This window comes from Sphaeramia orbicularis, unplaced genomic scaffold (genome assembly GCF_902148855.1).
Source record: "Sphaeramia orbicularis unplaced genomic scaffold, fSphaOr1.1, whole genome shotgun sequence".
Lineage (NCBI taxonomy): Eukaryota > Metazoa > Chordata > Actinopteri > Kurtiformes > Apogonidae > Sphaeramia > Sphaeramia orbicularis.
The window spans coordinates 90,653-234,831 of NW_021941591.1; the positions used below are offsets into that span (position 1 = coordinate 90,653).

Below are 144,179 nucleotides of genomic sequence, written 5' to 3' on the forward strand. Positions count from 1 at the left end.
GAGGGACAGGAAGGACAGAGGGACAGGAAGGACAGAAGGGACAGAGGGACAGAGGGACAGGAAGGACAGAGGACAGGAAGGACAGAAGGACAGAGGGGACAGAAGGACAGAGGGACAGGAAGGACAGAGGGACAGGAAGGACAGAAGGACAGAGGGACAGAGGGACAGAAGGACAGAGGGGCAGGAAGGACAGAGGGAAAAGAAGGACAGGAAGGACAGAGGGACAGAGGGACAGGAAGGACAGAGGGACAGAAGGACAGAGGGAAAAGAAGGACAGGAAGGACAGAGGGGACAGGAAGGACAGAGGGACAGAAGGACAGAGGGACAGGAAGGACAGAGGGACAGGAAGGACAGAGGGAAAAGAAGGACAGGAAGGATAGGAAGGACAGAGGGACAGAAGGACAGAAGGACAGAGGGACAGGAAGGACTGAAGGACAGAGGGACAGGAAGGACAGAGGAAAGAAGGACAGAAGGACAGGAAGGATAGGAAGGACAGAGGGACAGGAAGGACAGAGGGACAGAGGGACAGAAGGACAGAGGGACAGGAAGGACAGAGGGACAGGAAGGACAGAAGGACAGAGGACAGAAGGACAGAAGGACAGAAAGGACAGAAAGGACAGAAAGGACAGAAAGGAAAGAAAGGACAGAAGGAAAGAAAGGACAGAAGGACAGAAAGGACAGAAAGGAAAGAAAGGACAGAAGGACAGAAAGGACAGAAGGAAAGAAAGGACAGAAAGGACAGAAGGACAGAAGGACAGAAAGGACAGAAAGGACAGAAGGAAAGAAAGGACAGAAAGGACAGGAAGGACAGAAGGAAAGAAAGGACAGAAGGACAGAGGGACAGGAAGGACAGAGGGACAGGAAGGACAGAAGGACAGAGGGACAGAGGGACAGGAAGGACAGAGGGAAAAGAAGGACAGAAGGACAGGAAGGATAGGAAGGACAGAGGGACAGAAGGACAGAGGGACAGGAAGGACAGAGGGACAGGAAGGACAGAGGGACAGGAAGGACTGAAGGACAGAGGGACAGGAAGGACAGAGGGAAAAGAAGGACAGAAGGACAGGAAGGATAGGAAGGACAGAGGGACAGAAGGACAGAGGGACAGGAAGGACAGAGGGACAGGAAGGACAGAAGGACAGAGGGACAGGAAGGACAGAAGGACAGAAGGACAGAGGGACAGAGGGACAGGAAGGACAGAGGGACAGGAAGGACAGAGGGACAGAGGGACAGAAGGACAGAGGGACAGGAAGGACAGAGGGACAGAAGGACAGAAGGACAGAGGGACAGGAAGGACAGAGGGACAGAAGGACAGAGGGACAGGAAGGACAGAGGGACAGAGGGACAGAAGGACAGAGGGACAGAGGGACAGGAAGGACAGAGGGACAGGAAGGACAGAGGGACAGGAAGGACTGAAGGACAGAGGGACAGGAAGGACAGAGGGAAAAGAAGGACAGAAGGACAGGAAGGATAGGAAGGACAGAGGGACAGAAGGACAGAGGGACAGGAAGGACAGAGGGACAGGAAGGACAGAAGGACAGAGGGACAGGAAGGACAGAGGGACAGGAAGGACAGAGGGAAAAGAAGGACAGAAGGACAGGAAGGATAGGAAGGACAGAGGGACAGAAGGACAGAGGGACAGGAAGGACAGAAGGACAGAGGGACAGGAAGGACAGAAGGACAGAAGGACAGAGGGACAGGAAGGACAGAGGGACAGGAAGGACAGAGGGAAAAGAAGGACAGAAGGACAGGAAGGATAGGAAGGACAGAGGGACAGGAAGGACAGAAGGACAGAGGGACAGAAGGACAGAGGGACAGGAAGGACAGAAGGACAGAGGGACAGGAAGGACAGAAGGACAGAAGGACAGAGGGACAGGAAGGACAGAGGGACAGGAAGGACAGAAGGACAGAGGGACAGGAAGGACAGAAGGACAGAAGGACAGAGGGACAGAGGGACAGGAAGGACAGAGGGACAGAGGGACAGAAGGACAGAGGGACAGGAAGGACAGAGGGAAAAGAAGGACAGAAGGACAGGAAGGATAGGAAGGACAGAGGGACAGAGGGACAGGAAGGCAGTGATGGGACTTTTGTGTCTTTGAAGGGAGTTGTTCATTCAGGAGTCGTTCAGCAGACTGGCTCTGTTCTGTTTGTTTCATCCTTTTGAAACACCAGTGTTTGAATGACTAAACAGGCTACATGTGATGACTGACATTCCATTTTAAAGGTGTTTAATTGGCGCGGCAGTAAATATTATTAGGGATGCACCGATACCGGCTCCGATACTCAGTGTGTGTACTCGTACTCGTACTCGTACTCGTACTCGTACTCGTAAAAGACATCCGATACAAATGCACCGACACCACTTACAGTCGTGTGCCATTCCCAGTTCAGTGCAGCAGGTACGAGGAGGAGGAAGAATGTGTGAGTGTGAAGAGTGTGGAGATGGAACCAATTAAGAAATACTGTCAGTATTCGGTATCGGCAAGTACTCAAATGGAATACTGATACCACTTTTTTCCAGACCGAGTACGAGTACTTACATTTGAGTACTTGCTGATACTGAGTACTGATCCTAGTGCTTAATAATCCCATTCCAGTTGTTAGTTCCTTTTGTAAATGTGCTTTATTGTCGTTGTCATTAGTCTGACTGGAACAAAGTGCTGCTACTGACATTTAATGTGTTGGAATGAACGTTTGTCAGTTAATCCACCAGGGGGCGCCGCTCTGAATTAACCATACTGGACAAATACCACGAAGAAGAGGAACGTTTAATGAAGAAGAAGAAAGTCAGTAATACCAAACCTGTAGACGACAGAGGAACACTACTGTGATACTAATGTTAGTGTTTTCTCTGTAAGGTTTAAAAGTTTAGCTTCAGCAGGAAGAGAAAAGACAGATGAGTGACAGGTTTGGTTTGCACTTCCACTGGCGGCGGTCCGCACCGCTCCGTACTCCCACTGGTATTCTGTGTCTGGGTACTCATCCTCCATCAGCTGGACAACAGATGAATGTAGTCAGATTACAGACAGAAGGCTGCGTCTGTATCTGTGTGTGAACGGTACTGTCAGTGTTACTCTGATCATTTCTTTGGTTCCATCTCCACACTCTTCACACTCACACACGTTCTTCCTCCTCCTCGTACCTGCTGCACTGAACTGGGAATGTCACACGGACACAAGTGGGATCGGTGCATTTGTATCGGATTACTTTTATGAGTATGAGTATGAGTACACACACTGAGTATCAGAGCCGATGCCCGATACTGGTATCGGTACTGGAGTATCCCTAAAACGGAAGTATTCGTACTTGTACTCAGTCTGGAAAAAAGTGGTCTGGGTGCATCCCTAAATATGATCTGAGTGTAAAACAGAATGGTTAGTTCAGATGTGTGGGTTAAATCCATGACATGAGAGGTGACATGAGGCAGATGATGGAACTGGAGCAAAAACATGGCGGTACATTCTGTGGACTAGTCTGTCGAAGAAAAATGAAGAAGAAAATCCAACATTTTCTGATGAAATAACATTTTATTCTCCTCAAAACAAGAACAATAAATGTGTGGAAACAAACGGAAAAAACTGCCCAGAACACAAGAGTGATGAAAGACTGCAGTAACTGAAACACCTGAACTGGAGTCACATTCTCAGAACTAGAACAGTCTGTGTGGAAACAGACAGAAAACATGCACCGAACACAAAAGCCTTTTATCATTTATCCTCCAGTCTGCTCACCTCACATTTCAAACTGGTGTTTTTTTGTGAACTTCTGCCATCAGACATGTGCAGTGCACAAACACTCTGTTTTTCTGCTGAACATTCTCCTCCTGCCCAGTGCCTCCCCAGTAAACTGACAGGCAATCAGACAGTCCTTAAAAAAAAAAAAAAAAAAAAAAAGAACGTCTCTTTACAAAGACTCAGTTCCCATCGTTCATTTCAAAGAGCCGTTCAAAAGATTCGATTCGTTTGTGAACGTCACATCACTACAGGAAGGACAGGTAGTAGGGTGGTCCAAAAACATTTTTTTCAGATTCTCTGGATTCGAACCCTGCATTTGGTTCCATATGTGGCCAAATTACTTCGGTCCAAATTTGATGCAAATTAATTCATATTCAGAGGTGTCCCAGACAGGTGCAGATGTCTATATACTGTAACAACTGTCCAAATGAATAAGGCAGATTAGAAGAATCTGTCATTTTATTCTCCAAATCAAACTGACACTCACATAAAAATGTTCCTCAGAAAGTCCAACAACCACTGTTGGTTTACTGAAATGACCAAAAATGTTCCTGTGTTCTTTGACAACTTGTTGCCAGTACTGTTTGTGATCTGCATTTGTTGTTCGGCTACAGTTGAAGTCTGGAATAAGCTCCGCCCCTCTGTCAGTGACATCACTGACAGCTTTAGTGGAATGCCCAGTGTTCTCCTCCTTCTGAAAGTCTGCATCATCAGCCCAGTCTACTGGAGGAACTGTTCAGAATGTTTGTGGCAGATCCAAAGGTTCAAACAGACGCATGGTGCTGGTGGAGACAGAAGCCCTGATCTGCTTCCCTTCACAATCTGATGGATGAAGGACATCCCAACGCTTTAGAGCAGGGCGGTCAAACATGAGGCCCGGGGGCCAAATGTGTCCTGCCAAAGGGTCCAGTTCGGCCCCTGGGATGTTTTTGCCAAGTGCAAAAATTCTACAGTCTTGAATTGAATTAAGCAAAAAAAAATTTTTAGCTTGAATTAAGGAAAAAATCTTGAATTAAGCCAAAAAAAAAAAAAAATCTTCAATTAAGTAAAAACTCTTGAATTAACAACTTCAAATGTTTGTCTTTGTTTTAGTGCAAAAAATAACACTAAATTCTGAAACTCTTTCCATTTCCAAACTCTCCTGTACCAATAAACTGTGACTAACCTGAACAAATGTGTCCAACCTGAAATGTCTGTATTAAATTCAGTCCAGTTTGAACTCTTTTCTTCCTGTTCCTCAGTGTTTAGTGTCTTTGGAGATCTGATCCAGAATGCACATGGACTAATGAGAAGTGGAGGAAGAAGACTGAGAAAATTACACTGTCTTTCATTTTTTAATTTAAATTTCTTTTTCTTTTTATGGATAGTTTATAAAAGTAAGTATTTTCATAATTTAATGTTTTGGGTTTTTTTTTTTTAACTAAAACACAGACAAAAATTCGGAGTTGTCATTATTTATAGGTTTTTCTGTTTTTATTTTTCTGGTCCGGCCCACCTCAGATCAAATTTAGCTGAATATGGAACTGAACTAAAATAAGTTTGACAGCCCTGCTTTAGTGGAACCAGAGAACCTGCATTTAACATCATGGTGTCCACCATCAGCTGTTTCTGCTCTGGTGTCACACTGGAGTCACAGAATGGACCACAACCAGTTCTACACTCCAGTACCACAGATGTGGGCGGAGTTACTTCACCCATATATTTACTCCAGTACCACAGATGTGGGCGGAGTTACTTCACCCATATATTTACTCCAGTACCACAGATGTGGGCGGAGTTACTTCACCCATATATTTACTCCAGTACCACAGATGTGGGCGGAGTTACTTCATCCATATATTTACTCCAGTACCACAGATGTGGGCGGAGTTACTTCATCCATATATATACTCCAGTACCACAGATGTGGGCGGAGTTACTTCATCCATATATTTACTCCAGTTCCACAGATGTGGGCGGAGTTACTTCATCCATATATTTACTCCAGTTCCACAGATGTGGGCGGAGTTACTTCATCCATATGTTTCTAGCTGAATCCCTCAGACCTTGCTTTGGATAGTTCTGCTCTTCTCTTACAGCTCAGCTCGTCTTTGCTGAAATTGAACACTTAGTCCATTTACAGGAAACTTCAGAAACTTGTGCAACCTGTAAAACATCTGCTTTTTCTTCCAAGTTTGTTCCTAAATCATCTTTTGAATACATAAACCTAATGCAGGGTTCTAATGGAGGTGATCTGAAACTGTATTTTGACCAGGATTGTTGGACCACCCTAACAGGTAATACAGAAAAGACAGGAAGGACCCCCACCCTCCCTCTCCCCAGTTGGACCCTGTGGAGCTGCATGATGTTTTAAATTCCCATTATGTAAAAAAAGTTCAAAATGTAATAAGAACGTCACCTCATCTTGTCATAAAGCCACATTATGTAATAAACTGACACATTTTGGAATAAACTACGTCAACACATTATATAATAAATTTTTTCACATTATGTAGTCAGTTATTACAATTGGAGAAATTTATTACAAAATGCACTGGACACATTTTTATTTTCAGGCAAATGGACTGGAGCTGATCTGTGACATAAACGGATAAAACACACAGTAAATGTTTGCTGTTCAGTCTGAGGGGTCAGGGAACATTTATCCCAGATCACAGATACTGTATCCGACACAAGTGACACGACAGTAGAAGAAGAATGTGTTCAGTTCATCTGGAAACTGTGGTTACAGTTCGGATTCCATTACCTGGAGCTCCTGTCACTAATTTCTTCTAAATTGCTCTGAAATTATATTAATTTGGATTGTTATTACATAATGAACCATGTTATTACATTTTTTTTAAATAAAAATGTGTCCCAGTGCACTTTGTCATAAATTTCTCCAACTGTAATAACTGACTACATAATGTGAAAACATTTACTACATAATGCGCTGATGTAGTTTATTACAAAATGTGTCAGTTTATTACATAATGCGGGGTTATTACAAGATGACGTGATGTTCTTATTACATTTGGATCTTTAATGGGCATTGATGACGTCATGCGGCTCCACAGACCCTCAGGTGCTTTGACCGTCCTCAGACTTCAGCGTCTTCTGGTCGATATCAGACTGTGGATGAGGTCAGTGCACGGCAGATCCTGTCAGTGTTTTCAGAGTCCGTGTTTCCAGCTCTTCTTCCACCTCTGCATGTGTGTCATATGGAATGCACTTTACATTGACAGTACATGTAGTACTCACAGTGTCCTCCAGAGGGGGACACTGCATCAGTAACCTGAGCTCAGAAACAACTCTTCAGCCACTGCTTTGTTTCCTTCACTTTCCTGTTCATTTTAATGCCTGGTCCAACTAAAGGTCCATTTATTTGGACAAATATAATGAGAACAACAAAGAGATCTCATAGTAGTTTAATTTCACGGCTGATATCTATCCATTTAACAAAAAAAATATTTTTTTCAGTATACTCCATAAAAAGTGGATCACATATTATTTGATTTTTTCATCCTGGCATATGTCAATGATTAACTCCAACACTGGTTAATTTGCATTATCATTATTTTTGGCGCTAGGTCAAATGTTCAAAAATACTAGCATTTGTCACCAAGTGTGCGTAAAATGCACACCTATAAATCCAACTATTAAATATTATATATGGATTTATTTTTCTGCTCTAATTTGATTTTATTTTGGTAAATCCAGCTCAGCCCTAATCATACAGATCAAATGTTAGAAATAGTGCGTTTTATGCACACTTGGCAGACAGATGCTAGTCTGGTCATTTTCTTTTATTTACAATGTGCACGTTTGAGTTGGTGGACAGAATTTTAAAGATCATGCAAAAATGAACAACTTTTGAATTCTAACTTTATTTAAATTGTGAAAAATATGAAGTTTTTTTAAAAGGAAGTGTAAAGTGGAGGGTTAAGTGAGTTAGATCTGCTTCTACAGGCACATTTAACGCTACATTTATGTTTATTTACTTAGTGACAAATTAAAAGTTGTCAAAATGATGCCCGGGCTGGAAAAAAAAAAAAAAAAAAAAAAAATCAGTTGGCTTCCCTTAAGTGACAAATGTTCTGATACCAATTAAAAAAAAAAAAAAAGAACAAAAAATGCAAGTTGAGTTTCAAGCTTTTCCACAGATGGTTTTATTCATGTGAACGGAACCATAGAAAATATCAGACACCAGACATTAACCGTTTAAACACTGACGAGGGCGATGCACTCACACTTCCAGGGTGGTGATGGTCATGTGACACAGCCTTACACACACACACAGGTATATAGGATATCTTATATACTATATAGTTTCTTTGTGGAGGGTGAGCGGGTCAAAGGGTCCAGACTTCAGACCCTCAGCAGGAATGAAGACCTATGTGGAAAAAAAGCTGCATTTAAACTCAGCGTGTGCAGAGTTTCCACAGTTTATGAAAATGTGGGCTTTTCGGCCTCTAGGCGTCGGCCGCTCACTCCTCAGAAAGCACCAGGAGCGTCAGCGCACAGGCCGCCGGCCGACCACTAATGCACGAGCAGGGTTGGGAAGAACGGCGCTAAAAACGTTATTGTTTTCCAGTAACGGGGAATCTAATGAATTACTATTTGAAACGTTCCAACGCCGTTACCCTTAGCAACAGTGAACTGTGATGCGTTCCTATGCACTGAGATCAGCTGTTCTCTGTCCTGACTCAGACAGGCAGAGGTGAGGCGTTCACGGACCAGTCCAGTCTTTGGAACGGCTCTTTTCAGTGAACGATAAGAACCGATTCGTTGTGAGTCGTTCTTCTATTCAAATTACCCACAATGCCTTCATGCTTCACCTGTGTGTCCATGAGTCTGAGCTGACCACGCCCCCTTCACCTGAACGACTGATGACATCTACGAGTTTGAGTTGAACCAGCACAACACAGGCACCTGAACGCAGCTAAGGGGAGGAGTTATCATCTAATGTAGGGGAGGAGTTATCAGCTAATTTAGGGGAGGAGTCATCAGCTAATTTAGGGGAGGAGTCATCAGCTAATTTAGGGGAGGAGTCATCAGCTAATTTAGGGGAGGAGTCATCAGCTAACGTAGGGGAGGAGTTATCAGCTAACGTAGGGGAGGAGTTATCAGCTAATTTAGGGGAGGAGTTATCAGCTAATTTAGGGGAGGAGTTATCAGCTAATTTAGGGGAGGAGTTATCAGCTAATTTAGGGGAGGAGTCATCAGCTAATTTAGGGGAGGAGTTATCAGCTAATTTAGGGGAGGAGTCATCAGCTAATTTAGGGGAGGAGTCATCAGCTAATTTAGGGGAGGAGTTATCCGTGACAGTCTGTCTGACTGGACTGCAGACATTTAGACATTCAGAGAGGAGCAGATATAAACGACTGAAAACAGTGCAGATGTGGAAGAACTGGAGGAGCATCTGCTTCTGTAAATGCACTCATGTCCTGGAAAAGCCTGGCCCTGGTGGACCCCAGCCTGGCCCTGGTGGACCCCAGCCTGGCCCTGGTGGACCCCAGCCTGGCCCTGGTGGGCCCCCTCCTCCCCACAGTCCTGGTCTTCAGTCCCGGTCTGCTGTTCTACTCTAAACTGACACACGCTCCAAAATCTGTTTCCTTTTACACATTTGAAGATTTTTCAAAACGTAACACAATAATTACTTTCCCTGGTAACTAATTACATTTATGAAGGAGTAATTCCCTTACTAATTCAATTATTTTTTTGTGTGAAAGTAACTAGTAACTATAACTAATTACTTTTTAAAGTAATGTGCCCACCACTGTGCAGAAGAGGTTACAAACAGCGCTGAATGACGTGAGGCAGAAGTGTGAACAGATACGGTCACTTCAGAGACGGAAAACACCAGAGGACCAAACAAAGGAGACGGACTTCATGAAGTCTGGTGAAGCAGGACATGTTTTAGTTTGTACAGGGAGTCAGGACGAACACAGGCCAAGTACACAAGCTACACACCTGTCATACACACACACACACACACACTCATACACACAGCCCAGTGGGATGATGGGACGTTCAGGCGCTGCTCAGTGCATCCACACCTGGCAGGACTTTACCTGTGGACGCACAAGCACAGTCACAGTTAAGGCCGGACTTTACCCCCCCGTCACCGGTAGATGTTGTGTGTGTGTGTGTGTGTGCGTGTGTGTGCGTGTGTGTGCGTGTGTGTGCGTGTGTGTGTGTGTGTGTCACTCACCCTCCAGCAGCTCCAGGCTGGCTCCGCCCCCTGTGCTCACATGACTGACCTTGTCCTCCGTGTTCCACTTGGCGCAGCAGGTGGCAGTGTCGCCCCCACCTGGACACAAAAGAACACATTTCATACAAGATGAAGAGGTTTGGCAGGCAAAGTGTACAAAAAAAAAAAAAAAAAAAAAAAAAAAGGATGGAGTCTGCCCCCTCCCCCACGATAACTAGGGGTGTCAGAAAATATCGGTTCTGCCATATATCATGATATTTCTTTTCACGATACTGTATCAATATTAAAAAGTACTGTATCGATATTTTCAGGTATTTATTCAAATGCAGATATTGTGGAAGTTCATTTTTGTTTATATCTTATTTATTATTATTTAACACTGTTTTCTTAAAGAATGGTTCTTTGAATCATCCTAAAAGCACTTTTTACTGTCTGAGAGGCAGATGGGAGTTCCTCTGGAAACTAGGAGAGTTAGAACAATTTTGTTATACAGCATTAGATCCTGTTCTGATCAAATAAAATGTGTTTAGTATTTGTTTCTGGTGTAATTACATTCTTGAAGGAAATAATCTAAAAAAAAAAAAAAAAAAAAAGGAAAAACAAAAAACTGCCTTTTTAACAGTATATATACATTTAACAGTAAAGATATAACAGTATAGATATATCGTGATATAGCGTATCATGATCCTAGTATTGGGATTTGTATCGTATCACCAGATTCTTGCCGATACACAGCCCTAACGATAACAACAGAAACACAGAGTGCGAGACATTTGGAATACGGAGCTCATAACAGCTGCACGAAATCTGAAAACCCAAACTTTCCTGGACCAATGGTCACCAGTAAACTCATTTCTTTCTGGACTAAAGTAGAAAACATTAAAAATTACGTGCAGGTGGAGGTCTATATGTGTACACATATTTGTCTATGTCACAGGTGTCAAACATGTGGCCCAGGGGCCAAATCCGGCCCACCAAAGGGTCCAGTCTGGCCCGTGGGATGAATTTGTGAAATGCAAAAATTAAAGATATTAACAATTAAGGATGTTCAAATAATTTTGGCTCAATTCAATCTAAAGTGGATCAGACCGGTAAAATACAACCATAATAACCTATAAATAATGAAAACTGCAAATTTTCCTCTTTACAGGGTGGGGAAGCAAAATGTACAATATTTTGAGGCAGGGATTGAAAGACAGTGTATGACCAATTAGTTTATTGAAAGTCATGAGAATTTATTTGCCACAAGAAAATGTCCATAATAGAAAATGTTTTTATTCTATGTGTCCTCCTTCTTTCTCAATAACTGCCTTCACACGCTTCCTGAAACTTGCGCAAGTGTTCCTCAAATATTCAGGTGACAACTTCTCCCATTCTTCTTTAATAGTATCTTCCAGACTTTCTGGTAATAGTTTTGCTCATAGTCATTCTCTTCTTTCCATTATAAACAGTCTTTATGGACACTCCAACTATTTTTGAAATCTCCTTTGGTGTGACGAGTGCATTCAGCAAATCACACACTCTTTGACGTTTGCTTTCCTGATTACTCATATGGGCAAAAGTTTCTGAAAAGGTATGGATAATAGTGTTAGGTATGATTATGACATCAGTATATGTTTGGGTTCAAAACAATTGACGTAGTGTCTGCTGAGAAAAAACAACTAAATGTTCATTGTACATTTTCCTTCCCCACCCTGTATGTAAAAAAAAAAACAAAAAAAAAGTTAAATTACACAAAAATGTTTACATTTACAGACCGGCCTTTTAACAAAAAATGTGAATAACCTGAAATGTCTTAAGAGAAGCCTGTGGAATTTTAATAATATTCTGTCTGTTATTAAATGTTTTGTGTATTTGTATATTCACTGTATCTGTGAGTTATAATGCACATGTATAAATGATAAACTGAGGTGTAATATTGTTGAAATTACACTTATTTTTCTTCAGAATTTTCAGGTTGTTCATATTTGTTCAAGTAATGTTCAAATATAGTTCACAGATGTAAACACTTTCCTTATGGAATTTTACTTTTTTCACTCAAAAACACAGAGAAAACTTTGGAGTTGACGTTATTTTTTAGAGCTGCAACGGATTAATCGACTCAAAGTGATCCAAAAAAATCATTCAACCACAGTTCTCCTGAACCTTCAACTTTGTTTCCTTCATTTCTCTGCTGTTAAACATTGGTTCCACTGTTGTGTTTCACACGGACGCTTATTGTGACGCACAAAGAAGCCTCAATTCAGGAAAACTGACATAGAATATTTCCCTTTAATTGATAAGAGTCAATTAATCGAATCGAGAATTTTTGCATTGGCTTCAAACACCTAATCGATTAATGGGTTGCAGCTCTATTATTCATCTGTTCTTCTCCTATTATTTATATTATTTCACTTGTCCAGCCCACTTTAGATCAGATCAGGCTGAATGTGGAACTGAACTAACATGAGCTTGACAGAACTGTTCTATGTGTATTTATGAGGTGTACGGGCCAGTGAGCATGTGCTAATGCTAATGCTAACATTCAGTCTGAGTTGACTGAAGAGGACACCCCAACACTCGTCCACTGACGTTAACAAGGGCCGAGTTCAAGAATGAGCAGCACAAAGTCAGAGGTTTAGAAGGTTTAGAGATGTAATGATTACCGGTAGAACGATAAACCGTGGTAAAATTGCAGATGGTTAATATTACCGTTTAAATTCTAATTATCATGATAACTGTGTTTGATTAACGCACTTTGAAAACTCATGGTACTGCACATTTCCTGGAGAAGCTGCAGCATCTATCTATCTATCTATCTATCTATCTATCTATCTATCTATCTATCTATCTATCTATCTATCTATCTATCTATCCTTTCTGTTCATTACGCTACTTATTTGTGTTTTTTTTTGGTCTCATTTTTTTTTAGTTTTTCACTAACTTTTCTGTTTTTTTGTCTTTACTTATTTTGATGTATATGTTTGTCCATTTTTTTCCTCATTTTGTTAACTTTTTTAATTGCTCTGACATGTTTCTATCTATGAAAGAACTAGAACTCAAACTTGATGTGTAAAATGGTTAAACAGTGTCCATAAGGTTCCATCTTTAACGCACATGTGTATATTTGATTGTTTACATGTTAATATTTGAATGTTTCTGCAACAGAAAGTAGATTGTGCCTATTATTTAATGAAATTAATAAATTTATTTATTTTTCAAAATACAACTTGGTTAAATTATTTCAGTGTGTATCAGTACTTTTTGAACATTTTGAGCACAATTTCAACAATACTGTGATAATAATGATAACTGTGATAATTTTGGTCACAATAACCGTGATATGAAACTTTCATATGGTTCCATCCCTAGTTGAAACAATACATGAAAAATAAACACTAGAATACATGTGTGATTAATGTGCATCAGTTCAACTCTGCCAGGATGGAGAAGATTAAAAAAACACAGGTTTGTGTCTGGAAAAATTTCAACCCAAATCCATCGTCATGAATCTTACAGCTTCATTCTTGTAAAGTTTACCAAACCAAAATCTTGTCACGGACCAGAGAACATATGTTGACGGAGCAGAGGGAAGGGAGAGAAACATACCGATGATTGAGATGCAGCCTTTGGCGGTCACTTCCACCACTTTGTCCATCAGGCTCTTGGTGCCTTTGGCGAAGTTGTCCCACTCGAACACGCCGACGGGACCGTTCCAGACGATCTGCTGAGCCCGGGCCACGGCCTCGCTGTAGGCCTTGGAGCTCTCTGGTCCGCAGTCCAGACCCTGGAGATATCAGAGGTAGGATGTAACGATTACCGATGTAATGATAAACGGCGGTAAAATCACAGACAGTTAGTATTACCGTTTAAATTCTAATTCTCATGATAACTGTGTTTGATTAACGCATTGTTTAAGAGAAAACGCCGATGTAAAGATCTGCTTTAATGTCAAATATTTGAGTATAGTTTTAATTTATTACGATTTTAATTTTTTATACCTAATATTTGGAACTAATATTCACTTTTAAAGTCTGTGAAAAGGTTTGTTAAGCATCTGTGTGTTATTTATGCAATAAATTATATACATTCTTCAAATTGGATTTTATGTAAATTTTGTGTTTTTTGTCCTTTTGTGTTTTTATAGTAGGTTAAAGTGAAAAAATAACAGACAGATGATCTAGATGAAGTTGTGCTGACAAAACAGATCCAAACATGGGTATAGTAAACATTTGTTTCTATAGTATATAAAGGCCAAATCAAAAGGACTGAAAAATGGACAGAATAGACTCAGACCACTAAGGGTTAATATTGGAATGTTTCTGACACAGAAGGGACAGTGGGACTGTTATTTTTTTTATTTATTTATTTTTTAAATACAACTTGGTTAAATTATTTCAGTGTGTGTATTAGTACTTTTTGAACATTTTGAGCACAATTTCAACAATATCGGGATAATAATGATAACCGCGATAATTTTGGTCACAATAACCGTGATATGAAATTTTCATCTGGTTCCATCGCTAGTCAGAGCAGACAGGGTGACCTACAAGGAGAGGGTGAAGAGGGAAAAGGAGGAGGTCCGGTCAGACAGGAGACAGGGAAGTGGGGTTTGTGCTCACCATCCAGCCAGCGGGGATGCCCGCAGCCACGGTGGCCGTGCCGGTGGCGGCGTGCTCGTCAAACTTGTCTGCGGTGATAAAGTCGACGGGCAGGGTGATCTTCACGCCGTTCTTTTCGGCTTTGGCCATCAGGTCCTTGACGATGCCGGCTCCTTCCTCATCAAACAGGGAGTTGCCGATCTGAGCAGGAAGACAAATGGGGAGTGTCAGCAAATGAATTTTTTTTAATTTTTTTTTTTTTAATTTTTTATTATTAATCATTTTTATATTTACTTACAAAATCACAACAACAAGAAACTTCAAGTCACAAGCAATAAAAAAAAAAAAAAACAAGCGAAAACCAAAACCAAACAAACAAAAAAAGACAACAGCCACAAGGGAAAAAAAAAAAACAAAAACTGATAGATGACAATAGACAAGAACCAAGACAAAAGACAAAAAACATGAGGAAAAAAAAAAAAAAAAAAGCCAAAATATACACACACACACGTTAGAAGACAATAGACAGAAAACAAAGAGACTAGAGGGAAAAAAAAAAAAAAAACGTACAATAGACAAAAAAACGATTAAAAAAGACAAAACCAAACAAAAACAGTGCCTCAGAGTCCTAAAAATACCCTCATGTCATTTTACATCCAAAAAAAAAAAAAAAACCAGCCCACCCCAACAGGTTCCATCTTCCTCCTCTGTCAAATCCAGTTCTGTTTATAGTGTCACACCATAACTAAAGTTATTTATTTATTTAACCTTTATTTAACCAGGAAGTCCCTTGAGATTAAATCTCTTCTTTGACGGAGACCTGACCAAAGTTCTAATAGTTTTGGATTTTTCACTCTAGTTTAGTTTTATTTAGTTTTGGCTTTTTTTTCTTTAATTCAGTTCGTTTTAATTCGTTTTTAGAGCAGGTTTGATAGTTTTTATTTTTTTCTAAATGCTTAGTTTTAGTTCAGTTGTAGTTCAGTTGTAGTTCAGTTGTAGTTCAGTTGTAGTTCAGTTGTAGTTCAGTTGTAGTTCAGTGGTCTCTTTTCTCTTCTTCTCTGTGCTCCTATTCAAATCAATCCCAGACAGGACTCTGCTGCTTTAGTCTCCATGTTTCCAGGTAGAGTGGGGACCAGAAGACGACTGGAAACCACAAGTGAACACAAGTGACGGACCTTTAAATATCATATGGTGACAGCAGAAAAAATGCTAGAGCGAAATAAATCCATTCCGTATCAATCCGACATTGACAAAGACGAAAACGAAGGCAATTTTATCCATAATTTTTATCCATTTAAGTGAGTTTTGTAAACACACAATACAGTTTCAGTTAGTTATGGTTTTTTTCTTTTATCCCTCTGGTATCCGGGTGTGTCTTTTATGTACACTTTTCACTTCGCGTTAAAAAATTTCTTAATATTTTTCACAATTTAAATAAGGTTAGAATTCAAAAGTTGTTCATTTTTGCATGATCTTTAAAATTCTGTCCACCAACTCAAATGTGCACATTGTAAACAAAAGAAAATGACCAGACTAGCATCTGTCTGCCAAGTGTGCCTAAAACGCGCTATTTCTAACATTTGATCTGTATGATTAGGACTGAGCTGGATTTACAAAAATAAAATCAAACTAGAGCAGAAAAATACATCAATATATAATATTTATTGTTTAATTTATAGGTGTGCATTTTACGCACACTTGGTGACAAATGCTAGTATTTTTGAACATTTGACCCAGTGCCAAAAATAATAATGCAAATTAACCAATGTTGGGGTTAATCAGTGACATATGCCAGGATGAAAAAATCAAATATGTGATCCACTTTTTATGTAGTATATTGAAAAAAAAAATTTTTTGTGTTTTTTGCATCCCAAAAAAAAAAGGTTTGTTTACATTACAAACACGGCATTTAAAGGGTTAAAAACTGTGACAATTATTGAGTATTTGGTATTTTTATTTACAGCTCAAGTTGATAAAATAGAAAAAAGTGTAAAAGAATTAAAAACAAACTGTATGAAATTTTTTTTTTCTGACATTATTCCACAAATGTGCCAAAAAGGCACACTTAGTGCTTAGTAAGGGCCTTGGTGGACGGGATACCAGAGGGTTAATTATAGTTTTTATTTATTTCAGTTAACGAAAATGTTTTTATAATTCTAGTTTTTGTCATTTTGTTAGTTTTTGTAAATGATAATATCCTTGGTCTGCTCAATGACACAAAAAGACACAAATTTCTGATTTAGATGTTGTCTGTCTTAGAATCTTTAAATCTGCTCCCTCAGCTACTGATTTTATAGAAAAAATTTTAACAAATTTCTCATTCTATTTTGGTTACACCACTTGACATTTTCATGGACAGAAAGTTTTAAACTTGGGGGAAAAAAAGTATAAATCCCCTTCCAAAATATAAAAAACAAGCAAAACTGAAACTGAAGTTTTTGTTAATGATAATAACCTTGGTACATAGTAGAACACGATTAAGCTCAACAATCTGATACAGTTATTTCAAAACCAGAACAAATAAAACGGTTTTCTGAGCAAGTCATTGTGTGTTTGAGACTTTGATACGATGGGTTAGCTAAGCATTTCAACACAAACCCTCTCCTTTGTTTCACTTCCTCTTGGTCTGGTCAGATGTGTGTTATGAATGGGATTCGTAATCAGAACCACAAGAGTTTCACAAGTCTGTTCCAACACCATCGACGTGCAGCAGCGGGGTTAGGAAAGTGTGTTGGCCAAAACGTGAAAAGACGTGAACCGTAACAGATCTCAAATCAGAACTTGTTGGTTTTTTGGTCAGACAGGGTGACTTGTAGGCCAGTCTGTCCCACTGGTGGGGCTGGAGGCTCTAATGGTGGTCAGGAGTAGTTCAAGTTAATCAACAACTCCAACATGGTCTTTGAAAAGCCATGAAAAGGCTTTTATTTGGACACACATTTCCTCTTTTCTACTTGGGAGTGGAGCTGCCATGTGCTCAGTCTGTACCGAGTGGACGACGAAAAGTATGAGCAGAACAAGCTGCGGAGCAAGGTTATTAACGAAAACTAACGAAATGACCAAAACTAGAACTGAAAAAACATTTTGATTAACTGAAATAAATAAAAACTAGAATTAGAAGAAAAAAATTATAACTAACTGAAACTGTATTGTGTGTTTACAAAACTAACTAAAACAGATAAAATTTATGGAAAAAATTCCCTTCGTTTTTGATATGATTGATACGAAATGGATTTATTTTGCTCTAGCAATTTCCTCTGCTGTCACCATATGATATTTAAGGGTCCGTCACTTGTGTTCACTTGTGGTTTCCAGTCGTCTTCTGGTCCCCACTCTACCTGGAAACATGGAGACTAAAGCAGCAGAGTCCTGTCTGGGATTTATTTGAATACGACCACAGAGAAGAAGAGAAAAGAGACGACTAAACTAAAACTAAGCATTTAGAAAAAAAAAAGAAAACTAATAAAAACTATCAAACCTGCTCTAAAAACAAATTAAAATGAACTGAATTAGAGAAAAAAAAAAGTCAAAACTAAATAAAACTAAACTATAAATGAAAATCCAGAACTATTAGAACCTTGGTGAGAAGTTTAACAGTTATCAGTTTGGGTCGTGGCTTGTCATGGAGGGGCGACAGTGGGTTCTGAACCCAGACCAGCTGAGAACCGCCGACTTAAACCTTTGGATACAGATCTACTGCTCCTCCTCACCTCCATGTTGTTGAGGACTTTGAGGAAGGTGAAGGCCATGCCGCCGCCGATGATCATCTCGTTGACTTTATCCAACATGTTGTTGATGAGCTGGATTTTATCTTTCACCTTCGCTCTGTAACAGATGAGGAGGAAACATCAAACAAACGCAGATAAGGGACACGTGAAAAAGAAGCATTTCATCACATAACAGTCATCACTGAGCTTCTGTAGATAACAGGCCACATTTGAAGGCTTCAGTAAAACAATACAATAGAATTTTGGTTTCACAAATATTAAAAAAGTGCTCTAATATTCCAAAGAGGGCTGTAAGAAATATCAGTAAATGATTATTTCCTGGAAGAATTGAATTCCAGCAGAAATCTGCACAAATACTAAACATGTTTGTATTTGATCTCAACAGGATCTAATGTTCTGTCACCAAATGTTCAAACTGTGTTCAAACTGAAACTCTGTTTTCCAGACATTCCAGTTTCAGATCCTGTTCAAATGTTCAGATTCTATTAGTTCACAACTAACATCAGAACAGGATTTGAGTTCAATCCAACAAAGGAACCAACATTATTGAATAAGAGTGTGAAATAAGAATAAATAAAATATAAACAAAAAACTAAATTGAACCTCCATAATATCTGCATTTGAATAAATACCTAATAAATAAATATTGATACAGTACTTTTTAATATCGATACAGTATTGGGAAATGAAATATCGCGATATATTGCAGAACTGATATTTTCTTACAGCCCTATGCATGTATACTATGACTCGATGCCTCTGTGTGTGTGTGTGTGTGTGTGTTAGATATGTGTGTGTGTGTGTGTTAGATGTGTGATGATGTGATACGTTTGGAAAAAGAAAATCCCAAAAATGCAGGTCATAAAACAGAAGCTGCGAAATGCCAAACTAATCCAATAGATCTGACCTGTTTCACACACAGACGCTCAGTTCAACACTTGTGAAATAAACTCTGCAGCTTTTCACCGCTCCATCATTCCATTTTAGATGTTTTATGTCTGTTAGCAGAACAAAACTAAAGCTCAGCCGATGAACAGGAGGAATGGAGCAGCCGCTGAACAGGAGCGACAGTTACACAATGCAGCTGCGCTCAACTGGACTCTGACACCAGGCCAAAGGTCGGCAGCGTAGCGACAGCTCGCAAACGCCTCACGCTGCGTTTTCTGCGCAGCTGCACAAAGACGAGCAAACTGACAGACCAGTGTAACGAGTACCGTCCTGTCAACACACTGAGAAAGGATTCAACTACTTAAAGGTGGGGTCTGAGGTGTTTTCCTGGAGCATTTTTTTATTATATTCCTTAAAATCCCCTTCACACCCCGATTACAACTAATTAATTAAATACTCTATCACAAAAATTTTTTAAAAATCAGTCACCTGTGGAACGGACAGGACTGAAAAAACACCATCCAATCATTTTGAGCGAAATGACTGAACGGTGATATGTCTATCAAACTCAACTGACATTCACCCCTCTCTTTCACCCCTCAACTCTCCTGTACCAATAAAATGTGACTAACCTGAACAAATGTGTCCAACCTGAAATGTCTGTATTAAATTCAGTCCAGTTTGAACTCTTTTCTTCCTGTTCCTCAGTGTTTAGTGTCTTTGGAGATCTGATCCAGAATGCACATGGACTAATGAGAAGTGGAGGAAGAAGACTGAGAAAATTACACTGATTTTTCTGAAGAAATTTTAGTTTTTCAGGTTATTCACATCTTTTTTGTTTGGATAGTTTATAAAAGTAAGTATTTTCATAATTTAATGGGGTTTTTTTTGCACTAAAACAAAGACAATAATTTGTAGTTGTCATTATTTATAGCACAGGTGTTAAACATGTGGCCCGGGGGCCAAAACCGGCCCGCCAAAGGTTCCAATCCGGCCCGTGAGATGAATTTCTAAAGTGCAAGTTAGGGCATCAAACTAAAAAATACTATCATAATAACCTATAATTAATGACAACACCATTTTCCCCCTTTGATTTAGTGCAAAAAACATAAATTATGAAAATGTTTACATTAACAAACTATCCTTTAATAATAAAATGTGAATAATCTGAACAAATATGAACAACCTGAAATGTCTACAGAGACTTAAGTGCAATTTTAACAATATTCTGCCTGTTACTAAAAGTTTTGTACCTTTGTAGCTCTGCTCTGTAATGCATATGTATAAATGATAAGTTGAGGCATAATATTGATAAAATCGTACATATATTTCTTAAATTGCATTTTTTTCAGGTTATTCACATCCTTTTTGTTTGGATAGTTTGTAAATGTAAATATTGCCATAATTGAATGTTATTTTTTACACTAAAACAATTTTGAGTTGTCATTTTTTATTGGCTATCATGCTATTATTTTACTGGTCCGGCCCACTGCAGATTAAATTGGGTTGAATGCAGCCCCCGGAAGAAAATGAGTTTGACGCCCCTGATTTATAGGTTATTCTGTTCTTATTTTACTGGTTCGGCCCACTGCAGATCAAATCAGACTGAATGTGGAACGTGAATTAAAATGAGTTTAAGGCCTTAATTTTCACAAAATCTATTTGACTTTTAATGCTTCTTAACCTCCTCAGACCCAGCTATGGGTTTTCTGTCCACATATGTGGACAAAAGTTTCAAAACTTTATACAAAAAAAAAAAGAAAAGAAAAGGAAACTGTCCACCACAAAGGACATTGCATAAAAATTTTCAAAACTGAAACTGTTGCATCATGATGTTTCCAATATTAGGCACTGATTTAATAAAAAACAAAAAAAGCTGGTACTTCGCTGACATTTCCTGGGTCTCAGGACGTTAATAATCCGTTGAAAGCCTGTTATATATTAACACATAATAACACACAAAAGATGACTAAGGATTGAAGCTGAGTCTTTTCCTTGTGTGAGTGATCAGCCATTACTTGCAGACTAAGAGCTGAGCAGTTTTCTGTGTCACTACAGATTACATAATGGGATTAAAGTCACTATTCCTAGATGACCTCCTAAGCATTTTAAAGAGATGCAGCAGTGCCACGAGAACGTAACAGCAGAGGATGAAGGAAAATTCATATCATCCCTGCAGAAAAAGGAGCACATTCACTGATGAAATGTTTCTTGTGCTTTTGTTTTTAATCTCCCGAGAGCCAGGAAATGTCAGCAAAGTACCAGATTTTTTTGTTTTTTTATTAAATCAGTGCCTAATATTGGAAACATCCTGATGCAACAGTTTTTTCAGATGCAGTTTTTAAATTTTTATGGAACATCCCTTGTGGTGGACAGTTTTCTTTTCATTTGTTTTTTGTATAAAGTTGTGAAACTCTTGTCCACAAATGTGGACAGAAAACCCACAGCTGGGTCTGAGGAGGATAAGAGCATTGACTTCTTGGTCCAAGCGGTTCTCACCCTCCGAGGATGGCCAGGAAGGGCCTCTTAGGATTCTCCAGAGCCATGGCAAAGTAGTCGAGCTCCTTCTTCATCAGGAAACCAGCCGCCTTCTGGGGCAGATTCACTCCCACCATAGAACTGAGAGGTAGAAGAGGGGAAAAGAAAAGACAAGTCTGAGAAAGAAATGGTCAGAAAGTGTTTCTGTGAGTCAACTTGCAAGAAAATTACACCGGAAGAAAAAAAAAAAAAAAAAAAAAAAAAAAAAAAAAGGATTCTATGGCTTCACTAATAATGCAGATGGAAATATTGGAGGCCAAGGATTAAGTAATCGTATTTATTGGATTTATTTTTAAAAAATGACTGAAGACAGAAACCATTGCATGCTCAAAAATGTTCAGACATAAAAAAAAATTAAAAAAAAAACATCTAAAGTGTATACTCTGTGTGTCTATACTTAAAATGTAACAAAACCGTGTGCTAAGGCTTCTTATTAAGAAACACAAGTATGATTTGAGGAGATGGGACACCCAGTAAACCTGCTCACCTGTGGGCCCTGTGGGCTGTACCGAAGGCGTCATTGACATAAACGTCTCCCAGTTTGGACAGAGATGCCCTGAAGGAGTCGATCTGCTCCTGGGAGGCCTTGGTCTGAGGGGCGAAGACAAGACAAGTGTTACACAACCTGTTAGCATGGATCAGAACACAGCACACCACACTTCATGGCTCAGAGACACTTATTTACTCAGGCCTTTTGGCACAAATATACCGACCAGAGCCCGACCGGATCGGGCCGATTATAGTTTATCACCAATTAATCAACATCAGTCAATTTGTAACCGACGTATGAACTTTTTCACTGCAGAGATTCTGTCCGTCTGTTCCTGTGTCGGTGCTGCCAAGAGAGTTAGACGAATAGTAAAGTGTGTCAGTTTCACAATCACAGACCACTGGTCTTCAACCTTGAATGCAGGTGTGTTTTAGTCACTTCTCAGAGCTCCACATATGACAAGGTTGAAACTTTGAGTATCATTATTGTGACATTATTGTGAAAAAAAAGTGGAATAAATGTATACCTTTAGTGCAGTGTCTTGTGTTGAATTTATTGGAAAAATTGTGTAGTTTCAGAATCAAACATCCAAAAATGTGTATGACTTGTCCTTGTGTGACTTTTTGCATGATGTCTGCTGAAAAGTGGGGCAAAAATGAGCCTTTTTCAGTGACAGATAATGTGAAAACCCATATGAATCCTGTTGCTGTTTGTAAATGTTCATTGAACTGTCTTCCTTTGAACCTTCGAAGCAGAGCTTCTGGTCTGGCCTTTGAATGAGGATCAGTTTCAGTGATTTCAGTTCAAAGTCAGTGACGTCAGATCAGACAGTTCCTCAGAAGACGTCCTGGGACAGTTTGGTTTGGATTTTTGGGCTTCTAGGTAGGAACTGGACTTATAATTCTGTATGTAGAGTTGATATTCTCATAAATCTGTATGTAGTATACACCATTGTCTTTCTTTTTCTGTTGTGACTAAAGCATTACCCAACAGTTAAGTCTATTCTAATATTAGATCAGTCATATCATTACTTTTACTAACCCTACCCCCATCAGTTTTTAAGTTTGTGAAAAAAATTCATACCATTGTAAAAACAAAACTTGCATTCACTTAATTTTCAATATCTAGCCTCCAAAATTTAATCAATTCTGCCCACCTACATGAGCTACAATTAGTTTATATTATTTAATCCCATTTACTTTCCTAAAGTGAGATCAAGTTTTTTTTTTACAACCAAATTTTCATATTGGTTTTTGAAACCGCCACCAGTTTGTTAGATTTGGACTGTTCTGTCAATGATGAAGCCAATTTAAGCAGCCACAGTCACTTTAGGAAGGCTTCTATAGATCAGTTTATAGTTAGACTAATAAAACAACTCTTACACATGTTATGGAGGAATGCCTAATTGATTTTTTTTTTTAAATTTCAGACTGACTGAATAGGGCTCAGATGCCCAGACCAAAGCCATCCAGGGGTGGAGGAAGGAAGGAAGGAAGGAAGGAAGGAAGGAAGGAAGGAAGGAAGGCCTCCTGGGAGGATTCAAAGCTCACACATGAACAGAACAAAGACTGTTAGGTTGGATTTTTGACACAAATTAAATGGTTCAGTCCAGTCGTGCACAGGAGAAGTTTCATGTGTTTTTTTGTTTCAACCTTGTGTCAATAAAGGCTCAGTGATTTGAAAACCACAAAAGACTTTGCATAAATGATTTCAGATTCAGATTCCTGAGAAAATTTGACCCTAAACTGATATATTTTCACTCCAGAACCAAGACCTGGAATTTTTGCCCTTAATGTCACTAAAATTACACTCAAACCTTGAACCTTGTCACAGGTGAATGGGTTTGCTTTGTGGTCCTTGGCTAAAGCAGTGCAGGTTTATTATTAACCTTTTCATGCATGAATTATGAGAACCTTAGTCAATATTTTTTTCTTGAGTGTTATTATTCTTTTTTAGGCATGAAAAAAACAATGCAAATGAATTGTTTTTTATAAACCTATTTTTCGTGGAGTTACAAAAATGTCCACTCAGCTGAACATCACGCATTTAAGTTTTGAAGCAAAGAAACATGTATTTAAAACTCATCATCAGAAAGTGATAAACTGTGAAAACTATGAAACAAAAACTTTTTTTAATGTTGCTAATTGCTAAATCGCTAATGTTTTCTCACATTTGATCATACTCTAATATTAGTTATTACTCATTTCATGGAGATAAAATCCTCTGAGACCCACGAAATTTACAGTTTTAGCTTTTTTTTACATTAAAAAATTGTCTTGAGTGGAAACTACATAATGCAACAGTTTTTTTCAGATACATTTTTAAAATCATTTTTATTTATTGACTGATTTTTTTAATGGAATGTCCTTTGCAATGCCCAGCATTTTTTAGGTAAAACTGTCAAACTTTTGTCCCCTACAGAGGACACAATGCATTGCTGGGTCTCAGGAGGATATGCCAAAAAAAAAAAAAAAAGTTTCAGAAAACTGTTAATTACAGTCTAATAACAATTAGTAACTGATTTCCACTAAAACATGTCACTGCAGATCAGGTTTATCATGAGCAGCAAAGTTACAATACTTGTATGAACTGTAGTGTATTATTATGGGATGGTGCGTTAGTGTCCACTGTGTTGGCTGATCTGGAACTAAAACAACTAAACCCATGAATATACAAGAGAACAGCTGGAGAAGAACTGACCACTGGACTGACCACTATGTATGAAAGGGTTAAAGCAGAGTGAGCCCTCACGGGCCACGTCAGTGTGCATCAGTGGGTCGGCACATTGTGGATCAGGTTCCTGCTGCACTTTAACCGTCAAAGGTCATGACTTAAGGACTGGAGGTCATGAAAAGGTCAAACAAATGTCAGATATGTAACTGTAAGTGCTGCACAGTTCAGTTTGCTCACGACTGTTTCACATGATTAAACTTTGATCTGTAGGATGAATCATACTGGTTCACAGGCGTTTGATAGGAAACTACAGCTACATTCATTAGGTTAAAAGTGGGTGTTTCTGTGAAACTGGACCTAAAAACAGGACAGAGGGGCTCAAAATTCAAACCAGATGGAGACGAATGTTAGGAAGCAAGTTTGGAAGCACTTTGGGTCCATTTTAACAAATAAATATTTACTAAGATAAAAGAGAAACTATTTTTCAGATAAAACACATTTTTATATTATTTTACATTATATTTAATACATAAATCTGCATGTAACACAGTCAAAAGGACACGAAAATTACACACTACTATTTTTCTAATATCTTTTTATTCTCTTACAGGTACATTTTGGGAATTGAACTAATTATGCAGGACAGAGTGTTTCACAAATATAACCGCTGTTGTAAAATCATTCATGATTTATTAGTGTTTAAATGTTCAGGTTCCGCATGTAACACTCGTGGACACAATGGGTTCCACACCAAACCTGGAATGAGACTGAGATTGATGCCAAACCCACATGTGTGGGTTAGAAAAACCACTAGGATCCACACATTGAACAGTGTCTTGTATTTAGAGTCTATAGAAGAGCATTTACACACATGTTTACACAGCTAATGCACTGACACCTAGGGAGATTTAATGTCCATATTTGGGTCCTATTTTTGGACCCAATATTTAATTATGAATTCATTAATTATGGGATGGCTCAGAGCAAGAGGATAATTTTTTTTTGCATTTCTCTGAGGTCATCATTAGGTCCATCCTGGGGTAAATCTGTCTACATTTACCTTTTATTATTGGGTCTAAAAAGATGGAAAAGTGACAGAAACTAAAATAAACCCAGTTTCAGAGAAGCACCCAAGTCGCAAAACAAGTATAAGACGTACAATACTGATTAAAAACTACCAAGAATCCAAAATATAATAGAACAAGGTTGTACAACACTATACAAGCAACTCCTGCCCTTTACTTAAATCAGTCTGCTCAAAGGCACTAGAGGTAAAAATAACACCAGTACATTTCTATACTTTAAATAGCTCTCTTAATGAGTTCAGTGTTTGTTAAATTAATGTTTCGAGCCTTCTATATTGTGACTCACACTAAGAAAAGTCCACTCAAACCATGAAAATGGGATTAATGCTAATACTGAATGTTCAATTTGTAATTTGACTGAGTTCTAGGACTAACTCTAAAAAGATTTAATAAATGACAGATATTTCTTCCAACTGCCCCGACAACATCATGTATGTATGTATGTATTAGGGATGTAACGATTAACGGTAAAATGATAAACACAGAGAGACAGAGAGAGAGACAGAGACAGAGAGACTCGCTCTCTCTCTCTAATCTCTCTGAAAAAGAAACTCAAACTTGATCTGTAAAATGGTCAAACAGTGTCCGTAAGGTTCCATCTTTAATGCACATTTGTATGTTTGATGTTCACATGTTAATATTTGAATGTTTCTGCCAACAGAATGTACATTGTGCCTATTGTTTTATTTGGTTTTTTTCCGAAATACAACTTGGTTTAATCATTTCAGTCTGTGTATTAGTACTTTGTGAACATTTTGAGCACAATTTCAACAATACCGCGATAATAATGATAACCAGATAATTTTGGTCACAGTAACAGTGATATGAAATGTTCATATGGTTCCATCCCTAGTATGTATATCATCATTTGGATCCACAGTGAAATGACGTGGCTCCTGTGTATGAGGTTGAGCTCAGTCACATGACCTATAGGTGATCCAGTAGAGCAGTGCACCAGTCAAACCCAGCCACACAGGCTGCATTCCAACCAGGCCTCTGAGGACAGGAAAAGCAACATGTCCAGCCAGGACTGCCCTCTGACCTTCACAATAAATGTCAGCAGGTCAAGGCTGCTCGTGCATTCAGGGAAGGCCTCAGGACACAGCTGAACACTGATTTAATAATTGAGCATTTTTATAGAGGCACATCCATGCAATATTAGCTATGCAGCTAACCATCTTTAGCCGTTTTAAACCACATGGAAATAGTTTAGTTTCTGAGACACTTGGTACAACATGGTAAAACCTCATAAATTATATTGTAGACCAGGGGTGTCAAACATGCGGCCCGGGGGCAAAATGCGGCCCCCAGAAACGTTCCAATCCGGCCCCTGGGATGAATTTACAAAGTGCAAAAAATTCCACAATCAAAGCTGTGGAACTCATTTTAGTGTCGGTTCCACATACAGACCAATCTGATCTACAGTCAAATAATAACAGCAGAAGAACCCACAAAAAAGAATGACTGCAGATTTACTACTGGGTTTGATGGGAAAAAAATAAAATATTACATTATGCCTATAATGACAACTTCAAATTTTTGTCTTTGTTTTAGTGCAAAAAATAACATTAAATTATGAAAATATTTACATTTACAAACTATCCTGTAACAATAACATGTGAATAACCTGAACAAATATGAACAACCTGAAATGTCTAAAGAAAATTCAGCCCAGTTTGAGCTCTTTTCTGTCTGTTCCTCAGTGTTTAGTGTCTTTGTAGATCTGGGCCCATATTCCTAGCCCTTAAGAGAGCTCCTAAGGTGAGATCTGTTCAGAGCAGGGAAGAGGACTTTTAAGGGGAAGAGGAGTTCCCTAAGCAGAGGACAAAATGGCTGACAGAAGAGGCAGGAGGGAGATTCTCCAAAGACTGGATGACAGAGAATTAATTAAACGCTACAGATTGGATCGTGCAGGAATCATGTTTGTGGTTGATGTCATTACAGATGCACTTACTTCTCTAACCCAACGCCTCAAAGCAATACCACCCAAAATAAAAGTCATCACAACACTGAGGTATTTGGTACCAGCAAAAATGCAACAATGCAGCAGTGACTTGGGCCTGTCCCAACCCTCCATCTGCAGGGTCACAACCTCCTGAGGATGGTCAGCAATCACAGACACTGATGAAAGCTGAGCCAGTTTACCCTCGTTAATACCAAATTGAGTTGAAATGTTGAAAGTTGAAAGTGCAAAAATTACCAACATGCCAATTAATATCAGCAAATAAATAGAACTATCACTATGTGAATACTGTGCACATGGGCCTGAGTTGTTTTTTTTTTTTACACATTTTGTCGATAATTTTAAAGTAGAGCTTACTTTACATTTAACAGATATTTTCTTTAATGTGAAATATTATTTACAATTACACAGTCTTCATAAGATTAGATTCTATGATTAAGTTTATCGATTTGAGGGCCCATCCCTTGCCCATTATCACTAAAATATATTTTTTTCTAGCTTTTAGGATCAACCAATCACAGATTTTGAAATGATGACTCATACCTAGCAACGGGGTCGACCACACCTCCTCACTAACAGGAGTTTCTGTTCATTCCTTATTCAGAGTTCTCTGACAGTGTTCTGGAATCACTCCTAAGCTCAGACTCCTTGCTAGGAATTTTTAGGTGAAGTTAGGAGCTCTGTGAAAGGATTCTCAGAATCTTTAGGAATACGGGCCCAGATCCATAATGCACATTATCGAAATGATAAGTGGAGGCAGAATATTGTTAAATTGTGCTTATTTTTCTGAAGAAATTTTAGTTTTTTCAGGTTGTCACGTCCTTTTTTTTGATTAGTTATAAACGTAAGTATTTTCATAATTTAATGGGTTTTTTTAACTAAAACAAAGACAAAACTTTGCAGTTGTCATTATTTCTAGGTTATTCTGTTATTATTTTACTGGTTCGGTCCACTGCAGATCAAATCAGACTGAATGTGGAACCTGAAAGAACAGGAGTTTGAGAGCCCTGCTGTAGACACATCAAAAGTAAAGGTAGCACAACACCAAATACCATTCAAATCCTCGAATAATATCATCCACTGTAGTTTGCCGATATGCATTTACCATTTAGAAATAAATATTCAGACTGAGTAAAGACACTTGTGTGAAATAGAACATACTGGACATAACAGGCTCATTCTGGCCCTCTGGCAGTCACCCCCGTAATGACAACAACTGATGATGACACAGCTATTTCAGAATGGCGCTACAGCTGGAGCTGACTACGCACTTTTCCTCAGCTGATGCAAACACGAGGCTGTATTATATTATTATCCCCTGTTCACACTGGAGAGCCTTCACCCACCTTGTTTCCAGAGGGGTCTTTGCCTTTTCCCTCCTCTGCGACATGGAAACGGAGGTTCTCCAGCAGGATGACGGATCCGGGGGCGGGGTTAGCGCAGGCGGCTTCCACCTCTGCGCCCACGCAGTCCTTCAGGAAGGTGACATCCCTGCAAAGACACAGGAGGACCAACACTAGGCTCTTACAAGCTCCATATGTACAACTTTCTCTTCTCATTCTTAAAGGTGCAGGAGACTTTCATGACCACTTTTTCATTAGATCTGTCAAACCTCAGTCATATCCTCAGTATCATGAATTACTCAGCTGAATCTCTTCCTCATGGTGAAGAGTTTCTTAGTTCCATCCACCAGAAACAAAACGTGTTTACAAACAGAGCCGGGAGGGAACTGGGACATCTGAGGAATTTTGTCACGACGTGCATTGTGGGAAAGGGAGGTTCGTGCAGCCACCTGACAGCAGCAGTGGCAGCACAACCATATAATATTATATGGATGAAACAAACACGATGCGGAAACGGCTTAAACACGGAAAAAGCAGGATATGCATAGAGGGAAGGGAGCTCCTGCCGTTTCCGCATTGTGTCTGTTCCAGCTACTGTTGTCACGCACGCCTTCACTTCCCAAAATGCATGTCGCGACCAAGGTTATCGTTCACAAAAACTAACGAAATGACGAAAACTAGAATTGAAAAATCATTTTCGTTTACTCAAATTTAAAAAAACAAACAAACTATAATTAAAAGAAAAAAATGATAACTGAAACTGTGTTGTGTGTTTACAAAACAAATTAAAATAGATAAAAATTATGGATAAAATTCCCTTTGTTTTCGTCTTTGTTAATGTCAGACTGATACGAAAGCGATTTATTTCGTTCTAATAAATTTAGCTAGCGGCACCATATGACACTTCACCGTCCGTCACTTCTCATCACTTGTTTAGAGTAGTCTTCTGGACCCCATTCTACCTGGAAACATGGAAACTAAAGTCCTGTTTGAGATTTATTTAAAAATGACCGCGAGAAAGATAAAAGATATGATAAAACTAAACTAAACTAAAATTAAGCATTTAGAAAGAAATGAAAACTAATAAAAAGTAGCAAACCTGCTCTAAAAACTAATTAAAATGAATTGAAGAAAAAAAATTCAAAACTAAATAAAACTGAACTATAATGAGAAATCCAAAACTATTAGAACCTTGGTCGCGACTAAATTCCTCAGATGCCCAGTTCCCTCCCGGCTCTGTTTGTAAACACATGTTTTGTTTCTGGTGGATGGAACTAAGAAACTGTTCACCATGAGGAAGAGATTCAGCTGAGGAATGACAGACAGACGAACAGATTCATGATACTGAGGATTTGACTGAGGATGGACAGATTTGATGAAAAATTGGTCATGAAAGTCCCCCGCACCTTTAAAAGTCAAGTCAAATTTTTTGTGAAGCACTTGAAAAACAACACAGTTGGCCAAAGTGCTGTACACAGACATCAATGCAATTAAAACACATAAAAGAATTATAAAAACAATAAAAGTAATTATACATTAAAACAATAAAAACCAACCTCTCACACCAGGTTTAAAGCCAAAGAAATAAAAATATATGTTTTAAGAGAGGATTTAAAAACAGATAAGAGGAGACATTATACTATAATATTTCCTTCATATAATGTTTCTATTTCAGACGCCTGCATTAAACATGGTCAAACTTTAAACCCATGAGGTGATAAAAGTACAGGATGCAGTGTCTCTGCATCATTTACAACATGTCTCCTAACTGAGGATGTCTGCATATCTCTTCAGCTAAAAAGATATTTTTTTTCTCCTTTAGGGATAAAATGCTATAAAATGATTGAAACTAATTTGAAACAAAATGCTATACAGTGCAGTGACAGACTCCGCCCATTCACTCACCTCCCCAGAAGCGTCTTCAGCTCAGCAGCAACAGGCTCCAGAGAGTATTTTTCAGGCACGAAGTTTCCATCGGGACGGCCCAGATGGCTCATCAGCACCACAGACTTGGCTCCGTTGTTCAGGCAGTGCTGGATGGTGGGAAGGGCTGCCTTGATCCTGTTTACATGACGTGAAAGAGGCTGTTAAAATGAACTGTATGTGGCCTCACAAACATAGGTTTAGTTTGTTTATGAATGTATGAATTCCTGTGATGGATTGCTGAGATCAGAGAAGTTGAGCTGACCTCTGGTTGTTTGTGATCTGCTTGTCCTTCATAGGGACGTTGAAGTCCACCCTGAAAGAGGAAATGCAAAAGAAATGCAACTCATGACACTGGTTGGTACAAAAAACATCTTAGAAGACATGACTGGGCTCAAGTAAATTACTAGGGCTGTGTATTGGTGATAATCTGGCGATACGATACAAATCACAATACTAGGATCAAAATACAATATATCATGATACTGTTAAAAAAGCAATTTTTTATTGGTTTTGTTTCTTTTATAAAAGATTATTTCCTGGAAGAATTGAATTACAACAGAAATCTGCACAAACACTAAACACATTTTATTTGATCCCAACAGGATCTAACGCTATATCGCAAAATGTTCCTGTGGTCAAACTGAAAATCTGTTTTACAGACACTAGCGGAACTGTATCCATGGTGCCATTGTGCGATAGCGCCCTCCCATGGTGCAACAGCGGCATTGTGTCCGTACACCCTCTGGTCTGTGGTGAGCTGGGACCGTGTTAAAACCGCCCAGCATACCTCACAACATTTGAACACGGACATAAAATTGTGCGGAGCAGATAGTCAGGTAATGTTTCCATTCATCTGGTGAGTTTGGCGGTGATCCGGCCTTTGAAGGCTGAGGAAAACCCATACAAACGCCCTCTGTGCTGCAACATCGATGGGACACGGGGGCGGGGCCAAAACATGCATTAGTAGTAGGATTACAGTTTCAGATCCTGTTCAAATGTTCAGATTCTATTAGTTCACAACTAACATCCCAACTGTATTTGAGTTCAATCCCAACAAAGGAACGAATATTATTGAATAAAAGAGTGTTAAATAGGAATAAATATAAACAAAAAAGAAAACCAAAAATGAACCTCCACAATATCTGCATTTGAATAAATACCTAAAAATATCGATACAGTACTTTTTAATATTGATACAATATTGCGAAATGAAATATCGCGATATATTGCAGAACCCATATTTTCTTACATCCCTATAAGTTACCAGTGTTTTCTTCCACTGCTGTAACTTTTAAAGAGGAATTAATCCACTTAATAATCCACCAAGGTGTCCTGAATTAATCGAAGTCTGATTTGCAGCTATAGTTTAGATCAAATTGAGTACCTGGTGAAATGCATGGATGTACAGTGAAAATAACCAAGAGCATGGGAGTGAGCTATGGCAATACCCTGAGGACAAACAAGGACACAGCAGACGTCCAAACCAGTGACCGAGTGACTGAGGAGATTTTAGTACTAATCCTGAGAGAGGAAGTAAAGCTGAGGACACAGCTTCTGAGCATGTCCACCAGTCACACACACACAGGTTTTAGAACTTCTATAACAGTCAAGTGTGCTACCAGTGCAACCACATATCAGCGACTATTATTTCAGTGCTGATACAACGATCACACAATCTATCATTGCTAGAACAGCCTGATGTCCACACATAGTCAATGAGTTCACTTTCAGTTGTGAAAAATATGTAATAAACCAAATGTAGAGGACCCAGTCATATATGGATAGGACTGTGTATCGGCCAGAATCTGGAGATACGATACAAATCACAATACTAGGATCACAACACGATATATCATGATACTGTTAAAAAGGCAATTTTTTGTTTCTTTTTTTTTAATGATTATTTCCTGGAAGAATTGAATTCCAGCAGAAATCTGCACAAATACTAAACACATTTGTATTTGATCCCAACAGGATCTAATGTTCCATCACCAAATGTTCAAACTGTGTTCAAACTGAAATTCTGTTTTACAGACATTCCAGTTTCAGATCCTGTTCAAATGTTCAGATTCTATTAGTTCACAACTAACATCAGAACAGGATTTGAGTTCAATCCCAATAAAGGAATGAACATTATTGAATAAGAGTGTGAAATAAGAATAAATAAAATACAAACAAAAAAGAAAAACAAAAAAACAAAAATGAACCACAATATCTGCATTTGAATAAATACTTAAAAACGTTGATACAGTACTTTGCAATATTGATACAGTATTGTGAAAGGCAGAACTGATATTTTCTTACACTCCTGAATATGGACGTGCAGTTGTGATTGTTACTGTTCTGTTAATGGAGTCATAGAAAATTAAACTCCTTCTGTCTCAGATTAACTGAACTCAAAGGTCTTAAAAACAAAACCTATACATTTAACTCTAGATAAGAACTGCAGCAGAAAACTCAATACTTCCATGGATTTCCAGAATGAGAGCTCCATGTGGCTCCGCCCACTCAGCTGCGTGCACAGTGATGCAGCTCGGTGTGAACATGCCGCATCCCTCGTACTCCGCTCAGTTACGCAACAACCTCTCCCCCTCTGCCGTCTGCAGACCCAGTGCTCTGAAGCACATGATCAGCCTGCGTGGACGCCGGTGGCACTCGCACTCACGCCTCCTGTCCACCGTCTAAGCACTTCCACCCAGCAGTCAGCAGTTCTACAGCTCAGGTGATGAAACAATGAACGACAGCTGAGCTCAGGACGAACTAAACATGCAAACCTCACAGAGCTGCAGCAGAGGAAGAAATGATGCTGAAAGCAAAAGAACCGACCATAAAATGAATGAAAAGAGTGCATGTTTGGGTCAAGGTTCTAATAGTTTTGGATTTTTCATTCTAGTTTAGTTTGATTTAGTTTTAACTTTGTTTTTTTCTCTAATTCAGTTCATTTTAATTAGTTTTTAGAGCAGGTTTGTTAGTTTTTATTAGTTTTCATTTTTTTCTAAATGCTTAGTTTTAGTTTTTTTTTTTTTTTAATTTCTTTTCTCTTCTTCTCTATTGTCGTATTCAAATAAATCCCAGACAGGACTCTGCTGCTTTCTCCCAACTTTAGTCTCCATGTTTCCAGGTAGAGTGGGGACCAGAAGACGACTGGAAACCACAAGTGAACACAAGTGACGGACCCTTAAATATCACGTGGTGACAGCAGAGAAAATTGCTAGAGTGAAATAAATTGATTTCATATCAATCCAACATTTACAAAGACGAAAACAAAGGGAATTTTATCCATAATTTTTTATCTGTTTTAGTTAGTTTTGTAAACACACAATACAGTTTCAGTTAGTTATGGGTTTTTTCTTTTAATTATAGTTCTTATTTTTTTCAGTTAACAAAAATGTTTTTACAATTTTCGTCATTTCGTTAGTTTTCGTTAACAATAATAACCTTAGTTTGGGTGCCAATAGGTTTTAAGGGCTGGTCTGAACTCCCACTGACTACATACACACTAGTTCAGACCTTCACAGCACCAGGAAAATCTTTACATAACATAGCTCAATGATGTGAATAAACCAAGAAACCAACCTCACAGGTGCCGAAACATTAAAAGAAAATAATCTGAGGGGAGTTAAAAGCTTGTTGAGGCTTCATCTTACAGGAAAATGTTTCATATTTGTGTGAGTGAATATAAATAAAATTATTACCCTCAATTATTGCATTTCTGGCAGCCATTGGAAAGCACTAATTGCAGAATGTTAAGTTCATATTCCAATGACACAAATATTAAATAAAATAAACCATTACCAGCCCACTAATATTCCACAATTCTTGCAAATATAATAATAATATATGCAATTTGATACTGCTCACATGAACAGTATATTCCTTTTGGATATTTCTGAATTCAGCTTTCCTGTTCCAAAGGCATGTGCCATATCTCAAAGGACACTTTTTGGACATGTATAGGCTACAGTCCGCTTGAAATTTTAAAAATCAGCTACAACTGGGATCAATATTGGAACAAAATATTGAAATGATCAGTTTGGATGAACACAAATCTGTTGTGACACGGGGACAGGTGGGAACTGGGACATGTTCCAACCAGTCCAGGGTGTGATATGATGAGGTTGGTTATTAAAGCTGCCTCTCTGAGACTGAGCTCAGTGTGCGTCTCCTCAACCACTGAACATGAAGCAAACCTGACCTTCTAACATTGAACCTTGTTCTCAGCCATCAGTCAGTTGTTACATCAGAGCTGGGAAAACCAAAATGGCCCTCTGACATTTCCACAGAGAGGGTGTCGGTTTCAAGTCCACTGTCAGCGGACATACAGCTGCTGCGGCACGGAATCACACTGTATGGATCATTTAAAGGCCTCCTTATCTGCTTTATGTAATGCAGGGTTCTCAAACTTATGTTCTTTCAGGTTCCACATTCAGTCTGATTTGATCTGCAGTGGACTGAACCAGTAAAATAAGAACAGAATAAGCTAGAAATAATGACAACTGACAATTTATGTCTGTGTTTGAGTGAAAAAAAACCCATTAAATAAAATGAAAATACTTACTTTTATAAAAAAAAAGATGTGAATAACCTGAAAACAAAAAAGAAATTTCTTCAGTAAAATCAGTGCAATTTTACCAATCTTCTGCCTCAACTTCTCATTAGTCCATGTACATTATGGATCAGATCTACAAAGACACTAAACACTGAGGAACAGGAAGAAAACAAGCGTCTTTGAGTACTTAGAAAAGCGCTATATAAAACTGATATATTATTATTATTATTATTATTATTATTATTATTATTAATAATAATAATAATAATAATAAAATTATTAAAATTGGGCTGAATTTTCTACAGACATTTCAGGTTGTTCATATTTGTTCAGGTTAGTCACATTTTATTGTTACAGGATAGTTTGTAAATGTAAATATTTTCATAATTTAATGTTATTTTTTGCACTAAAAGACAAAAATTTGAAGTTTTCATTATTTATAGACATAGTGCAAGATTTTTTTCCCATCAAACCCAGTAGAAAATCTGCAGTCATTCTTTTTTGGTTGGTCGGTTCTTCTGCTGTTATTATTTGACTGTAGATCGTATTGATCTGTATGTGGAACTGCAACTAAAATGAGTTCCACAGCCTTATTTTTTGCACTAAAACAAAGAGAAAAATTCAAAGTTGTCATTATTTATAGGCATAATGTAATATAATTTTTTTCACATCAAACCCAGAAGAAAATATAGTCATTATTTTTTTATACATTATTATTCTGTTATTTGACTGGAGATTATATTGGTCTGTTTGTGGAACCTGGGGGGGTGGTAGGCTAGGCTACGCTCCCCCATTCAGCGTCTCTTCACGGGCACGTAACACAGACGGAAAACGTGACACTCAGTGTAGTGCCGAATTCTGCTCCCTGCTGAAAACTGCATCCCTCAGCCGAGGGTGATGTAGTTTTCGGCAGTATCAGTTTTCATTGTTATATGTTTTGTGTGTTTTCTGTTTAAGATTTAACGTTTAAAAGTTTTATATGCCTTACAGTTTGCACATTTTTAATAAACAGATTTAAAAAACAAACAAAAAAAAAAAACATAACTGCAGTATTTTACAATATTACTGATTTCTTAACTGCTACACAGCTATGATAGTGTTAAGAGGTTGAATAATTCAAAATTAATTTCATACCCTACAGTCAAAAAAAGAGAAAAATTAACTGAAAATGAACTAAAGTGAATCTGGTGCACGTTGTCCTCTTCATGGCTGACTTTGGAAGGGGGAGCAGTTTCTGGCACAACACCCAGTTAGCTTCACTTCCTGTCATCTCCGTGAGCTGCTTCACATCACCTGTAGATGCTGAAGGTCCTCACATCCAAACTCAGCCTTAAAACCAACATGTTTTCACGCCGCAGACACAGACTTCCGTTCCTGGACGTCTTTAAAACGCTAACTCGCTAGCTAGCTTACGTCAGCTAACCCCATTTCCTTATGTTCCACTCTAGTTCATTATCATGTCTTATCTCTAAACGCTCACCTCATAATGACTCGTTTCCCATTGACGTCCACCTTGTCCAGGGTGAGTTTTGTAGACAGAGACATGTCGGCTGCTGGTTGCTTGTATTGGCTGGTTCCTCGCTGGGTCTCCTCCGCTCCCAGTGGCTGTCGGCTCGGATGGTTAGCTCCGAATGACAGCGGTGACCTTAACGCAGCACAGCAACGGCAGGCCGGCCCCGCCTCCGCAGCTGATTGGCTACTGCAGAGGGGAAAGCCTGCTTTTGATTGGATTCTGAAGCTGTCTGTTTTTTAACGTAACTTCTGGGCACCCTTACTCATGCTGCCTTCATTAAAAAAAAAAAAAAAAAAAAAAAAAAAAACTCGGTTCGGTCACACCATGATAATGCTAGAATTTCACCCTAAAAATAGAAACAAAAAACAAAAACACTCCAACGTTTATGTATCTCACACCACCCCAACAACAAAGTAAAGTTAAAATGTCTTATGTCCCATTTTTACGTTAATCTCCTCTATCAGTTCTAATCATTTCAACAATTATACATTCATACTGTGACTGTGCAATGTTGAGTTTACACAAAAGATAAAATGTGATATTAAATTAAGACAAAACCATGATTGTAACTTTTTACGGTTTTCTTCATAATTATTACGAAAAGTCACCTTCACAAATACTAACATTCATATGTTCTAATTATTATTCTAGGGGCCTAAACATTTATAGAATTTGTGAATGCTAATCAACAAAAATAAAAACTATTTCTGGCTCCAAATTCTCAGACTCTAAGATGTAACAAAGCAACTCTATGGAAGTCTCCTGAAATTCAGACGTTTGAATTTTGTGTGTGTATGTGTATATATATATATATGTATATAATTTCTTCCCTGCTACTTTTTCTTTTACTTTACATGGGGCAACAGTAATACACAATTTCCTCAGGGATTAATATAGTATTCTGAATCTGATCTAATGTATGTTAATAACAAAACACAGGTGCAATTTCCATTTACTTGTGAGCGTTCTGTTATTAGAGACTTTTAGTCTCTTAAAATGCCAGAAAATGATTTCACTGAAATGGAAGAAAAAACAACAGTAGAATCGGACTTAATTTATTTGTAGATAAACATGTTTCACCAGCCACAGTTGCTGTCTGAACACTCATATTTATTATTCATCTGTACAACCAGAGAGTTTGTTAGGTGGGATGTAGTTGAGTCACAGCAGGTCTTTACTCCTCAGACTCCCTCCACTCCTTGGGCATGACCTTCCCGATTGGCGACGTGTTCCAAGTGATGCCGGTCTGAGTCACAACCTGCACAATGAAAGGAAATTCATCTTTTAAGATGTGTGACTGAACCCCCACTTTATATTTTTAGACCTGTGCCAAGCAGTAATGATGGGGAGCATTTGCTTAAAAAAAAAAAAAAAAAAAAAAAGAAGTGTACATACTTTGTCAGGTGATATTAATAAACATACAGCTCCATTCCTAAGTGTTCGTCTGGAGAGGCTACCAACAAATGGTCTGGTTATAACTTTCACTAGTGCTGTCATTGGATTTGTCAGCGACATAATTCTCATTTTGTTTAACATCAGTGAACTTGCTCACTTCGCCCTCTGGTGGTTACATAGAGCTCAGGCCAATTCAGGTATTTTACAGTTGCAGATAAAATAACATGTTTTAACGGAGTGTTTTTTCATCGGTTTATTATGACTGATGCTGACACTGACATAACTTCAAAGTAAACACATTTGACAAAGAAGAGGCTTCCATTTGCAATATGTTCACTCACACTCCTTTTCCCTCTGTACACCACACAGTCCACACTGAACACACCTCTCCAGGAGGATCTGAAAACAACTCTGCACTTCATCTTACTGTGCATTTTATATTTTAAATGCTGATAAGCAACCCTGTGACTTTGTAATAGCTGACCTTCAATTACCATTTGTTGACATTTTGTCATCCAGAGACAGTACAGATCCAAATCCTCACCTAATTTTGATAATCTTATGCATCAAGAAAGTTACAAGTTTTGGTAGAAAAGACTGTCAAAACAAGAAAGTCATGGAAGTGACATAACTTTCTCTCTCCGCTATCTATTCCGAGTTACTGAAGATGTCTCTGCAACTTCAACATGACCAGACTGTAATAATTTTCACCTTTTTAAATATTTTCCTCCAGTCTTGAGAGACAGAGAAAGAAACAGCAAGAGACAGAGACACAGGGACAGAGAGGTAACAGTTGTTTTCAGTTGAAACAGATAAAAACAAAATTGTCTCTTGTCAGCATTCACATTGACCACCACTCATGTATTTTCCTGCAATAAAGTCCCATGGAGGACACCAGAGGAGCTGGGGCTTCTATAGTATAATGTGAAGTGGACTGACTTTAGTATTATTAATACCATTCCAGTCAGTGGAAATAGTTTGCATGTGTATTATGTGTAGAATGCCTGAGAAAGTGTGCGTCCAGGTAAATAAACATGTGGAATTACACACCATGATGAATGCAGGAACAACTAGCCGTAAACATGGAACAGAAACGTCATGTTACATTTTAAGCACGAGTATGTAGCTGGGAAGAGTTCTATGATTGTGACTTAATCTTTCTGTTCTGCACTTCTACATTTTCCCACTAGTTTTCATTTAGCTAAATATAAACGACTGAGTGCACTACTTACAAATGTCCACACCGCCACGCAGAAGACGGCTCCACCAACCATCAAGCCATTGCCATACTTATCATGGAAGTCTGGGGCGCTGGAGCCGTGCCTCACTTGTCTCACTTGCCGGACGGCCTGGCCTGGAAGACAACATAACAGAACTCCTTGAAGCAATAATGTCATCTTTTATATTAAATCTGTGACTAAAAAAGAAACAAGAACATGCCGGGATACAATTAAGGCAGCAAAGACAGAAAATACAGATGCAAAACAACTTGAAAGAGGGATCCTGAGGGGTGGTAGTGGTAGAAGCAAGTTAAAATGAACAGCACATTGATGTTTGGATGACTTCAGCTTCAAAACTATGTGATGTCTTTTCTGTACAGATGTAACAAACAGAGAAGTAAACGTTTAATATTGGTCGTTTAACTTTTTCCATGTCAAGGTCACCACCATGTAATTCTCTAATTACCAGGTTTCTGCTCTTTGGGTCTTTCAGAGTGAGTGAAAGGTTTTGGACTGCTGGTTGATGAATAACACACTAAGAAGACTTCTGTCCAGGACGCAGAGGTCTCTCACCATCTTAAATTTATCTCCATGTTTGATAAATTTTACACAAGTGCTGATGTGCTTCTGTAAAGTGTAACGGTATTTAAAATGAGACACAACAGATTGTAATATGACCCAAGGGTTTCTTTAATATATCCGCTTGGCTATACATGTTTGTATTCTGGTGTTTTTCTACTTATAGCTATCCACAAGTAGAGATGATCAAATTCATTGAAATGCTAACAGAATTAGCTAGCTAATTACATTCCCATTTGCCACTGAACAGGACACGAACATAACAAATGGACAAAGACACATAGAAGTGTACTAGCATACGGCTTGATCATTATGGACAACTGGATATCAATTTAAATGTAAAAAGAGTATAAACTGCAAAAGGAATTAAGATATTTAACAGGATAAATGATATTTTAATACAATTTGAGCGCAACTTATTAGCAAGCCGCTAACGCTAGCACGCTAACCACGGTCACCGGGTAAAGGAAAGCAGGTCAAACTGATAGGCGACATAAACTACAGCAAAGTCTAACTACTCAAATCCTAACAAAGTCTGCGTTTCCTATAAAATCTAATTTCCTCACCGGTAAGATTCACTGCGTTTTTAGCGAAGCGGAACATGTTGACGAGCCTGTTGACTTGAAATACCCTTGAAAAACGGAAGTGCAATATGGCGGACGCACGTAAAGATACACCGGAAATGCCGTCAGTTGTATCTGCGCATGCGTCGCCTGTGAAAGCTAGTGCGCAATGTGAAGAAGAACGACTAAACACGTCGAAACAAAAGTACAGAAAAGTCAGATGTGACAACAGGTATCTGTACTGAAGATCATTTTAGGTAGAACACCATACATGAATATGTCTCAGGATGTGTGAGTGATAAAAACAGGAGTGGACTCTGTTCTATGTATCGTGTCAGGATGGCCGAGTGGTCTAAGGCGCCAGACTCAAGGATAGACTCCTTACCGGAACCCGGGACTTCTGGTCTCCGAATGGAGGCGTGGGTTCGAATCCCACTTCTGACACATTCCTTTTTTTCTAAAGGTGTGGTGTATTAAATCCTTTCATGCATGAATTATGAGAACCTTCGTAAAGATTTTTTTTCTTGTGTATTTTTATTCCTCCTTACACATGGGAAAAAAACCCAAATGTGATCTTTTTTTTTCACGGAGTTGCAAAAACGTCCATGCATTTAATTTTTGAAGTAAAGAAATGTGTGTTTGAAATCCAATATCAGAAACTACAGAAGAGGATTAGGGCCACTGGGAAAAAAATACAATAAACTAAGGTCCAATATGTATTTCTTATTTTTATTATGAGAAAAAAAAGTCAGAATTCTGACATAAAAGTCAGAATTCAGAGAAGAAAGTTAGAATTCTGAGATTAACATCAAAATTTTTTAGTTTAAAGTCAGAATTCTGAGGAAAAAAAGTCAGAATTCTAAGATTAAAGTCAGAATTCTAAGATTAAAGTCAGAACTCTGGGGAAAAAAAATTCAGAATTCTGAGATTAAAGTCCAGTGGCCCTTATCCTATTCTGTAATAAAGTAATATGAAAATAATGAAATTAAAACATTTTTAATGTTACTAATCTGATGTTTTCTCACATTTGAACATATTCTAATCCTAGTTCTTACTCACATCATGGAAATAACATGCAAAAAAAAAAAAAAAAACAACCTCTGTGTCTGACAAATAACAGGTGATTTTCACTCAAACATGTCAGTGCAGATCAGGTTTATGAAGAACAGCAGAGTGACAGTAATGGTCTGAATGTCAGTGTATTATTATGGGATGGTGCGTAAACAGCCTCTGTGTCGGCTGATAAGGAACTAAAACAACAAAACCCATGAAATATACAAGAGAACAGCTTTGAACAGCTGTCCACTGGAGTGACCAGTGTGTATGAAAGGGTTAAAGTCTACAGCAGGGCTGTCCAACTCCTGTTAGTTCAGTTCCACATTCAGTTAAATCTGATCTGCAGTAGACTGAACCAGTAAAATAAGAACAGAATAATATAGAAATAATGTCAACCCTAAACTTTCCTCTATGTTTTAGAGCAAAAAAAGTAAATGTACATTATGAAAATGTTTCCATCTACAAACTCTCTTTTTAAAAGATGTGAATAACATGAACAAAGTCAAAAAATCAGTGTAATTTGAACAGTATTCTGTCTCAGTTTATCATTTCCACATGTACATTAGAACTGACAGATCACAGTGGATCTATAAATACACAAAACATTTAATAACAGACAGAATATTGTTAAAAATGTACTTACTTCTCTTAAGACATTTCAGGTTGGTCATATTTGTTCAGATTATTCACATTTTTTGCGAAATTATACTTTGTTTTAGTGTAAATACATGAAAATATGTACATTTGCAAAGAGAAAACATTTGCAGTTGTCATTATTTATGTTCTTATGATAGTATTTGACTGCTCCTGCCCACTGGAGAATGAACTGGTCTGAATGTAGAACCTGAACTAAAAGGATTGTTCAGATCTTAGTGGAATTTTTGCATTTCACAAATTCATCCCAGGGCCGGACTGGATGCTTTGGTGGGCCGGATTTGGCCCCCCAGGCCACATGTTTGATACCTATGGTTTACAGCTTTACATAGATCAGGTCTGTCAAACTCATTTTAGTTCAGTTCCATATTCAGCCCAGTTTGATCTGCAGTGGGCCGGAACCAGTCAAATAATGACTGAATAACCTATAAATAATGACAAATACAAGTTTTTCTTTTTGTTTTAGTACAAAAAACCCAATTAAATTATGAAAATATTTACATTTAACAAAAAAAGATGTGAATAACCTGAAAAAACAGAAATTTCATTTGAAAAATTAGTGCAATTTGAACACTGTTCTGCCTGGACTTCTTATTTCTACATGTGCATTCACACACAGTGTTCCATAAACATTTAGGAACAGACAGAATATTGTTCAAACTGCACATTTCAGGTTGGTCATCTGTGTTTTTATTTATGTATTTATTTGCATTTTATTGTGAAAGAATAGTTGTAAATATTTTCACAGTGTAATGTGATTTTTTTCTCTTCAAATTTGTTCCACATACTTTTTCACAGTAAATGTGTGTTTGTCATTCTTTCTGGTTTATTGTGTTGTTCTTTTGACTGTAGATCTCATGTGTCTGTATGTGGAACCTGAACCAAAAGGATTTGTTCAAGCTGGACTGTTCAGGGTCATTTATGACCTTTCAGCCTGCAGGGACGCAGTGGAACTTTTGGGGGGTGGGGGGGCAGATTTGGGACCCGGGCCGCATGTTTGACACCTGTGACATATATGCTCAACATTCGATGGAACTCTTTAATACATTTATCTACAGTGAAGACCAGGGTTCTCAAACTCCTGTTCTTTCAGGTTCCACATTCAGTCTGATTTGACTTAGTTTGGATTCTTGGCTTTTTGTATTTGGTCACACTCTTAAATAAGACCCACACTCTCACTAAGAAATACAGTAAAAATAAAAATAAAAAAGCACAGTGAGCTCTAATAGATCGATAGGTATACTTTATTGACCCCAAAGTGGGAAATTGTAGTTCAACAGCAAAAGCAGGGTGGCAGACAGTAAAAAAAAAGAATATAAGAAAAAGAAAAAAAGAATACGAGACCAAACACATTACACAAGATAAATCAGAAGTATAAAAGAGAAGTGGTACAAAATCTGGACAGTCAAACAGCAACAATAAACTGTAATGTATGAAGTAAAATGGAATTGTTTCCATAAGAATATGCTAATTAAATTGAATTGAAAAATGTTTAATGTCTCTGAAGGGCAGGGTTCTAAACTGCTGTTCTTTAGGTTCCACATTCAGTCTGATCTGATCTGCAGTGGACCCAACCAGGAAAAGAAGAACAGAAGAACCCAGAAAGAATGACAACTGCACATTTAGGTCTGTGTTTGAGTGAAAAAAAAAAAACATTAAATGATGAAAATACTTACTTTTATAAACTATCCAAACCAAACAGATGTGAAGAACCTGAAAAAACGGACATTTCTTCAGTAAAATCAGTGTAATTTTCTCAGTCTTCTTCCTCCACTTCTCATTAGTCCATGTGCATTCTGGATCAGATCTCCAAAGACACTAAACACTGAGGAACAGGAAGAAAAGAGTTCAAACTGGACTGAATTTAATACAGACATTTCAGGTTGGACACATTTGTTCAGGTTAGTCACATTTTATTGGTACAGGAGAGTTTGGAAATGGAAAGAGTTTCACAATTTCATGTGATTTTTTGCACTAAAACAAAGACAAACATTTGAAGTTGTCATTATTTACAGACATAATATTTTTTCACATCAAACCAAGAAGCTAATATGGGGTCAATATTTTTTAAACATTATTCTGTTATTTGACTGTAGATTAGATTGGTCTGTATGTGGAACTGGAACTAAAATGAGTTCCACAGTCTGGACTGTGGAATTTCTACACTTTGTAAATTCATCCCAGGGGTCGGATTGGAACCTTTGGGGGGACGCAGGTTTGACAGCCCTGCTGCAGTTATTTGTCTTTTAATAGGCTGTAAGTGGTGACGTTACTGCAGTTTGATCCAAGGCCTCAAGTCAACCTGAAGGAAAAATAACTTTAACATCTCAAAAATTAATTACATATTATGAACATGACATTCATAATTTAGAATTTGTTGTAAATCTGATTTTATTTGGAAAATTTCATATACACAAAAACAGATGGGCCAAAAACACACCTGAATTTTAAAATCTTTCTGATGGATTTTGAAAAATATATTAAATCATTAGAATTTATATTTAACAAAAAACAAAAAAAGCACAAGCACCCTGGCAATTTATAAAGAATTCTTTAAAATAAACGGAACTCTCTGATGTATGTATTTATTCAGGCCTGTTTATTTGTGAAACGGCAGGTCAATAAAGCTGATAACATAAAGGCAAGGACGAACTGCGACAGCAAAAATAAGACCATCAGAACATTCCAGAGGTTTTCAACACATTTTATTTTATTTGTGATCATGGCTTTAGACTGTGTACTACATGAGCAATGAACAAAAGATGGGAATGTCTAGTATGAGATGGAAAAACATTTGTTTTTTACTTTTCAGTGTTGACATTTAGTTTGATCATCACAGGTGGGAATGAAACTGCTGCACTGCTGATTTTATTTATTATCCAAAGCCCAATTTAAGTATAAGAGGTTTATACAATGACATTACGAAAATAAAAAGAAAAAAACATATTGTTGATCAATGACTTATCTCTTACAAAAACTGCTTTTCAGTTCAGTCACTGTACAACACACCCATGAGCTTCAGAAGGCCTAAACACACATGACGCAGGACTGGGATCAGGACTTTCACTGACTTTAATAATCAGTTCGCAGCAAAAAAAAAAAAAAAAAAAACAAAAAAAAAATCACTCTAAAGTGGCTTTAACTTGAGCCACCGGTGCTACAGGACTGGATGAAAACAGTCGATGAAATTCATAAAATGGAGAGATTAACTTTTATACTGAGGCTGCAAACTGAACTTCATATGAGGAGGAACAAGTGGAGGAGTTTCTACAAAGATAATTAATGTGTGGTTTGTCTCATAGTCCTGACAGTGTGTGTGTGTGTGTGTGTGTGTGTGTGTGTGTGTGAACTGCTGCTCAAATTTGATTACATAATTTAATTTCTACTTTATAACTGCAGCCATTATTTTTGCTTTTGGATTGAAACTACACTGTAAAAAAAATCTGTAATTTAACAGAATTTTCACTGTTTGACAGATTTTTCCTGGATTTTTAACCCTTTCATGCATGAATTATGAGAACCTTAGTAAAGATTTTTTTCTTGAGTGTTTTTATTCCTCCTTAGACATGAAAAAAACAATGTGATCGATTTTTTTTTTTCATGGAGTTACAAAAATGTCCATGCATTTAATTTTTGAAGTCAAGAAACGTGTTTAAAACCCAATATCAGAAAATACAAAAGAGGATTAGGGCCACTGGAAAAAAATACAATAAACTAAAATAAGGTCCAATATATGCATTTTTTAAAAATTATTATTATGGAAAAAAAAGTCAGAATTCTAAGATTAAAGTCCAGTGGCCCTAATCCTGTTCTGTAATAAAGTAATATGAAAACAGTGAAATAAAAACATTTTAATGCTGTTAATCTGATGTTTTCTCTCATTTGAACATATTCTAATCCTAGTTCTTATTCGCTTCATGGAGATAACATGCAAAAAAAACCTGTGTCTAACAAATAATAAGTGGTTTCCACTCAAACATGTCAGTGCAGATCAGGTTTATGAACAGCAAAGGTACAGTAATGGCATGAATGTCAGTGTATTATTATGGGATGGTGCATAAGTGTCCACTGTGTCGGCTGATATGGAACTGAAACACCAAAAGCCATGAATAAACAAGAGAATAGCTGGAGAAGAACTGACCACTGGACTGACCACTGGACTGACCACTGTGCATGAAAGGGTTAAGATACAGGAAAATATCAATGAAATGACAAAAACAGACTGTGATTTTACATGTCAAATGGAAAAGAACAGGAAAAAACTGTAACTGTGAAGAACCATAAAATCTAAATTTTTTATAAGATTTTTTTTCCACAGAAAAATACAGTTAAAATACATTTGCAAATGTATCCTAATTTCACAAAAATTTCTTTCCTATTTATGAGATTAAACTGTTAAAGTTTAATACTGTAAAAAAAAATAAAATAAAACCAGATAAAATGACTGACAGTTAACGGTAACAGAAGTATTAGTTCTGTCAGTTGAACCAGACTTGTTTGTTCACTGACAAATATCTTGTGTAATTACAGGAGGTTTCACAACAAAAATGTTGAATAAATGTATTTTTGTGAATGTATAACATGTATAAGCACTGATAAACTGTCCAAATACAGTTTTTATCAGTGGACTGGACAACTGAGTCTCACTGAAAATTATTTATATATATATTTATAGGGAATTGGATTGTTTTAATACATGAAAATATTCTTTATTAAACATTAAAAAGTCAAAAACATTTGCAAAATCTCATGTAAAGTTAGGGCAAAAAACTGTATTTTAATTATGGAAAATTACCGTATTTTTATGAGATGGTTATTTTCTGTTATTTTACAGAATTTTTTTTGGCACTCCAGCTGCCAGAATAATACCTTTTTTTTTTTTTTTTTTGTACAGTGTAGTGTCTATTCCTGAATGTTGTTTATGTGTTGTGTTATGTTTTGGATTACAAAATGTTAAAATAACCAATAAAAATGAGGTGTCTTCAATAATCAGTTGAAAATGTGTGTTTAAAAAAACAGGAAGGAAGGCCTCACAGCAGAACTACAGAACGTACAGTTGGTTAAATGTGAGCTGAAATGTGAAAAGCATGTGAAAAATAACACCGATGACGGTCGAATAATAGCAAGAAAGGCAACCGCTGGCACTTCTCTGCTTTAACAGCACGTTTATGTCAGTGTTATCAGCTGGTTTGTGTACGTGGTCATCACCCATTTGTCCTTCTCCTCTTCAACAACATTCTAATTGTCTTCCAATGCTGTCATCTTAGGCAGGATTACACCGTTTATGTTGGGGGGGGGGGGGGGGGGGGGGGGGTGTGTCAAACATGTGTCCGGGGGCAGACGCCGTCCTGTAATGAGCGTCACTTTCCAACTGTACGGCTGCGTTTGTGTTCAGGGGATGGATGCACCTGCAGGAGAGAAACCAAACCACAAAGGAAGAAGAAACAACACATAAATAAACCAGGGTTCTACACTCCTGTTCTGTCAGGTTCCACATCTGATCTGCAGTGGACCCAACCAATAAAAGAAGAACAGAAGAACCCAGAAAGAATGACAACTGACCATTTATGTCTGTGTTTGAGTGGAAAAAAACCCATTAAATGATGAAAATACTTACTTTTACAAACTATCCAACCAAAAACAGATGTGAATAACCTGAAAAAAACGGACATTTCTTCAGATAAATCAGTGTAATTTTCTCAGTCTTCTTCCTCCACTTCTCATTAGTCCATGTGCATTCTGGATCAGATCTCCAAAGACACTAAACACTGAGGAACAGGAAGAAAAGAGTTCAAACTGGACTGAATTTAATACAGACATTTCAGGTTGGACACATTTGTTCAGGTTAGTCACAGTTTATTGGTACAGGAGAGTTTGGAAATGGAAAGAGTTTCACAATTTCATGTGATTTTTGCACTAAAACAAAGACAAACATTAGAAGTTGTTCAAGAGTTTTTGCTTAATTCCAAGATTTTTTGCTAAATTTAAGATTTTTTTTTGGCTTAATTCAAGATTTTTTTTTTTTTTTTGCTTAATTCAAGTTTGTTTGTTTTTTTACTTAATTGAAGATTTTTTTTGCTTAATTCAAGATTTTTTTTCTTCATTCAAGATTTTTTGCTAAATTTAAGATTTTGTTTTTTGCTTGAGTCAAGATTTGTTTTTTTTTTTTGCTTAATTCAAGATATATATATATATTTTTACCTAATTCAAGATTTTTTTTGGCTTAATTCAAGATTTTTTTTTTTTTTTTACTCAATTCAAGATTTTTTTTTTTTGGCTTAATTCAACATTTCCTCCTTAATTCAAGCAAAAAATTATTTTTTGCTTAATTCAATTCAAGACTGTGGAATTTTTACACTCTGTAAATTCATCCCAGGGGTCGGATTGGAGCCTTTGACAGGACGCATGTTTAACACCCCTGGTGTAAACACAGACGAACCAGCAGCAAAGAGTTCAAATTGGGCTGAATTTTCTTTAGACATTTCAGGTTGGTCACATTTGTTCAGATTATTCACATTTTATTGTTACAGGATCGTTTGTAAATGTAAATATTTTCATAGTGTGGTGTAATTTTTATGATTAAATGTGTCAGTTATTTATAGATTCCGTTATTATTTTACCAGATCACATTGGTCTGTTTGTGGAACCTGAACTAAAACAGGTTGGACACCTTTGATCGTTAATACCTTCAGTGGAATTTTTGCACTTGGTAAATTCATTCCATGGGTCGGATCTAAACCTTTGCTGGGCCTGTTTTGGCCCGCAGACCACATGTTTGACACCCCTGGCCTAGTTTATTCGCTCCACATCAGCTCATGGAAACATGACTTAGCTAACTGCAGTTGAAATGTTTTAATTCATTTGACAAATATATTAAAATACAGCTACTGATGGTTAAAGCCTGAGGCATCCACAACAGAAGGATGGATGGACATGGTACAGGGTCCAAATGCGTCCCCCCAAAGGTTCCAATCCAACCCCTGGGATGAATTTACAAAGTGTAAAAATTCCAGTCTTGAATTGAATTAAGAAAAAAAAATTAGCTTGAATTAAGTTAAAAATAATTTTAATTAAGCAAAAAAAATCTTGAATTAAACAAAAAAAAATCTTGAATTAGCAAAAAAATCTTGAATTAAGCAAAAAAATAATAATCTTGAATTAAGCAAAAAAATCTTGAATGAAGCAAAAAAAAAAAAAATCTTGAATTTAGCAAAAACTCAAATTAACAACTTCAAATGTTTGTCTTTGTTTTAGTACAAAAAAAATCACATTAAATTGTGAAACTCTTTCCATTTCCAAACTCTCCTGTACCAATAAACTGTGACTAACCTGAACAAATGTGTCCAACCTGAAATGTCTGTATTAAATTCAGTCCAGTTTGAACTCTTTTCTTCCTGTTCCTCAGTGTTTAGTGTCTTTGCAGATCTGATCCAGAATGCACATGGACTAATGAGAAGTGGAGGAAGAAGACTGAGAAAATTACACTGATTTTACTGAAGAAATGTCCGTTTTTCAGGTTATTCACATCTGTTTGGTTTGGATAGTTTATAAAAGTAAGTATTTTCATAATTTAATGGGTTTTTTTCACTCAAACACAGACATTAATCTGCAGTTGTCATTCTTTCTGGGTTCTTCTGTTCTTATTTCACCGGTTCGGTCCACTGCAGATCAGATCAGACTGAATGTGGAACCTGACAGAACAGCAGTTTCAGAGTCCTGGGTTACTGTAAACATACACACCTTAATGTGTTTTATCTTGTTGATGAAGTAGTGGAGTAAGCCCTGTGCCCCAGCCCACTTTTCTTTCTTTATTTTTTTAATTACCTCCGCCAAGGAGGTTATGTTTTTGCCAGGGTTTGTTTGTTTGTTTGTTTGTTTGTCTGTCCGTTAGTGTGCAACATAACTCAAAAAGTTATGGACAGATTTGGATGAAATTTTCAGGGTTTGTTGGAAATGGGATAAGGAAGAAATGATTACATTTTGGTGGTGCTCGGGGGTGGGGGGGCCCACTGATCAGCCTTGGCAGAGGTCTGCGCTCTCCGAGTGCTTCTAGTTTGTTCTATACTTGACTATAAATCTTGGATTATCATCTTCTTTCCATTTGACGTGTGGAAACTAAATTGTACCCGTAAGGGAAGTTTTGTATAAACTGCTTTTCCAAATAAACAAAGTGTTCAGGGTTAGTGTTTGTTTGAGTCTGTAGTGTGCTGCGTCATTGGTGATTCTGTTGTATTTTTGTAGTTTTTCTGTTCTCTTCTCTGTGTGGGTGTGTGTTCTGCATTTCCCTCCTAACAGATAATGGTTAATGGAGGATGAGCTGCAGGCGTGGCACTGGTCTGCTGGCTGCGGCTGATTGGTTCCTCAGAGATCAGCTGGGAAATTTAAAGTCAGATCTTCCTTCCTCCCAGGAGACTCCTCTCATCCCATCCCCCCTCTGTTCAGAACAGCCTTTTGTCATTTTTGTTCAAACTTTGTAAAATCAGCTGCACAACGAGGGAATCTTTTTCTTTAAGTTTTTTCTTAGGTAAGATTGATGTATTTTGGTTTGTGTTTGTAGATTATTGTGATTCCCTACCTGATTTAATTTTTCTTCTTTTGTAAATAAATATCTCATATTGCAGTGGCGTGGTTGCTGGTCATTTGTGTAATTTGCTCCTGTTTGTTAAGGGACATGGAGGGAGGGGAGTCTCACACCATGTTGCGTCTCGGCAACCCCTAGACCGAGCGTAACATTAAAAAAAAAAAAAAAGCTACAGCTACCGAAGCTCGGTTTTATTGTGAATAAATGTGATGGATACGTCACTTTGTTGGTGATCAGAAAAACAAAGGCAGAGGCAGAGTTTGTGCGTCAGCCGGGTCCGTTAAGGCTCTGCGCAGCGAGTACGAGCGGGAAAAGTCATGGCGAAAGATCTGAGAACTCATCTGGCTACGCAGAAGGATGAATACAGACGGATCCTTTACCAGCGCTGACGGCAAACACTGACCATGTGGTGTTTCTGTCAGGGCTGTCCAACTCATGTTCGTTCAGTTCCACATTCAGACTCATGTGATCTGCAGAGGGCCGGACCAGTAAAAGAATAGAAATAATAGGATGAGAACTGAGAAATAATATCACCTCCAATGTTTTCTCTATGTTTGTGAGTGAAAAATGAAAAATTCCATATTGAAAAGTTTACATCTATGAACCGTACTTTGAACATACCATGAACAAATATGAACAACCTGAAAATACTGAAGAAAAATAAGTGTAATTTTAACAATATTACACCTCAGTTTATCATTTATACATGTGCATTAGAACTTACAGATACAGTGGATTGACAAATACACCAAACATTTAAGAACACGCAGAATATTATTAAAATTCCACAGACTTCTCTTAAGACATTTCAGGTTATTCACATTTTTTGTGAGAGGCTAGTCTGTAAATGTAAATATTTTTGTGTAATTTAACTTTTTTTTTTCTTAACATAAAGAGGAAAATTTGCAGTTGTCATTATTTCTAGGTTATTATGATAGTATTTCACCGGTCTGATCCACTTTAGATTGAACTGACCTAAAATGATTTGAACATCATTGATCGTTAATATTTTAGTGTAATTTTTGCATTTCATAAATTCATCCCAGGGGTCGGACTAGACCCTTTGGTGGGCTGGCTTTGGCCCCCGGACCACATGTTTGACACCTGTGGGTTAGAAGGAAGTGGTGCAGAGGTTTGTCTGGTTTATTTCATTTGCATCTGAAGACGACTGAGCCGAGGACACGTGCAGACACAACAGCACACTGGTTTGACCGGATGCTTTTATCTGAATGTTCTCTCACTCAAACCAACTTTGTGAGACAAACTAAGGCTCACTGATCCCAGTTTGGAATGTTTACAGAAATGTTTACAGAGGTCTGAACCCATGACTGAAGGATGTCATGGACTGATGGGGACTCAACTTTCTTTCTTTCTTTCTTTCTTTCTTTCTGTATCTGTGTGACACTGATCTGTCGTTTCATCAGCAGTCTGGGTTGGTCTGTCAATATTTAGCTTAACCCTTTCATGCACGAAGTATGAAAAAAAAAAGGATCTAGATTTGTTTTAGACTGATTTTATTTCTCAAAATGAGGCTAAAATTGAAATGCATTTTGAATTTTTTTTTTTTAAACATGTTTTTTTTAAAGAAGATATTTCCCCTCCTCAGATCCAGGAAAGGACAAGTTTAGGTGTTTTTCAATTCAATAATTGCAGATATTGGAAACATCCTGATGCAACAGTTTTTTCAGATGCTTTTTTTTATATATATACATTTTTATGGAATGTCCTTTAGGGTGGACTATTTATTTTACTTTTTTGTCTAAATCTGTGAACCTGTTGTCCAGCGGTGGACAGTAAACCCATGTGTGAGTCTGAGGAGGTTCACTGGAGCAGATCCCAGATCAGTCCACATTCTAAACTCAGATGTTCCTTTAGGTCATGGTCTGTACAGACTGAACCCATGTGGTCTGGACAGTATTACCTTTAGAACCCTTTGGAACATCAGTCCAACTATGTGTCCACAGATGTGGACGTCAGGCACGAAAGGGTTAAACTCCTAAAATCTTTACAACTACTTGAGGGTCTGTTCTAAAAGTTGACATTAAGTCTAATCAAGACATTAACGCCCTTTTACCTTCATTATGTTGTGAGAAAATAAAAACGGACTTCCATCAGGACATAAAATTCACATCAGTAATTATCTGTCCAGTTGTAATCTAATGCAAACAGAGGGTGGAGCTTTTCTCTCCAGAGGCCACAGACATGAAATTACCAACGGAAATTAAGGCATTTGAATCCCTCCTGCAGCTTTTTCTAGTCGGCTTTCTTGTCTTTGCCTTCCTCGTCGTCCGTGTACTCCGTGGGCTCCTCTCCTGGTTTCAGCAGCTTACCGACGTAGTCGTACTTGACTGGAAGAGGAGGAAGGAAAGTCATTAGAACCTTTAGGGACAGATTAAAATCCTTTGTCTGAAAAGAAAACACTCAAAGACTTCCTCTAGTGGAAATTATCTGTACTTTTTCATAATTCTAGTAATTTTTGGTGAATTACTGAAATGTAAATGTCATATTTCTGCTATTTACCATTACAGCTAAAAATAAAAATAGATCCATTTGGAAATACTTTTGAGAACGGAATTGAAAAACCTTTATGCATTTTGCCACATTTCTGTTTAAACATTCACAGAGCTTGGCTGTTTGAAAATAAAACACACTGGGACACGATAATGCACATGAGATTAAAGCCACAATGGTTTTGGATCAATCTGTGATCTCCATGGTTTCATGTCAAATTAGTACTGCATTAATTCCCCTTGATGGTTCTTCTAGGTTCGACTGGACCTGTTTAGCTTTTTTTGGAGAAAAAAAAAATTTATATATATGTATACATACACACATATACATATACATATATATATATATATATATATATATATATATATATATACATATATATACACATATATATATACATATATATACACATATATATATACATATATACACATATATATATATATATATATATATACATATATATACATATATACATATATATACACATATATATACACACACACACATATATACACACACACACACATATATACACACACACACATATATACACACACACACACACATATATACACACACACACACACACATATATATACATATATATATATATATATATATATATATATATATACATATATATATATATATATATATATATATATATATATATATATATATATATATATATATATATATATATATAGGGTGTCTCATCAGTCTCCATACATAGGAAAAATAAACGTTTCTTGACATAAACCATTTTTATTTCTATAATATGCTCTATATGACTGACATTTTGTCGGGAACACATTTCAATGCGTGTCCTCCACTGCTGAAGAACTATAAAGAAGAAATATAAACAAATACATGTTAGAACCATGGAATGTATTATGTCTCCTATGTATGGAGACTTATGGGACACCCTGTATATATCCCAAAAAACGCTAAACACCTAAAAGACAAAGTCTACGCTATGACACCTGCAACAGCCGCTGAATTGAGAGCAGCCTTTGAATGTGAATGCACACAAATACCAAGGGAAGTGTTTGGTGGTGTGTGTGATTCCACTGGTTGCTCTGTGGTTTTCAAAGCTGCTCCAGATGGGGGGTGACACGTCCAACTCACAGGTGAACTGCGTCTCCCACTCAGTGAGGCTCTCCTGCTGCATGGCGTTCAGGTCCGACAGATCATCGTGCTCGCCTTTCAGGGCGTCCTTCTCCAGACAGAACGTCGCCAAACCTCTGGATGCATCTCTGCCAGCGAACACACCATACGGACCCTCTGCCGAAACACAGAGAACACGTTGAACGAACCCCATCAGGAACATAAACAAGGGCGGCGTGTGCTCCACAAGTCCGACCGCAGCCCCGGAACCTGAACACACCGAGCCTTTTCGACCAAACACTTGGTCTGAGGCTGCCTGGTTACACAGAAAAGTTCAGGTGGTAAAACATAAGAGAACTGAGATTATTCTGAACAGACGACCATTTTAAATCAGAAACATGTTGAGTGAAATATGTGAGTTTGAATGATTAACACGGTCCAGGTGACCAAGACTTCACTAAATCTGTTTAGAGTTCATGATGATGTGATGATGTGGGACAACGGATGGCCTACTGTTACAACTGACACTAATGACAATGTTTAGTTTCAATTATTATATGATTAGATCTGTTAATGTATGTAAAATGTCTTGTAAATTCATACGAGCAAAACCAAATAAAAAATTAAGCTAAAAAAAAAAAAAGAACAGTTGAATTACAACAGACTGAAAGGTAACTGTTGAATTTTTGCCCAAAGGCAAAAAAAAATCTGCATTGAACCTTTAAATGACAAACATATTCATCAAAGCGGAGTAAATAAGACAAAAATCATATTTAAAATGCTACACTCGAACAATGTTAAATATTTTGTCCGTCTTTTTGGATCCTCGAATAAGTAAGAATTTACAACAGCATCAGTGGAACACTGTCGTCTGCCAGCAGGACTCTGATTGACAGATCCCACGGATGCAGAGACTGACATTCCAAGCTTTTTGTAAGAACGTTTTTTAAAATAAAACTTTTTTTTCCCTGACAAACAGCTCTAGGATTGTCGTGTAACAGAAATGACACTAATAAGACAATCAGATAATTGTTAGCGTTGGCTCGGCATCTTCCATCCGTGGCTCCTCACCCCAACGCCTGTGTCATTTAGAATAAGTTAAAAAGTTACGTGTTTGTCTGTCATTCAAACTGGTATTTCCCACTGTTCCTGTAGTTTTAGGGATCATTTTCTCTGTGTAATGATTTTAACTTCTTTATGGTCTGAATCATTTTTAATGTTTAGATGAGTTTTTGTGCATTCTCTTTAAAGACATGCAGCTTCAGAATAAAAGATGGAACCTTCCTGTAATTACTAGGGCTGTGTATCGGCAAGAATCTGGTGATACAATACAAATCACAACACTAGGATACGATATATCACGATATATCATGATACTGTTAAAAAGGCAATTTTTTCTGTTTCTTTTTTTAAAATGATTATTTCCTGGAAGAACTGAATTCCAGCAGAAATCTGCACAAATCCTAAACACATTTGTATTTGATCCCAACAGGATCTAATGTTCTATCACCAAATGTTCAAACTGTGTTCAAACTGAAATTCTGTTTTACAGACATTCCAGTCTCAGATCCTGTTCAAATGTTCATATTCTATTAGTTCACAACTAACATCAGAACAGGATTTGAGCTCAATCCAAACAAAGGAACCAACATTATTGAATAAAAGAGTGTGAAATAAGAATAAATAAAATATAAACAAAAAAGAAAACCTAAAATGAACCTCCACAATATCTGCATTTGAATAAATACCTAAAAATATCGATACAGTACTTTTTAATATCGATACAGTATTGTGAAATGAAATATCGTAATATATTGCAGAACTGATATTTTCTTACAGCCCTGGTCATTATTCATAGTTGTTCCATTTGTTTAAGTTCAACTGGACTGGTTTTTGTTCCATTTGCTGATGGGGTGGGGGGTAGGGGGGTGGTCTGCACAGGTTAGGTTTCCTATGCTTATGACCTTGGAAGTCAGAGATGCACACTTCTCTTTGGCCAATATTCTGACCTTGTCTTCAGAGAGTGTCCTTCTTCTTCTGAGTGAAAACAGACTGCAGAGGTTTAAACCTGCTACATACATCACAAGAACACAGCAATTTGTTTGTTTTCTCGAAGTGGTAAGAACAAGAACCAAGTTCCTTCTGGCCAGGACATTTCAGACTTTATTAGAATCCAATCACACAACAGTTCTCGGAGTACACACGTGGAAAAAAGTTCTGCCCGGACGGTGTGTCGAGAACAAGCTGCGAGAACTCTCAAACAAGAAGAAATGAGAAGCAATGTGTGTGTTCTTGTGGAGAATGTAGCAGGCTTTAACACAGGGGTCTTCAGGTTCCACATTCAGTCTGATTTGATCTGCAGTGGGCCGGACCAGTAAAATAAGAACAGAAGAACCTCGAAATAATGACAACTGACAATTTATGTCGGTGTTTTAGTGCAAAAAACCCACTAAATGATGAAAATACTTACTTTTAGAAACTATCCAAACAACAAAGATGTGAATAACCTGAAAAAAACTGAAATGTATGAAGAAAAATAAGAGCAATTTGAACAATCTTCTGCCTCCACTTCTCATTTGTCCATGTGCATTCTGGATCAGATCTACAAAGACTCTGTTGTTTATCCATCAGTCTGGATGATGACCTTGACTTCAGTTTCTGTGGGTCCTGCAGTGGCTTGTCAGCCTTAATTTTGCCCTGAAGTATCTGCCACACAGACACTAAACACTGAATATCAGGAAGAAAATTATTAAAATTGTGCTGAATTTAATACAGACATTTCAGGTTGTTCACATTTGTTCAGGTTAGTCACATTTTATTGTTACAGGAGAGTTTGGAAATGTAAATATTTACATAATTTAATGTTATTTTTTGCACTAAAACAAAGATAAAATTTTGAAGTTGTCATTATTTAACTATAGGCATAGTGTATTATTTTTTTCCCATCAAACCCAGTAGTAAATCTGCAGTCATTCTTTTGTGTGGGTTCTTCTGCTGTTATTATTTGACTGTAGATCAGATTGGTCTGGATGTGGAACCGACACTAAAATGAATCTGTGGAATTTTTACACTTTGTAAATTCATCCCAGGGGTCGGATTGGAACCTTTGGGGGGACGCATTTGGGCCCTGGGACACATGTTTGACACCCCTGCTATAAATAATGACAACTCCAAATTTTTGTCTTTGTTTTAGTGTCAACAAAAAGCCCTGTTAAATTATGAAAATATTTACTTTTATAAACTATCCAAACAAAAAAGATGTGAATAACCTGAAAAAACGGACATTTCTTCAGTAAAATCAGTGTAATTTTCTCAGTCTTCTTCCTCCACTTCTCATTAGTCCATGTGCATTCTGGATCAGATCTCCAAAGACACTAAACACTGAGGAACAGGAAGAAAAGAGTTCAAACTGGACTGAATTTAATACAGACATTTCAGGTTGGACACATTTGTTCAGGTTAGTCACATTTTATTGGTACAGGAGAGTTTGGAAATGGAAAGAGTTTCAGAATTTAGTGTTATTTTTTGCACTAAAACAAAGACAAACATTTGAAGTTGTTAATTCAAGAGTTTTTACTTAATTCAAGATTTTTTTTGCTAAATTAAAATTTTCTTTTTACTAAATTCAAGATTTTTTATGGCTTAATTAGGCCCGAGCCGAGTAAAGCCGGCGCAGGGCCTATTGAGTCTGCAGTGGGCGCATGGGGACGAAATCGCCAGTGACGCGGTCGCCTTTCGCCACTGTCGCCACTCTCACACATATTCACGTTCACGGCACTGAGACCTTTTCGACGATGTACATGACATGTTCACAAGTCGCATATTTACACCTGCTCACAATGAATGGGAGTCAATGGGACACGCCCACTCGGGGTCAGTCACATGTGTGTAAGTGCACGACAGGTGACATCTGACCCCACAGACATGTGGGGGACCTCGAGAGCTTTCAAATACAGTCAAATACGTGGTTGCCACGGTAACGCCTATATTGTTCTTGCTCAGATTATTATTATTTTTATTTATTTATTTATTTTTTTGTCTTATTTTTCTTTCTCTTGCGCTTTGAGCTCAATTTTGACCCCCTGAACATTTACGAAAACTCACCAAATTTTGCACAAAATTCAGAAGTGTGAGAAATTGAATTTACATATAGGTTTCGAAGATGTCAGTAAAGAAATGTTGCCGCAGCGCCCCCTTGAAAAGTGGAAATGCATTACGCCAATGGGAGCACGCCCAACGTAAAGTTTGTTGTAGAGCCACGAAAATCGGTACACAGATTCATCATGAGGAGACAAACAAAAAATATTATTATGGCCACGCCCCAAAACCAACCCTTTGTCAGCCATATTGGATTGAAATTTCCAAAATGCTGAGTCAGCGTTTTCGCTGACGTTGTATTTTAACTATCTCCTACTAAGCCGTTTGGCCGAATGAGCTCAAAATCGGTGCACAGTATCTAGAGAAGTAGGGCATCAAAAGTTAGCCGAATTTTTTGGATAGGTGTCACCGTTTTTGTGTGACGACGTCGCAAACTTTGCAAAGTTTCTTCGTGAATTTACCATTACAAAAATTGCTTCAGCTCAGACATACGAACACCGATTTGGCTGAAATTTCACTCAGATGTCTATCTCCCAGGCCTACACCCATTTATTGAAAGAAATTGAAATTTTGCACTATAGCGCCCCCTACAAATGTACATTTACAAAAATGAAATCAGTTCGGACATACGAGCACCAATTTGGCTCAAATTTGACTCAGACATCTGTCTCCCCGGCCTACACCTATTTGTCAAAAGAAACTGAAATTTTGCACTACAGCGCCCCCTACAAAAATTTTTAAATATTTTTTTATTAAAATTTCTTCAGTTCGGACATACGAACACCGATTTGGCTCAAATTTGACTCAGACGTCTATCTCCCAGGCCTACACCCATTTATCAGAAATATTTGAAATTCGGTGCCATAGCGCCCCCTACAATTTTACCTTTACGAAAATTGCTTCACGTTAGACATACGAATACCAATTTGGCTCAAATTTGAATCAGTTGTCAGTCTCCCAGGCCTACACCCATTTATCAAAAGAAATTGCCACTTCGCTCATTAGCGCCCCCTAATAATTTACCTTCACAAAAATTGCATTAATTCGGACATACGAACACTGATTTAGCTCAAATTTGACTCAGTGGTACATCTCGCAAACCTACACCCATTCAATGGTAGAAATTTATTTTTAGTTGCATAGCACCCCCTACAGATTTACTTATACAAAACTTTCTTTAGTTCGGACATACAAACAAAGATTTGCCTCAAATTTGAATCAGTTGTCGATCTCCCAGGCCTACACCCATTCATCAGAAGACATTGAAATTTGGTGCTAGAGTGCCACCTGCTGAACGATGGACATACTTCTACTGGACGTGCCCGTGGCGAGGGCCTTTAGATGCCGCTTGCGGCTTTAATTGAAGTTTTGTTTTGCTTAATTCTAGATTATTTTTTGCTTAATTCAAGAAGTTTTTTTTTTTTTTTTCTTAACTGAAGACTTTTTTGCTTAATTCAACATTTTTTCCTTAATTCAAGCTATTTTTTTTTTTTTTTTTTTTTTTTGCGTAATTCAATTCAAGACTGGAATTTTTGCACTTTGTAAATTCATCCCAGGGGCCAGATTGGAACCTTTAGTGGGCCTCATTTGGCCCCTGGGACACATGTTTGAGACCCCTGCTTTAAGGTGTTTCTGGAGGGGTTGTTTGGTTTCTTTGGTGTAGAAGTCAGTGTTGTACAGACTGCAGAATACTGGCCAGAGAAGATAAATGCTTGAGAGGAGTCAGTGGTAATTCAGGAAGATTCCAGTCTGGAGGCCATATTCAAAAGGTTCTGTTTTACCAAACCTAAAACGTATCTGTGTAAACGGGAGGCTGAACACCTCAAAATAAAATTAAAATGTTGTGTAAACTGGGCCACAAAAGCCATCTTTGTGAAAGTGGACAAATCTTCCCTGAACAGAAGCGGTGGTCCAAACATCACTTGTCAAAAGCACACAGCAGCATTTTAAGGCCCGTTCACGCTCGTTTACTGAAACAGATATGTCCGTTTCAAACAGTGTGAGCATCACTGCCGTCACATTCACATGCATCCATTGCGTTGGAACGAGCATTTGTCAATCAATCCACCAGAGGGCGCTGCTCTGAATGAACATACCGGCTGAATATCACAAAGAAGAGCAAAGTTTTTGAGAAGAGTTTTTTTTTTTTTACTGGTTTCTTTTATAAAAGATTATTTCCTGGAAGAATTGAATTACACCAGAAATCTGCACAAATACTAAACACATTTTTAGGATCTAATGTTCTATCACCAAATGTTCAAACTGTGTTCAAACTGAAATTGTGTTTTACAGACATTCCAGTTTCAGATCCTGTTCAAATGTTCAGATTCTATTAGTTCACAACTAACATCAGAACAGGATTTGAGGTCAATCCCAACAAAGGAACGAACGTTATTGAATAAAAAGGTGTTAAATGATAGTAAATAAAATATAAACAAAAAAGAAAAACTAAAATGAACCTCCACAATATCTGCATTTGAATAAATACCCAAAAATATCGATACAGTACTTTTTAAATATCAATACATTATTGTGAAATGAAATATCGTGACATACTGCAGAACCGATATTTTCTTGCAGCCTTATGTACATCTGTAACATCTGAAAAAAGATCATATTTCTGAAGGCACGGCGGCCACGATCATTTGCCGGTGTTGGAACCCCTGTATGATCTAAGTGTCCAGGGTGTTGGACTGTCCAGTTCCACAGCTGATCTGTACCTCCTCCTGTTCCTGACCTGTCTGCAGGTGGAACGGCTCAAACTGGTTAACACCGTGAGTCATAGAGTTGGTCAGAGGTTACAGACAGCAGAGGTCGCAATCGGAGATTACAGCTGCAGAAGAGGTCTAACTCTGTTCTGATTCCAGAGGAAAAATGGACAGAAGCACATGATAAACGCTGAACCACTCCATGTCTGCAGTAACATTCTACAACCTGTTCAGACGAACAGCCTTTAGGCTTTTGGATCAGAGCAGCCATTTTCTGAACATCACCAACAGCAGCTAAATATGTAAAGGGAAACGCAGGGTCACCTCTCTACAGCCCTGACACTTAGAATCATTAAGATACAAAAACAACCTGCACAGATCACTCCTCATATTAACAGGGTTGTGTATCGGCAAGAATCTGGCGATACAATACAAATCACAATACTAGGATCACAATACGATATATCACGATACTGTTAAAAAGGCAAATTTTTTGTTTGTTTCTTTTTAATGACAATTTCCTTGAAGAATTGAATTACGCCAGAAATCTGCACAAATACTAAACACATTTTTATTTGATCAGAACAGGATCTAATGTTATATCACAAAAAGTTCAAACTGTGTTCAAACTGAAATGATATTTGTTCAAATGTTCAGATTCTATTAGTTCACAACTAACATCAGAACAGTATTTGAGTTCAATCCAAACAAAGGAACAAACAATATTGAATAAAAGAGTGTGAAATAAGAATAAACAAAATATAAACAAAAAACAAAAAAACAAACCAATACCACAATATCTGCATTTGAATAAATACCTAAAAATATCAACTTTTAACTTTTTAAATATCGATACAGTATTGTGAAATGAAATATCACGATATATTGCACAACTGATATTTTCTTACAGTCCTACATATTAATGTACAAGTCCCCCCCACACCAAATAGAACTGATGAAATATCCTGAATGAGAGACAAAAAGTTTTAAAGCTCAAAAACCAGTCCAGTTGAACTTTGATAATAACCTAAGGATGAACCTGGATCCACCCTGTGCATGACGACATGTAGTTCAGACTGTACCGTCTAAAACTGTTCAGAGTCTTCTGATGGTTTATGTAGACTCCAGTCTGGACCAGCTCTAACTGCGAAGTGTCATGACATACATTTTGGTAGGATTTGGTACTATACAAATCAAACTGGTTGGGTTGTTTGTGCAGCCATGTTTCTACTGGTGCTCAGAAGGGACTGTTTTCTGTTTTAGAGCAGATGTCAGCACCAGCTTCAATGTTTGAATGTGGACCAGAGTTCATGTGCATTTAAATAAAATACTAGATCTAATATGGACTTTTGCATTTTTATTAGCTTACCGGCTGACAGGCCATAAGCTATTGTCGTCATGTGGCGTCCGGCGGCGGCAGCGGCAGCGTCTGTCGTCCGTTGCAAAAATTTCAATCGTCTTCTTCTCTGAAACTACAATTCTGATTGACTTCAAACTTGGTATACAGCTTCTTTATGATGATGTCAACAAAAGTTAGTGAAATTATTTGGATCCAGATCTGATTCTGGATTTGGTGCCACTTTGAAAAATGTCCCCATTATCAGAGATAGGAAGTGGATGGATGCAGTAACTCAGTAAATATAAATGATCTCCAGTGTAAATGTCTCCAGTCCAGCCCTGATGGGGAGATGACCCAAACAGAATGTCCACATGCTGATCAGGATCTTCTTCTGGATCTGGAACTGACGCAAAATTGAACATGGGCTCTTATGGGAAAAACATTTCAATCGTCTTTTTCTCCCAAACTCCAGTTCTGATTGACTTCAAACTTGGTATACAGCTTCTGTATGATGATGGCAACACAAGGGATTGAAATTATTTCAATCTGGATCTGATTCTGGATTTGGTGCCACTTTGAAAAATTTTCCTGTTATTACAGCTAGGAAGTGGATTGATCCAATAAATCAGTATCAATGATATCAAGTGTGAATTTGAATTTTTTACAGATCTGATTGGAATATGAGCAAAACATGGACTATTTTTGTAATAGAATAAATACACAGAACTGGGGGAGAAAAAATGGATCTGGATACATTTCCCAAAGCTTTGAATTTGGCCGGTAAGATACAGGGCCACTGGTCCGATTTTTAGCATTTTCGTGAGTTTTTACTACACACAATAGAGGATTGTATACATTTGGCAGCAAATTGAAATTCCACACTAAACATCACTGTATGTTAGGGGTAGGGGTGTTAGAAAATATTGGTTCTGCAATATATTGCGATTAGGGATGCTCCGATACCGATACCAGTATCGGTTTTCTGGTATTCTTCCAGGAAATAATCATAAAAGAAAAAGAAACAAGTGGAAAAAATTGCCTTTTTAACAGAATCATGATATTATCGCAATATATTGTATCGTGATCCTAGTATTGTGATTTGTGTTGTATCGCCAGATTCTTGCCAATACACAGCCCTAGTTAGGGTGTGCGATATGACGATATTAGATCATGAAGGATTCGAACGTATCGATGATCTGACAAAGCAGAGAGATTGTGGAATTAGTGGTGGGGCGGTTAGGGTTAACTTAACTTAAGATCTGACCCCCACAGAGACAGGCGTACTTCACTTCATGGACGTCGACGCACATCAACCTGTTTTAAATGTGAAACTAGTACGTCGACTATGAAACCTCAAACGTCCGCGGACAGTGTGGGCGGAGTCTGCGCCGCTCACAGTGTGTGTGACGTACGTCCTCCACATACAGGTCCATCATGTTCAACTGTTAGAATAACGAATGTCAACACTAGGAACCTGTTCAATCAGCTGAAGAGACACAATCCAAACAGTCTGAGTCCAACTGAACTAGACCAACCACAGACAGACCCTAACCCAAACAGTCTGAGTCCAACTGAACTAGACCAACCACAGACAGACCCTAACCCAAACAGTCTGAGTCCAACTGAACTAGACCAACCACAGACAGACCCTAACCCAAACAGTCTGAGTCCAACTGAACTAGACCAACCACAGACAGACCCTAACCCAAACAGTCTGAGTCCAACTGAACTAGACCAACCACAGACAGACCCTAACCCAAACAGTCTGAGTCCAACTGAACTAGACCAACCACAGACAGACCCTAACCCAAACAGTGAGTCCAACTGAACTAGACCAACCACAGACAGACCCTAACCCAAACAGTCTGAGTCCAACTGAACTAGACCAACCACAGACAGACCCTAACCCAAACAGTCTGAGTCCAACTGAACTAGACCAACCACAGACAGACCCTAACCCAAACAGTCTGAGTCCAACTGAACTAGACCAACCACAGACAGACCCTAACCCAAACAGTCTGAGTCCAACTGAACTAGACCAACCACAGACAGACCCTAACCCAAACAGTCTGAGTCCAACTGAACTAGACCAACCACAGACAGACCCTAACCCAAACAGTCTGAGTCCAACTGAACTAGACCAACCACAGACAGACCCTAACCCAAACAGTCTGAGTCCAACTGAACTAGACCAACCACAGACAGACCCTAACCCAAACAGTCTGAGTCCAACTGAACTAGACCAACCACAGACAGACCCTAACCCAAACAGTCTGAGTCCAACTGAACTAGACCAACCACAGACAGAGGAAACAGAAAGAACTAGAAAAGCACTTGGAGATCGCAGACCTCCACCAAGTCAGATCAGCCCCCCCCCCAAATTTAATCATTTGTTCCTTGTGCCAGTATCAACATTTGCTGAAAATTTCATCCAAATCCTTCCATAACTTTTTCAGTTATGTTGCACACAGACAGACAAACAGACAAACCCCATGAAAACACAACCTCCTTGGTGGAGGTAATTAAACAAAAGTGAACTGTAACACAAGCATTTAGTGAAGACTGTATGAGAAGAGGAGCAGGTCTGTTCCACATGGATCCTTTATGGCAGTGCAGCCTGGATTCTTCTTCTTCTCATTTTGTTCTTCTTCCTCCATCCCAGACCACCCATTACACTGATTACCAGTTTAAAAAAACAGAGCTACAGCCACCTGTTCTGTAAACCTGGAGGATTAGTGGAAACAGGCATTTCTTCATTGATATTTTGTTCTGTATTCTTTTTTTTTTTACGTTTATTACCTCCACCAAGGAGGTTCTGTTTTTGCCAGCGTTTGTGTGCCTGTCTGTCTGTGTGCAAGATAACTCAAAAAGTTATGGACGGATTTGGATGAAAATTTCAGGAAATGTTGATACTGGCACAAGGAAGAAATGATTAAATTTTGGTGGTGATAGGGGGGCACGGGGGCCCACTGATCTGCCTTGGCGGAGGTCTGTGCTCTCTGAGTGCTTCTCTAGTATTATGTTATTTGTATATTTGGATTCGTATTTGGTACTAATCTATTCTTGTCCTCAATAGACTGAAAACTAGCTAACACTAGAGCAGCTGCTGATTATGCAGAACATTTGCAGATAAATAACTTTAGACCAATAGCTTGTTTTCATAAACAATTTGCATAAACACCACATCCATAGGGGGGTCGCGATAGTTGTTTCACGGGCTTTGTAACATCAGAGCACAGAACCGGGAGAACATGGATCTAGTAAGAGTTCACGGGTGGGAAGTCACGGCGTTGGCTGCCATTCCAGTGCATTTCCACTGGTAGGAGGTTGGAGAAACATGGGTTACGGGTGGACTGCAACGCAGCACAACTCTAGCACCTAGCTAATGCTAGGGATGTAACGATTACCAGTATAACGATAAACCACGCTAAAATTCCCAGTGGTTAGTATTACCGTTTAAATTCAAATTATCATAATAACCAGATTTGATTATCACACTTTGAAAACTCAGAGAGAGAGAGAGAGAGAGACCTCCGCTCTATCTATTTATCTATGAAAAAGAAACTCAAACAACTCAAACTTGATCTGGAAAATGGTCAAACAGTGTCCATAAGGTGTCATCTTTAATGCACATTTGTATCTTTGATATTTACATGTTAATATTTGAATGTTTTTGCAACAGAAAGTACATTGTGCTGTTATTTTATTTGTTTGTTTTTTCTTTTTTTTCCCCATAATACAACTTTGTTAAATTATTTCAGTGTGTGTATTAGTACTTTTTGAACATTTTGAGCACAATTTCAATAATACCACGATAATAATGATGACCGTGATATGAAATTTTCATATGGTTACATCCCTAGCTAATGCTAATGCTAATTTAGGCAGGCAGTCACTCACACTTCCCAACTCCACCCTCTGGTCCAAATATGGTCACTTCTCCCACAAAAATGGGTGAAGGTACAGTGAGTTCTTTTACAATCATGGATTAAACAAACTGGACTTCAACCTGAGATAATTGGAAGGTTGATGTTAAATGAGGTCATAAAAGTGAACTCACCCTCACTGATGGCTGTGTGTCTGCTGGTACTTTACTCCCTTCAGAGGGAACCATTAAGGCTAATACTCAGTTTTAGATTCCACTTCCTGGTGAGGACACCAACAAACGCAGCTTAAACTAAGAGGGACCATTTCTTATCATTGTGTTTATATCTTTAAAAAGTAAGCCCACTATTCACATAGACCACAGGTGTCAAACAGGGGGCACATGGACCAACACCAGCCCGCCAAGGGGTCCAATCCGGCCCGTGGGACAAACTGGTGCCCACCTTATTGTCAGAAGGCCCTTTGGTCAGAAAATTAGTTTGGATTTAGTTGGTAAGTCTAACCCTTTTCTGACTAAAGGGCGGTCTGACAATAGGGCACCTCCTGGAAGAACTTTATGAAATGCAAGAATTACACTGAAAATATTGATAATCATTTTTGTTCAGGTTCCACATTCAGCCCAACTCAATCTCAAGTGGGTCAGAACGGTAAATTATTATCATGATAACCTATAAATAACAACAACTGCAAAATCTTCTTTTTGTTTTAGTGTAAAAAAAGGAAAACTACATGAAAATGTTTGCATTTATAAACTATCTTTTCACAAAAAATGTGAACAACCTGAAATGCCTTTAGAGATGTGCAATTTTAACAATATTAACTGTCGTTACTGTTCCTAAATGTTTTGTATATTTGTAGATATGCAAGTTGTAATGCACGTGTAAATGATAAACTGAGATAGAACATTGTTAAAACTGCACCTGTTTTTCTTAATGCATTTCAGTTTTTTCATGGATGTTCGTGCTGAATGTTTGTAAATGTAAACATTTTCATAAAGTAATGTAGCTTTTTTCAATCTAAAACATAGAGAAAAGTTTGTCGTTGACATTGTTTCTATATTATTGTCATTATTTCACTAGTCCGGCCCACTTCAGATCATAATGTTCAACTATGTATTAGGGCCACATAAGAAAATATAAACAGTTGTCACTACGAGAATAAAGTCGTTAAATATTTAGATAAAACCTGTAATATTATGAGAATAAAGTTGAATACAAAAAGTCTTAATTTTACAAGAATGAACTCGCGATACTACAAACAGAGGGGTAGGAGAAATCTGCCATAATTCAGTTCCAATCATGGGTCAGATGGAGGTAAATACAGCAAAAACAGAGCAGCAGTGACAAAAGAAACACACAAATGGACAGATTTACTGCACAAACAACTGAATCATGTGATCGTCATGTCAGTGTGTTACAGATCGCATTTCTGTGGTTGATAGCTGCAAAAAGATGAACAGAGACGGTTCCAGCTGCTGATGGAATGGGATTTTAGGTCGAAAAACAAATGCCACGATTCCACTACGTGGTATCAGCTCGACTCGACTCGGGCTTTTTGCATTTCCATTACAAAAAAGGACCTGGAATCTGGTACCTGGTACTAGTTTTTTGGTCTCTCCTCCGCTGAGGTTCCAGGACTGGGGACCAGATACTAAAAGGTGACGTGTAAACACTGCAGACCACTGATTGGTCAGAGTCGTCTCTGTGCCCCGCCCTTTTACAAAAAACAGATGCAGAAGTTGACAGTAAATCTGTCAGTAGGTGAATCCAAATGACAGCCCAAAAAACTACACCATGGTTTGTCCAGGAGGTTCAGTCTTTGGTGGCCGACGTAAAAATTCAGCAGGAGTTTGACGAGACAACACGCAACGAGCGAGTTTATCAGTAACTCTAAGCAGACGACACGGAAGTAACGCACCGCATCGCTATGACGACCAGGTACTGTAAAGTGGGTAGTATCCTGTAATGGAAACGGTCTGGAATAGGACGTGGTACCAGAGTGGAAACGGTCTGGAATAGGACCTGGTACCAGAGTGGAGTGGAGTTGAGTCGAGTCAGTTCCATATAGTGGAAATGCAGCAAAAGTTGTCTCATCTGTTTATAGCGACATCGATGACTGATGATGAAGGAACAAGTCTGGAAGGGTTGGACCATTTCAAAGGGGAATGTTCACACCACTACCCCTTACAACTCCATTTCAAGATGTAGTGGTAAGGGGTCCGTCATACCAACAAGATTCTAATAGTTTTGGATTTTTCATTCTAGTTTAGTTTTATTTAGTTTTGACTTTTTTTTTCTCCAATTCAGTTCGTTTTAATTCGTTTTTTGAGCAGGTTTGATAGTTCTGATTAGTTTTCATTTTTTTCTAAATACTTAGTTTTAATCTCTTTCTCTTCTTCTCTGTGGTCGTATTCAAATCAATCCCAGACAGGACTCTGCTGCTTTAGTCTCCATGTTTCCAGGTAGAGTGGGGACCAGAAGACGACTGGAAACCACAAGTGAACACAAGTGACGGAGCAAAAAGTGTCGTATGGAGACACTAGCTCCCAACTTTGTGGTTTTTCAGTCCTACTTAAAATCCTACTTGGACACTCTTAACTCTAACTCTAAAGCTGTGAAAACTAAAGCCTTATGTAACAAATTTAAGTTGTAACTTTTTTTTCCCTTTATTTATTTAATTTACTTACCTATCTGTGTATTTATATTTAATTTATTCCTGCCTCACCTCGAGCACTATGTTTTCCATGTTATGTTTATTACTGTTGACTGCTATTGATCTCTTGTATGTGGCATTATGTTAATAAAGTTTTGAAAAAAAAAATGGTGCCACTAGCTAAAATTGCTCTAGTGAAATAAATTGATTTCATATCAATCCGACATTGACAAAGACGAAGAGAATTTATCCATAACTTTTTCTAAGTTTTAGTTAGTTTTGTAAATACACAACAGAATTTCAGTTTGTTATCTTTTTTTTCTTTTAATTCTAGTTTTTATTTATTTCAGTTAACAAAAATGTTTTTTTTTAAATTCTAATTTTTGTCATTTTTTTAGTTTTCCTGGTAACACTTTATAATAAGTACACACTATGAAACATTAGTTAAGCATGAACAAATACTGAATTCATCATTTATAAAGCCTATTTCTGAAATGAATACTCATTAGTATATGGTTTATAAGCACAGTTATAAATGTTTTACTCATCATTCATAAGCTCATCTACATTGTGCTTAATGATTGTATTTTCATATTTTATAAATTATGGATTCAGCATTTAAACATTTAGTATTGCATCACTTACAAACCAGTTATGATGTGCATTTATGCTTGCACGTCCAATTTTTGGACATGTACTAATGGTTAGTGAATATTTTAGTGTGTATTTTATACTAACTCAGATTTCTTTTCCAATAGATGTCCTATAAACGGTTATTAACACAAGAATTCATTATTTCAGGTAGTTCTAAAGCACTTCCTACTCATTAATTAAGTCTATGGTGTGAGCTCATCTAAAGTGTGGACTACCTATGCCATATAAAGCATTTACAAATGAGATTTAAAGGTCATCACTGCCCAAAGACTCACAAAAGTCTGAGTTATTCTAACACAGGAAAGACAAAAAAGCACATGGGATTATTAAAACAAACTGCAAAGGATTATGATTATGAATGATTAGTAAAACTCTTATAACTGTGCTTATAAACCATATATTAATGAGTATTCATGTCAGAAATATCCTTTATAAATAATGAATTCAGTATTAGTTCACGTAACTAATGCTTCATAGAGTGGACTTATTATAAAGTGTTACCGTTTTCCTTGCATACTCTGAACTCAGAGGAGTGGGACATCCTGTCTCACATAGAGGATCTCTGGCTCAAGGCTAACGCCTGCAGTGTTGTGAAATAGGAGCTAAAAGGGGGCGTGGCATCCCACACGGAGCAAAAGTCGAGTCCACTTTTTTTGTTAAATACTTGAACCAAACCTAGATGTTAAAATGTGTCGATAACTTTGCAAACGGTCACTAAACCATTTCGCAAAAAAAGTCGCTGTTTAATTTCCGTTGTGTGAAGTTGTGATTATCGTGCTGTTTCCACGTCACGGGGACACGAAGTTCCAAAAACAGCATCTTAAGTGCTAGTTTGTCAGTTAGCTTGTTAGCTTGTTTACCTGGTCCGTAGAACTTCTTCCCTCTGGTCACGTCGAACACCTTTCCGTTGACCGCCATGAGGATCCTTGGGTTTTCCAGCCCATCGTAGGGCTTGAGCTCCGCCAGGGTAAAGTCTCTCTTCTTCAGTTTGGGCAGAGGTTTCTCCACCTCACCGAGCTCCGGCGGTTTGTCCCCGCGGAGGATTTTGTACAGGAGGAACAAGCAGAGGCTGAGCAGGGTGAGGTTGAGCGGGGAGGTGAAGATCTCCTGGAAAATACCCGCAGAAGTCAACTCGCTCGTCTCTGCTTCCGCCATGTTGGTTCGTTCGCGTTGGGACTGTGTTTGTCTGTGTTGGTTTGGTGCGTCCTGGGTGGGACCTGGACCTTTATCAGGGGTTCTCAGCCAATCAGCGCAGACCAAAAGGCGGCGTTAACACTCTAAACCAATCATGTTCTTCGAGCGTCACAACAGTGTTGCGTTCGCGTCACATTAGGGTTCGGAAATATCAAACACTCATTCCAGATTCAAGGCTGGACATCTGAGAAGGACACTCAATCGGCCAAACTGGAGCAGAAAGACATGCAATTTGGAATTAGAATGGAAAATAAAGAACGAGAAATTATGTACAACACTTTAATCATGTTTGTGAAACAATTTATCCACAGATGTAGATTTATGAAGAGCCACTCATTGTTCTCAGTTTACATAAATGAAATAACAAACTTAAAAAAAAAAACAAAACACCGAAACGTGTAAAAACTGTGTTGGCCCAGAGGTGCAACAGCCCCAAAAATTATCCATATAAGAAAATAAAGACAACAGCCCAAAAAATTATCCACTAGCCTAAAAATTATCCACTATAAGAAAAGAAAGAGAACAGCCCAAAAAATGATCCACTGTATAGAAGAAAAGAAACAGCCCCAAAAATTATCCACTATAAGATAGATGCCACAAGATAGAAAAAAAATTAAAGCCGCAAGCGGCATCTAAAGGCCCGTACCGCGGGCACGTCCAGTAGAAGTATTTCCATCGTTCAGCAGGTGGCACTCTAGCACCAAATTTCAATGTCTTCTAATGAATGGGTGTAGGCCTGGGAGATTGACAACTGATTCAAATTTGAGGCAGATCTTGGTTCGTATGTCCAAACTAGAGAAATTGTTGTATAAGTAAATCTGTAGGGGGCGCTATGCAGCTAAAATTAAATTTCTTCCGTTAAATGGGTGTAGGCCTGCGAGATGTACCACTGAGTCAAATTTGAGCAAAATCGGTGTTCGTATGTCTGAATTAATGCAATTTTCGTGAAGGTAAAATTGTAGGGGGCGCTATTGAGCGACATGGCAATTTCTTCTGATAAATGGGTGTAGGCCTGGGAGATTGACAATTGATTCAAATTTGAGCCAAATTGGTGTTCGTATGTCTGAAGTGAAGTAATTTTCGTAAAGGTAAAATTGTAGGGGGCGCTATGGCACCAAATTTCAAATTTTTCATATAAATAGGTGTAGGCCTGGGAGATAGACATCTGAGTCAAATTTGAGCCAAATTGGTGTTCGTATGTCCGAACTGAAGCAATTTTAATAAAAAAAATATTAAAATTTTTTGTAGGGGGCGCTGTAGTGCAAAATTTCAGTTTCTTTTGATAAATAGGTGTAGGCCTGGGAGACAGATGTCTGAGTCAAATTTGAGCCAAATCAGTGTTCGTATGTCCGAACTGATGTCATTTTTGTAAATGTACATTTGTAGGGGGCGCTATAGTGTGAAATTTCAATTTCTTTTAATAAATGGGTGTAGGCCTGGGAGATGGACATCTGAGCCAAATTTCAACCAAATCTGTGTTTGTATGTCTGAGCTGAAGCAATATTTGTGATGGCAAATTTTCGAAAAAACTTCGCAAAGTTTGCAACGTCATCGCAGTAAAACGGTAACACTGATTCAAAGAATTCGGCTAACTTTTGATGCCCCACTTCTCTAGATACTGTACACCGATTTTGAGCTCATTTGGCAAAACAGCTTAGTAGGAGATAGTTAAAATACAACGTCAGCGAAAACGCTGACTCAGCATTTTGGAAATTTCAATCCAATATGGCCGACTAAGGCTTGGTTTTGGGGCGTGGCCATAATAATATTTTTTGTTTGTCTCCTCATGATGAATCTGTGTACCGATTTTCGTGGCTCTACGACAAACTTTGTGTTGGACGCGCTCCCATTGGCGCAATGCATTTTCACTTTTCAAGGGGGCGCTGCTGCAACATTTCATTATCGACATCTACGAAACCTATATGTAAATTCAATTTTGCACATTTCTGAATTTTGGGCAAAATTTGGTGAGTTTTCGTAAATGTTCAGGGGGTCAAAATTGAGCTCAAAGCGCAGGAGAAAGAAAAATTAAAGCCGCAAGCGGCATCTAAAGGCCCTCGCCAAGGGCACGTCCAGTGGAAGTATGCTCATCGTTCAGCAGGTGGCGCTGTAGCCCCAAATTTTGTGTCTTCTAATGAATGGGTTTAGGCCTGGGACATTGACAATTGATTTGAGACAAATCAGTGTTCGTATGTCCAAACTGAACAAAATTTTGTATATATAAATCTGTAGGGGGCACTATGAGCAAAAATTCAATTTGTTCCATTGAATGGGTGTAGGCCTGTGAGATGTACCACTGAGTCAAATTTGAGCCAAATCGGTGTTCGTATGTCTGAACTGATGCAATTTTCATGAAGGTAAATTTGTAGGGGGCGCTACTGAGCGAAGTGGCAATTTCTTCTGATAAATGGGTGTAGGCCTGGGAGATTGACAACTGATTCAAATTTGAGCCAAATTGGTGTTCGCATGTCTAACATGAAGTAATTTTCGTAAAGGTACCATTGTAGGGGGCGCTATGGCGCTGAATTTAAAATTTTTCTGATAAATGGGTGTAGGCCTGGGAGATAGACGTCTGAGTCAAATTTGAGCCAAATTGGTGTTCGTATGTCCAAACTGAAGCAATTTTAATAAAAAATATTTAAAAATTTTGTAGGGGGCGCTGTAGTGCAAAATTTCAGTTTCTTTTGATAAATAGGTGTAGGCCTTTGAGACAGATGTCTGAGTCAAATTTGAGCCAAATCGGTGTTCGTATGTCCGAACTGATGTCATTTTTGTAAATGTACATTTGTAGGGGGCGCTATAGTGTGAAATTTCAATTTCTTTTAATAAATGGGTGTAGGCCTGGGAGATGGACGTCTGAGTCAAATTTCAGCCAAATCGCTGTTCGTATGTCTGAGCTGAAGCAATTTTTATGATGGTAAATTTTCAAAAAAACTTCGCAAAGTTTGCAACCTTGTCACACAAAAACGGTGATGCCAATTCAAAAAATTCGGCTAACTTTTCATGCCCCCCTTCTCTAGATACTGTACACCGATTTTGAGCTCATTCGGCCAAACGGCTTAGTAGGAGATAGTTAAAATACAACTTCAGCGAAAACGCTGACTCAGCATTTTGGAAATTTCAATCCAATATGGCCGACTAAGGGTTGGTTTAGGGGCGTGGCCATAATAATATTTTTTGTTTGTCTCCTCATGATGAATCTGTCTACCGATTTTCGTGGCTCTACAACAAACTTTATGTTGGACGCGCTCCCATTGGCGCAATGCATTTCCACTTTTCAAGGGGGCGCTGCCGCAACATTTCTTTACCGACATCTACGAAACTATATGTAAATTCAATTTCTCACACTTCTGAATTTTAGGCAAAATTTGGTGAGTTTTCGTAAATGTTCAGAGGGTCAAATTTGAGCTCAAAGCGCAGGAGAAAGAAAAATAAGACAAAAAAAAATAAATAAATAAAAATAATAATCTGAGCAAGAACAATATAGCCGTTTCTATGGCAACCACGTATTTGCCCTTTTTTGAAAGTTCTCGAGGTCCCCCACATGTCTGTGGGGTCAGATGTCACCTGTCGTGCACTTACACACATGTGACTGACCCCGAGTGGGCGTGTCCCATTGACTCCCATTCATTCTGAGCAGGTGTAAATATACGATTTGTGCACATGTCATATACATCGTCGGAAAGGTCTCAGTGCCGTGAATGTGAATATGTGTGAGAGTGGCGACAGTGGCGAAAGGCGACCGCGTCACTGGCGATTTCGTCCCCATGCGCCCACTGCAGACTCAATAGGCCCTGCGCCGGCTTTACTCGGCTCGGGCCTAATAATAATAATAAAAAATTAAAGCCGCAAGCGGCATCTAAAGGCCCTCACCAAGGGCACGTCCAGTGGAAGTAGGCTCATCGTTCAGCAGGTGGCGCTCTAGCCCCAAATTTTGTGTCTTCTAATGAATGGGTTTAGGCCTGGGACATTGACAATTGATTTGAGACAAATCAGTGTTCGTATGTCCGAACTGAACAAAATTTTGTATAAATAAATCTGTAGGGGGCGCTAAGAGCCAAAATTCAATGTGTTCCATTGAATGGGTGTAGGCCTGTGAAATGTACCACTGAGTCAAATTTGAGCCAAATCGGTGTTCGTATGTCCGAACTGAAACAATTTTAATAAAAATATTAAAAAATTTTGTAGGGGGCGCTGTAGTGCAAAATTTCAGTTTCTTTTGAAAAATAGGTGTAGGCCTGGGAGACAGATGTCTGAGTCAAATTTAAGCCAAATCGGTGTTCGTATGTCCGAACTGATGTCATTTTTGTAAATGTACATTTGCAGGGGGCGCTATAGTGCAAAATTCCAATTTCTTTTAATAAATGGGTGTAGGCCTGGGAGATGGACGTCTGAGTCAAATTTTAGCCAAATCGGTGTTTGTGTGTCTGAGCTGAAGCAATTTTTGTGATGGCAAATTTTCGAAAAAACTTCGCAAAGTTTGCAACATCGTCGCACAAAAACGGTGACACCGATTCCAAAAATTCGGCTAACTTTTGATGTCCCACTTCTCTAGATACTGTACACCGATTTTGAGCTCATTCGGCCAAACGGCTTAGTAGGAGATAGTTAAAATACGACGTCAGCGAAAACGCTGACTCAGCATTTTGGAAATTTCAATCCAATATGGCCGACAAAGGGTTGGTTTAGGGGCGTGGCCATAGTAATATTTTTTGTTTGTCTCCTCATGATGAATCTGTGTACCGTTTTTCGTGGCTCTATGACGAACTTTATGTTGGACGCGCTCCCATTGGCGCAATGCATTTCCACTTTTCAAGGGGGCGCTGCCGCAACATTTCTTTACCGACATCTACGAAACCTATATGTAAATTCAATTTCTCGCACTTCTGAATTTTGGGCAAAATTTGGTGAGTTTTTGTAAATGTTCAGGGGGTCAAATGTGAGCTCAAAGAGCAGGAGAAGAAAAATAAATAAAAATTAAAGCCGCAAGCGGCATCTAAAGGCCCTCGCCACGGGCACGTCCAGTAAAAGTATGTCCATCGTTCAGCAGGTGGCGCTCTAGCACCAAATTTCAATGTCTTCTGATGAATGGGTGTAGGCCTGGGAGATCGACAACTGATTCAAATTTGAGGCAAATCTTTGTTTGTATGTCCGAACGAAAGAAAGTTTTGGATAAGTAAATCTGTAGGGGGTGCTATGCAGCTAAAAATAAATTTCTACCATTGAATGGGTGTAGGTTTGCGAGATGTACCACTGAGTCAAATTTGAGCTAAATCAGTGTTCGTATGTCCGAATTGATGCAATTTTCGTGAAGGTAAATTTGTAGGGGGCGCTACTGAGCAAAGTGGCAATTTCTTTTGATAAATGGGTGTAGGCCTGGGAGACTGACAACTGATTCAAATTTGAGCCAAATATGTATTCGTATGTCTAACGTGAAGTAATTTTCATAAAGGTAAAATTGTAGGGGGCACTATGACACTGAATTTCACATATTTCTGATAAATGGGTGTAGGCCTGGGAGATAGACGTCTGAGTCAAATTTGAGCCAAATCGGTGTTTGTATGTCCGAACTGAAGAAATTTTAATAAAAAAATATTTTAAAATTTTTGTAGGGGGCGCTGTAGTGCAAAATTTCAGTTTCTTTTGACAAATAGGTGTAGGCCGGGGAGACAGATGTCTGAGTCAAATTTGAGCCAAATCAGTGTTTGTATGTCTGAGCTGAAGCAATTTTTGTGATTGTAAATTCCCGAAAACACTTCGCAATGTTTTCAACCTCGTTGCACAAAAACGGTGACACCAATTCAAAAAATTTGGCTAACTTTTGATGCCCCACTTCTCTAGATACTGTACACTGATTTTGAGCTCATTTGGCCAAACGGCTTAGTAGGAGATAGTTAAAATACGACGTCAGCGAAAACGCTGACTTAGCATTTTGGAAATTTCAATCCAATATGGCCGACTAAGGGTGGGTTTAGGGGCGTGGCCACAATAATATTTTTTGTTTGTCTCCTCATGATGAATCTGTCTACCGATTTTCGTGGCTCTACCACAAACTTTATGTTGGACGCGCTCCCATTGGCGCAATGCATTTCCACTTTTCAAGGGGACGCTGCCGCAACATTTCTTTACCGACATCTACGAAACCTATATGTAAATTCAATTTCTCACACTTCTGAGTTTTAGGCAAAATTTGGTGAGTTTTCGTAAATGTTCAGGGGGTCAAAATTGAGCTCAAAGCGCAGGAGAAAGAAAAATAAGACAAAAAAAAAATAATAATAATAATCTGAGCAAGAACAATATAGCCGTTTCTATGGCAACCACGTATTTGCCCTTTTTTGTAAGTTCTCGAGGTCCCCCACATGTCTGTGGGGTCAGATGTCACCTGTCGTGCACTTACACACATGTGACTGACCCCGAGTGGGCGTGTCCCATTGACACGCATTCATTCAGAGCAGGTGTAAATATGCGATTTGTGCACATGTCATATACATCGTCGGAAAGGTCTCAGTGCCGTGAATGTGAATATGTGGGAGAGTGGCGACAGTGGCGAAAGGCGACCGCGTCACTGGCGATTTTGTCCCCATGCGCCCACTGCAGACTCAATAGGCCCTGTGCCGGCTTTACTCGGCTCGGGCCTAATAAAAAAATTAAAGCCGCAAGTGGCATCTAAAGGCCCTCGCCAAGGGCACGTCCAGTGGAAGTATGCTCATCGTTCAGCAGGTGGCGCTGTAGCCCCAAATTTTGTGTCTTCTAATGAATGGGTTTAGGCCTGGGACATTGACAATTGATTTGACACAAATCAGTGTTCGTATGTCCGAACTGAACAAAATTTTGTATATATAAATCTGTAGGGGGCACTATGAGCAAAAATTCAATTTGTTCCACTGAATGGGTGTAGGCCTGTGAGATGTACCACTGAGTCAAATTTGAGCCAAATCGGTGTTCGTATGTCTGAACTGATGCAATTTTCGTGAAGGTAAATTTGTAGGGGGCGCTACTGAGCGAAGTGGCAATTTCTTTTGATAAATGGGTGTAGGCCTGTGAGATTGACAACTGATTCAAATTTGAGCCAAATTGGTGTTCGCATGTCTAACGTGAAGTAATTTTCGTAAAGGTAACATTGTAGGGGGCGCTATGGTGCCGAATTTAAAATTTTTCTGATAAATGGGTGTAGGCCTGGGAGATAGACGTCTGAGTCAAATTTGAGCCAAATTGGTGTTCGTATGTCCGAACTGAAGCAGTTTTAATAAAAAATATTAAAAATTTTTGTAGGGGGCGCTGTAGTGCAAAATTTCAGTTTCTTTTGATAAATAGGTGTAGGCCTTTGAGACAGATGTCTGAGTCAAATTTGAGCCAAATCGGTGTTCGTATGTCCGAACTGATGTCATTTTTGTAAATGTACATTTGTAGGGGGCGCTATAGTGCGAAATTTCAATTTCTTTTAATAAATGGGTGTAGGCGTGGGAGATGGACGTCTGAGTCAAATTTCAGCCAAATTGCTGTTCGTATGTCTTAGCTGAAGCAATTTTTATGATGGTAAATTTTCGAAAAAACTTTGCAAAGTTTGCAACCTTGTCACACAAAAACGGTGATGCCGATTCAAAAAATTCGGCTAACTTTTGATGCCCCACTTCTCTAGATACTGTGCACCGATTTTGAGCTCATTCGGCCAAACGGCTTAGTAGGAGATAGTTAAAATACAACTTCAGCGAAAACGCTGACTCAGCATTTTGGAAATTTCAATCCAATATGGCCGACTAAAGGTTGGTTTAGGGGCGTGGCCATAATAATATTTTTTGTTTGTCTCCTCATGATGAATCTGTCTACCGATTTTCGTGGCTCTACCACAAACTTTATGTTGGACACGCTCCCATTGGCGCAATGCATTTCCACTTTTCAAGGGGACGCTGCCGCAACATTTCTTTACCGACATCTACGAAACCTATATGTAAATTCAATTTCTCACACTTCTGAATTTTGTGCAAAATTTGGTGAGTTTTCGTAAATGTTCAGGGGGTCAAAATTGAGCTCAAAGCGCAGGAGAAAGAAAAATAAGACAAAAAAAAATAATAATAATAATCTGAGCAAGAACAATATAGCCGTTTCTATGGCAACCACGTATTAGCCCTTTTTTGTAAGTTCTCGAGGTCCCCCACATGTCTGTGGGGTCAGATGTCACCTGTCGTGCACTTACACCCATGTGACTGACCCCGAGTGGGCGTGTCCCATTGACTCCCATTCATTCAGAGCAGGTGTAAATATGCGATTTGTGCACATGTCATATACATCGTCGGAAAGGTCTCAGTGCCGTGAATGTGAATATGTGTGAGAGTGGCGACAGTGACGAAAGGCGACCGCGTCACTGGCGATTTCGTCCCCATGCGCCCACTGCAGACTCAATAGGCCCTGCGCCGGCTTTACTCGGCTCGGGCCTAATAAAGAAAAATAATAAGAATCTGAGCAAGAACAATATAGCCGTTTCCGTGGCAACCACGTATATTGCCTTATGTGAAAGTTCTCGAGGTCCCCTACATGTCTGTGGGGTCAGATGTCACGTGTCGTGCACTTACACCCACATGACTGACCCCGAGTGGGCGTGTCCCATTGACTCCCATTCATTGTGAGCAGGTGTAAATATGCGACTTGTACACATGTCATGTACATCTTCAGAAAGGTCTCAGTGCCGTGAACGTGAATATGTGTGAGAGTGGCGACAGTGGCGAAAGGCGACCGCGTCACTGGCGATTTCGTCCCCATGCGCCCACTGCAGACTCAATAGGCCCTGCGCCGGCTTTACTCGGCTCGGGCCTAATAAAAATAATAATAATCTGAGCAAGAACAATATAGCCGTTTCTATGGCAACCACGTATTTGCCCTTTTTTAAAAGTTCTCGAGGTCCCCCACATGTCTGTGGGGTCAGATTTCACGTGTCGTGCACTTACACCCATGTGACTGACCCCGAGTGGGCGTGTCCCATTGACTCCCATTCATTGTGAGCAGGTGTAAATATGCGACTTGTGAACATGTCATGTACATCGTCCGAAAGGTCTCAGTGCCGTGAATGTGAATGTGTGTGAGAGTGGCGACAGTGGCGAAAGGCGACCGCGTCACTGGCGATTTCGTCCCCATGCGCCCACTGCAGACTCAATAGGCCCTGCACCGGCTTTACTCGGCTCGGGCCTAATAATAATCTGAGCAAGAATAATATAGCCGTTTCTATGGCAACCACATATTTGGCCTTATTTGAAAGCTCTCGAGGTCCCCCACATGTCTGTGGGGTCAGATGTCACGTGTCGTGCACTTACACACACGTGACTGACCCCGAGTGGGCGTGTCCCATTGACTCCCATTCATTCTGAGCAGGTGTAAATATGCGATTTGTGCACATGTCATGTACATCGTCGGAAAGGTCTCAGTGCCGTGAATGTGAATATGTGTGAGAGTGGCGACAGTGACGAAAGGCGACCGCGTTGTGACAGTTTGAGTTTGATGTTTTAATTTATTTATTTTATATTATTTTATTATATTGATTTTTCAGGGGTGCCAGCCAGGTCTCTCTCCTGACATATAAGATGTTCGGTTAGTCAGTGTAAGTCAGTCTTTAGCTTGAGTCTCAAACTACACAAAGGATGCGAGTTTTAACTAAACTCACACCCCACACATTAAATGACAAAGAAAAGAACACACATTCAAACCATGTAAAATTCAAAATCATGTATTAAACAATGATTATAAACAAAATTCACACAAATTCAAACCCACAGTTGAAAACCCACCCCACAGAAAACCCAAAGTCCAAACTCAACAAAATCCACCAACCAAGCAAAAATTCGAACTTAAATCTTCCACAATTTAAACAGTCTTTTGAAAGAAGAAAGTAACAAAAAAAACAGTTCAGTCCATTTAAACAAAAAATTCCATTCCGGGTTTTCAGTTTATCAAAAAGGGGAAAAAAAAAATATTCATTCAGTTCATTTCAGTTCGTTTGAAAAAAAAAAAAACAAGCGCACAGTTCAGTTCAAGGCCTTTTTTTAAAAAAAACGAGAAAGCAGAAAAAAAACTTACTCACAACACTCCAATGGTCGCAGTCAGTCAGTCCGTCAGTCAGTCCAGTCCAGTCAGTTTGTAATCCATTCCGGTTATTTCTGCTGGTTTGCTGGTATGTGAGGGAGACTGTCTTGCTGCAGTGAGATGGATGGATGTGATGCACCAGAGGGAGAAAACGGACGGAGATGAACAAAGTTGTAAACGGGATTAACTGCCGTACTTTTTTGTCTCTACTAACGAGCTGTTGCTCGGACGCTTCCGTGTCATGCCGACTCGAACGCACCGCCGCACTCTCCGAATGCGGATATGGGGGGGGTATTTAAAAACTGCCGCCAACTTCGGGCGAATCAGGTGTCGATGCTGTGGTGACAATTTCCGGCGTGGATCTGGATGCCAACATGCATGTTACAGGGTGTGTGTGTGTTTGGGGCAACTTCCAGGTTGTCACACTCCCTCCCCCCTGAGAGAAGCCTGACGTACGGGGGTGATAGTACGGAGGGCTGTAAGGTGCTCACAGTCCTCCTTTCACACCCTGCCATTTTGTATTTGGGGTAAAGAACCCAGGGAAGTCCTCTTCATCACTCTCTTCCTGAAAGAGTTCGAGGATCCTATTTCTTTGTATCTGGTCCAGTTCCGCCGCAGTGGGATAGCAGGGCTTAAGCTGGGCCATATTTACCACACGGAGGTCCTCTCCTGTGTCCTCCAAGACAACCTCAAAGTTAAGAGGTCCAACTCTCCTGGTCACCCGATAAGGACCTTTCCACCGTGGAGCTAGTTTAGCTGAAAATGACTGTTCAGCTCTGGAAAAAGGGTGAGTACGTAACCAGACACGATCATTGTCTATGAAATTTCCGTCTCGTCTCCCTTTATCGTAATTTTGTTTCTGCCTTTTTCTTGCTTTTTTCAGGTTCCCCATCACAAGTTTCTGAAACTGTGATATTTGATTTGCCGTTGCATATGCTGGGGAATCTGGATCACACAGCTGGGGGCTCAGTTCTATGTCCAGAGGCCCTTTCAATGGGCGGCTGAGGTTAAGTTCAGCGGGGGTGACTCCCGTGGACTCATGCACGGCTGAGTTTAGTGCAAAGCGAAATTCAGGTAGGTATTTATCCCAGTTTTTGTGCTTTCCCTCCACATAAGACGCAATCATGGCTTTGATGTTGCGATTTATTCTTTCAGTTAAATTGGTCTGAGGATGATAAGGCGAGGTCCTCTTTCGTTTGAGGTTCCATCGCTCACAGGTCTCCTCAAAGACAGAAGACATGAACTGTGGGCCCTGGTCGGAGAGGATAAACGTGGGGACACCCCAGCGTGTCAGGATCTCCTTCCTGAGAACCTGGGATACTGTCTCTGCAGTGGCTGTCCTAAGGGGAAACATTTCAACCCATCTGGTGTAGTAATCTACAAAAACAATCAGGTATATGTTGCCATTTGAACTTCGAGGAAAAGGGCCCATTAGATCTACGCCAAGCATTTCCCAGGGTGCATGTATTATAGTTTGTTGGAGTTTACCTGGAGGTTTTCGGGTCTCAGGTTTATGAAGCTGGCAGACCTGACAACAGCGAACATAATTTCTCACATCCAAACTCATTTTTGGCCAGTACACCAGGGCCTGTAGCCGTTTATAGGTTTTATATCTTCCAAGATGGCCAGCTAGAGGGTCATCATGATAATGGTGGAGAAGTTGTTGTCGGAGGGTGGATGGTATGTATATTTGGTAGAGGGTTTTGTGGGGCACCTGTACCACTCTGTACACTTTATCTTCTAAAATGGTGAACTTTGTGGTTGGGGTTTCTGTGACCTCTCCTGTTTCTATTATTTTTTCATACAGATCCTGTATTATAGAGTCCTGCTGCTGTGCTTTCCAGATATCTGCGTCTGTGATGTGTAGGGTTTTGCAAGTGTCTCGCTTGGACCTTAGGACAGCAGCACAGGTGGCAGGTTGGAAAGGACATGGATCATTCACAGGGGCTCGTGATAAAGCATCCGGTACTGTATTGTACTTGCCTTTACGGTATTCCACTGTAAAGGTGAACTCTTGGAGACGCAGTGCCCACCGGATAAGGCGGGTGCTAGGCTTTTGCGTTTTAAAAACCCACACAAGAGAAGAATGATCAGTCACTACAGTAAAAGGTCTGCCTTCCAGGTAATACCTCCACTTCTCCAGGGCCCAGACCACAGCGAGGCACTCCTGTTCGGTGGTAGAGTAGTTTCGCTCTGCCTGATTCAGAGTCCGGCTGGCAAAGGCAAGAACCTGTTCTGTACCCAATCCAGTTTGTTGGGTCAACACAGCCCCCAAGCCAACATCACTGGCATCTGTGTACACAATGAAAGGTAGGCTAAAGTCAGGTTGACCTAGCACAGGTGGAGAAACCAGATGTTGTTTCAGGGCATCAAAAGCGGTTTGACAAGATGATGTCCACAGAAATTTGGTTCCCTTCCGTTTCAAAGCATTAAGCGGTTCTGTTAACTGAGAGAATCGGGGCACAAAGCGATGGTACCAACCAGCCATTCCCAGAAATCTTTGAACCTCTTTGATGTTCTTGGGGACAGGAAAGTCTTGAACGGCCTTTGTTTTCGCAGGATCTACTTCCACCCCAGCAAAGGAAACAATGTGTCCCAGGAACTTAAGTGAAGTTCTGAAGAACTGACTCTTCTTCATGTTAACAGTGAGGTGAGCCTTGCGTAATTGGTCTAGTACTGCTTGGATGTGGAAATGGTGCTGTTCAGGTGTAGGAGAGTAGATTATGATGTCATCTAAGTATACCAAACATATTTTCCTGCGCAGGTCTCCAAGCACAAGCTCCATCAGCCTTTGAAAAGTTGCTGGGGCATTTTTCAGTCCGAATGGCATTACTTTAAACTGATAGAGGCCAATGGGACAGACGAAAGCAGTTTTTTCGCGACTGTCTTTATCCATTTGGACCTGCCAGTAGCCACTGTTGAGATCCAGTGTGGTGAATACTGCAGCTCCAGCCAGGGATTCCAAAATTTCCTGTATGTTTGGTAAGGGGTAGGCATCGGTGTGTGTTGCAGCATTAATCTTTCTGTAGTCCACACAGAACCTTGACTTTGGGGTATTTTTCTTGGGGACCAGGACCACAGGAGCAGCATACGGAGAGGTGGACGGCTCTATGATGTCGTTTGCCAGCATTTCCTGTATGTGTTCTTTTATTACTTGGAGTTTGGCAGGGGATACCCGGTAAGGTTTCTGTTTAATTGGTACTTGATGGCTAAGAAAGAGTTTGTGTTTCAGAACTCCAGTACAACCTAATTTTTCCGTGCAGACATCTGAATTCTCCCTGAGTTGACATAACAGCTGTGTTTTTCCAAAATCATCCAGATCGGCGTCACATGCGGCAGCTTGAAGGAGGTCAAGACATGGAGGCGGTGAGACCAGACTCATTGGAGGAACTGCAGAGTAAAAAGCCAACTGGGGTAGAAGAACAGCATTTGTCGCCACAGCAGATTTTGGTAAGAACTGGTATTTTCTATTTTCGTTGCACTTGAACCAGTAACAGTTCTCAGAGACATCAAACTGCAGGCCAGATAAACATATGTAGTCAAGCCCAACCACAGCACTAAATGCCAGACTGTCAGCAGGCATGATGATACAGGGTGATGTCACGGTTCGGTTTTGTACGGTGAGTTTTAAGTCACTCCATCCTAACGGTTGTCGTCCTCCTCCATCTGCCAGGTATAAAGGTCCTCTGATCCAGGGTTTTAGCACATCCTGCTGACCTTTTACTCCCGTCCACACACTTTCATTGACCAGGGTATATGATGATCCAGTGTCTAAGATGGCGGTTCCCTTCCATGGACCGATGTTCAGGGGTACCATCAACTGGCAGGGAGGCGGACTTTCAGGGAGACATGACTGTGGACTATGTGAGGCTATGCCTCCTGGGTATCCCGAGTGAGTGAGGGAACCCAATGTTGCATGACCTTCTGTTGCATGGGAGGATCTGGCAGCCTGTGGTTGAGGTCTAGAAGATGGAGGTCTGTTACCTCGGTTAGAGTTCCACTGAGGACAAGAAGCTGGTGCATGGTTCCCTTTACAGCGCCAACAGAATACTTGGGGTGGTGGACGGTTATAGACAGATTGGTTCGGACGAACAGTCGGTTCCTGATTAGGGGGTGGACCAGCAGAATCGGGTGGACCAGGCTTTGAAGGTTTTTTCAGCAGGTGTTTCCTCTGCTCATACTGCAGCTGGTTCTCTCGATCCCTCTCTAGTTGTTGGCCAAGGCGCACAAGTCCATCAACTGTGTTAACACCACTACTTCGCAGCTGACTGGCCAGTTGGGGATTTATGTTTTTTAATATCAACTTTATGATTTCTCCCTCCTCAATGTCTATCTTCCAGCGTTTACATAGTGATTGATACATGTAAACGAAGTCTCTGATGCTTTCTCCCTCTTCTTGTACTCTGTTGCGTACTCTTTCTGCCAATTCATCTTCATAATCCTCTGACAGGAAAGCAGCACGGAACTGGTCGTGGAACTCCTTCCATGTATTAACTTTATGACGTGCTACATCCCACCAGTCTCTTGCAGTTCCATGCAGAACATTACGCAAAGTGGCGATGAGCTCCTCATCAGTGAGTGGATTTAGGGCCAAGAAATCCTCACACCTTTCCAAATATTGAAGGGGGTCTGGTGCATCATCCACTTTCCCGTATGTTGGAAACTGTAGTTTCACAGGACTCTTTCCAAAAAATCTGCTTTTTCCTTCAGCATGAAAAATGGATCCTCCAGGTGAGCCAAAGGGATCCTCAACCATACCAGGTTGTACAGTAGAATGTAATCTGGGGCGGTTTGGGATGAGCGTTTCTGGTAACGTTTGATATTGAGTTTGCATGCTTACATGACCAAGAGAAATTTTTGCAGGTTGTGTAGTGATTTCTGCTGACAGAGTGTTTATGGAGTTTCGGCAGTGTGATAATTCCTCCTGAAGAACAGCTACAGCTTCAGTCATGGGTGAGAACACAGGATGAAGTTCCTTTAATATGTCTGCTTGATGATTTTTTAACCTCCATCCAAATGTTGCATTGATTTGTGTTCTCAGATATTCAAGTTGTGTGTCCATGTGTTGAATCATTTCTTTTCGCTGTTCTTGAATTAAATCCATTAATGAATTGTTCATTTGCTTGATTTGTGATGTGATTGTGTTTGAAATTTGTTCCATTTGTTCATTTATCTCTTTTTTGTGACAGGTCTGCGCATGCAAAATCTCCTGAAGCTGTTGATGAATTCCATGAACAGAGACATTGTCCTGTAGTGTGGCCTGAGGTCCTCCATCTTGGTGGCTATTTTGACTGGTCACACTTTGAGGGGTTAATGGCTTTACGAGCTCCAAGTCTCCAGTTAGTTCCATGTCCAGCAGAGAATATGTAGTGGGAGATGGTTCCTGCATTGGATTTGGTAGCAGAGTTTCCAGTCCCTCCATTTTGCTCAGGAATGAGTCGGCGGCCATTTTATTCTGTTGTTCCTTTTGTTCCTTTAATAAAGATTTTTCCTCCAACGTAGTTGTGGTTCTTTTGTGTTTCCTTTAGTCATTCAATGTGTTTTTTAGAGAGATCCCATCTGGGGTGCCACTTTTTTATGTGACAGTTTGAGTTTGATGTTTTAATTTATTTATTTTATATTATTTTATTATATTGATTTTTCAGGGGTGCCAGCCAGGTCTCTCTCCTGACATATAAGATGTTCGGTTAGTCAGTGTAAGTCAGTCTTTAGCTTGAGTCTCAAACTACACAAAGGATGCGAGTTTTAACTAAACTCACACCCCACACATTAAATGACAAAGAAAAGAACACACATTCAAACCATGTAAAATTCAAAATCATGTATTAAACAATGATTATAAACAAAATTCACACAAATTCAAACCCACAGTTGAAAACCCACCCCACAGAAAACCCAAAGTCCAAACTCAACAAAATCCACCAACCAAGCAAAAATTCGAACTTAAATCTTCCACAATTTAAACAGTCTTTTGAAAGAAGAAAGTAACAAAAAAAACAGTTCAGTCCATTTAAACAAAAAATTCCATTCCGGGTTTTCAGTTTATCAAAAAGGGGAAAAAAAAAATATTCATTCAGTTCATTTCAGTTCGTTTGAAAAAAAAAAAACAAGCGCACAGTTCAGTTCAAGGCCTTTTTTTAAAAAAAACGAGAAAGCAGAAAAAAAACTTACTCACAACACTCCAATGGTCGCAGTCAGTCAGTCCGTCAGTCAGTCCAGTCCAGTCAGTTTGTAATCCATTCCGGTTATTTCTGCTGGTTTGCTGGTATGTGAGGGAGACTGTCTTGCTGCAGTGAGATGGATGGATGTGATGCACCAGAGGGAGAAAACGGACGGAGATGAACAAAGTTGTAAACGGGATTAACTGCCGTACTTTTTTGTCTCTACTAACGAGCTGTTGCTCGGACGCTTCCGTGTCATGCCGACTCGAACGCACCGCCGCACTCTCCGAATGCGGATATGGGGGGGGTATTTAAAAACTGCCGCCAACTTCGGGCGAATCAGGTGTCGATGCTGTGGTGACAATTTCCGGCGTGGATCTGGATGCCAACATGCATGTTACAGGGTGTGTGTGTGTTTGGGGCAACTTCCAGGTTGTCACAGCGTCACTGGCGATTTTGTCCCCATGCGCCCACTGCAGACTCAATAGGCCCTGCGCCGGCTTTACTCGGCTCGGGCCTAATAAATAAAGAAAGAAAGAAAGAAAAATAATAAGAATCTGAGCAAGAACAATATAGCCGTTTCTATGGCAACCACATATTTGGCCTTATGTTACAGCTTTCGAGGTCCCCCACATGTCTGTGGGGTCAGATGTCACGTGTCGTGCACTTACACACACATGACTGACCCCGACTGGGCGTGTCCCATTGACTCCCATTCATTCAGAGCAGGTGTAAATATGTGACTTGTGAACATGTCATGTACATCGTCGGAAAGGTCTCAGTGCCGTGAATGTGAATATGTGTGAGAGTGGCGACAGTGGCGAAAGGCGACCGCGTCACTGGCAATTTCGTCCCCATGCGCCCACTGCAGACTCAATAGGCCCTGCGCTGGCTTTACTCGGCTCGGGCCTATAAAAACACATTCCATATATCACCAATTCAGTCATTACTCATAAGGGCTCATTTATGCTCTGTGTTAAAGATGCAGACGCATACAGACGGAGCGTTCTGTCCGTCCTCTACGTACGTTCTGTTGGTTTTCCGGTGTTTGCGGTTCCGGACTCTGACTGAGAATATGGAGCAGTACCACCGGGAACCACAGGGGGCAGTGTTGAGATTTGAAGAGAATAATGCCATAAATACTGGAACATTTCAAAGAGCGACTGTGTGAGTTAGTGGAAAAACTACCCACATATCTATGACAACTGCCCTTCTGAATATTAATGTTAGTAAATCCTCCTGTGTCGTCACCATGTTTGTTATTATTGACTTTCGTCTTGTTTTAAAAAAACGTTCCTCTTCTTCGTGGTATTTTTCCGGTATAGTAATCATGTATGGTCATGTAACAGAAAACTTAAAAGTTTTTAAGAAATGTAAAAAACAAACAAACATTTTATGACATGTTTTTTTTCCACAGCACATCATAATTTATAACAAGAAAGTGTTGTTATAACAATAAGTTAAAACAATAAAACGTGAAATAATTCGTATTAGCAACAAGAAGTTTTTTAGGTCATAAGATATTTTCATTTTTTGGAAGGATGCTATCAAGTTGTAACAAATTATTATTATTTTATACATAAAACATTGTTGCAGCAATAGAATATGTCATTTTATGAAATCATGATCCCTTAATGAAATATTTTAAAAGCTCAAAACACATTCTTTGTTATAAAACTGCAATTTAAGATATGGTACCATAAGGTTACAAGAAAATCTATGCAGGTCTGTCAAACTCATGTTAGTTTAAGTTCCACATTCAGCCTAATCTGATCTAAAGTGGGCCGAACCTGTAAAATAATATAAATAATAGGATAAGAACTGAGAAATAATGTCAACTCCAAAGTTTTCTCTATATTTTTGTGTGAAAAAGCAAAATTCTGTTTTGAAAATATTTACATCTATGAACTGTACTTGAACATAACATGAACAAATTTGAGCAACCTGAAAATTCTGAAGAAAAATAAATGCAGTTTCAACAATATTATGCCTTAGTTTATCATTTATACATGTGCATTATAACGTACAGATCACAGTGGATCTACAAATACACCAAACATTTAGTAATATTCAGAATATTGGTCCAATTCTACAGACTTCTCTTAAGACGTTTCAGGTTGTTCACATTTTTTGTAAAAGGCTAGTCTGTAAACGTAAAATTTTTTGTGTATTTTATATATTTTTTGTCCACTAAAACAAAAACATTTGAGGTTTTCATTCCCTCCACCAAAGAGGTTATGTTTTTGTTGGTGTCTGTCTGTCTGTGTGCAAGATAACTCTAAAAGTTACAGACGGATTTGAATGAAAATTTCAGGAAATGTTGATACTGGCACAAGGAACAAATGATTACATTTTGGTGGTGGTGGGGGGGCACTGATCTGCCTTGGCGGAGGTCTGCGCTCTCCAAGTGCTTCTAGTTATTTCAGGTTACTGTGATGGTATTTACTGGTTCTGACCCACTTTAGATTGGACTGAGCTAAAGTAATTAGAACATCCTTGACTGTTAATGTGTTCAGTGTATTTTCATCCTACGGGTTGGACTGGACCCTTCGGTGGGCCGGGTTTGGCCCATGGACTGTATGTTTGACACCCCTGGTCTGTGCAATTGCAGATATCCTTAAACACAGTACATCTGCTATAATAGTTATTTCACCAGGAGGAACTGAAGTACTGATGAACACCATAAACAGTTAGTGAACATTCAAAGGTCATCTTATAATTTTAAAGGGCTGTAGACATTAAGGTTATTATCGTTAATGAAAACTAATGAAATGACGAAAATGAGAATTGAAAAAACATTTTTGTTAAGTGAAATAAATAAAAACTATAGTTAAAAGAAAAAAAAACATAACTAACTGAAACTGTATTGTGTGTTTACAAAACTAACTAAAACGGATAAAAATTATGGATAAAATTCCCTTCGTTTTCTGATTGCTATTGCTCCTTCTACCTCTTCTTCAGCCTACTGGCGATAATTTTGTTGGAAAAATTTAGTGCGGTTCTTTATAACGCCAAAACAACAGTTTAATAAAAACTTGAGTGTTTGTATTTGCTGGAGGGGTTACACAGGGGCACACAGAGGCAAAACCACACCCACATTTTTTGGTCCTGTACAAAAATTACAACTTTTTGGAAAGATGTTGGTACAAAAACAGAACAGACTTTGGGTTTCGGACTGCAGCATCCCACTCTTTCACTTCTGTTGGGAAATTTTCCCGACGGCTTGACAGAGAATGACAGGTACCTCCTGAAGATCTTTGGTGCTGCAGCAAAGAAAGTAATCACCTGTAGATGGCTTCGGCCTGAGCCACCGGTGTTAGAGGACTGGACAGACATAGTGGACGAAATCCACAAAATGGACAGATCTACACTTATGCTGAGACTGCATGCAGAACTCGACATGAGAGGGTGGAAAAAATGAACTGATTTTCTCAGGGACATTTAATGTGGGTACTGATACAAAAAAAAGATCTGCTGCTCTAATTTGATTTAAATTACATATTTTCATTTGTCCCACATACAGGTACCAACTGATAACCCTGTTTCAAACAATAACAAAAACTTATTTTGCTGAATGCTGATTGTTTTGTTGTTGTTATGTAATTAAGTTTACTATGTTTCTGTTATGTCTTCATTTTGTGTTAAAAAGAAAAAAAAAAAAGAAAAATGACTGATAAAGATTTATCAGTTTATCAGTCATAAAGATTGATTTATTTCCCTTGAGCAATTTTCTGTGCTGTCTCCATACGACACTTTTTGCTCCGTCACTTGTGTTCACTTGTGGTTTCCAGTCGTCTTCTGGTCCCCACTCTACCTGGAAACATGGAGACTAAAGCAGCAGAGTCCTGTCTGGGATTGATTTGAATAGGAGCACAGAGAAGAAGAGAAAAGAGACCACTGAGCTACAACTGAACTACAACTGAACTACAACTGAACTACAACTAAACTACAACTAAGCATTTAGAAAAAAATGAAAACTAATAAAAACTATCAAACCTGCTCTAAAAACAAAGTAAAACTGAGGGAATTAGAGAAAAAAAGTCCAAACTAAATAAAACTAAAGTAGAATGAAAAATCCAAAACTATTCGACCCTTGGTAGACATGTTGACTACAGTTTCTAGCAGTACAATAGCGGTGCCAGCAGATGTCTGTCCTGTTCTAATTTGAAAGAATAAATGTTGGATCAGGACAAATGATCGACGGCTCATGGTCAGAGGACGTCTTCAGTTCAACAGAGTGTTCCCAGGGTTCAGCTGAACACAAGGATGATCTAATCACTGTGATTCTACAGATGAGGCCCACTGAGCGTTACACTGATGATGAATTAAAGCTGGAGTTTCAGCTCATCAGTCCAGCTGTGTGCTTCCTGTTGACCCACTTCATTCTGTTGAAGACATTTGAGATTACATTGGATTGATTGTTTTGGTGACGTCATCACCGTATCGCCCTGATTAACTTTGATTTCAGTCGTTTACACTCAGTGTCAGAACAATAAGGCAAGAAAACAAAGAATTCTAAACACATTCTAAAACCCTAACAGTATTAGCATTAGGGCTGTAAGAAAATAACGGTTCTGCAATATATCACAATATTTCATTATCGATATTTCATCAATATTAAAAAGTACTGTATTGATATTTTTTGGTATTTATTCAAATGCAGATATTGTGGAGGGTCATTTTGTTTTTTCTTTTTTGTTTATATTTTATTTATTCTTATTTCACACTCTTTTATTAAATAATGTTCATTCCTTTGTTGGGATTGAACTCAAATCCTGTTCTGATGTTAGTTGTGAACTAATAGAATCTGAACATTTGAACAGGATCTGAAACTGGAATGTCTGTAAAACAGAATTTCAGTTTGAACACAGTTTGAACATTTGGTGATAGAACATTAGATCCTGTTGGGATCAAATACAAATGTGTTTAGGATTTGTGCAGATTTCTGCTGGAATTCAGTTCTTCCAGGAAATAATCATTGAGACAAAAGAAAGAAACAAAAAAATTGCCTTTTTTAACAGTATCATGTTATACTGTGATATATCATATTGTGATCCTAGTGTTGTGATTTGTGTCACATCGCCAGATTCTTGTTGATACACAGCCCTAATTAACAGTAGACAAAATGAACGTCATTAGGCAAATACTAGATGTGCCAGGGCTAACGTACATTACATAAAAAGGTCGAATATGATACAGAAATCTGAACATGTAACAGCCTTTTCATTTGTCTAATTGGTAATGAGCTTAAAGTAAAGTTCCATTTCTTTTTGGAAAACAACAAAGCAAGAGGTTTTCTCAATAAATTTACTTTTATGAATACCATTTTTTTTTTTTTTTTTTGCCAAAAACAAATTTATTTTTAAAAAGTTACATTTTCCTTCTCTTTTAGTGTAATTATGAAAACCAAAAACAACATTTTCTCAGAGTCAAATCAAATCTTTGGTAGATGATCAGTGATGAACCTGCTGAGGTCAAACAGCAACGAAAAAATAAATGAACAACTGTTTGTGGACGCCAGTTACAAAAAGAGCAGTTAATATGAGTGTCCTTTTTGAACTTTTGCAGAGAATGATTAGCTGGGTAATATTTGAGTATAATTTTGTAAGATACCTCCTCAACCCGTAAAGACCCAGAGGTAATTTTGTGGCAGTTCTCCAATGATTTTTTTTCTATAGATTTAACCTTTTCTTAAATGATTTATCACCATTTATTATAATATTATCTTCTGTGTTTTGTATTGTTTTCAGTGAAAATCATGAATTTTCCTATATTTAATTCACTAATCCTGCAGATGTTCATTAAAGCTCAGATTAAAATTGATGGTTCTTGTATCAGAAACAGATCAAACTGAATAAACAGTGTCTTTTTCAGTTCAATCTGTCATTAATTAAACATAACCCCAGTGTGTCCATCCACTGTCATTGATCCAACTCCATGGGTTTGACTGGTGAATTAATGTTGGAGAAGATGACGGTGTTTCCACTGTAACTACAGAGCCTCTGAACGTCCAAATATGGTCAGATCTGATGACCATGAAAAGATGAAGAACTGTATTTGACAGCAATTATTGACATGGATTGAAAGGATTAATGGATCAGAAGTTAATAAACATTTTATTTTGGTAGATGGTCCTGGTCGTCAATGGTTATTTGGGTTTTTATGGGTTTTGTATTTTGTTCAAATAGTTGATATTTCAGATTTGTTATAATCTTTATCTATGTTATTCATTCTGATGTTTAAATAAATAAATAAAATAAAATAAAATAAAATAAAATAAAATAAATGTAACCGAGCGTCTGGAGGATGAGCCCTGGCAGTGTGATGTGTAAAAAGGATGACAGTTTTAACTCTGGAGGCACTTTATTTCCTCACAGCACTGTCTTCAACACACCAGCAAGAACAAACAAAAAGTTTAACACACATAGCACACTTCCTGCCTTCACAATAAAAGCACTTCGCATGAATAAATTATTCCATAAATCGGCCGCACAGAAACATTACTTACATAAAATAAAATAAAATAAAATAAAATAAAATAAAATAAAATAAAATAAAATAAACAACAACATGACATCCTGTCCGTACACTTCCGCCCCTCCCCCCGGAAACCGCCTGTGTCACTCCATTGGTTCCGCCCAAACAAACAAAGCTCAGTTGGGGGTTTAACCGCCTCTGCTCCTCCCTGCCTGCTCACTGCCTGTTCTCTGGGCTAATTTAAGAGGCTCCGTGTCCTTTTTAGTCAGAAGTACCGCTGTGTGTCAGCTCTAACTGTTCCGTACTGTATGTACTGTTACTGTCCGCCGCGGCTTTGGCTGTAATTCCAGTCATTGCGCAACCGCAGTAGCAGCATTAGCAGCAGCAGCAGCAGCAGTAGCAGCAGAAGCCTTCATCTATGCTAACAGCCCCGGTGTCCGAACAGCAGCCGGTAGACCTCCAAAAGGCTCAGATATGACCCGCTGTGTAATCTGAAACAGGTCCGGTAGGCACGGATCACATCCTGTGTGTAGCCTTTACCCGGAAAATCTCAGATGTGGACAGAGAATTGTTGAGTCAAGCTAGCCAGCAGGTAAGTTTTCAGTGTGTTGGTGTTGGAGTTAGCTAAGCCACCTTATGTGTAAACATGGAACTGAAGCAGTCACTGTGATGCAGAGGAACCAGGCACACTCAGTTCACTTCAGGTTCCACATTCAGCCCAGTCTGATCCGAACTGGGCCGGACCACTGAAAATAATACCAGTTCAAGTCACATTATCAAGGTGTTTAATTAAAGCTACAAAGTTTTCTTCAAACTCTGAGTGACATGAACAACCTGAAATGTCTTCAGAAAAATAAGTGCATTTCTTTTTTAAATATAATTTTTTTTTGTGAATTTTCAACAGCATAACATTGATGCATCATACAATCTGTACATTTCTACTGTCTTTTTAAACACAAGTCCCCACCCCCAACTTAAATATAAACATGTAAATATATCTACCAAAAGACATCAGAATTATGAACAGGAGGCATATAGCATTCAGACAAAGTCTGGATGTGTACACATAGCAAATGTAAACATAAATACATAAAATAAGATTGAATAGATAACAATTATGCATATATTAAAAAAACAAAACAAAAAAACAGAAATAAAAAGTCATGATACATTGCTCATTCTATAAGTTCCTGTGAATTTTAGAAAAGGCTGCCATGCTTTATAGCACAGGTGTCAAACTGGAGGCCAAAAGCAGCCCACCAAAGGTTCCAATCCGGCCCGTGGGATGAATTTGGAAAGTGTAAGTGAGGCCATCAAACTCAAAAATAATATTACAATAATCTATAAATAATGAACACACCAATTTTTTCCCCTTTGTTTTAGTGCAAAAACATTAAATTATGAAAGTGTTTACATTAACAAGCTATCCTTTAACAATAAAATGTGAATAACCTAAAATGTCTGAAGTAAATTAAGTGCAATTTTAACAATATTCTGCCTGTTACTGAATGTTTTGCGCCTTTGTAGATCGGATCTGTAATGCATGAGACGTCAAGGCAGAATATTGATAAAATTGTAATCGCATTTCTTAGCAAATTTCATTTTTTTCAGGTTATTCCCATCTTTTTTGTTTGGATAGTTTGTAAATGTAAATATTGGCATAACTGAATGTTATTTTTCTGCGCTAAAACAATTTGGAGTTGTCATTATTTTTGGCTATCATGCTATTATTGTACTGGTCCGGCCCACTGCAGATTAAATTGGGCTGAATGTGGCCCCCGGAAGAAAATGAGTTTGACACCCCTGCTTTATAGAATTTTGCAGTTGATCCTGCTAATGTACGTCTCATCTTCTCCATATGTAAAAACCTCATAATGTCTGCAATCCACTGATCACATGTGGGCGGGGTTTCCTGTTTCCACTTCAGAAGTATAAGACGTCATGCAAGTAAAGAAGCAAATGCAATAGTGATAAGTGCATTTTCAACAATATTATTCCTCACTTTATCATTTACATATTTATTGCAAATACAGTTTCCCAGTTTGGGATCATTAAAGTATATCTATCTATGTATTACAACTTACAGATACAGTGGATCTACAAATACATAAAACATTTAATAACAGGCAGAATATTAGTACAATGACACTTAGTTCTCTGAAGACATTTCATATTGTTCATCTTTGCTCACGTTATTCACATTTTTTGTGACAGGATAGTTTGTAAAAGTAAACATTTTATGTAATGTTCCTTTTTACACTAAAAAAGTAAGAAAAGTAATTATTGCATTTTATCTGTGTTTTAACTGTATTTTAATTGCATTTTAAATTGTAATTTATGCTGTATTTTAATTGTCTTCCTCTGTAAAGCACTTTGTGACTCCCTGTCTGTGAAAAGTGCTCTATAAAGAAAATTTACTTACTTGCTTACACTAAAACAAAGACAACAACTTGAGGTTTTCATTATTTCTAGGTTGTTGTGATAGTATTTTACTGGCTCAACCCATTTTGGATCGTATTGGTCTGTATGTAGAACCTGAACTAACATGATTTTGACACTCCTGATAATACTTTCAGTGTAATTTTTGCATTTCACAAATTCATCCGGTCGCGTTTGGCTCGTATGTTTGACACCGTTGCTCTAATGTGTTATGATACTTTAGATATCCAAAAGAACAGATATCCAATGTGTATTCTTACTCGTTCGAGTGGAAATTAGAAATATCTGTAATTGCTTAACCTTGTTTTTACTTTTAGCCCCCTCACCCCCTACCCCTCAAGGAGCCATTGCTCTTTGATCAGGCAGCATTTGTAATAAGAATCTGTTCTGAACTGCTTGCCTGGGTAAATAAAGGTTAAATAAATAAATAAAATAAATCCAGAGCAACATTCAAGTATTCACTGCATTTGTAGATATCCACAACTGTGACTACATCAGTCAAAACGAAAATGAGCTAAGTGACTAAAATGTGGTCATTATATCAGAGTAAGAGCTAAATTGGATATAATGCAAATAACCATCTGTAATTTGGATGAGTTATCCACATTACAAGTACAGACAACTTTATTAACCTATAGGGGAAGCTTTTGTTTCACTTTTGCCCAATTTTGACTTCAGGATATCCCCAATTGTAGTAGTAGTAGTTTTATTTCGAGTGCATAGAATCATCAGGTAACAATGAATCATCCAACATGGTTGAAAAAAAATATTCTGCACTCGAAACGGAGTGGGCAGAAGTATAACTTATTGACTCCCACTCCCTTTTTACAAACTAATAATCAGAATAGATCCGCTTCCTTTGCTTTGTTAACACACATTTTCCTCTGTATATTTTTACAGTAACACAAACCATTCACATACACTTTTTTAGTCACCTCACACATAATCAGATTTGCATAATCAACCGTTTTTAATATAGACTATAATATTCATATGCACTTTAAATATTTGCATTGCGTTTTGACATCCTGTGGGTTGGTTATAGATGACGTATTAGGAGGACAAACTCCCATGATGTATACATGCAATCCAATGTTAACACCAGGCAGCCAAAATGATGTGTAGTAAACCAATGATTTGATCTGTTCATTAACTTCTAATTAACTTCTAGTGGAAGTTTTTGGAGGTTTGGGTGAGTGAGAGAGCAGTAATAGTGAAAGTATGGATCTTAATTCTGTTGAAAGGCTTAGATCACACATATTAATGATGACTTTTAACTTCAATGCTCAAAATTAAAACACTGAGAACTAAAAAATATATATTTTTTAATGAATAGAGGAGTTTGTGAGGTCCCATGAAATGACCAAAACTAATCCATTCAAATCCATGCAGTCAAATGGGAGGTCTGCTCAGTGGGGAGGGGACGACACACTGCTCAAAACAAATTTAGCAAAATAGATCAATGAACAAAAATGAAGCCTACGTCACTGCAAAATGTATGTACTAGAGCTGCAACCGATTAATCGATTAGGTGCTTGAAGCGAATGCAGAAATTCACGTTTCGATTAATCGACTCGAATTGATTGAAGGGAAATATTCTATTGCAGTTTTCCTGAACTGAAGCTTCTTTGTGCGTCACAATAATCGTCCGTGTGAAACACAACAGTGGAACCAATGTTTAACAACAGAGAAATGAAGGAAACAAAGCTTTGATTCAGGAGAATTGTGGTTGAAGGATTTTTTTGGATCACTTTTGCCGCGTTTCCACTATGTGGAACCAGCTCGGCTCAGCTCGGCTCGACTCAGTATTCCTGGACACCGTTTCCATTACAGGATACTACCCACTTTACAGTACCTGGACGTCATAGCGATGCGGCACGTTATTTCCATGTCGTCTGCTCAGAGAGTTGCTGAAAACTCATTGCGTGTTGTCTCGTCTGAATTTTTACGTCGGCCACCAAAGACTTAGCCTCCTGGACCGAACATGGTGTAGTTTTGGGCTGTTATCACGTAGATTATTGTACTACTGTATTTACTGTCCACTAACGCATCTGTTTTTTGTAAAAGGGCGGGTCACAGAGAAAACTCTCTGACCAATCAGTGGTCTGCAGTGTTATATGTCATGGTTTAATATCTCTTGGAACCTCGGCGGAGGTGATACCAAAAAACTAGTACCAGGCACCAGATTCCAGGTCCTTTTTCATAATGGAAACGCAAAAAGGTCAAGTCGAGTCGAGCCGGTACCACATAGTGGAAATGCAGCATTTGAGTCGATTAATCAGTTGCAGCTCTAGTAGGTACTAAGGGTGTGCATGGCTCTGTTTGTAACTGTAATTTGAGTAAAACCAGTCTAATAATAGACGAACTTCACTCTTAAGGATGATATGGTGGTGTTTCCTTTTAAAATAACACAGGAAGTGAAAGAGTGTTTCTGTGTCTTAACTCTCAGAGAAATCTCTAAAAGACTTGATCCAAACTGGAGATAGCGTCATTAATTATACACTTACCCTTTTCAGGGAGGTGGTGAGATCTGAAGATTAGGTACTATTGGCATTATATGTTATATATGTATATATATTTAAATATCCACTATTAGATTACTTCTAATCCAAATGACATGGCTGAAAAGTCCATAGTGTGTGTTTAGAGCAGGGCTGTCAAACATGTGTCCCGGGGGCCAAATGCGGCCCCCCAAAGGTTCCAGTCCAGCCCCTGAGATGAATTTACTAAGTGTAAAAATTCATATCAAACTAATTTTAGTTCAGGTTCCACATACAGACCAATATGATCTACAGTCAAATAATAACAGCAGAATAACTTACTAAAAATAACTCCATATTTTCTTCTCAGTTTGATGTGAAAAAATTTCATTATGCCTGTAAATAATGACAACTTGAAATTTTTGTCTAGTTTTTAGTGCAAAAAAATAACATTAAATTATGAAAATATTTAATTTACAAACTATCCTGTAACAATAAAATGCGAATAACCTGAACAAATATGAACAACCTGAAATGTCTGAAGAAAATTCAGCACAATTTTAACAATTAACTGGCTGTTACTAAGTGTTTAATGTTTTTGTAGTAGGTTATTCACATCTTTTTTATTTGGATAGTATATAAAAGTAAGTATTTTCATAATTTAATGTTTTTTTTGCACTAAAACACAGACAAAAATTTCAAGTTGTCATTATTTCCAGGTTATTCTGTTTTTATTTTACTGGTTGGGTCCACTGCAGATCAAATCAGACTGAATGTGGAACCTGAAAGAACAGGAGTTTGAGAGCCCTGGTTTAGAGAATATGAACACTAATTTTCATGGTTCTTATAGAGATAATGATCATCAGTGCGATCATCAACAGTGTTACCTAAAAGTCATGTTTTGCCGTTTTCTGATCAAGGTCTTTTTTTATTTTCAGTTTTCAAATGTATCACATGAAACGTCCAACTTAATTGTAAACTGTTGTATCCTGTTCTTATCTAACTGACCCCCCCTGTCCCCCCCAAGTACTGGACCAGACACATATACACACATGCGTATTTATAAGTTTACATACACATAAATAAGGGGAAAGAAAATTTGAAAAAATGAATTCAAACATAAATAAGTGTAAAGGTATCCAGATGTTGGAGTTCCACAGATGTGTTAGTAGCTCCTGTACTTTGTACGAAGCCGATAAATGTCTGCCAAGTGGCATAGAACTGTGTGGTGGAACCCCTAATGGTATATCTAATGTTTTCTTGGTGAATATGATGCATAACCTCTCTGATGAGAGCATCCTCTCATTTGTTTTGCTGTTTTATTTAATTTAATTCCGCCATACTTGGTTTAAGCAAATATTTTATCGTTCTAAAAGTTTAGAATGTTCTACCTCTAGATTTCTGAAATCTGCTGTTTCACAAGTGTTTGTCATGTTCTGACCGTAAAGAAGATTTTAAAACCACATCTAACTGTTTTGTTTCTACACTCAGGAGCCAGTATTTAATGTGATAATTGAAAAATAATAACTTATCTAATGTTTACAATGATTTATTGCTGTGTGCTTCACTTTTTCTTACATCATGGGGAAGTAAATATGTTTACACAGTAAAATTGTGGGGAAAATGTTCAAGCTTGTGCTACGAAAACTATAATTAAAAGAAAAAAGCCATAACTAACTGAAACTTTATTGTGTGCACTTATGTCATGACCAAGGTTATTATCGTTAACGAAAACTAACGAAATGACCAAAACTAGAATTGTAAAAACATTTTCGTTAACTGAAATAAATAAAAACTTTAACTGAAAGAAAAAAAACATACCTAACTGAAACTGTATTGTGTGTTTACAAAACTAACTAAAACGGATAAAAATTATGGATAAAATTCCCTTCGTTTTCATCTTTGTCAATGTTGGATTGATATGAAATTGATTTATTTCGCTCTAGCAATTTTCTGTGCTGTCTCCATACGACACTTTTTGCTCCGTCACTTGTGTTCACTTGTGGTTTCCAGTCGTCTTCTGGTCCCCACTCTACCTGGAAACATGGAGACTAAAGCAGCAGAGTCCTGTCTGGGATTGATTTGAATATGACGACAGAGAAGAAGAGAAAAGAGACCACTGAACTACAACTAAACTACAACTAAACTACAACTAAACTAAAACTAAGCATTTAGAAACTAACGAAAACTTACTAAAAACTACCAAACCTGCTCTAAAAACAAATAAAAACGAACTGAATTACAGAAAAAAAAGTCAAAACTAAATAAAACTAAACTATACTGAAAAATCCAAAACTATTCGAACCTTGGTTCAATGACAAACACGCTACTGTACTCGTTTAGTTACAGAATGGTAGATTTCCCTGCTCATGTGTTCTGTCTTTTTTCCTTCATAGCACAATAAGCACAGCCCATCCAGCAGCTGTCCACTGGGTGACCACCCCACCACACCCCACCCTACACCACCACACCCCACTCCACCCTCCTGTTTGTGGATCGGTCTGGGTTTTTCTAAACGGAGGTACGATGAGTGCGATGCGCGTGGACGCCAAAGTGGTGATGCTGGGAAAGGAGAGCGTGGGGAAGACGAGTCTGGTGGAGAGATACGTTCATCACCGCTTCTTGGTGGGCCCCTATCAGAACGTGAGTGTCAGCTGTTCCCGTTGTTCCTCTTTAAACTGATTCCCCGGCTGCCTGCAGCTCTGATGAAAGGCCTTATGTTTGTGTTCAGCCCTGGGGACGCCGTGGAAACAGAGGCGCAATCTGTGATCATTGAAATGCACACAAGCACGGAAATTCTGCAAAAGGCTTGAATTCCAATGTTGTGTATTCAAAGTCTGAGAAGTGCTTGAATTTTTAACTCTGTGATGCGGTTTATTCTTTTTTTTTTTTTTGGATTAACTCTGCCAGGTTAGATCTCAAAGCAAAGCTACATGCATAGAGGTGATATGGTTTGAAAAATAAAACTTCAACTCCAGGTACATTTTTTTACCCCCAAAGGGGAGGCAAGGGCTGTTAGATAGATAGATAGATAGATAGATAGATACTTTATTGATCCTTTGCAGGAAATTGCTTTGTTACAACAGCAGCAGTACAAGAAGAAAAACACTCTGACCCATCGCATGAACATCCCACAAACAGTCATCAATGGAACAAATAAATAATAAACAGAATAGAAGATATATATATCTATATATATCTATATATATATGTACAATACAAGTACTGTATATAATACAATAACCTAAAACACCTAACACACCTAAGTATGCACAGCATACAATAATAATTTATCGCACAGCGATATTAAAAAGTCTAATAGCAGCCGGCAGGAAGGACCTCCTACTGCGTTCAGTCTTGGACCGAGGGGGGATCAGTCTGTGGCTGAAGGTGCTCTCTCTGAACACCTCAAGATGGTGCAATGGGTGAGATGCGTTCTTCAGAATAGAGTCCAGTTTCCTGAGCATTGTCACCCCAGCCACCTGCTGAACTGTTTCCAGTCCAGTCCCAATGATGGAGCTCGCTTTCTTAATGAGTTTGTTCAGTCTGTTTCTGTCAGAAATGCGAGCTCCCTCTCCCCAACACACCACACCAAAAAAAAGGGCACCAGCCACCACAGTCTGGTAGAAACTACACAGAAGAGGCTTGGAGATCTTGAAAGACTTTAATCTCCGTAGGAAATAAAGTCTACTTTGCCCCTTCTTGTGCAGAGTCTCCATATGACAGGACCAGTCCAACTTGTTGTCCAGTTGGACTCCAAGGTACCTGGAACTGGAGACAGCTTCAACCTCTGTGTCATGAATGGTGACTGGCACCAGTCTGGACCTCTTCCTTCTAAAGTCCAAAACCATTTCCTTGGTCTTGGAAATGTTCAGTTGGAGGTGGTTGAGGTCACACCAGTCCACAAAGTCCTTAACCAGGCCCCTGTACTCCCCCTCCTCCTCTCCTCTGATACAACCGACAACTGCTGAGTCGTCAGAAAATTTCTGAAGAAAGCAGGTGTCTGAGTTGTATTGGAAGTCTGATGTGAACAGAGTGAAGAGGAAGGGGGACAGAACAGTCCCTTGTGGTGCTCCAGTGTTGCACAGGACCTTTCCTGAGACACAGTTCTGCAGTCTCACATACTGTGGTCTGCAGGTCAGGTAGTCCATGATCCAGGAGACCATCCATGACTCCACCTGCATCTCTCTCAGCTTCACACCAAGCAGCCCCGGCTGGATCGTGTTGAAGGCACTTGAAAAGTCGAAGAACATGATCCTCACAGCTGCATCCGAGGTGTCCAGGTGTGCCTGGGCCCTCTGTAACATGTGGATGAGAGCATCATCCACACCGATGTTAGGCTGGTATGCAAACTGCAGAGGATCCATGTGCACCCTCACACTGGGACTTAGACAGGAGAGGACCAGCCTTTCAAGTGTCTTCATTAAGTGTGACGTGAGGGCTACAGGCCTGTAGTCATTAAAGTCCACTGGATGTCTCTTTTTGGGGACAGGGACAAGACAAGATGTCTTCCACAGGGTGGGGATCCTCTGTAGCTGCAGACTGAGGTTGAAAAGATGAGTGAGTATTCCACAGAGCTGACTGGAACAGATCCTCAGCAGTCTGGGGCTGATCCCATCAGGTCCGGCCGCCTTTCCACATTTGAGTTTGTCCAGTTGTCTCTTCACCTGAGATGTCTGGAAGGTTATGGGTGTGGTGGAGAATGAGCTTGTGGAGGGGGGGAGTTGCACCCTAGGCAGCGGACAGGATGAGTTGGCACCATCAAATCTGTTAAAAAACAGATTTAGGTTGTCAGCCAGGTCCTGGTCGCCATCCATCAATGGCCCACCCTTCTGCTTCATGCCGGTGATCTTTCTCATGCCAGACCAGACCTGTCTCACACCGTCCTGCTGCAGCTGGTGTTCCAGTCTGTCCCTGTAGGCTTGTTTCCCCTCCACAATCTTCACCTTGAGTTGTTTTTGTAGGGCCCTTGCTTTATCCCTGTCACCCTCCCTGAAAGCCTTTTTCTTCTGATTTAGAAGGTGCTTCAGGTCTCTGGTAATCCAGGGTTTATTGTTTGGGAAGCACCGGATCTCTTTGCTGGGAACATTGGTCTCAACACAGAACTTGATGTAGTCAGAGATGCAATCTGTGAGCCCATCAATGTCCTCCCCATGTGACTCACAGAAAACATCCCAGTCTGTGAGTTCCAAGCAGCTCTGCAGAGATTCTTCTGCTTTCTGGGACCAGCACTTAACAGTTTTGGTGGTGACAGGGATTCTTTTAACAATGGGGGTGTAGGTGGAGGAGAGTTGGACCAGGTTGTGGTCTGAGCCACCCAGAGGAGGCAGCACAGTGGATCTGTATGCACCCTTCACATTAGCATACAACACATCCAGAGTTTTATCTCCTCTGGTAGGACAGGCCACAAACTGCTTGAAGGTGGGGAGTGTGCTGGAAAGGGAGACATGATTGAAGTCTCCAGACAGCAGAATGAATGCATCCGGGTATTCGGCTTGGAGTCCCGCGATAACTGCGTGTATGACGTCACACGCAGTTTCAGCATGTGCCGACGGCGGAATGTAAACAACAATGGCGATGACCACTGTGAACTCTCTCGGCAGATAATAGGGTCTCATACTCACTGCGAGGAGTTCAATGTCTCTGTTACTTATCCGCTCCTTGATGGTGGCGTGTCCCGGGTTACACCATCTGTTGTTAATAAGCAGGGCGACTCCCCCTCCTCTTTTCTTGCCGCTTGCTTTGGTGTCCCGGTCCGCTCGGATTGTAAGGAATCCACTAATGCTGGTGTTGTGGTCAGGAATGCAGTCACTGAGCCACGTTTCCGTAAGACACATAAGGCTGCTGTCCCGGTAGACCCTCTGGCTCCTGACCAGAGTCTCCAGCTCCTCCATCTTATTGCCCAAGGAGCGGACATTTCCCATGACAACAGAGGGGAGCGCAGGTTTAAAAGCCTCCTTCCATGCTCTCACCCTTTGCCTCCTATTCCTTTTTGCCCCAGCCCGTACTCCCCGGCGTCTTACCCTCAACAGTTCTGCCGGAATAGCGTGTCTTGTCCCAACAAGTTTGGAGAAAGGAACAAGATTCAGTAACTCCCGCCTAGAGTAAACAAAAGCCGGCCGGCTGTTCTGCTCCGCATGAGTGAGTCCGTGAGATGGAGAAGTCTTCTCTGTATAAGACACACCGTGAGGGACAATATCCATTCCGTGCCTTGAACTGTGAAACTTATAATACACACTAAGCTAAGCAAAAAGCAAAAGCACATCTAAAAAAACAAAAAAAAACAAAAAAAACAAAAACACACCTGTTGTTTTTGGTTCTGTTTGTTTGTTTGTTTACACTTTAGCAGCAAAACTATTGGCTGAATTCATACCTAACTGGGCTTATAGATTACCAGTGACCCAGAATAGATGTGGTTACATTTGGGAAAAGTAGGTCAAAGTTCAAATTTTTCATGAATTTAATTTTTTTTTCTCTCATTTACTTATAATGGGCAAAATTTCACATGTCTATAAAAACATTCAATTTACTTCAGACTTGTCACATATATAGAGGCAACTGATCTGCTGACATCAGCACACACACAGCCATGATGACCTCAGCTGGATCGATTCCAAAATAAGATACAATATGTTCGAGGGGCGGGGCTTGTTGTGCCTGGAACCACTTGTCTTAATCTTTGGGGCCTGTGAATGTCTGATGTTTGACTGTGGCTTGTTTGTATTTCTTCCTGACAGACCATTGGTGCTGCTTTTGTTGCCAAACCAATCCAGGTGGGAGACAAAGTGATCACTCTGGGAATATGGGTGAGTGATGGCACAAGTATTTAACGTCAGACACATGAGTGCAATTCAGGTATTTAACTCAAAGACCAGGTGTGGATTGTGTAGAGATGCACCAATCCAACTTTTTCTGTTCCGATGCTGATACTGTGTCGGGTATCGCCTCGGGTATCAGTCGATACCCGATCACGATCTGATATCATTGTTGACTGAAGAAGCTCTAAGCCTTACCTGGTGTGGTTCGGCTGAAATACCTCTGTTGGGACTAAGAAAACATGGCAGTTCATGCTGGTTTAAGTTTATATTACAACAGGCATCTCAAACATGCGTCCCGGGGGCCAAGTGCGTCCCATGAAAGGTTCCAGTCCGACCCCTGGGATGAATTTACAAAGGGCAAAAATTCCACAGTCCAGGCTGTGGAACTCATTTTAGTGTCGGTTCCACATCCAGACCAATGTGATCTACAGTCCAATAATAACAGCAGAAGAACCCACACAAAAGAAGGACTGCAGATTTACTACTGGGTTTGATGGGAAATAATAATATTATATTATGCCTATAAATAATGACAACTACAAATGTTTGTCTTTGTTTTAGTGCAAAAAATAACATTAAATTATGAAAATCTTTCCATTTCCAAACTATCCTGTACCAATAAAATGTGACTAACCTGAACAAATATGACCAACTTGAAATGTCTGTATTAAATTCAGTCCAGTTTGAACTCTTTTCTTCCTGTTCCTCAGTGTTTAGTGTCTTTGGAGATCTGATCCAGAATGCACATGGACTAATGAGAAGTGGAGGAAGAATATTGTTAAAATTGCACTGATTTTACTTCAGAAATTTCAGCTTTTTCAGGGTATTCACATCTTTTTTGTCTGGATAGTTTGTAAAAGTAAGTATTTTCATAATTTAATGGGGTTTTTGCACTAAAACAGAGACATAAGTTTGGAGTTGTTATTATTTCAAGGTTATTCTGTTATTATTTTACTGGTTCGGTCCACTGCAAATCAAATTGGGTTGAATGTGGAACCTGAAAGAAAATGAGTTTGAGAGCCCTGTATTAAAAGGATGTGCTATTTATTTATTAATTTTTAGATGTTTCAGTTGATTGTTAACAGTAAGAGTCAAAACAAAGCTGGTAATTATGAAGAGAAAACGCTTTAATTTAAGTAACTTCAGGAAGTGCTTTTATTTTGAAGTCTGTCGAAACAGGAAGTACCTTTTAGATTTTGTTGACAAAAGTTAAAAAAAAAACGTACTCCTTTCCAGATGTGGAAGTCCAGTTCCTTGTTTGTGTTCTGTAGCTGCAGCATGTGTTAGAATAAAGGCTCAGTTGGAGCAGAAACCATCTGGTCATTAAAGTCCAACTCCACTCCAGCCTCCACATCACAGAGCCTGAGTTCGCTCCATGTTCCTGTCTGTGTTCCAACAACTCCACTCAACTGTCGGCATGTATGACGGAGCCTGTGTCGCAAAAATTTAAAGGGGATGGATCGGTCTTACGGATCAGTTGCTTTAACAGATCCCTGATCCAGCTAAACTGGTGATACTGGGGCTGATATCTGATCCTAATATTGGATCGGTGCAACCTTAGTATTTTGATGTGGTGTGTCCTGTCACTGAGCCTGTTTATATTTACATGACCACAGTAGTCCAATAACTGGGAGTAACCGAATAATTGTAATAATCGGATCTAACGTGTTTACATGCACTTAAGAAATGCGATAATCAGAAAAACCCTGGTTTAGACACTCCAGTGCATTACTGGATTTCTTTCAGAGTGTGTACATACATAGTGATGACAGACTCAAACTTCCTGTTATTGTCTTCCACTCATGTTTGACCATGTAACTTGCGTTCTCTACAATTTGAATTGTTTTTACGCATGTGCAGATGTAAAAGAACCAAATAAATCACATGAACCTGTATACATGCAGGAAGACATGGGAGTATTGGGGACAAATCCAGGTGTGTTAATCTGATTGATTATAATCAGATTACTGCTGTTATCTGATACAGCATATCAGATTATCCTGATTATCCTAACTCCAGGAATGGGATAATGATCGGAGTATCGGTGCTCATGTAAACGGCCTCACTGTCTGACTTTTTGGTTTTCTCTGTGTGACCCAGGACACAGCAGGGTCGGAGCGCTATGAGGCGATGAGCAGGATTTACTACAGAGGAGCACGGGCTGCTGTGGTGTGCTACGGTAAGTGCAACTGTTCAGTAACACAGCGGGAAAGGCTTTGCAGGAGGGGGTTTCTCAGTCAAATTTGGGGTCTGTCCAATATCTGTATCGGTTGCTGATGTAATTCACCCATTACCAGACTGAAGTGACTGATCCACAGTCTGTAGTCTAGGCAAAGCAGGTTTATTTCTGTAGCACATTTCATGTACAAGACAATTCAAAGGGCTTTACATAAAACATTACAAGCATTACAGCAGAAGCAATAAAAAGTATAAGCATGAGAAAAACAAACAAACAAACAACAAAAAAACAACAAAAAACAAAACAAAAACAAGAAAAGCACCCGGAGAGTGCAGACCTCCACCAAGACAGATCTGCCCCCACCCCTGATCACCACCAAAATTTAATCATTTCTTCCTTGTGCCAGTATCAACATTTCCTGAAAATTTCATGAAAATCCGTCCATAACTTTTTGAGTTATCTTGCACACAAACAAACATGGAAACATGCAAACATGCACGCACGCAAAGCAAAGCGATCACAATACAAGGTAAAAAAAAAAAAAAAATCAGGTAAATAGATTAAACAGATATGCTCATAAACCAGATAAAAACTTTAAGTGTTAAAGAATAAAAACTCTATTCAAATGCAGCTGAGAGCAGGTGGGTCTTTAACCTGGATTTAAACCAGGGCTCTCAAACTCCTGTTCTTTCAGGTTCCACATTCAGTCCGATTTGATCTCCAGTGGGCCAGACCAGTAAAATAAGAACAGAACAAAAAAAGCACTCGGAGAGCGCAGACCTCCACCAAGATAGATTCCCCCGGGCCGATTATCGGCGCCGATATTTGGAAACTTGACATATATCGGTATCGGCCTTTTTTTAATCCGACGGGCCGATATTAAGAAATCAATTTAAAACTGTTATTTTTGGCTCAGGTGCAGCCGCACCTCTCTCTTTCTCACTCTCACTCTCACTCTCACTCCCTCTCACTCTCTCTCTCTCTCTCTCTCTCTCTCTCTCTCTCTGTCTCTCTGTCTCTCTCTCTCCCTCTCTCTCTCTCCTGCACTATCCACTCTGCGCCCTCTGATTGGTTGATGCAGAAGCTGTCCTCACACACAGACTGGGACTGACTTGGGATGAGACTGTGTTCTATAGATTTTCTCCATTACTAATACATAGAGCGTTTAGAGTCAGACTGATGAACTCATGTTCTGGTCAAAGCTCATCAGACTCCACCTCAGCGTGCTTCCCTAAAACAAGTGAAGTGAGTTTTTTACGCTCTCTCTTAATCCCACACACATGCTTTTCTCTCACAGACTGTTTCCATCTCCATATTATCAGCAGTCTAATTCACACACATGTCAGGAGGTAATCTGAGTTAGCAGAGCTGCTGCTAATGTTTCCTCTGCTCTGACGTTCTTCTGAAACATTAGCAGTAGTTATCAGATGTAGAGCACAGGGATGTTTAGTCCAGTTTCAGAGGAGTTTTCTGCCTTTACCTTTGACACGTGTTCTCTCTCTGGAGCTTCTCACACCAGAAAACTTCGCCTCTCTGCAGTGTGTACCCTTCCGCGTCGGAATCCGACACAGAAGGGGTACCCTCTGCGTCAAATAGTGCCGCTGTGGGGCTCTGACCGCATGTGTCGATTTCTGACTATTTGGGATGAGACTGTGTTGGTATGTAATGTAATAGTGTGTGTCTGCGTTAAAGTCACATGAAGAACTGTACAACTCACAACTACTAATGTCACTGTGAGCTTTCTAGTCCTATGATCTGAAAATTAAAGTGAAGATGACAGAGAGTCAAATTCAGAAGTGATTTATGTGAACATAGTGGAACATTTTAAATCCTGTGTGTGCTCATTAAAGCCCTAAAGGCTGTTTGTGTTCTGTCAGGAGTTTAACTGCACTCATAGACACTATTAGACTTTTTATGTAGCTTTTGTCAGATTAATTGTTAATAATGTAGCAACACAGTGTTGAATGACAGGGTCCCTGCTATCACATGGTAAAATATAAAATATAATAATGAAATCAACTTAAGCCTTCCCAAATGCTGTAATAAATGAAGCATGATGAGTTGAGCAGTTGTCAGCATGTGGCCCAAGAGTTTACAACAGTCTCCCTGTATTTTTGTTGTGTTTGAACTTAAAACAAAGATAAGTCATCATAGTTATATTTAAATTTTACTTTATTTACTGTGAAAAAATTTCAGGGAGCTATTTATTTCTGGTTTTATTCAACTTCATAAGAGATGCTTCTGAGTCTAGGAAATCCATGCACTTCTGGAGCTATTATTTTCTATTTGTTTGATTAAATAAACATGCTTTAGGCATTTAAACGAAGTTCAGTGTTTGCATTATTCAAAATTTTTCACGCCGATTTTTACACTTTTACTGCAAATTAATATCAGCTCCAAATATCGGTTATCGGCCTCCTCTAACTACTAATAATCAGTATCGGTATCGGCCCTGAAAAACCCATATCAGTCGATCTCTAGTATGTACTGCATGTGTTGATATTATGATGACAGTGAAAATGTGTTTAGTTGGTCAGTTTGTCCTCCTGGGACAGCTGTAATGGTAGAACTGGACCTTTCATGATCATAACAAATGAAATCTGTTCAACTCCTATGCTGCTCTGAATTAAAACAGGTGCACGTGTTCTTAAATTAACCTTTTCATGCACACTGGTCACTACAGTGCACAGTTATTCTACAGCTGTTCTCTTGTATATTCATGGATTTTTTAAAAATACATATCGATGGCCAAAAAAACCCCAAAAAAACGCCTATCTGCAAATGTTTAGATTTTGAGTTTTCACATTAAATGGACTGCACTTTGGGAGGCATAAATACCTAGTATGTATTTTTAACACATAATATAGAAAGAGAGTCTGAGAACAGTAGAATATGCTTGGATATCTTTAACAAAGACCATACTATAATAAAACTAAACTTTTTTTTGTTTCCTGAAAAAAGTGATTTTTTCAGATAGGAGGTTTTGTATTCTGGCCATTGATATCTTTATTCAAGTTTTAACACATTCCATATCTTTTCTGACATGAATTGGTAACATTGTGTAGATCTCCCCTGAGTATAAACCCCCCGAATCACAACCCCCCCCCCCCATAGTTTTGATACAGTTTATCAGTAAATACATGTTTCTTTGCTTCAAAAATTAAACGCATGGTGTCCGGCTGAGTGGACATTTTTGCAATTTCATGAAAAAAAGGTTCATAAGAACATTTTGTTTATTATTATCATTATTATTATTATTATTATTATTATTATTATTATTATTATTATGTTTTTTTTTTTTTTTTTTTTTTAAACTTTATTACCTCCACCAAGGAGGTTACGTCTTTGCCAGCGTTGGTTTGTCTGTCTGTCTGTCTGTGTGCAAGATAACTCAAAAAGTTATGGACGGATTTGGATGAAAATTTCAGGAAATGTTGATACTGGCACAAGGAACAAATGATTACATTTTGGTGGTGACCGGGGGGGGGCGCACTGATCTGCCTTGGCGGAGGTCTGCGCTCTCCGAGTGCTTGTAGTTTTTTAATGTTTTTTTATTTTATTTATTAATCTTTTTGTTTTTTCATTAGAAAATTTTCAATTGCATAGTTTTTTCATGCCTAAATATAATAAAAACACTTAGGAAAAAAATCTTGATTAAGGTTCTCATAATTCATGCATGAAAAGGGTTAAGTTGACCACAGACGTGCAAGTACAAGGAACTTTGATGTGAAAGTGTTAATTCTGGTTTTGGGAGCTGTGACTGTCTGGATCTGTGTAAATCCTTAAGTCTGTACATAAATCCAGCTGTGTTTCTGTGTTACTCTTTAGATTTAACTGACAGCAGCAGCTTCCAGAGAGCTCGCTTCTGGGTGAAAGAACTGCAGAACTGTGAAGAGGTAAGACACCTGGTCCAGACTGAAGGGTTACATTGAACGTATGAGGTATTTATCTACGGAAGAGGATTAGGGCCACTGGGAGAAAAAAAAAAAAAAAAAAGGTCCAATTAGGGATGTAACCATATGACAATTTCACATCATGGTTATTGTGACCAAAATTATTACAGTTATCATTATTATCACAGTATTATTGAAACTGTGCTCAGAATGTTCAAAAAGTACTAATACACACACTGAAATAATTTAACCAAGTTGTATTTAAAAAACAAACAAATAAAATAATATTCCCAATGTCCCTTCTGTGTCAGAAACATTCCAATATTAACCCTTAGTGGTCTGAGTCTATTTTGTCTGTTTTTCAGTCCTTTTGATTTTGCCTTTGCATACAATATAAACAAATGTTTACTATACCCATGTTTGGGATCTGTTTTTTCAGCACAACTTCATCTAGATCATCTGTCTGTTACTTTTTAACTTTAACCTACTCTAAAAACACTAAAGGACAAAAAACACAAAAAATAAACTGAACATCAAAAGAAACTTATCACATATTCTATGTGATGCCATTTCACACCATTTTATTAAATATGAAAACAAATTCTTTTTCTTCTTCTTCAACAGTGGATGAGTGCCCAGAGGAGAATGTCAAATATGACAAAGGGTAGTTCAACAAAGTTCACATTTAGCAACAAGCAACATTATTAATCCACAGCACGTCAAAGATTGACCAAATGGTCCAAAGGTGCCCAGCCTGTGTTAGGGCTCAGGGAGGACAGAGGACATGGATCTGGACCATTTGGTCAATCTTTGACGTGCTGTGGATTAATAATGTTGCTTGTTGCTAAATGTGAACTTTGTTGAACTACCCTTTGTCATATTTGACATTCTCCTCTGGATACTCATCCACTGTTTTGTTGTTTGTTGTATTTTGTTTGTTAATATGTGATAAGTTTCTTTTGATGTTCAGTTTAAATATAAAATCCGATTTGAAACACTTAGATAATTTATTGCATAAATAACACACAGATGCTTAACGAACCTTTTCAAAGACTTTAAAAGTGAATATTGGTTCCAAATATTAGGTATAAAAAATTAAAATTGTTATAAATTAAAACTATACTCAAATATTTGACATTAAAGCAGATCTTTACATAGGTTTTTTCCCCTAAAAGTGCGGTACTCAAACATGGTTATCATGATAATTCGAATTTAAATGGTAATACTAACCGTTGGCAATTTTACCGCCGTTTATTGTGATACTGGTAATCGTTACATCCCTAGGTCCAATATATTTATTTTATTATTATTCTGAGAAATAAGTCAGAATTCTGACTTTTTCTCTGAATACTAATAAAGTAATAATATATGGGACCTTAATTTTTGAATTGGTTGTATAGTTCTTTAACAGTACACTGTTTAGCTACGGGGCTGATTCTCCTGTGTACTATTCCAAACTGGGGCTGTGTCGATGGCAGTTAACACGTCGAATATGGATAAGAAACTCCTCCAAAGCCAGCTGAATAAATCTGAAGTAATCCTTTAACCCTTTGCATTAACGACTGACATATTAGTGTATGATAAATAACATTAAAGTGCAGGAATTTCAGTGCAGAAGAGAGAATTGTGCAGACGATTGTTTTGAAACTGTGTCACAGATTAATAGATTATCCGCCGCAGAGCACTGACAGGCATATTATTTCACAGCTCAGAATAAGATCTTTTACAGCCCTAATAATCACAGTCTTATGACCCTGCACCAAGGTTAGAAATAGGCCTGTGTATCAGCAAGAATCTGGCAATACGATCCAAATCACAATAGTAGGATCATGATACGATATATCCTGATATATCATGATACTGTTAAAAAGCCAATTTTTGTTTCTTTTTTTTAAATAATTATTTCCTGGAAGAATTGAATTACAGCAGAAATATGCACAAATACTACATACTTTTACAGACATTCCAGTTTCAGATCCTGTTCAAATGTTCAGATTCTATTAGTTCACAACTAACATCAGAACAGGATTTGAGTTCAATCCCAACAAAGGAACTCCCATCTGCCTCTCAGACAGAAAAAAAATGCTTTTAGGATGCATCAAACAACCAATATTTAATAAAACAGTGTTAAATAATAATAAATAAGATATGAACAATTAAGAAAACCAAAAAACCAAAAAGAACCTCCACCATATCTGCATTTGAATAAATACCTAAAAATATCGATACAGTTCTTTTTAATATCGATACAGTATTGTGAAGTGAAATATTGCGATATATTGCAGAACCGATATTTTCTAACGGCCCTAGTTCTAATAGTTTGGATTTTTCAGTATAGTTTAGTTTTACTTAGTTTGGACTTTTTTTTTTCTTTAATTCAGTTCGTTTTAATTTGTTTTTAGAGCAGGTTTGATAGTTTTTATTAGTTTTCTTTTTTTCTAAATGCTTAGTTTCAGTCTAGTAGTAGTTCAGTTGTAGTTCAGTGGTCTCTTTTCTCTTCTTCTCTGTGGTCGTATTCAAATAAATCCCAGACAGGACTCTGCTGCTTTCTCCCAACTTTAGTCTCCATGTTTCCAGGTAGAGTGGGGACCAGAGGACGACTGGAAACCACAAGTGAACACAAGTGACGGACCCTTAAATATCATATGATGACAGCAGAGAAAATTGCTAGAGCGAAATAAATTGATTTCGTATCAATCCAACATTGACAAAGACGAAAACGAAGGGAATTTTATCCATAATTTTTATCCGTTATAGTTAGTTTTGTAAACACACAATACAGTTTGAGTTAGTTTTTGTTTTTTTCTTTTAATTCTAGTTTTTATTTATTCCAGTTAACAAAAATGTTTTTTTAATTCTAGTTTTGGTCATTTGGTTAGTTTTCGTTAACGATAATGCCCTTGCTCTGGACCCACTGAACTTCCCTGTGTTGTGTGTTGAAGCACTGTAAGATCTACCTGTGTGGCACCAAGAACGACCTGATCGAAGGGGACCGGAGCCTGCGTCAGATCGACTATCACGACGCTCAGGACTTTGCTGAAGGTAATTCATGTGAGATTGTTGGAAGACCTGCCCTCTTACTGGATCTTCTTTGACTTCTGATACCTTTGTCAGACCTTTGGTTCCATATCTGGCCAAATTACTTCAGTCCAAATTTTATGCAAATTAATTAATATTTAGAGGTGTCACAGACAGGTGCAGATGGCTCTGTATACTCTAACAGAACTATCCAAATGAATAAGGCAGATTAGAATAATTTGTAATTTTACTCTCAAACTCAAACTGCAACCCACATAAAAATGTTCCTTAGAAAGTCCAGCAACCACTGTTGGTTTATTGAAATGACCAAAAATGTTCCTGTGTTCTTTGACAACTTGTTGCCAGTACTGTTTGTGATCTGCATTTGTTGTTCGGCTACAGTTGAAGTCTGGAATGAGCTCCGCCCCTCTGTCAGTGACATCATTGACAACTTTAGTGGAATGCCCAGTGTTCTCCTCCTTCTGAAAGTCTGCATCATCAGCCCAGTCTACTGGAGGAACTGTTCAGAATGTTTGTGGCAGATCCAAAGTTTCAAACAAACACATGGTGCTGGTGGAGACAAAAGCCCTGATCTGCTTCCCTTCACAGTCTGATGGATTAAGGACATCCCAACGCTTTAGTGGAACCAAAGAACCTGCATTTAACATCAGGTGGTCCACCATCAGCTGTTTCTGCTCTGGTGTCACACTGGAGTCACAGAATGGACCACAACCAGTTCTACACTCCAGTACCACAGATGTGGGCGGAGTTACTTCATCCATATATTTACTCCAGTACCACAGATGTGGGCGGAGTTACTTCATCCATATATTTACTCCAGTACCACAGATGTGGGCGGAGTTACTTCATCCATATATTTACTCCAGTACCACAGATGTGGGCGGAGTTACTTCATCCATATATTTACTCCAGTACCACAGATGTGGGCGGAGTTACTTCATCCATATATTTACTCCAGTACCACAGATGTGGGCGGAGTTACTTCATCCATATATTTACTCCAGTACCACAGATGTGGGCGGTCTTACTTCATCCATATATTTCACTCCAGTACCACAGATGTGGGCGGAGTTACTTCATCCATATATTTCACTCCAGTACCACAGATGTGGGACCAAAGCTGTTCAGGCTGCTTTATGACAACTGAATTTTCATACTGTGACAGCTTTTTAAGGAGTGCCAAATCATTTGCAGGGGCTTTCACTGGTGATGGGGCTTCAAACCAGGCTCTGATGTAGAGGCTTTGTGCAACCTCTAAAACATCTCCTTTTTCTTCCAAATTTTTTCCTAAATCATCTTGTGAATGCCAAAACCTAATGCAGGGTTCTAATTGAGGTTATCTGAAACTTTATTTTTTACCATGATTGTTGGACCACCCTAACCACCTGCCAGACTCCTCTCACACAAGTTTCCACCTCCGACAGACAGACTGACTGGGTGAGTGACTTCTAACCGCTTTGATTTGTGTCGACAGAAATCGGCGCGCAGCATTTCGAGACCTCCAGTAAAACAGGAAGCAATGTGGGTGAGTCACATCTTCTGTACACCGCATGTAACACGACCGGTTGGCTCAGATCACAGCTGCACGTAGTAATGGTTTGTCAATTCAGGAAGTGGTTTCAGATTCATGGTACTGTGTGTGTGTGTGTATGTGATTGTGAGCACATAAACAAAGTGGATTAGAAGATGAGAAGGGGCACAATGTGGAGGAAATGTATATAGAGTTAATACTGTACGAAGACAATATTAACAGCATTTCAACATGTTTTAAACTAAAACACGACCATTTTATTAACTCAATTTTTAATCAGTGTTTGCAACTACAAGACTAGAGAACAGCAGGCGATCTGTTCTTGTAAACGGCAAAATGTAGTGCAGTTTTGTCTTCTATGCATTTGAGTTTTTCTGGCTCAGGAGGTAGAGCAGTGTTTTTCAGCCTTGGGGGGTTGCCTGAAATTCAAAAGGGGTCGCCTGAAATTTCTAGTAATTGATTTTTTTAAAAAATTAAATAAATAAATTACAAGGTTCTCCGAGGAGTCGCAGAGACCCGGTCGTTCTTGGAATAACAACTTGGATAAATACTATCACCTATGGCTGAGTATGGACTTAGAGGAATAGTAAAGCGACAATGTCCAACTGTTACGCTTACACACACCCCCAGTGGGTAGAAGCCACCAGCCATAAAACAGAATAAAGATGATGAAGAAATCCATTCAGATCCACTGTAGAAAGATGGACATGTTTCTGTCCCGTTCACTATTTCAGAGCAGATTCATCTACTTCCTGCTGAAATGTCAGATTTATTTCCTTTCTAATATCAATATTGATCCCAGTATTGATGTGTTGCATGACTGCACTACTCAAATAATCAGGTTACAACTCAAAATTGTACTTTGGTATCACTAAATTAATCTGAATCAATCAATGAATACTGAATCGAATCGATATTGAATCCAATCGTGATTAATCGATTCAGAACCTTATGAATCGAAATCAAATTGATTATGGAAATTGGTCATGATACCCAGCCTTACTGAGAAGGCATATCTTGATTGACCCGATCATGTGACCGCGTGTGTTACTACCTTCAACACAGTCGTAGTCAGAAAACTGGACCGAACAGAGAATGGACAGATTTCTTGGCCCGCCTGGACCCTCTAAGACATCTAACGCTGCATTTCCACTACGTGGTATTGGCTCGACTTGACTCGACTCATCCTTTTTGCGTTTCCATTACTAAAAGGACCTGGAATCTGGTACCTGGTACTAGTTTTTTGGTATCACCTCCGCTGAGGTTCCAGGACTGGGGACCAGATACTAAAAGGTGACATGTAAACACTGCAGACCACTGATTGGTCAGAGTCGTCTCTGTGACCTGCCCTTGTACAAAAAACAGATGCAGTAGTTGACAGTAAATCTGTCAGTAGGTGAATCCACATGATGACAGTCTGTAAAACTACACCATGGTTTGTCCAGGAGGTTCACACGTAAAAATTCAGCAGGAGTTTGATGAGACAACATGCAACGAGTGAGTTTATCAGCGACTCTGAGCAGACGACACAGAAGTAATGCGCCGCATTGCTATGACGACCAGGTACTGTAAAGTGGGTAGTATCCTGTAATGGAAAGGGTCTGGAATAGGACCTGGTACCAGAGTGGAAACAGTCTGGAATAGGACCTGGTACCAGAGTGGAGTTGAGGCAATTCCATGAAGTGGAAACGCGGCACAAGAGAAACTGAGAAGCAGACACCAAAAAGGTGCATTATATGCATTATATATAATATAGAATCAATACATGCTATTAACAAACACAAACAGGATCCGTCCTGCATCTGATGTCACGTGCCTCTTCACAGCCAATCAACACACTACGTAGCACGAGTGACTCACAACATAGCAACACCAAATGTAAGCAAAAGTTTGTGAAGTTTCAGCAGCTCAGGTGAAATGTTAGTTGAAGGGACACATGATTGTGATTTAAATTTCTGGTTCTAAAAGTGTAAGGTTTCAGCCGCTCAAGTACAGTGTTGTTAGAAGAGACTGAAGCAGATGGTCCTGAGCGACCTTAAATCCCATATGTACAAGAATTTTCTCCAAATATGATAATTTTAAGCTTCTGGTACAATAATTTGTCATGATAATTTACAATAATTTGGGGCGGCCATGGCTCAGATGGTAGAGTGGGTCGTCCAATAACTGAAGGGTTGGCGGTTCGAATCCCGCTCTGTCCTAGTCATGTGCTGTTGTGTCCTTGGGCAAGACACTTCACCCTCCTTGCCTCCAGTGCTGCTACTCACACTGGCGTATGAATGTGTGTGAATGTTTGGTGGTGGGAGGGGCCGTAGGCATGAACTGTCAGCCATGCTTCTGTCGGTCTGCCCCAGGGCAGCTGTGGATACAGATGTAGTTTACCACCACCAGAGGGAGAATGTGAGAGCGAGTGAAGAATGGATCCATTGTACGTTTTCAGTATGCATTCATAGAAAAGCGCTTTATAAATCTAATCCATTATTATTATTATGTCCCATCTGTCAACACTGCAGTGTAATGCAGTTACACTTCTAGTGTGAATGTCACATGGCAGGAACACTTCTGGCTTCACTATTTAAACAAATGTTCTGACGTGAAGCGGATCAGGTTGTATAGAAAACTGACCTGTCTCCGTATGTTTCCTTTTGTTTTGCCAGATGACTTATTTCAGAAAGTTGCAGAGGATTATAACAACACTGCCTTCCAGTATATGACAGGTGAGTTCACTTTGGGGTCTTTGGTGAAAACCTGATCCGGCCAAAATCAGACTTTCGGTTGATATTTTTTCTGGTATGACACTGCTTTTTGTTAAAATGGAAGTGACATCTACGGAGCAGTGGCCTGTGGAAGAGACATCAATAACTTAGCGTAGCATAGCATATAAGCTACCCTAACCTTGACATTGCATCAATCAATAACTTAATATAAGATCACAATGATAACTTTCACATCAGTTAATGTTCCTTTAAATGTGATCTCATGTCAGTATTACACATTCCTAAGATTAATGTCAAAAATTAGTCGCTGTTCTTACAAGAGTAATTTTTTTTTTTTTTTTAACCATTTGTTTATTGTTTTTTTTATTTTTTTTGCATAAAAAAAAAGAACATAGCACCGACATATGATACATAAGTCCATTACAGACAAACAACAAGCGGAACAAATCCCCCCCTCCCCTGGCACACGTCCCCTCAAATCACAGGAAAAATAAAAATAAACAAATAAATAAACAGTAAATAAAATACAAAATAGAAGTACAAAATTTCCACTTTAAATATTACAGGGGAAAAAAAGAGAGAGAAAAAAAAAAGTACATCAAGATACTCAGTCAAGAGAAACATGACAGATTGCACTATTCACATAGGTCAGAAAAGGAGTCCATGTCTTTTCAAAAGTGTTGGAGGCTCCAGCTAATGTCAAACAAATTTTTTCCAGTTTGAGAAAATAAAGTACTTCCTTGATCCATTTTGAGAAGGTTGGAGGAGATGAGGATTTCCACTTTAACAATATAAGCCTCCTGGCCAATAAAAATGTAAATGCAATCATGTCTTTGTTAGCAGAGGTAAATTTAAACGGAGTAGGTACAACACCAAACAAAACAGTAAAAACATTAGGAACAATTTTCTTTCCTGTTACCATTGACAAAATATCAAAAATTTCCGACCAGAATGTATTTAAAGATGAGCAACCCCAGAACATATGAGTATAATCTGCTGTAGCCTGTTGACATCTATCACATAAAGGAGACACTGTACCATATATTTTTGCCAGCCGAGCTTTAGTGTAATGAGCACGATGCAAAATCCTACATTGAGTGAACCCATGTTTAGCACAAATTGATGACCTGTGCATCCTTCTTAGGATCTCGTCCCACATACCATCTGAAATCGTCTCTCCCAAATCTACCTCCCATATATTTTTAAGGGCACTAGAGGAGCCTGATCGAAGATTATGAATTTTAGAATGGATGACAGAAATTGCTCCTTTCAGAGACGACAGAGGCTCCAAAAAGATATCTAAATCTGAATCATTAGGAAGGGCAGGAAAACCTGGGAACAAAGTACAAACAAAATTACGAGCTTGGAGATATCTAAAAAAAAAAAGATCATTTGGGTGTGAAAACTTTTCAACTAGTTGTTGGAAAGAAGCAAAAGCAGAGTTTATATATAGATCCTTTAATGATTTTATACCCAAACCAGCCCAAATCAAAAAGGTACTATCCATTAAAGATGGAAGAAACATAGGATTGGCTGCTAGTGGAGCTCTAAAAGAAAAGGCTTGTAGGCCAAAATAGTGTCTGAACTGGACCCAGATTTTAAGACTGGAGGCCACAATCACATTTCCAGTAAATTTGGAGTAAGAAGAAATCAGAGGTGAGTACAATAAGGCTTTCAATGCTACCGGATCAGCAGAATTTGCTTACAAGAGTAATTTTAGTGAGTCAACAGGCTCACTAGTTTGGAAGCAATAGCAGATGTCAGAAATGCTCCTTACTAGGGATGTAACGATTACCAGTATAACGATAAAGAGCTGTGTATCAGCAAGAATCAGGCGATACAATACAAATCACAATACTAGGATCACGATATGATATATCACAATATATCACGATACTGTTAAAAAGGGAAGTTTTTAGTGGTTTTTGTTTCTTTTTTAAAAGATTATTTCCTGGAAGAACTGAATTCCAGCAGAAATCTACACAAATCCTAAACACATTTGTATTTGATCCCAACAGGATCTAATGTTCTATCACCAAATGTTCAAACTGTGGTCAAACTGAAATTCTGTTTTCCAGACATTCCAGTTTCAGATCCTGTTCAAATGTTCAGATTCTATTAGTTCACAACTAACATCAGAACAGGATTTGAGTTCAATCCAAACAAAGGAACCAACATTATTGAATAAAAGCGTGTGAAATAAGAATAAATAAAATATAAACAAAAAACAAAAATGAACCTCCACAATACCTAAAAATATCCATACAGAATTGTGAAATGAAATATCGCGATATATTGCAGAACCGATATTTTTTACAGCCCTAACGATAAACCACGGTAAAATTCCTGACAGTTAGTATTACCATTTAAATTCTAATTATTATGATAACTGTGTTTGATTACCGCACTTTGAAAGAGAAAGAGAGAGACAGAGAGAGTCTGTCTATCTCTGAAAAAGAAACTCAAACAACTCAAACTTAATCTGGAAAATGGTCAAACAGTGTCCATAAGGTGTCCTCTTTAATGCACACGTGTATATTTGATGTTTACATGTTAATATTTGAATTTTTCTGCAACAGAAAGTACATTATGCCTATTGTTTTATTTGTTTTTTGTTTTGTTTTTTTGTTTTTTTTCAAAATACAACTTGGTTCAATTCTTTCAGTGTGTGTATCAGTACTTTTTGAACATTTTGAGCACAATTTCAATAATACTGCGATAATAATGATAACCATGATAATTTTGGTCACAATAACTGTGATATGAAATTTTCATCATTTCATCATTACATCCCTAGATACAGTATTGTGAAGTGAAATATTGTGATATATTGCGATAGCGATATTTTCTCACAGCCTCCATGTATCCACTCCAACTACAGTCAGGGCTAAAGTCAAATGGTCTGTTTTCCTCGACACCAGAACTGAACGACCGGCTGTTTTTACCATTTCATCACCTCCACCAGGAGGTATTGCGATCACTTTGCTTTGTGTGTTTGTTTGTTTGTTGGTTGGTTTGTTTGTTCTCATCTTCAGTGTAAAACTCTTCCACCCATCTTTCCCAAATCTTCCCCACAGATAGGCCTAGGCCCTGGGACCAACCCATTACATTTTGGGCCAAGTAGGCCAAAGTTCAAGGTCACAGCAAGGTCACACCATCTACAATTTTCCTATCTCCAGTCATGAAAGTGTTCCGGTTTTTGCCAGAAATCCATTTTTTTTTTCCGAAAACTGAGCATGTGTTCCGGTAAATTAAATGTGGCCGGATCATTTCCGTCTGGTTTTGGCAACATTTCAGATGGAAAATTACGCATAAATCGCTCCAAAAAGTGTAAATTATGTTTATTTGGGTCTGTCTCATGGGCGCGGCCATATTGCTTTTGTCTCCGTTTGTCTTGACCAATGAGATGCTTGTTTACAACATGGAACTTGTATTGACAGCTCTGATTGGTCCATTGATGACACGTGATTCGTTTCACGTCTCTGGAGACAAGATGGCGGATTTGCTTTGACTATTTTACCGCCAGTGTGTTTTGTCTAAATATTCAGTGAAATCATGTCAGAATTCATGGTCCTTCAGCGTGAGGACGAACTGAAGTGTGAGGCAGGAATCACAAATAAGTTCAAGTGGTCCTGGCTCCAGGAAACGGAGAGAAATGGTGATTTTCTGTCGCAGTACGTCCAGAAGACAAGCAAACCGGGTTTGTTACTCATTGAAGTCATTCAGAAAAGTTCAGGTTTTTTTTCTTTCCTCAGTTTCATCACTGTATCTGTCATCATTGAGCAATTTTTGAAAATTCATCCAAAATTCAAAACAACTCCAATTAGCCTCCAGTTGGATCCACCTGTAGCTTAGAACAATCTCTTGTATCTGGAACTAAATTGTCCACATCCACTGTGGAATGTGGATTCTGTGGACATTTACATTGAACATTGAAAATCCCATTTACCACACATTTTTCATTTTAAATAAATAAATAAATAAATAAAAACAAACTACAGATCCCCTGTGCTGAAGAGCTATCGTTCAAATCTTTTAATTCAATCAAACTATAACTAAAAATTTTAAACCGATAAAAATTTCTTACCACGTTTGACCACATTTTTTCTGCTGTATGGAACAACCTGGAAACGGTTGAATTTAAACAGAAATAGTGGATCCACACATGCACAGCGTTGGGGGTGCTCAGCGCAGGTTTGCGTTCTCTGAACACTTGTTTGTTTCCTGTTTTTCCGCAGAGGAGCCAGGAGTCGACTTGGGCCAGAAGAAAGACTCATATTTCTACTCCTGTTGCCATAACAACTGAATGTGAATGACAGAATGGCCTTTACCTTCTCCTTTTGCTGGAATTAACCCTGGAAATGCTGGATGAGACAGTTCAGATAAGGATCTGGTATCCAAAGTGCAGAAGAGGAAAAACTACAACTACAACTACAACAGTACTGTCATCTGTTTGCTTTGTCCCTGTTGGATGTGTTTATTTCTTGTGCCATAAAGCGTTGGATGTGTGTGGACTTCATTGGAAGAAAACCCGCCTCCCCTTTCACAGTTTGGTCTGTGTGGAGCCGTGCATCTGTGACAGCCCGGCGGTTCTTTCATCTCATGGAAGTCAGTTTGTCGTCCAGCTGTGGGCGTCCGTCACACACCTGAGGCTGCACTGACTGCACTGTACTCCAGAGGGCGCTGCTGTGCGTACAGGCCTTTGTTTACAGCAGTAAATACACACTGTTTACTGCCATTCGTCACTTATTTAAAGTTTAACACTCATCTGACCTCAATGAGCACAGTTTTTTTTTTTTTTTCCTTTGGTTTCAGATTTGTTAGTTTAAAAAGGGGGGCGACTGCGTTTGTGAGTGCCCCCCCCCCCCATGTTCTCAGCCCAAACACATTTAAATGAGTCCTACATTTAAGTGAAACCTGTGAAAATTAAATCAAACATTCTATGACTGAACGGGCAGGGCTGCACAATAGGCACGGCAATGTACGAATGCACGTCAGTCACATGACAGGAGAGCATCGGAAGCGCTTCTGCTGGAACACGTTTGCTGCAGGATACAAATGCAAGAATTCAAGATTAGAGCTGCAACCGATTCATCGACTCAAAGTGATCCAAAAAATCCTTCAGCCACAGTTCTCCTGAACCTTCAGCTTTGTTTCCTTCATTTCTCTGCTGTTAAACATTGGTTCCACTGTTGTGTTTCACACGGACGCTTATTGTGACGCACAAAGAAGCTTCAATTCACAAAAACTGCAAAAGCATATTTCCCTTCAATCGATTTGAGTCGATTAATCAAATTGTAACTTTTTGCATTGGCTTCAAGCACCTAGTCGATTAACTGGTTGCAGCTGTATTCAAGATCATTTTCACTTGTTGTATTGGCAGATTTTTTTTTTTTTTTGCTTATTCAAGATTTTTCGCGTAATTCAAGATTTTTTTTTGGCTTATTTCAAGATTTTTCACTTAATTCAAGATTTTTCTATTGCTTAATTCAACATTTTTTTTGCTTTATTCAAGATTTTTATTTCCCAATTCAAGATTTTTTGCTTAAAGATTTTTTTTTATGCTTAATTCAAGATTTGTTTTTCTTTTTGTTAAGTCAATTTTTTTTTTGCTTAATTCAAGATTTTTTTTGTTTAATTCAAGATTTTTTTTTTGCTTAATTCAAGTTAAAAAAAAAAAATCTGCCAGTGGAACAAGTGTAAATGATCTTTGTTCAGATGAGTGTAACTCAGCTTTTGCAGATCTCTTGTCTGTAAATCAGTTCTTCTGTCTCAGTGTCCAGTTCCTCTGCAGGTGATTCTGTCGGTTTTTCAGTGGGATCAGATTTTTGGAACAGAAATGACACAAATACACTTGGTCAGATTTACATTTTTACAGTCAAACAGGTCCGCTGTCGGTGGTGCCTGGATAGTGTTGCTTCCAGATGGAGGGTTTGAAATCACTGTCATGCCACTAAGTCAGTGTGGTAGAAACATCCTGCAGACATCTGTTTTTTTTTCTGCAGTATTGTGCAGCCTTGTCCTCACACACATTTCCAGTGTGTGAAGCAGACACAGCATCTGGAATCAGTCTGATCTGACACTCTTTCATTTGCACCATAAGCTGCCGTGTATAGCAGGCGATTTGTACAGATCTGTGTTATTTCACTGCACGGCCTTAGACCAGGGGTGTCAAACATGTGGCCCGGGGGCCAAATGTGGCCCCCCAAAGGGTCCAATCTGGCCCCTGGGATGAATTTGTGCAAAAATTCATGTCAAAACTAATTTTAGTCCAGGTTTACATACAGACCAATATGATGTACAGTCAACTCCTGACTCCAGATTTTCTTCTGGGTTTGATGTGAAAAAAATTTAATTTCATTTTGCCTATAAATAATGACAACTTGAAATTTTTGACTTGTTTTTAATGCAAAAAATAACATTAAATTCTGAAAATATTTCCATTTCCAAACTCTCCTGTACCAATAAAATGTGACTAACCTGAACAATTATGACCAACCTGAAATGTCTGTATTAAATTCAGTCCAATTTGAACTCCTTTCTGCCTGTTCCTCAGTTTAGTGTCTTTGTAGTTGTAGTTGAGGCGGAATATTGTTAAAATTGCACTTATTTTTGTGGGAAATTTCAGTTTTTTTCAGGTTATTGACTTCTTTTTTATTTGGATAGTTTATAAAAGTAAGTATTTTCATAATTTAATGGATTTTTTTGCACTAAAACACAGACATAAATTGTCAGTTGTCATCATTTCTAGGTTCTTCTGTTCTTATTTGACTGGTTTAGTCCACATCAGATCAGACTGAATGTGGAACCTGAATTAAAATGAGTTTAGAGCCCTGCCTTTGACTGCCTGAGGACAGTTAGGAAATGTCACCAACAGGACGTCTCCAAATGCATGTTTCTTTTCAGAATATAAGCTCAGAAAAGGGGTTAGGACAAACTTTGTCCGGTCACATGATCAAAGTTCTCCCTGTGTGGTGTCAGACGTCAGATTTCACCACCACACAAAAGCTTTGTGGGTGAATTTTGTAACGTGGCACAAACTGTCTCAACGTTCTCTGAACAGCTACAGCGACAGCGTGTTTAACTTCTGTTAAATAAAGAAGTCACTAATTTATTGCCTTTTTAAGTTTTGCTGCAACGTCGACATGTGTGGAGATGAATCTGTTTGAATACAGGGCGTATTATCTTCCGTGTCGCCGCTTCGATGTGTTACGTGCCGTGTCGATATTTTGATGCACAATATTTTTTTTAATAAATGGTGAGGGGGGAAAAAAGAGATTGTATGTTCTATAAGTTGAAAAGCTTGAAAAAAGTTTCAGAGTTCTGAAAGATGCTGAATTTTATAGCCATTGTTTAAAAAAAATATCCTTTCTTGGAAAATATTAGAGCTGCAACTGATTAATCGACTCAAAGTGATCCAAAAAATCCTTCAACCACAGTTCTCCTGAATCTTCAGCTTTGTTTCCTTCATTTCTCTGCTGTTAAACGTTGGTTCCACTGTTGTGTTTCACACGGACGCTTATTGTGACGCACAAAGAAGCTTCAATTCACAAAAACTGCAATAGGATATTTCCCTTCGATCGATTTGAGTCGATTAATCGAATTGGGAATTTTTGCATTCACGGACCTAATCGATTAATCAGTTGCAGCTCTAGAAAATATAGGAGATTTTTATGCATTCGAAAACAAAATAATGGCAATACATTTAAGTATGTCAAATTATAATTGCAAAATGGTAAGAGAGCAGTGCTGTTTCTCCAAAATATTGTATTTTTTTTTCTTTTGCTTGTTTAAAACAAAACATTGTCTATATGTGACCACATTTATTACAGTTTGTGTTATCAGGACAAGGTGATTTTCTTTTTCTTCGATTTAAAAAAAAAAAAAAATTGACCGAATTTTCTGTAAGTTTGAGGGGTAACATGTCCGTTAATGCATTCAAATAAACACTGATTCCAAAAACAGATCAGAAATACACTACGAAGTTGGCATTTCCAACACCTGTATCAGTCTGCTCTCAGCTTTTCATACAGATCATTTTGCTGGTTTAAGGTGTTTTCTTTTTCTCATCCCATGTTTTTATTTCTTTATTTTTATTTTTTTTTAATTAAATTTTTTTTATTATTTTTTATTTTATTGTATTTATTTTTACATTAAATTTTTTTAATTTTTACTTTTATTTTTCATCTTTAATTTGTAATTTTTTTTTTTTAATTTTATTTTTATATTTTTTAATTTTTTATTAATTTTTTAAAATTATTATTTTTTATTATTTTTATTTATTTCATCCCATGCTTTTAATCTAAATCTAATGCTTGTGATATAAAACCGAGCCAGGTTAAGATTTCAGAAGCTGAATAAATGCACAAAAAGCGGCAACACTACAGCAACGATCCACGGAGAGTTTTTCCTATTGGTGGTGCGTTCAGGGACATGTGAGAATTCCTAAAGCCTTACAACAAAAAGCTAGTAAGCAAGTAAACTACAGCATATTTGGGATGTTTTTGATTTCAGCGTTAACCAGTGACTACATGTTGAACTTGGGTGTTCCTCTGCTGGAAAACGCCCTAAAGCACAGGTGTCAAACATGGGGCCCAGGGGCCAAATCTGGCCCACCAAAGGCTCCAGTCCGGCCCACCAAAGGCTCCAGTCCGGCCCATCAAAGGCTCCAGTCCGGCCCATCAAAGGCTCCAGTCCGGCCCCTGGGATGAATTTATGAAATGCAAAAATTACACCGAAGAAATTAATAATCAACAATGTTGAAATCATTTTAGGTTAATTCAATCCAAAGTGGGTCAGAACCAGTAAAACACTATCAGAATAAACTGGAAATAATGAAAACTGTAAATGTTCCTCTTTGTTTTAGTGTAAAAAAAAAAAGTCAAATTAGAAAAAAAAGTTACATTTACAGACTAGCCTTTTACAAAAACTATGAATAACCTGAACAAATATGAACAACCTGAAATGTCTGAAGAGAAGTGTGTGGAATTTTATCAATATTCTGTCTGTTACTGAATGTGTAAGTGATGATGCACGTGTAGAAGGGATCAACTGAGGCCCAACATTTATGTTCACATTTTTTACTAAACTAAACTAGACTAAATTAAACTGGACTGGCCTAGACTAGACCAGAATAAACTAGGCTAAACTAGACTAGACTAGAGTGAACTAAACTAAACTAGACTAGACTACACTAAACTAGACTAAACTAGACTCAGCTAAACTAGACTAGACTGAACTAAACTAGACTGAACTAAACTAGATTAAATAAAACTAGACTGGCCTAGACTAGACCAGAATAAACTAGGCTAAACTAGACTAGACTAGAGTGAACTAAACTAAACTAGACTGGACTGAACTAAACTATCCATCCATCCATCCATCCATCCATCCATCCATCCATTCTCTTCCACTTATCCGGGGCCGGGTCGCGGGGGTAACAGTCTAAGCAGGGATGCCCAGACTTCCCTCTCCCCAGACTCCTCTTCCAGCTCTTCCGGGGGGACCCCGAGGCGTTCCCAGGCCAGCCCACAGACATAGTCTCTCCAACGTGTCCTGGGTCTTCCCTCAGGTCTCCCGGTGGGACATGCCCAGAACACCTCCCCAGGGAGGTGTCCAGGAGGCATCCGAAACAGATGTGTGATCCACCTCAGCTGGCTCCTCTGGATGTGGAGGAGCAGCGGCTCTACTCCGAGCTCCTCCCTGGTGACTGAGCTCCTCCCCCTATCCCTAAGGGTGCGCCCAGCCACCCGACGGAGGAAACTCATTTGGACCGCTTGTATCCGGGATCTTGTCCTTTCGGTCCTGACCCAAAGCTCATGACCATAGGTGAGGGTAGGAACGTAGACTGACGGTAAATCCAGAGCTTCTCCTCTCGGCTCAGCTCCTTCTGAACCACAACAGACCGGTACAGCGACTGCATCACTGCAGACGCTGCACCGATCCGTCTGTCAATCTCACGCTCCATCCTTCCCTCATTGTGAACAAGACCCCGAGATACTTAAACTCCTCCACTTGGGGCAAAGACTCCCCACCGACCCGGAGAGGGCAGACCACCTTTTTCCGGTCCAGAACCATGGCCTCAGATTTGGAGGTGCTGATCCTCATCCTGCTTGCTTCACACTCGGCTGCAAACCGCCCCAGGGCACGCTGAAGGTCCAGGTTCCATGAGGCCAACAGGACAACGTCATCTGCAAAAAGCAGAGATGAAATCCTGTGGTCCCCAAACCGGACCCCCTCCGGCCCCTGGCTGCGCCTAGAAATTCTGTCCATAAAAATTATGAACAGAACCGGTGACAAAGGGCAGCCCTGCCAGAGACCAACATGCACCTGGAACAGGTCTGACTTACTGCCGGCAATGAGAACCAGGCTCCTGTTTCGGTCATACAAGGACCGGACTGCCCTTAGCAAAGGGCCCCGGACCCCATACTCCCGAGGCACCCCCCACAGGATACCACGAGGGACACGGTCGAACGCCTTCTCCAGATCCACCTACGTGGACCCACCTATGTACCTACGTCCATGGATCAACAGACGATCAACCGCCCTGAGAGCAGGAGGTCCAGTCCTTCTGTGGTCCTGTTTGGTACGAACCAACAACTGCAGTCCAGGAATGAGGGCTGGAAGAAAATATCAGTTCTGCAATATATCATGATATTTCATTTCACAATACTGTATCGCTATTAAGAAGTACTGTATGGATATGTTTAGGTATTTATTCAAATGCAGATATTGTGGAGGTTCATTTTAGTTTTTTGTTTATATTTAATTTATTCTTCTTTCACACTCTTTTATTCAATAATGTTGGTTCCTTTGTTTGGATTGAACTCAAATCCTGTTCTGATGTTAGTTGTGAACTAATAGAATCTGAACATTTGAACAGGATCTGAAACTGGAATGTCTGGAAAACAGAATTTCAGTTTGAACACAGTTGGAACATTTGCTGATAGAACATTAGATCCTGTTGGATCAAATACAAACGTGTTTAGGATTTGTGCAGATTTCTGCTGGAATTCAATTCTTCAAGGAAATAATTTAAAAAAAAGAAACCAAACAAAAAATTGCCTTTTTAACACTAGGATCAACATACGATATACAGTATCATGATATATCATGACATATCGTATGTTGATCCTAGTGTTGTAATTTGTAACATATCTCCAGATTCTTGCCCATACACAGTCCTAGTAGGAACACTCAGGGGCGTTGCTACCAACTATGGACCCCATGGAAGCAGAATCCTTGTGGACACCCGACAGAAATAGACTGTTTTCTCAATCTGTCGGACTCTGTGTGTGTGTGTGTGTGTGTGTGTGTGTGTAAATGTACGTAGGGGTGTGGTCCATAAATAACGTCACTTTGTGATACCGTGAAAACGACAGTGAAACTTGTCATGTTTTCAGCGTTCACCTCCAGACTTCTACACCTCTGTTCTTCAGCACATCTCACACCAAATTTTCACAACTTCTACATCCACTGCCCCCCCCCGGTCAAATACCACAAATACTGGGCTCCATGAGTTTGTCATGGCCCCACCCCCCGCCATCGGCACCCAAGGGAAAACCCAACAAGAACAAGAACTGCAGTTGTGGAAATGACCCCATACTTTTGTGTTCTTTTTTTTTTTTTCTTTTTAAATTTTTATTTATTTGATTTTTAATTTTTTTACTTTTTACTTTTGTGTTCTAACACAATACTTTTGCATTACAACACAAATAGTAGTATTTTCTTCCTGTCCCTTCCCGGGCTCCGTACATACACACACTTCCTGCTATCATTTATGGTTAAATGGTTTAAATGCCATCAGAGGTTCATCACATATTATTTACACACTCTTGTGCACTGTTTATGCTGGAGTCTGCTTTGTACAGTGGCCAACCAGGGCCAAACACATTCCAACAGCCCAGTGCGTCTGGGTTCGAGAAAACAGCTGCAGGTACAAAACAACGAAAACTAACGAAATGACCCAAACTAGAACTGTACAAACATTTTCATTCACTGAAATAAATAAAAACTAGAATTAAAAGAAAAAACCATAACTAACTGAAACTGTATTGTGTGTTTACTAAACTAACTAAAACAGATACAAATTATGGATCAAATTCCCTTGGTTTTGGTCTTTGTCAATGTCAGATTGATGTTCAATGGATTTCTTTGTCTCTCTCAGTTTTCTGTGCTGTCTCCATACGACACTTTTTGCTCCGTCACTTGTGTTCACTTGTGGTTTCCAGTCGTCTTCTGGTCCCCACTCTACCTGGAAACATGGAGACTAAAGCAGCAGAGTCCTGTCTGGGATTGATTTGAATAGGAGCACAGAGAAGAAGAGAAAAGAGACCACTGAACTACAACTGAACTACAACTGAACTACAACTGAACTACAACTGAACTACAACTGAACTACAACTAAACTACAACTGAACTACAACTGAACTAAAACTGAACTACAACTGAACTACAACTGAACTACAACTAAACTACAACTGAACTACAACTGAACTAAAACTGAACTACAACTGAACTACAACTGAACTAAAATTAAACCACAACTAAATTACAACTAAGTATTTAGAAAAAAAGAAAACTAATAAAAACTATCAAACCTGCTCTAAAAACGAATTAAAACGAACTGAATTAGAGAAAAAAAAGTCCAAACTAAATTAGAATGAAAAATCCAGAACTATTGGAACCTTGGTACTGACATAAACCTACTGTGAGCACATGAACACTCACTAATCTTCCATCATTTATTTATTTATTTCGTTATTATACAGTTTATGTCACTATGTGTCGGTTATAAGACTTGGATTTTAGACAAATGTTGCCATTATTATACAAAAAGATGCTGCACTATAAAAATGAACATCCTGGAACAGATTTGAGCAGGGAATGCTTGTTTTTTTTTTTTCCATTTCCTCAGTTCACACAGAATGGAAAAATGAATCCAGGCCAAAGTGCACGTACTTCATAACCTTTTCTGATATATTTATATTATAGCAGTTGAAACAGGTCAGTGGTTCAGATCTAATAATGATAATAATAATAATAATAATAATAATAATAATAATAATAATAATAATAATAATAATACACCGGAATGAAACATTACTTATTGGGCAACTGTAAAAAAGGCATTGGTACAGAAACTAGTTACACAAAGGAGCCAAACCATTCTTTAAAAAATACTTTTCAAATACTCCCTAAACCAGGGCTGTCAAACATGCGTCCCCCCAGAGGTTCCAATCCGACCCCTGGGATGAATTTACAAAGTGTAAAAATTCCACAGATTCATTTTAGTGTCGGTTCCACATCCAGACCAATCTGATCTACAGTCAAATAATAACCTATAAAAAATAATGACTAGATTTTCCTCTGGGTTTGATGTGAAAAGACATTATATTCCACTATGTCTGTAAATAATGACAACTTCCAATTTCTGTCTTTGTTTTAGTGCAAAAAATCACATTAAATTGTGAAACTCTTTCCATTTCCAAACTCTCCTGTACCAATAAAATGTGACTAACCTGAACAAATGTGTCCAACCTGAAATGTCTGTATTAAATTCAGTCCAGTTTGAACTCTTTTTAACAAAAAAAAACTTACAAAACAATAATGTGGAAAAAACATAAGAAAAACATTTGCATAAAATAAAGTAAAAGAATAATTTAAGTAACAAAAAATGAACAAAAACAGCTAAACTAATGAACAAAATCAACATTTTTCAACAAATTTTCGAACACAACACATTTTCTTCCTGTTCCTCAGTGTTTAGTGTCTTTGGAGATCTGATCCAGAATGCACATGGACTAATGAGAAGTGGAGGAAGAAGACTGAGAAAATTACACTGATTTTACTGAAGAAATGTCCGTTTTAATAATAATAATAATAATAATAATAATAATAATAATAATAATAATAATAATAATAATGATAATAATAATAATAATAATAATGATAATAATAATAATAATGATAATAATAATAATGATAATAATAATAATAATAATAATAATAATAATAATAACTAGAAGCACTCGGAGAGTGCAGACCTCCGCCAAGGCTGATCAGTGGCCCCCCCCCGTGGGCCCCCCCACCCCCGATCACCACCAAAATTTAATCATTTCTTCCTTATCCCATTTCCAACAAACCCTGAAAATTTCATCCAAATCTGTCCATAACTTTTTGAGTTATGTTGCACACTAACGGACAGACAAACAAACAAACAAACAAACAAACCCTGGCAAAAACATAACCTCCTTGGCGGAGGTAATAATAATAATCCTACTATAATGGACATTCTGTGTCAGGGGCGTGTTTGTCCAATAGGGTCTCGATGTTGCAGCATGGGAGGGCGCTTTCGTACAATGGCACCACGGGTACAATGCTGCTAATAATAATAATAATAATTATTATTATCATTATTATTCATTTCATTTATAGGCACCTTTCTTGGCACTCAAGGACACCGTAGTGTAAAACAGTAGAATATAAAACAAGCACTAAAACAGAGTAAAAAATAAGGCAGGTTAAAAAATTGGACAATGCGATTGTTTTCTTTTTTTGTTATTTGTATTATTTTTTTGTTTGGATAACTTATAAAAGTAAGTATTTTCATAATTTAATGTTTTGTTTTTCATTAAAACCCCATGGTCAGTTGTCATTCTTTATGGGTTCTTATTTTCCTGGTTGGGTCCACTGCAGATCAGATCAGACTGAATGTGGAACCTAAAGAACAGGAGTTTAGAACCCTGGGTTAAGGTATTTGTCAAATCACACACTGACAAAATGAAGGTTGAAGACAGAGCAACACACATGTGGAAATAACGACACACTGAAGTGAAAGCGTCATGAGCAGGAGTCTGCGTCCCATCAAAGACTTGGAAGTTACAACGGACGAGGAGAGCGTGTACAAACTCTCCTTTCTCATTTTTATTATTTGTGCGTCACAGAACAGCATATAAATAATAAATACAGAGCACAGCGTACACACTGGAACAAACTTAGTGCTATCACTACAGAAGTCCATCTGTCCCATCAGAGTCGGAGTAATAAAAGCCACTGAATTTCTAGCGCTGAATTTTTTGGCACTGAAATTAAATATCTGAATTTTTTGTCTCTGAATTCAACTGTGTTCATAAATTTAGAATAAAAAAAATTCAGATGCAAAAAATACAGATGCAAAAAATTCAGAAGCAAAAAATTCAGATGCAAAAAAATCAGATGCAAAAAATTCTGAAGCAAGAAAATCAGATGCAAAAAATTCAGATGCAAAAAAATCAGATGCAAAAAATTAGAAGCAAAAAATTCTGATCCCACATCTGGGACTCCAAGGATAAGCGATCGATTCTATCTCAAGTCGAACCCACAGCCAGCCAATCAAGTCATGTTAGGTTGGTCATGTGACGCTGATGCAGGAAGACGGTCAGCGCAGATGTGTGATCTGACAGTTTTGCATCTGAATTTTTTGCTTTTCAATTTTTTGCATCTGATTTTTTGCATCTGAATTTTTTTTATTGTAAATTTATGAACATAGTTGAGTTCAGAGACAAAACATTCAGATACTTAATTTCAGTCCAAAATAATTCAGTGCTAGAAATTCAATAGCTTTTATAATTCAGAATCTGATGAGACCGATTGACTTCCATGTATCTCTGCATTTTAGCCCCACCGTTCATCAGTTCCAAACCTGTTCTCCACCCGTCCTTCCCCACCCTTCAAACCCTCCTCATCTGCCTCACATTGTCTTCAGTTCGACTCCCATCCAGATGCTTTTTTTCGGACCCTTTCGGTGTCCCGTGGCGGTCCGTTTCAGTCCCATCCTGACGTCTTAAAACACTGAATCCGTGGGTTTTGGACCTTTTTTTGTTTTACGTAAAAACCGTCCAATCCTGTCCCTGGCTGTGGGCAGATGCCATCCCAACATTTTTAGCATCAACATTCAAACACTGTCAGATGAAATGCATTGTCAGACCAGCTGATGTCATGTGACTGTAGTTTCACAGGAAATGATCGACGCCTTCATCTCGAAATGTTCGTCGATATTTCGCTGGTCCTGCAACAATTTGATCGCAGATTCCGCCGCAGAAGGCGTCACCCGGCTGGCACGTTGACATTTTTGTAGATCATGTGACTTTGGAGGACGTCAGTCAAATGTGAAGCATCACTAAAACTATTCTGATCTAAAGGAATGCAGACTAGGGCTGGATGATAGAAAGATAAGGGTAGTTATGCCACATACATGTGTTTCTGCTTTAGACCAGGTCTGTCCAACTCATGTTCGTTCAGTTCCATATTCAGGCTAATCTGATCTAAAGTGGGCCGGACCAAGAAAATAATATAAATAATAGGATACGAACTGAGAAATAATGTCAACTCCAAAGTCTTCTCTGTTTTTGAGTGAAAAAAGTAAAATTCCATAATGAAAATATTTACATCTATGAACTGTACTTGAAATTAACATGAACAAATATTAACAACTGAAAATTCTGAAGAAAAATCAGTGTAATTTTAACACTATTGTGCCTCAGTTGATCATTTATACATGTGCATTAAAACTTACAGATCACAGTGGATCTACAAATATACAAACTATTTCATAACAGGCAGAATATTGGTGAAATTCCACAGACTTTTCTTCAGACATTTCAGGTTGTTCATATTTGTTCAGGTTATTCACATTTTTTGTAAAAGGCCAGTCTGTAAATGTAAACATTTTTGTGTAATTTGACTTTTTTTTTACACTAAAACAAAGAGGAAAATTAGCACTTTTCATTATTTCTAGGTTATTCTGATAGTTTCACTGGTTCTGACCCACTGTGGATTGAGTTGAGCTAAAATGATTTCAACATCCTTGATTATTAATAATCTTCAGTTTAATTTCTGTATTTCATAAATTCATCCCAGGGGCTGGACTGGACCCTTTGGTGGGCCGGATTTGGCCCCCGGCACGCATGTTTGACACCTGTGCTTTATGGGAATATACATTAAGATGGTGCAGAACCGTCCGTCTGAGGGATCTGTGGAGTTCAATGTTCAGAACATCAGAACATAAATAGAAAAGCTGAGGCCTGTTCCATTTATGCACATTTTTGTGAATACTTTTTCAAAAGAAGCAGGAAGCAGCTCAAGTGAGTCTGAACAATATTGTAGAGCTGAGCAGTTCACAACAACAACAACATAATAATAATAATAATTTTTTAAAAAAGCATTAAACTATGTTCATGAAAACACAGCTCGTGTTGGCTGTAACACTTGTCAGATGTTAGTGTTTTGCTGTTTTACATAAAGGTTCACTGTGTTCACCTGAGGGTTCTGCCCAGGGGGTCAGTAAAGTTCTAAACCACTGTTTTCAGCCCTGGGGTCTGGACCCCATGTGGGGTCGCCTGGAATTTGAAATATATTATATATATTATATATATTATATATATATATATTTGAAATATTTGAAAAAAACCCCAACAAGCTACAAATAAATAAATATATGTTGAGTTGACAGAGCCAATCCCAAACTGTGGTTGTGAAACTGAAGCACTGTGGTTCTGTTTGTGGTTCTGTTTCTGTGTGGTTCTGTTTATCTGTGGTTCTGTTTGTGGTTCTGTTTCTGTGTGGTTCTGTTTATCTGTGGTTCTGTTTGTGGTTCTGTTTCTGTGTGGTTCTGTTTATCTGTGGTTCTGTTTATCTGTGGTTCTGTTTCTGTGTGGTTCTGTTTCTGTGTCACATGTTCATTGTGGTCAGTTTCAGATGCTGCAGCTCTTTCATAATTCCTAGTTTCAGTTCTTGTTTGTTCAGTATTCATTGTCCTCCTTGTAAATCCCAGCTGGACTGACTGGACAGATCCTGAGCCTTTGTGCAGTAATCTACACCTGGATTTACTGCCTCTGTCCACAATAATAGACATTATACAGACTAAATGTCCTCTAACATTAACCTGGATTTGAAACAGAGCAGAGAAAACTATTACAGGATCAAAAACTAATGAATTTTAGCTAAAAAAAAAGGGGGAAAAAAGTCTCCATTTTAAATGTCTGAGGTCGCCAGAAATTTGTGATGTTAAAATGGGCTCAGGAGAGAAAAAAAAGGGTGTTAGAAAATATTGGTTCTGTAAGATATCGTGATATTTCATTTCACAATACTGTATCAATAATAAAAAGTACTGTATGGATATTTTTTGGGTATTTATTCAAATGCAGATATGGTGGAGGTTCATTTTAGTTTTTTGTTTTTCTTTATTGTTTATATCTTATTTATTGTTATTTAACACTGTTTTATTAAATAATGTTTATTTGAATCCTCCTAAACGCACTTTTTACTGTCTGAGAGGCAGATGGCAGTTCCTTTGGAAACGAGGAGAATTACAAACATTTGGTGACAGAACATTAGATCCTGTTGGGATCAAATACAAATGTGTTTAGAATCTGTGCAGATTTCTGCTGGAATTCAATTCTTTCAGGAAATAATCATTTTTTAAAAAAAGAAACAAACAAAAATTGCCTTTTTAATAGTATCATGATGTATTGTGATATATTGCATCGATCTAATGCTATATCACGATATATCATGATACTGTTAAAAAGGCAATTTTTTTGTTTATATTTTATTTATTAGTATTTAACACTCTTTTATTAAATGTTAGTTCCTTTGTTGGTATCGCACAAAAATAATGATATATTGTGATATATTGTGATATATCATGTACCATGAGTAGTGTATATATGTATATAATACCTTTTTTCTTTTTTTCACTTCTGAAGGCAAACACTTCTGTTTTTCTATATTCTTATTTTTTATTTTTGATATCTGCTTCTTTTAACTGTTTGCACCAACAGAACCAAGACACATTCCTTGTAATGTAAAAATTATTCGGCAATAAATCTGATTCGGATATCACATGTGATCCTAGTGTTGTGATTTGTATCGTATCACCAGATTCTTGCTGATACACAGCCTTAATAATACAGATCAGTACTGATGAATATGAGTGTGTTGGTGCTGATCCTTTTTGGGCCTATCATCCAGCCCTAAGTGACCAAAGTCCACAGAACCTTCTGGAAAAACACTGAGCCTCTTGTTTCAGCTGCAGCTGCTGTTTCAGGTGGATGAGACAAATATACAAGGACTTACAGACCTCTTACACCTCTTTTTTTTTTTGGATTTTAGCCAGCGTGTATATCAAGTAACGTCCAACTAAGTCTTTAGACATAATGGAAACATTAGATCTGGGACTAGACCAGAACGGTTTGGCCCTAAACTAAGACAAAGCTTCGTCTGTGCTATCACACCAAGTCTGCCTACATTTATGTTCTGCACATGATGACACCTGCGAATACTGTCAAAAAGAAAGACCCGAAGCAAACAGAAAAAGGGTGACAACATCCAAATGACAGGACGTTTCTGCCATTCCATCTGCTCACAGATCCAGACTTCTACTGCATGTGTCAGTTCCAGATCTGCCGTGACAAGGTGCAAAAGTCCCAGAACTTTTATACAGTTTTATACAGGCTCCGTTCACACTGCAGGGAAATGTGGACCAAATCTGATTTTCCCCATATGTGACCTGGATCTGATCTGATACAGACAGTCTGAACAGCACTGATATGACCCAGACCACTTTCATATGTGGTCCTAAATCTGACCCAGACCACTGTCATATGTGGTCCTAAATCTGACCCAGACCACTGCCATATGTGGTCCTAAATCTGACCCAGACCACTGTCATATGTGGTCCTAAATCTGACCCAGACCACTGTCATATGTGGTCCTAAATCTGACCCAGACCACTGTCATATGTGGTCCTAAATCTGACCCAGACCACTGTCATATGTGGTCCTAAATCTGACCCAGACCACTGCCATATGTGGTCCTAAATCTGATCCAGATCTGATCTTTTCCAATGTGACTTCAGTCTGAACGTCCAGGTCACATTTATCTGACCTTTACGTCACTGAAATGCGACAAACGTCACAATTCTGTGTCGAAAAACCATATTTCCTTCTGTAAACACAGTGTGTGTCTGCGTGGTCTGGTATTCCATCAGGACCTCTTTAGTGCATGTGGGTCACTTCAGGACCTCTTTAGTGCATGTGGGTCACTTCAGGGTCACATTCAGTTCAGACTCAAAACTGATAGAAATCGTATTTAATGTGGAATATGAACCAACACACACACAAAAATTGGATTTGACCCGTAAAAATGGGAACAGTGCGTTCAGAGCTGCTGTGTGGGCGGAGCCAGATCAGAGAATATGAAGCAATTCATCGGACAAAACTAAATAAATAAATCCATGTATATATGAATCCATGTACAATATTTACTGGCATGTTGTGTCTTTCTGGGTTCACTGGTGGGTTCATTACAGGTTCAGTTTAGTTTTTGCGTACGTTGCTCACTGGTTGGACAGAAACAGGGACAGACTGGCCTATGGGTGTTAAGTGTGCCTCCGTTTCCTCCTTTGGAGACTTTAACCTGCACCTGCTGCCTTTGTGACACTGTTCAAATCACTCCTCCTCCTCCTCCTCCTCCTCCTCTTCCTCTTCGTCGTCGTTCTCCTCCTCATCCTCTTTGATCTCCAGGTATTCCAGCCCCACTTCGTCGTCATCTCCGTCCTCCTCATGTGGATCAGGTTTCTCCTTCCCCATCTCACTATCTTCCACCACCTCCTCCTCCACTTCATCCACTAGCTCCTCCCCTTCTTCTTCCTCCTCCCCTTCCTCCTCCTCCTCCTCCTCTTCTTCATATGAGGAGATTGGAGAGTAGTGTGGTAGTTCAAACACATGGGGGCTGCTGGGGGCTTCAGAGCTGCTGGGGGGGTCGGGTGGAGAGGGGGGAGGAGCCACTACTGGGATAGTGATGGGGACGGGGATGGAAAAAGGAGGGAAAGACTCCGAAGAGCACACGCCAGCGCCGGCGCTGATGGGCCCCGCCCCCTGGGTACCGCTGTTCACACCTGCAGGTAGAGGTGGAAGAATATATCAGTTCTGCGATATATCGCAATATTTTATTTCACACAAATACCAAATACTCAAGAATTGTCATATCTTTAACGCGTTAAATGCCATGTTTTTTGATGCAAAAAAACATTTATTTTTTTTTTTTTTACTTATTTTGTCATATGTCAGTGATTCACACCAACATTGGTTAATTTACATTATTATTTTTGGTTCTATGTCAAATGTTAAATGTGTCAATTCAGCTTTTTTACTCTCTTGGTGGAAGGGTGTTAGTGTAGGAATTTAACACTGTTTACAACTAGGGCTGTAAGAAAATATCAGTTCTGCAATATTTCACAATATTTCATTTCACAATACTGTATCGATATTAAAAAGTACTGTATCGATATTTTTAGGTATTTATTCAAATGCAGATATTGTGGAGGTACAATTTAGTTTTTTGTTTATATTTTATTCATTATTATTTACCACTCTTGTATTAAATAATGTTCGTTCCTTTGTTGGGATTGAACTAAAATAATGTTCTGATGTTAGTTCTGCACATTTGAACAGGATCTGAAACTGGAATGTCTGTAAAACAGAATTTCAGTTTGAACACAGTTTGAACATTTGGTGATAGAACATTAGATCCTGTTGGGATCAAATAAACATGTGTTTAGAATTTGTGCAGATTTCTGCTGGAATTCAATTCTTCCAGGAAATAACCATTTTTTAAAAAGAAACAAACAAAAAATTTGCCGTTTTAACAGTATCATGATATATTGCAATATATCACATCGATCTAATGCTATATCACGATACATCATGATACTGTTAAAAAGGAATTTTTTTTGTTTATATTTTATTTATTATTCAACACTCTTATTAAATAATGTTAGTTCCTAACATTATGTTATATATATATATATATATATATATATATATATATATATATATATAATTTATTAAACACATCTGTTTAGGACCTCTTTCTCTTTATGACCACAATTGCACTGTCCAATTTTTAACCTGCCTTTTATTTTTTGCTCTGTTTTATATTCTCCTGTTTTACTGTATGGTGTCTTTCAGTGCCAAGAAAGGTGCCTATAAATAAAATGTATTATTATTATTATTATTATCATTATTATTATTATTATTATTAACACTGTTTTACTAAATAATGTTTATTTGGAGCATCCTAAAAGCACTTTTTACTGTCTGAGAATTAGAACAATTTGCTGATAGAACATTAGATCCTGTTGGGATCAAATACAAATGTGTTTAGTATTTGTGCAGATTTCTGCTGGAATTAAATTTTTCCAGGAATTAATCATTTAAAAAAAGAAACAAACAAAAAATTTGCCTTTTTAACAGTATCATGATATATTGTGATAAATCATATCGTGATCCCAGTATTGTGATTTGTATCGTATTGTCAGATTCTTGCCGATACACAGCCTTACCTGTAGTAGTGTTCAAAGAAGAAGAAGAAGAGGAGGAAGACGAGGGAATGACGGCCATGCCCAGCCCTGAGGGCAGGCTTCGGGGGGGGTCGGGGGCGTACTCCCGGATCTCCCCCGGTTCCAGCGGGTCGGGTCCACAGGGGTCGTGTTCGCTGCAGGACAGTTTTCCGTCCAGTTTGGAGATGAAGAGCAGGCCTTCCCGGTGTTGGCAGCAGTAGGAGCTGGGACACATCTCACAGAAGGACGCCGCCTCCTTCCCACAGACGTCACACTGATGCCACGGACACTCCCAGCGCCCTGCGGAGGGGGGGGCACAAAGGAAGAGGGGGGGTTTAACACTGAAGCAGGAGAAAGTAAAAACAGGTCCACACAAAACCCACATGCATTAGGACACAGTTTTCACATTTACACACGTGTTAGGAGTTGGACATCCGACCACATGAACACACGAGGGTTTGAATAGAATATGCACACAGGAGTAAAATGGACTCACACTGGAGAAAATGTGACTCTACTCAGATTACATTTGGTCCCTCTCTAAAAAGAGTAAAAGTTACTCTTTGGGTAGAGCTCTCCAAACCCAATACAGAGTCAAATTTACTCAATATGGAGTCAAATTTACTCAATATGGAGTCAAATTTACTCAATAGAGTGAAATTTACTCAATATGGAGTCAAATTTACTCAATAGAGTGAAATTTACTCAATATAGTCAAATTTACTCAATAGAGTCAAATTTACTCAATATGGAATCAAATTTACTCAATAGAGTCAAATTTACTCAATATAGTCAAATTTACTCAATATGGAGTCAAATTTACTCAATAGAGTGAAATTTACTCAATATAGTCAAATTTACTCAATAGAGTCAAATTTACTCAATATGGAATCAAATTTACTCAATAGAGTCAAATTTACTCAATATAGAGCCAAAATAAAGTAAAAAAGTTCAAAACAAACTGTAGGAAAACATCTGACATTGCTTGGATGCTGCACAGATGACACACTTGAGGTCCAGTGTGGCGTTGACTGACCTGCAGGCCTCTTGGTCAGGTTGAGGCAGTCTGCGTGGTAAACCTTTGGACATCCAGGCCTCTTACAGGACACCACCTGTCCTCCGTCTCCACAGCTGAAACACTCGTCCTCCCTCTCTTTGGTCACCACCACCTTGCTCTTCCTCTTGCCTCTCCTCCTCATCTTTCGTCCTTTGTCGTCAGATGGAGGGTTGTTCTGGTGGGCAAAGCCAATAGTTCTGCTCATTCTAATGTTTTTTTTTACCGCAGGTAAATTTATTCAATATCCAGCCAAATGTACTCAGTACAGAGCCAAACTGGACCATTCTTGTGTCGGTGTTCTTCACCTTTGGCCTGACTCCCAGGAATCCGCTGCAGTTGGGCGCTCCACATTTGCACACCGTCTTCCCGTTCCCCAGACATTCCAGGTTGTAGTTGAAGGTAAGCTCTGTGCCTGGACACCCACACATTTATACATTTAACCAGAGGTACAAAAGTAATGCATTACAGTAACAGATTACCTTTTGCTGTAACTAGGGATGTAATGATATGAACATTTCATATCATGGTTACTGTGACCTAAATTATCACAGTTCTCATTATTATCGCAGTATTGTTGAAATTGTGCTCAAAATGTTCAAAAGGTACTAATACACACACTGAAAGAACTGAACCAAGTTGGATTCTGGGAAAAAAACCAAATAAGATAATTGGTTCAATGTCCCTTCTGTGTCAGAAACATTCCCATATTAACCCTTAGTGGTCTGAGTCTATTCTGTCTGTTTTTCAGTCCTTTTGATTTGGCCTTTATATACTATAGAAACAAATGTTTACTATACCCATGTTTGGATCTGTTTTTTCAGCACAACTTCATCTAGATCATCTGTCTATGATTTTTTCACTTTAACCTACTATAAAAACACAAAAGGACAAAAAACACAAAAAATATATAAAATCTGATTTGAAAAATGTATATAATTTATTGCATAAATAACACACAGATGTTTAACGAACCTTTTCACAGACTTTAACAGTGAATATTGGTTCAAATATTAGGTATGGAAAATTAAAACTGTAATAAATTCAAACCATACTCAAATATTTGACATTAAAGTAGATCTTTACATCAGCGTTTTCTCCAGAAAAGTGCAGTACTCAAACACAGTTATCGTGAGAATTAGAATTTAAACGGTAATACTAACCGTCTGTGATTTTACTGCAGTTTATTGTTATACTGATAATCGTTACATCCCTAGCTGTAACACAGTAGTGTAAAGCATTACTAATCCATTTTCAATAATATTTTACTTGGCACATATTCAATAGCGCTTGCACCAGTGAAACACACGTTTCAGCCATAATTTATTTGCTCGAATAAATAAAAAACCCAGCAAGACCACGAGACTTTAAGGAATCAAAACTGCACCAGGAAAGTTCTATTTCCTGTTGGTGTTCAGCCAATGGGTGAAGACGGCAGAAGACAGTCCAGTGGACAGATGGACGAGATACGGACGAGAAGAACATAATAGTCAAATGTCACCTTTGTCCAAAACAAAAAGAACTGTCCATGTCCAGAAGTAGC

At 38.7% G+C, this 144,179-nt stretch overlaps 5 protein-coding genes, 3 long non-coding RNA genes and 1 other non-coding gene across 12 annotated transcripts in view; 5 read left to right on the forward strand and 4 right to left on the reverse strand.

Moving 5' to 3' along the window:
- Positions 1–9,608: 9,608 nt before the first annotated feature.
- Positions 9,609–37,328, reverse strand: pgk1 (phosphoglycerate kinase 1). Its single transcript, XM_030130070.1, has 11 exons — positions 37,165–37,328; positions 31,398–31,448; positions 31,115–31,270; positions 29,213–29,357; positions 22,143–22,246; positions 21,617–21,736; positions 18,212–18,326; positions 14,526–14,705; positions 13,513–13,690; positions 9,925–10,023; positions 9,609–9,784 (listed from the first exon to the last, which is right to left on the reverse strand). Exons 1-11 carry the CDS (start codon positions 37,227–37,229, stop codon positions 9,744–9,746), a joined length of 1,254 nt encoding a protein of 417 aa, XP_029985930.1. The 5' UTR covers positions 37,230–37,328; the 3' UTR covers positions 9,609–9,743.
- On the forward strand, positions 19,158–44,291 carry LOC115416327 (uncharacterized). The gene is made up of 3 exons (XR_003934949.1): positions 19,158–19,169; positions 19,975–19,977; positions 44,172–44,291. It is a non-coding gene; the product is annotated as an uncharacterized LOC115416327 (long non-coding RNA).
- Positions 38,237–41,092, reverse strand: cox7b (cytochrome c oxidase subunit 7B). Its single transcript, XM_030130071.1, has 3 exons — positions 40,958–41,092; positions 39,825–39,946; positions 38,237–38,455 (listed from the first exon to the last, which is right to left on the reverse strand). Exons 1-3 carry the CDS (start codon positions 40,992–40,994, stop codon positions 38,372–38,374), a joined length of 243 nt encoding a protein of 80 aa, XP_029985931.1. The 5' UTR covers positions 40,995–41,092; the 3' UTR covers positions 38,237–38,371.
- Positions 41,288–41,398, forward strand: trnal-caa (transfer RNA leucine (anticodon CAA)). Its single transcript has 2 exons — positions 41,288–41,325; positions 41,353–41,398. It is a non-coding gene; the product is annotated as a tRNA-Leu (tRNA).
- Positions 44,292–47,463: 3,172 nt separating the features above from the next.
- Positions 47,464–71,406, reverse strand: pgrmc1 (progesterone receptor membrane component 1). 3 transcript variants are annotated; one of them, XR_003934954.1, is made up of 5 exons: positions 71,063–71,406; positions 54,888–55,043; positions 53,458–53,593; positions 48,282–48,319; positions 47,464–48,072 (listed from the first exon to the last, which is right to left on the reverse strand). XR_003934954.1 is itself a non-coding variant. In XM_030130073.1 (4 exons), exons 1-3 carry the CDS (start codon positions 71,355–71,357, stop codon positions 53,499–53,501), a joined length of 546 nt encoding a protein of 181 aa, XP_029985933.1. In that variant the 5' UTR covers positions 71,358–71,406; the 3' UTR covers positions 47,464–48,072; positions 53,458–53,498. The 3 variants fall into 3 exon arrangements, 2 of the variants coding, with proteins under 2 accessions (XP_029985933.1, XP_029985932.1); XM_030130073.1 differs by lacking the exon at positions 48,282–48,319; XM_030130072.1 differs by lacking the exons at positions 47,464–48,072; positions 48,282–48,319 and having other exon boundaries at positions 53,366–53,593; positions 71,063–71,405.
- Positions 71,407–82,622: 11,216 nt separating this feature from the next.
- LOC115416333 (uncharacterized) lies at positions 82,623–84,454 on the forward strand. Its single transcript, XR_003934955.1, has 3 exons — positions 82,623–82,860; positions 82,977–84,117; positions 84,232–84,454. It is a non-coding gene; the product is annotated as an uncharacterized LOC115416333 (long non-coding RNA).
- A 9,817-nt stretch (positions 84,455–94,271) lies between these two features.
- On the forward strand, positions 94,272–124,387 carry rab24 (RAB24, member RAS oncogene family). 2 transcript variants are annotated; one of them, XM_030130076.1, is made up of 9 exons: positions 94,272–94,697; positions 101,421–101,667; positions 105,762–105,830; positions 107,943–108,021; positions 111,850–111,917; positions 114,857–114,956; positions 116,428–116,478; positions 119,142–119,201; positions 123,440–124,387. In XM_030130076.1, the coding sequence occupies exons 2-9, from the start codon at positions 101,551–101,553 to the stop codon at positions 123,505–123,507; spliced, it is 612 nt and encodes a 203-aa protein (XP_029985936.1). In that variant the 5' UTR covers positions 94,272–94,697; positions 101,421–101,550; the 3' UTR covers positions 123,508–124,387. The 2 variants fall into 2 exon arrangements, with proteins under 2 accessions (XP_029985936.1, XP_029985935.1); XM_030130075.1 differs by having other exon boundaries at positions 119,142–119,200; positions 123,436–124,387.
- A 1,519-nt stretch (positions 124,388–125,906) lies between these two features.
- On the forward strand, positions 125,907–136,342 carry LOC115416322 (uncharacterized). The gene is made up of 3 exons (XR_003934948.1): positions 125,907–126,243; positions 132,207–132,210; positions 136,330–136,342. It is a non-coding gene; the product is annotated as an uncharacterized LOC115416322 (long non-coding RNA).
- A 2,918-nt stretch (positions 136,343–139,260) lies between these two features.
- nsd1b (nuclear receptor binding SET domain protein 1b) overlaps positions 139,261–144,179 on the reverse strand; it is a 65,917-nt gene continuing 60,998 nt past the window's right edge. Inside the window, exons 22-25 of the mRNA XM_030130068.1 lie at positions 142,945–143,051; positions 142,619–142,814; positions 141,586–141,882; positions 139,261–140,139 (exon numbers count right to left, since the gene is read on the reverse strand). Of these exons, the coding sequence (XP_029985928.1) occupies positions 139,691–140,139; positions 141,586–141,882; positions 142,619–142,814; positions 142,945–143,051 (1,049 nt within the window). The 3' untranslated portion in view covers positions 139,261–139,690. The remainder of the gene's footprint in view (positions 140,140–141,585; positions 141,883–142,618; positions 142,815–142,944; positions 143,052–144,179) is intronic.

Excerpts from the sequence above, each read along its gene's own strand:
- rab24 (XM_030130075.1), top strand. The coding sequence starts at position 101,551 with ATGAGTGCGATGCGCGTGGACGCCAAAGTGGTGATGCTGGGAAAGGAG. Across the intron at positions 101,668-105,761 it reads TGGTGGGCCCCTATCAGAAC|ACCATTGGTGCTGCTTTTGT; the intron begins GTGAGTGTCAGC and ends TCTTCCTGACAG. Across the intron at positions 116,479-119,141 it reads TAAAACAGGAAGCAATGTGG|ATGACTTATTTCAGAAAGTT; the intron begins GTGAGTCACATC and ends TTGTTTTGCCAG.
- pgk1 (XM_030130070.1), bottom strand. The coding sequence starts at position 37,229 with ATGTCTCTGTCTACAAAACTCACCCTGGACAAGGTGGACGTCAATGGG. Across the intron at positions 31,449-37,164 it reads GGGAAACGAGTCATTATGAG|GGTGGACTTCAACGTCCCTA; the intron begins GTGAGCGTTTAG and ends TTCCTCTTTCAG. Across the intron at positions 13,691-14,525 it reads GCATCCCCGCTGGCTGGATG|GGTCTGGACTGCGGACCAGA; the intron begins GTGAGCACAAAC and ends TGATATCTCCAG.
- cox7b (XM_030130071.1), bottom strand. The coding sequence starts at position 40,994 with ATGTTCCGCTTCGCTAAAAACGCAGTGAATCTTACCG. Across the intron at positions 39,947-40,957 it reads AAACGCAGTGAATCTTACCG|GCCAGGCCGTCCGGCAAGTG; the intron begins GTGAGGAAATTA and ends GTTGTCTTCCAG. Across the intron at positions 38,456-39,824 it reads GCGTGGCGGTGTGGACATTT|GTTGTGACTCAGACCGGCAT; the intron begins GTAAGTAGTGCA and ends TTCATTGTGCAG.
- pgrmc1 (XM_030130073.1), bottom strand. The coding sequence starts at position 71,357 with ATGGCGGAAGCAGAGACGAGCGAGTTGACTTCTGCGGGTATTTTCCAG. Across the intron at positions 55,044-71,062 it reads GAAGAAGTTCTACGGACCAG|AGGGTCCGTATGGTGTGTTC; the intron begins GTAAACAAGCTA and ends GTGTTTCGGCAG. Across the intron at positions 53,594-54,887 it reads GTGGGAGACGCAGTTCACCT|TCAAGTACGACTACGTCGGT; the intron begins GTGAGTTGGACG and ends CTCCTCTTCCAG.